The sequence below is a fragment of the Oryctolagus cuniculus genome, chromosome 6 (genome assembly GCF_964237555.1).
Source record: "Oryctolagus cuniculus chromosome 6, mOryCun1.1, whole genome shotgun sequence".
NCBI lineage: Eukaryota > Metazoa > Chordata > Mammalia > Lagomorpha > Leporidae > Oryctolagus > Oryctolagus cuniculus.
Window position 1 is genome coordinate 128232306 of NC_091437.1, and position 123806 is coordinate 128356111.

At 47.7% G+C, this 123806-nt stretch overlaps 1 protein-coding gene across 2 annotated transcripts; it reads left to right on the forward strand.

The window, feature by feature from the left end:
* Nucleotides 1-20542: 20542 nt before the first annotated feature.
* Nucleotides 20543-89094, forward strand: ATP6V1C1 (ATPase H+ transporting V1 subunit C1). Of its 2 annotated transcripts, XM_051844686.2 has the most exons (14): nt 20626-20777; nt 20944-21104; nt 52633-52801; nt 54006-54073; nt 60611-60696; nt 62818-62912; nt 69040-69131; nt 70148-70246; nt 73602-73670; nt 80693-80785; nt 80868-80961; nt 84448-84545; nt 85290-85416; nt 88481-89094. In XM_051844686.2, exons 3-14 carry the CDS (start codon nt 52670-52672, stop codon nt 88574-88576), a joined length of 1149 nt encoding a protein of 382 aa, XP_051700646.1. In that variant the 5' UTR covers nt 20626-20777; nt 20944-21104; nt 52633-52669; the 3' UTR covers nt 88577-89094. The 2 variants fall into 2 exon arrangements, with proteins under 2 accessions (XP_002710769.1, XP_051700646.1); XM_002710723.5 differs by lacking the exon at nt 20944-21104 and having other exon boundaries at nt 20543-20777.
* Nucleotides 89095-123806: the final 34712 nt, after the last annotated feature.

Consider the following 123806-nt stretch of genomic DNA (forward strand, 5'->3'; position numbering starts at 1 on the left):
CCTGCTATGCCACCCTGCTGGATCCTGTAATCACTTGTTGATAGATGGTGACCACAGCTATGTATGCACCAGACCTTTCTAGGGAACGTGGGGCAAGAAGAAGAAACCAGACAGAGTGCAATGGACACAAGCTGGAGCATCGAGCCCGGGCAGGAAAGAGGGAGAGCAGTTTACTAAGGCCCTGGGGAGCAGCTGAAGATTCCAGAACAGAGGGCTGGCCATGGGATGAGGGGCAGGAGGTAGCCTGGAGGCATAATTGTGTGGGGAGCAATCCGGACTGGACTGAGTTACTGGAATTAAGACTTGTTCTGTGCATCTGCTCTCCCACAATATGGCGCTGGGAGAGAAGTAAACAGCTTCTACACAGCTGCCTCCAGTTCAGCTAATAAACTGTAGGACTTGTTCCTGATTGGAGGAGAGCAGCGTACTCAGCGTGTGGGCAGCTGAGTTGGGATTGGTGGAAGAGGACTATAAAGGAGGAGAGAGACGGCATGCACCAGGAACATCTATGGGGAACATCTAAGGGAACCCGTGCAGCCCCCAAGAAAAGCCGGCCGGCGGTGTGCCGCTCCCCTGCGGAAGTGGGGAATGCGGCCAGGGGGAACTGCCCTTCCACGGAGGTGGAAGGGATAGTAGCCAACCCGGGAAGAACCAGCAGCAAACCCGGGGAGGGCCGAGCAGACGAAAGAACAGCGCAGGGTCCTGTGTTGCTCCTCCACGAAGAGGGGGAGCGACATAATGGTGCCGTGACTCGGATATGAAGCCTAGGCAGCGTTTAGTGTCGTTCCTCCACGAAGAGGGGGAGCGACATAATGGTGCCGTGACTCGGATAGGAAACCTAACTCGGATAGGAAACCTAGGACGGATAGGAAACTTAGGAGGGAAGAAACGGGAAGAAGCAGGAAAATACCGGAGAGAGAGACTAGCAAAGAGCCTAGGTGCCGGAAGAAGCTATTGAAAGCCTAGGCATAGACTCGGATATGGACTGTGGGAAAGAAGTTAGGATTGAAAGCGAAAGTGAAAGCTTTCATAGACTCGGATGCGGACTATGGCGGGGAAGCTAGGAGATTGAAAGCGAAAGTGAAACCTGGAGGAGGCTTGGACTCGGATACGGACTGTGGGAAAGAAGTTAGGATTTAAAGTGAAAGCAAGAAGAAACTTAGACTCAGATACGGACTGCAGGTTGAAAGTGAAAGTGAAACCTATAAGAAACTTAGACTTGGATACGGACTGTGGGGAGAGGCCAGGAGAAATGAGGGAGGAATATTGTTGGAAGAAAACTTAGGGAAACATACCGGGTAGAGAAAAATGTTAGGGAGGATGAAGCCGCGAGTGCAGGCCGAGGCGGAGATATAAGCCACCTTGGAATTCTTCAAGTCACCCCGGGGAGCAAGAGGCGAAGATCTGGAACCAGAGACGTGGGCCGCCAGGTTGGAATTCGCCAGGTTAGTCCGGGGAACTTGGACTGAATGCCGGTGGTGGCGGAAACATTCGCGGAAGCCGCCGCGTGCAGAGAGCACGGGGCGTGAATAGATGGGGAACGCCGGGGCTGGCGCGAGGCCGTGGTGCGGGCGCGAAGTGCGTGGAGACCGCGGAGCGTGCGCGCAGAGCCGGGAACCCGCCGGCGGGGCGAGGCGCCGGGAAGCCGCGCAGAGCCGTGAAGCTGCCGCGGGGCGAGGCGCCGGGAAGCCGCGCAAAGCCGGGAAGCCGCGCAGATCGGAGAAGCGCGGGCTGAAGCGGCTCAGAGCCGGGAAGCCGCCGAGAAGCAGTCTCGGGGCGGGCGCCGGAAAGCCGCAGGGATAAGAGAAACAGAAGTTTAGAAGTAGAATGAGAGAAATAGGAATGCTGGAAGATAGAAGTAAAATGGGAGAAATAGGAATGCCCGGAGATAGAGAAATAGAGAAATAGAAAGGCCTCCCTACAACACTGCAATGTGAGAGCTTGGATTCGGTCTGCCTGATTGAGTGAGGCGATGAGCACCTGGGCGGCTAGCAGCTTATGCGCCGCAGGTCACCGAAGACCGGGCACGAATTAACATTAGTAAGGCTTCCCCACAATGCAACAATTAGGAGGCTTGGATTCGGTCTGCCTGATTTAAGGCGGTAAGCACCAGCAAGCAGCTCGACCAAAGTATGAGCTGCAGGTCACCGAAGATAGGCACGAACCAACACTAATAAGTCTCCCCCACAATACGGCAATGAGAAGGCTTGGATTCGGTTTGCCTGATTGTTAGGGCTTGTAAGCCCCTGCAGGCAGAGCAGAGCATGCACTGCAGGGCACCGAACACAGGCACGCATCAGCGCCTAAGAACCTCCTCACAACATGGCGAAGAGAGGACCCGGATTCGGTTTGCCTGATTGATAGGACTTGTAAGAACCTGTGGCAGCTCTAGCGAGCAGAGCGGAGTGTGTGCCGCGGGACACCGAGGACAGGCGCGTATCAATGCCAAAAATAAAAAGAAAGGGGGATCTGTGGGGAGCAATCCGGACTGGACTGAGTTACTGGAATTAAGACTTGTTCTGTGCATCTGCTCTCCCACAATATGGCGCTGGGAGAGAAGTAAACAGCTTCTACACAGCTGCCTCCAGTTCAGCTAATAAACTGTAGGACTTGTTCCTGATTGGAGGAGAGCAGCGTACTCGGCGTGTGGGCAGCCGAGTTGGGATTGGTGGAAGAGGACTATAAAGGAGGAGAGAGACGGCATGCACCAGGAACATCTATGGGGAACATCTAAGGGAACCCGTGCAGCCCCCGAGAAAAGCTGGCCGGCGGTGTGCCGCTCCCCTGCGGAAGTGGGGAATGCGGCCAGGGGGAACTGCCCTTCCACGGAGGTGGAAGGGATAGTAGCCAACCCGGGAAGAACCAGCAGCAAACCCGGGGAGGGCCGAGCAGACGAAAGAACAGCGCAGGGTCCTGTGTTGCTCCTCCACGAAGAGGGGGAGCGACAAATTGGAAAAGGTAAAACTGGATGGGGGACATTAGCACAGGCAAACAGTTAAGAATGGAAAGCTTCAAAAAATTTTTTTTAATCATTTATGAACGTCCAGCCAGAATGGGGATTACAGTATGGGAGTATGGTTAAGAAACCACAACATACCCTAATTATATAGGAAGCGCTTGTGTTGGCCAGCTGCAATTCACAATTAATGAAGCTATTGATAGTTAAGTCATGATTTCTTACCCTAGAGCTCAAAGTCTGCAAACTTGGATGAGGAAAATAATTTTATCTGTATTTTCACTATCATCCAAATGAAATGTTAATTATGAGTGAGTCAATGAAACTTAGCAACACATAGGACTTTGTCATAGAAACTACACATATTTTCATAACATAGTTACAGCTGGGACCAGCGTTGTGCAACAGGTTAAGCCACTGCTGATAATGTGGGCATCCCATATGGGTGAGGGTTTGAGTCCTGGCTGCTCCACTTCCGACCCAGCTCGCTGCTAATGTGCCTGGGAAAGCAGCAGAAGATGGCCCAAATTCTTGGGCCCCTGCACTTACATGAGAGAACAGGAAGAACCTCCTGGTTCCTGACTTCAGCCTGTCACAGCCCCCACCATTGTAGCCATCTGGGGAGCAAACCAGTGGATGGAAGATCTCTCTCTTTCTCACTTGCTCTCTGCAACTCTTTCAAATAAATAAAACAAATCTTTTTAGAAAAGATAATTATGGTTGCTGTGGCTATTTTAAAATATTTATGCTCATCATATTTTGAAATTAAGTAAACTATTTGACCTGTCTCTAGATCTTGTTTTTAAATGGATTAATGAAGAACATATACAAGTATTACCAGTTTACAGATTTTGAGCTAGTAGAGATTTTGAGTGTTCCCAACATAAATGATAAATGTGACAATACACATGCCAATTCTCCTGAACTGATTTCCACACATTGTATACATGTATTGAAATGTCACACTGCACCCCACAAGTATGTACTATTACTATGCATCAATTAAAAATAGAAATAGATAAAACATTTTGGTATCAATATTTCAATATAAATGATTTTATACTTTAAAGTCTTGTGCATTGAAAAACCGTGATGCTGCAGAGAGGCCATGGAAGAAAAGACTGAGGAAAGCACAGGATGGGGCACAGAGCTGGGTGAGGTTTTCTATTAGATCAGCTGCAGCCGCTCGTGGTACCTGGAAGAAAGGGTGCAACAGAAAGGGTGAATTTTGATGAGGTCTGGTGTGGAGGACAGAGCTGGGTGCTGGCATCATACCTGGGGAATTCTTTCCACCCCAGAAGCACTAGCTTCAAAAAGAGAAAGGCAGAGGATCTGTTCCCAACACACAATAGATGAATAGATAGCTTCCTGCAAAATGATTGTGGATTAAGGTTTATGTCAGCCAAAATGTGGATGTTTGTCAAAACTGCACATTTGGGACTGGTGCTATGGTGTAGAGGTTGAAGTGCCGGCATCTCATATGGACACCAGTTCGAGTCCTGGCTGTTCCTCTTCCTCTTCCAACCCAGCTCCCTACTAATGCACCTGGAAAGCAGTGGAAGATGGCCCAGGTGCTTGGGCCCCTGTACCCACATGGGAGACCTGGAAGATGCTCCTGGCTCCTGGCTTCGGATCAGCCTAGTTCTGGCAGCTGAGGCCATTTGGGGAGTGCACCAGCAGATGGAAGCTTTCCCTCTCTCTCTCTCTCTCTACCCCCTCCCTTCTGTAACTCAGACTTTCAAATAAATAGATGAATATAAAAAAAAAAAACCACCCTGCAGATTCCCAGGCCTTGGGTTGAGAGTGAGAATCTTCCTATCTTTTTTCCTTCTCCCTTCCCTTCCCTTCCCTTCCCTTCCCTTCCCTTCCCTTCCCTTCCCTTCCCTTCCCTTCCCTTCCCTTCCCTTCCCTTCCTCTCCCCTCCCCTCCCCTCCCCTCCCCTTCCCTTCCCTTCCCTTCCCTCTTTCTTTCTCTGTTTGAAAGAGAGACAGGCACAGAGAGATTACTATCTTCTGATTCACTCCCCAGATGCCCAACAGCTGGGGCTGGGCAAGGCCAAAGCCAGGAGCTCTGGGTCACCCATGTGGGTGACAAGGACCCAGGTTTTTGAGCTAACCCCTGCTGCCTCCCAGGGTGTGCATTAGCAGGAAGCTGGGTCTGAAGTGGAACCAGAACTTGAACTCAAGCACTCTGACATGGGATGTGGGCATCCCAAGCCACATTCTAACTCTGCCAAATGCCCCAGCCAAGGGCATTTGGATTTTAATGACCACCTTGGGGTTGCTTGGGGATAGAGCACACACAGGTGTCTTCCCTCTTTAATGATGCTATGGGAGGAAGAAAGTTCTGTAGTTGTTCAGGGAACACTTGAGCTGTCCTTGACATGCTAGTTTGTACCTGAATTCTAAGAAAATCCTCTTGGGTCATAATGCAGCCTCCAGTTGGTTCAGATGGGACTTCAGCCTCTGGAATTTTAATTCCTGTGTCATTCATGAACATATGGTGGCTGTAATTTGCAAAGCCCCATGTTGGGGCTTTCCTTGGACTAGATGATTCCTTTGAAGTAGGTCTGAGTTCCTTTTTAAATTTTTTTTTTAGATTTTATTTATTATTTATTTGAAAGGTAGAGTTACAGACAGTGAGAGAGAGAGAGAGACAGACAGAAAGATCTTTCATCCGCTGGTTCACTCCCTAATGGCCGCAATGGCCAGAGCTGGGCTGATCTGAAGCCAGGAGCCAGGAGCTTCTTCCAGGTCCCCCATGTGGATGCAGGGGCCCAAGCACTTGGGCCATCTTCTACTGCTTTCCCAGGCCACACCAGAGAGCTGGATAGGAAGAGGAGCTACCAGACTTAGAACCATCGCCCATATGGGATGCCAGCGTCAAAGGCAGAGAACTAATCTACTATGCCACAGAGCCAACGGCCCCGCTCTGCGTTCTTTAAGATTTAAAGTTACACACACACAGAGGAAAAGACAGAGAGAGGGAGAGAGAAAGAGAAAGAGAAAGAGAGAGAGAGAGAGAGAGAGAGAAAGAGAGAGAGAGAGGATCTTCCATTTGTTGGTTCACTCCCTAAATGGCCCCAATGGCCAAGGCTGGGTCAGGCTGAAGCCAGGAGACTGGAACACCATCTAGGTCTCCCATGAGGGTACAGGGGCCCAAGGACTTGGACCATCTTCTACTGCTTTCCCAGGCACATTAGCAGGGAGCTGGATCAGAAGTGGAGCAGCTGGGACTCGAATCCATGCTCATATAGGATGCGGGCATTGCGGGTGTTGGCTTAACCCACTGTGCCACAATGCCAGCCCCGGTGTAACTATACTTCTTATTCCCGATTTATAGAGTGAGAAATTTACTTATTAACTATTACTTTTATAAAACATAAGATTCTAACCTTTGTGTAATTGAAGGCAGCTTGCTGTTACTTTTTAAGGAGCTCTGAGGAGTAAATCCACAGCTTGGTTCAAAGAAAGATTTAAATGGATAATTTCCCAGCACTGGAATGTGAGAAAGGATTGTCAAAGATTTAGCATGCAAGCCACATATCTAACATTCCTATGTAATGACCATCTTCTAGATTGTATTTTTGTATGAGAAACAACAAACACAAATTCAGCACTAGGGGTACATTTTGTTGTTTATTTTTAAGGGAATTGTTGTGGGAAGTAACCCATTGGGGCTGGCCTTGCGGGTGGTGGAAGAATTCACCAGACTAGTCAGACCAAGCGAGCAGAGTTAGATTCATTGAACACACTGCAAGAGAGCAGCGGGCAGGACAGCCAGAGGCCGGCTGCTGCAGACTGCACTCGGAGGAATTGAGTTCTAACAGCAGCCTCCTTATAATTAGGGTGAGTTTTCTTGTGGCCAGCGGGTTTTTCCAGTTAGATGATTTGCCTTTCTGGATGGAGCTGGGGAGTTTGCACTTCCTTAAGCTATGGACTTTCCCACCCTACCACGTACCCCAGGAAGACCCTCCATATTCCGCCCCACCCCAACCCCTATGAGTTGACAATGACAAATCTTTGGTATTTGGGTGAAGGTCTCGCCTTCTGTAACTGCTTCATGTTGGACAAGGACAGCACATTGGCCCTGCCTTTGGCTGTCGGTCCACCAGGCTTCAGGGTGTCCCAGGGTCCTGGGCAGGTGGTGGAGTCTCAGGGAAAAGAGGGTGATCCTTCCAGAAATGTCTGTCCACATTACTCAGGGAACTGTAGCTGGCCCTTCTGGAGGAATCCGGTGCTAAAGGAGTTGATATCCTTGCTGCGTTACCATTTGGAAACAGACTTGTTATATTCTGGAGGAAAGAAGCTGAATTGAGTTTGTTCAATAAAGGAGGCCCAAGAGTGAGGGTGAGGAGGATGGATAGCAGAAGGACCACTGGGAGCAGACGAGAGGATGGAAGCCAAGTTCTCCACCTGGGGAGTTGAGAACCCAAACTTAGGATCTCTGGTGCATCTGTTTATTCTTTTCAAACATTCTGTGAATGGCTCACACCTTCCGTGACCTGCCTTCAGAGTTTGCCCTTTTCCCAGTAATTCTGCTTTGACTAAAATTTCATATGCAATGCCTTTCCTTATTAAAAAAAAAAAACAAAAAGAATTCTCTTTCCTTCTTAACTTTTCTCACCACGGATACATTTGAAGGCTTATAACTTACTTTTTATTTCTTTCTCCCTTGATTACTGGTTCCTTTAATTTGCATTTTGAAATATCCATTAAAAGTCTCTCTTTTGAAATGGGGTTCCTCTCTAGAAGTTGTAGTTCTCGTCTAAGAACCCTTCCTTTACAACCTCTCGGCTTTATCTGATTTTGTTTAGGGTTGTCAGCAGTGCCTCCATATTGATTTTTAGTCTCTCCTGAGAAGATCATTTGCTAAAAACCCTAGGGACTTGGGCCATCTTCTGCTGCTTTCTAGGCACATTAGCAGAGAGCTGGATTGGAAGTGGAGCAGCCGGGACTTGAACCAGCACCCATATGGGAACTTGGTGTTGCAGGCAGTGGCTTTATCCACTACACCACAGCGCTGCCCCTAGTCCCTTGACTTTAAAGCATTCAGAAACCTGAATTCAAGAATATTTATTAGAATTTTCTCCACAAATTTGGCTGCAAATGTTTTTAAAGAAGAATCAGAACTGTGGATGACAAAAGACTTAAGATTGTTCAAGGGCTGGGCCTCTCACTCTGCAAGCTTATACTGGGGCCAGACAACATTACAATGGAAAACTAGATGCTTCTGAGGGTCGAACCAGAAGCATCTTTCCTGGGGTGAACTGTGAGGAATGGAAGGCGACTGTCCCATTCTTCAAAGAAAACAGCCCAACTGAGGGACAAGCAGTGCGTCTCCTTTTTGGGGTGTCCCACCGGAAGAGAGAACTCAATTTAAATGGGCGTCTGCTTCAATGGGGGTGCCCTGCTCACTGAAGGCCACCGACACTGCTTCTTTGGCTAGAAGGTCGGACACCTCCCCCTTAAAAGGGAAGCTCTCTGATGCTGGGTATTAACCCAGGTCCATTACAAAGGGGCAGAGAGTTGTACTCACCCTTGAAGTGGCAAGTCTTTCAGCTCAGGATGATTCTGAATGGGGCGCCCAGCCAAAAAGACAGGGGGAGTAGAAGGCTTGTGAACTCTGTGATGAACAAAGGGAGCCAGTTACGACTGAACGGGGAGAGGGTAATTGTTCTCACACCTGAGGCCACCGTTAGTGAGTGTCTGCCAACAAGAGCCTTCCGATCCCACCAGGGAGTCGCCCTGACCAGGAGTTGTCAGTTGTCCTTGCACAAGAGAGCTGTCCCCCAAGGACCAGAGATTGGGGAGAAAGAAGGGCTGAGCATGATCTGGGGCCAAAGGCGTGTGTGGGTTCACCAGATGAGCTGCTGCTGCCTATTCTACCACGTTGGGGTGGTTGGTTCCCAGTGATCAGAGGAGAAGTCCCCTTCAGGGCTACCAAAATGGTATGGGTAGCGGCTGGCATTGTAGATGGTGGAAGAATTCACCAGTGCAGTCAGACACAACGAGCAGAGTCAGATTCCCTGAACACACTGCAAGGCAGCAGCAGGTGCAGGACAGCCAGGGCCAACTGCCGCTGTGTGGAGTAGACTCCGAGGGGTACGCTTGTAGCGGCAGCTTCCTTACACGGAGGGTGAGTTTTCTGGTGGCCCAGTGGGCTTTCCCAGTTAAGTAATTTGCTTTCCTGGGTGGAGCAGGGGAGTTTGCACTGCCCTTAGCTAGGGGCTTTCCCAGTCTGCCAAGGGCCGAGGAGCGACCCTCCCTAGGAACGAGAATGTCTGAGGTCCTCCTGCCCCCAGGAAAGAGCTTTCCTTTCAACCCCGCCTCCCCCGCGCGCCATAATTTGTGCCGTTGTCACACGGACAGGACTTTTTCCCCTAATGCTGAGTTCTGCATTTCGACGCTCAGAATAAGGAAGTGAAGGCTACGCAGGACATGCGGAACAGAAATGCACAGGGCAAGCACATCACCGGGTCACAGATATAATTTGGAACAAGCATTTTCGTTTTCCCAGGGCTCAGAAAGTCAGGCCAGAGGATGCCTGGAGGACTCAAATCCCTTGCTTTCCAAGCTACTTCCTTCCATTCGTTCTCTTTCAGGTGGCCAAGACATGGCATTTTAACTACTAACAAAAGGTCATTTTGTGCCATGGCATGATCAGGGATAATTCAGCCAATCTTTATTGGACACTTTCCACCCAGCCTAGGGTCTGAGCTACGTTCTTTAGTTACATTGGCTCACTGATCCTCACAAATACCCCGTTATCACCCATATTTTACAGGATATGATTTTATAGTGATGGGTACAGGGAAAGCACCCAATGGTTGGTAACTATTGTTTTCACTTTACATTTTTTTAATCATCAAATCGAAGAACTAGCAGTTTTCCTTCTGATACATGGAAAGTGGTTTCTGGGATCCACAAAATCGTGTTTGATAGTGCTTATCAAGGAACACCCATACAAAGCATTGTGCAACTTTTCCCTGCTGGGCCTGAAGTTATTGACCTATGAGGAAAATGTGAATTATGAGTTCTGTGGGGAGCAATCCGGACTGGACTAAGTTACTGGAATTAAGACTTATTCTATGCATCTGCTCTCCCACAATATGGCGCTGGGAGAGAAGTAAACAGCTTCCGCACAGCTGCCTCCAGTTCAACTAATAAACTGTAGGACTTGCTCCTGATTGGAGGAGAGCAGCGTACTCGGCGTGTGGGCAGCCGAGTTAGGATTGGCGGAGGAGGACTATAAAGGAGGAGAGAGACGGCATGCACCAGGAACATCTAAGGGGAACATCTAAGGGAACACCTGTGCAGCCCCCCGAGAGAGCCGGCCGGCGGTGTGCCGCTCCCCTGCGGAAGTGGGGAATGTGGCCAGGGGGAACTGCCCTTCCACGGAGGTGGAAGGGATAGTAGCCAACCCGGGAAGAACCAGCAGCAAACCCGGGGAGGGCCGAGCAGACGAAAGAACAGCGCAGGGTCCTGTGTCGTTCCTCCACGAAGAGGGGGAGCGACAAGTTCGAATGTATTTGTTTTATTTTATAAGACAATCATAAAAAATTTATCAGGTGGCTTTTTGATCATGAATGGAAAACCTCTGCACCTATTTGTTCTTCCCAAATACTGACTTATTCCATTACATTTCTTAATAATTTATTGTACCCAGCAAACTTACAGGTGTAGACAGACAAATGGGATCTTATTTCAACTAGCAGGTTTACATATGGATATGTTCAGGTTGCCAGTGTTATTTTTATCTATATCCCTTTATTATAGAAAGTTCTGTCAGAAATCAGTCCAACTTCTCATCTCAAATTCATCTATGCAATTGTTAAAGTTAATTATTAGCCTATTTTAGTTCAGTTCAATTCAATATGTATTTATTGAACAGGAAGTTGTTCCATATTTTCAAGTTTGTAGCTATGTGGAGCATTGGTGGAAGTGGGATGATTGTCAAACAGTGCGCAGGGTTTAGGTTTTCATCTTGGTTGCAAGCTAACAAGTTAGCCTGCTGTACCTCAATGGATGCTGGGAGACACAAGTCTCCTGGGTCAGAGAAAAAGGACTTTACTACTCACGGCACAGCAAGTGGCATGAGTGTGTTGCCTGTGTATCTTCTTTCCTTGCCTCCAGTTCCCTCTGAGTTTCATGTGGATGGACCTGGTTAGATGTCTAGGTGCACAGTGAGTGAGTTGTATTATGGGAGAGGAACCTTGAGTGTAGGGACCAGAATCTTTTAGACTGGATGTTCTGAAAATGTCCCTAGACAGATATACTTTACTACCTGAAGACACGCCACTCCACTGGCCACCCTGATTAACCTGAGAGAAGCTAGGACCAAATATGCCCAATTTGTCTTATCAAGACTACAACAGAAATGCAAACAGCAGGCGGACAACCTGTGACATTGTCCTGCAACGTGCCTCCCAGGGATTCAGAATCAACCTGTTGAACAAATCCCATGTGCAATTTAAGGGATTAATGTAAGGGATCTAATTTAAGAAACAACAGGAGTCTCTCTTCCCAAGTTTCTGTATTCATTTGCCCCTCTGTCCAAGGCAGAATGTAGTTGCAGTAGGGTGAATCAGCAATTGTGTAGCTGCCTCCTCCTTGGCTCAGGAGGAAGTTTAAAGCAGTTCTGTCTTCTACATCACGCCTGGCCTGAATGTCTTTCAGGGTATGCTTGGTATTGCTGATCACTTCAGCTAAAGTCAAGGGTAAATTTTGCACTGCTTTTTCTACTTGGATGACTGCTTTGACAGTGACAGCTGGCTGCTGACTGTGTATACGTAATGAGCCAGTTGTCCCTTTGGAGAGCCCCTCTGGGTAATCAGAGGAAGCTTTCCACACGGTCTCCTGAGAGCTGCAGGATACGCCAGTGGTGCACACTCGAAGTCCTCTGAGCATCACTCCTAAGGTATAAGCCCCCATGACTGTGGGACAGAGTCGAGAGGACGATTTGCTTCCATACAGTCCTGGCGGTGCATACGACAGCCCTGCACTACTCAGTGGGCACAGGTCAACAGGACCACCAATGTGGCTTCTTTGCCAGCTCTTAAATCTAAGGTTTCCCCGGTCACTTTGCATAACTGAGTCTGGCTCTTGCTTAGGGAAGAACTGCCTGAGGGCAGCCAGTCCCAGCTCTCCCATTTTTCACCCATCCAGGTAACATCCACCCTGTGGAATGACTGGGGCTGGGGCAGATACCTAGAAGTGTAGACAGAGGCTTTGTGTGGGAGGTGCAGGAGCTGGGGGGCCATCCTCTGCTGTTTCAGATAGACTTCTTGGAAAGGTTAAGGAGAAGGATGACCCTGGCAGGGGACGGCGGACTCAGCAGAGAGCTAAACTGAAGGTGCTTTCAACTGTTCAGGAGATCCCTGCTAGGATATACAAGCACATTAACAGGACTGTTCTCCAGGGGTGAGAATAATAGGCAGTGTTTATTTTCTTCTTTTTGTTTATCTATACTTAAAAGATATATTTATTTGAAAGGCAGAAGAGAGAGACTGAGACAGAGAGAGAGACAGAGAGATAGGTTTTTCATCTGCTGGTTCACTTCCCCAAAAGCCCACAACAGCCAGGGCTGGGCCAGGCCAAAGCCAGGAGTCAAGAAATCTGTCTGGGTCTTCTATGAGGGTAGCAGGGGTCCACGCCCTTGGGCCAGCATCTGCTGCCTCCCAAGTGCATTAGCAGGGAACTGGATGGGAAGTTGCGTAGCCAGGATTCAAACTGGCACTCCGACACAGGATGCAAATGGTGCCACGTGGCCAGCACCGCCCATATTTTCTAATTATTAGACAATTAATAGATACTAATTGCAGTAATAGAAATAAATGAAAAACATATTTTAAAAAGCTGTGATTCATTAAATATTGGGCCTTTGGTGATGTGAAGATTTCTGTTTCTGGTCTTAAGCAAGGGCCATGACGTGTAGAAATGTATGACTGCGACAAGTCAGGAATCCGCTGTGAGCCTGGCTTACCAGAGTCAGCCCCACAGTGAGTGAGTGAGCCTGGCTCACATCTCAGAGTGCCAAAGTGAGTACAATTTATTACACGTTTCCACTTTATTGTCATAACAATAGAGGTAGATATTATCTCAATTTTACAAATTAAAAAGCTGAGGCTGTCCTTTCCCATGTTGGCAATCAAGAATTGGAGACTCTGGCAATACTGCGGGAGTAGCCCCAGCCTTCTCAGATGCTGGATCAGATAATGCTGGTTGGGGGCCATCCTGAGCAGGCAGCATTCCTGGCCCCTGTCCACCAGATACAGGCCTTCCCCTCAGGCTGTGACAACCATCTCCACACACTGCCAAACGTCTTCTGGTTGAGAGTCACTGGTCTAGTATATTCTGTTTATTAGCCCTAAGCATCAAATTCTAAATGTTCAAGATACAAACCTCCCACTGTTCTCAGATCTTAAGCATCACAGGGGTTTAATTTTTCAACTACATCTTCCATACATGTTGTTGACGTTGAAAACAATAATGGAATGAGCATATTTTACATAAGTATTTACTATCTTTTGCATTATTTCTACTTTAATGAGAATGAAATGGAAGGAACATTACTTTTTTTTAAGATTTATTTTTATTTTATTTGAAAGGCATAGTTACACAGAGAGAGAAGGAGAGGCAGAGAGAGAGAGAGGGGTCTTCCATCCAATCGGTTCACTCCCCAGTTGGCCGCAACGGCCAGAGCATCGCCAATCCAAAGCCAGTTTCTTCTGGGTTTCCTATGTGGGTGCAGGGGCCCAAGGACTTGGGCCATCTTCCACTGCTTTCCCAGGCCATAGCAGAGAGCTGGATAGAAAGAGGAGCAGTGGGGACCCAAACCGGCGCCCATATGGGATGCCAGCATTGCAGGCAGCGGCTTTATGCACCACGCCACAGTGCCTGCCTAAAATTTTTTTTAATAAAAATTCTCATTTATTTGAAAAGCAGAGAAACCACGAAAGGGTGAAGCCAGATGGGGGGAAGGTGTAGGGAGTGGGTTGGAGAAAGAAAGAGAGAGTAAGCTCCCCACTCTATAGTTCACTCCCCAAAGACCTAAAGCAGCCAGGGCTGGAACAGGTCAAAGGCAGGAGCCAGAAACTCAGTCCAGATCTCCCACGTGGGTGGCAGGGATCCAAGTATTCAGCCATCACCTGCTGTCTCCCAGGATGTGTATTAGCAGGAAGCTAAAATCAGAAGTGAGGACATGGCTGGTGCTGCGGCTCAATAGGCTAATCTTCCGCCTTGTGGCACCGGCACACCAGGTTCTAGTCCCGGTCAGGGCACCGGATTCTGTCCCGGTTGCCCCTCTTCCAGGCCAGCTCTCTGCTGTGGCCCGCGAGTGCAGTGGAGGATGGCCCAAGTGCTTGGGCCCTGCACCCCATGGGAGACCAGGATAAGCACCTGGCTCCTGGCTTCGGATCAACGTGGTGCGCCGGCCATTGGAGGGTGAACCAACAGTAAAGGAAGACCTTTCTCTCTGTCTCTCTCTCTCTCACTGTCCACTCTGCCTGTCAAAAATAAAAAAAAATAGAAAAATAATAATAATAAAAAAAGAAGTGAGGACAGGGCTTGAAGCCAGACACTCCAATATGGGGTGCTGGCATCCCAAGTGGTGTCTTAACCATTGTGCCAAACACCTGTTCCTGGTATTTCTGCCTGTCTCAGTTGCTTGTGCTTTTTGCTCCTTTGCCTTTTACGGTCTTAGTATTGTTCTTTTCAATTTTTCTGAACTCTTGGTATAACGTAAACTGGAGATCATAAATCTACGAAAAAAATAGATCACATAGACAATTTGAGCTTAGACTTTATCAAAGGTTTGGGCAGATGACAAGGGATTTGTATCACAGCAACTGACGTGATCGCACGTGGAGTTCTAAACACTCTTCTTTTCACAAGTGCTTTCATCTTTCTGGTCTCTTCTTCACTTTCCTATTCCGTCCTCTTACCTGTCCAAGTCTCAGTTTCTGTTCGTTTCCAACAGCCACTAGTTTAATGATCTTTGTCTCTATTTACCCAAGCTTCCAGCTTATCTTCCACGCGACCAGTTTAGGTATTTTCCTGAACAAAGGCACTTATTTTCCTAAGGGGAATACCAGCAGCACTTTGTTTAACCTAAAACTGCTATTGGGAGTGTGATTCTTTCTGTGAGGCATTTCTTTGGAATGTAGTCCTTACTCGCTGCCCTCCTTCTCTCCAAACTGAACACCAGCACCCACGAGGATTAGATGGATGTGGATATGACCTTCCTGAAACCCTAAAACTATCTTTTGAAGTTGGAAATTGAAGGCTAACAAAGATTATGACTTTAAGAGTATCACTTTATGAACACGTTACTTAAGAATGGTCAGGCCGGCGCCGCGGCTCAATAGGCTAATCCTCCGCCTAGCAGCGCCGGCACACCGGGTTCTAGTCCCGGTCCGGGCACCGGATTCTGTCCCGGTTGCCCCTCTTCCAGGACAGCTCTCTGCTGTGGCCCAGGAGTGCAGTGGAGGATGGCCCAAGTGCTTGGGCCCTGCACCCCATGGGAGACCAGGATAAGTACCTGGCTCCTGGCTTCGGATCAACACGGTGCGCCGGCCACAGCGCGCCGGCCGCTGCGGCCATTGGAGGATGAACCAACGGCAAAGGAAGACCTTTCTCTCTGTCTCTCTCTCTCACTGTCCACTCTGCCTATTAAAAAAAAAAAAAAAAAGAATGGTCAGTTTGGGGGCAGGTGCAACGAATGATTCACACACTGTTGGAGCAGAGGCAATGAATTATGAAGGTAATTCAATGAAAGGAACATTGGCAACTTTGGAAATGTCTGTACAGTTTCCCTTTGGGGTTTGGAAATCCCTCCGTGGCCTTATGCTAGAAGTAGGTCAGGCCCTTTGCATATTAGCAGACAGCACTTAGTAGCTGTGGATGAAGCTCAGACACAGAAGATGAAGAGGAAGGTGGGAAACTCCTAGTAAACCTGGAGATCACTCTGCCCCAGAAGTGGCAGTATTTTCACAGAAGAATAGTAAAATTTGCTAATGCTGAAGATGGAAATGATGACGATGAAGACAAAGAGGATTTTCATGAGATGGAAACTAAAGGAAAAAGCTGCAGTGCAGAAATCTAAATGAGAGGGGCCGGCACTGTGGTATAGAGAGTAAAGCTGCTGCCTGTGGTGCCAGCATCCCATATAGGTACTTCTTGGAGTACTGGCTGCCCCACTTCAGATCCAGCTCCCTGCTAATGTGCCTGGGAAAGCAGCAGAAGTTAGCCCAAGAGCTTGGGTCCCTGCACCCACGTGGGAGACCCAGAAAAAGCTCCTGGTTCCTGCCAACTCTGGCCATTGCAATCATTTGGGGAGTGAACTAGTGGATGGAAGATCTTTTTCTGTTTCTCCATTTCAAATGAATAAATAATTTTTGAAAAAACAAATCTCTATGAGCTACTCTAGCCAAAAATGCACAGAATTCAAACCAGAATGCAAACGACTCAAAATTATCAACACCAAGATAAAAAAAAAAAAGTAAAAACAGGGCAGGCAGTGTGGCACAGCAGGTTAGGCCCAGCTTGGGGTACCCCACATCCCATACCACAATTCCTGGTTCAAACCCTAGCTACTCTGCTTCTGATCCAGCATTCTTGTGAATGTGCCTGGAGGCAGCAGATGATAGCTGAAGTACTTGGGTCCCTGTCACCAATGTGGGAGACCTGTATGGAATTACTGGTTCCTAGCTTTGGCCTTGACCAGCCCTTGGCTGTTACAGGCATTTGGGGAGTGAACCAATGGATGGAAGATTTCTCTCTCTTTCCCTATCACTCTGTGTCTTTCTAATAAATAAATAAATCTTTAGGGAAAAAAAAGGTAAACACTTCTAAAATATCAAATTGACCTAATTCTGTAAGATACATTAAAAAAAAAAAAAGGAAGCAAGTATAGGAAAAACTGGTTCTCTTCCCGAAATGGAAGCCAAGTTAATCTACTATGTGAAAAATTGCTCCCGGATGACTGATCAGGAAGCTATTCAAGATCGCTGGCAATGGACGAAGTCTCTGTAAGAAAATAGTTTAAACAGTGCGTTAAAATTTTCGGTCTTACTTCATTTCTATAACAATTTATATTTGGCTGTATTTTTCATAATGGAGAGGGAAGATTTTCTATATTGTGTTTGAAAAACGTTGTCCAGGTTCCATTCCCAAGAATGCATTGCCCAAAATGTTCACTTGGATTTTTTTTAAAGATTTATTTTATTTATTTGAAAGAATTACAGAGTGAGGTAGAGACACAGAGAGAGGTCTTCCATCCACTGGTTCACTCCCCAAGTGGCCACAATGGCCGGAGCTGATCTGATCTGAAGCTAGGAGCCAGGAGCTTCTTCTGGGCCTCCCACATGGGTGCAAGGACCCAAGGACTTGGGCCATCTTCTACTGCTTTCCCAGGCGCATTCCCAGGGAGCTGGATTGGAAGTGGTGCAGCCAGGACTAGAACCAGCACCAATATTGGATGCCAGCACTGCACGCTGGGGTTTTAACCCACTGCATCACAGTGCAGGCCCTTCATTTCATTTTGAAAGATGGGATTCTACCCTTGCTCGGCTTTATAGTCATATGGGATGTTACAACAGGACGTGGTACTAGCAGTGGTCAGACATGAAAATGGTGAGAAGGCAGAAATATAGAAATGAAATAAGCTCAGATTTTAATAAAGGCAAAAATAAAATTTTGTTTTCTCTTAACAAGGTGCAAGGCAAATTATTCTCTACGCATCTTGTGAGTACTTTAAACCTAGTAGGTACTTCCAGATAGGTAGTATTTATTTATATTTTAAAAATTCAAAAATTAATTTATTTGAGAGGAATGGAGGGAGGGAGGAAAGAGAGAGAGAGAGAGGGAGAGAGAGAGAGGGAGGGAGAGAGAGAAAGAGAGAGAGAGAGAGAAAACGCATAAGCACTCCTATCTGTTGGTTCACTCCCCAAAATGCCCACAATAACTAGAGCTGGACTCAAGGCAGGAGCCCAATAACTCAACACAGATCTCCCACATGGTTGGCAGGAGCCCAGGTAAGTTGAGCCTTCTTCCCCAGCCTTCCAGGGCCTGCATTTGTGGGCAGCTGGAGCCAGGAGCCTGGGCCAGGAATCAAATAGGCACTCCAATGTGGGATGTGAGCATCTTAATCACTAGATTAAATGCCTATCTCAGATAGTACTATTTAGATAGCTGAAGCAAAAGTGTGGCCCATGGTGCTGTGGCGTAGTGGATAAAGCAGCCCCTTGCAGTACCGGCATCCCATATGGGTGCTGGTTCAAGTGTTAGCTGCTCCACTTCTGATCCAACTCTCTGTTATGGCCTGGGAAAGCAGGAGAAGATGGCCCAAGTCCTTGGGCCCCTGCACCCGTGTGGGAGACCCAGAAGAGGCTCCTGGCTCCTGCCTTCAGATCAGCGCATCTCCAGCCATTGTGGCCAATTAGGGAGTGAACTAGCGGATGGAAGATCTCTCTCTGCCTCTCCTTCTCTCTGTGTGTAACTCTGACTTTTAAATAAATAAATAAATCTTTAAAAAGAAAAAAGTGTGGCCCGCCTGTTACATACTCACAGACCTCGTATGCTCACTCACACAGTATAGAAAGTGAGCTTCCCTTCTCTTTGTGAAAACTCGTTTTCTTGCTATTAGAAACAATGATAAAGCAATCATGGCCCTCCTTACATGAGAGGACTATAATGGAATTACAAGGTCATATGCATTTCTCAGGAACATTTTGAAGACTCCTTGTTTTAAACACATTTTCCAGGTTGTTACATGAATAATTGGAGTTAGCATCTATTGAGCACTCTATTACATTGCTTCCCACGGACAGCCTTGGCAAGTGGTACGGGTCAGAAGCAGATGCACTTGAGGCCCACACACAGGCATGAAGAAACCAAGAGGTTTTGACTGTAGACCTTAAAATTGCCCTGTTGGGGGTTTGTATGGCTATTTAAACTTTAAAAAAAATTTTTTTGACAGGCAGAGTGGACAGTGAGACAGAGAGGAAGGTCTTCCTTTGCTGTTGGTTCACCCTCTAATGGCCGCCGTGGCTGATCCGAAGCCAGGAGCCAGGTGCTTCTCCTGGTCTCCCATGAGGTGCAGGTCCCAAGCACTTGGGCCATCCTCCACTGCACTCCCTGGCCACAGCAGAGAGCTGGCCTGGAAGAGGGGCAACCAGGACAGAATCCGGTGCCCCGACTGGGACTATAACCTGGTGTGCTGGCGCCACAGGCGGAGAATTAGCCTAGTGAGCCGTGGCGCCAGCCTATTTAAACTTTAATTAAAGTGAAATACAAGGTAAAATTCAGTTTCCAAGCCATGCTCATCACACTTTAAGTACTCAACAGCCTTATGAGGCCAGCGTGTACTGTATGGATAGCAGAGCAAAAAGTTTTATTGGACAACACAGATCTAACAAAAAAAACACTGCCTATAGGCTCATTTCATGATACCAGATAAATCCTCTGGAATTCCTGACAAGTTTCCAAAGCTGTACCATGCAGCTGGTTATTGGCATCGCCTGAAACTCATCTAAGCGCGAGAAGTTCATCAGGTTGAGGATAGGTTGTTACTTCCTGTGCAATCTAATTCTGAGGCTTAACAAATTTTGTGATGATTTTCTGCAGGGACATACAGCAGGAAGGTGTAGGACAGGTCAGAGAACCTAGGTCCTTTAAAATACAGTAATAATGGCAGCCACTTACCGGGCGTTCGCGGTGTGCCAGGCACTGTGCTACACGCACACTTCATTTAAGCCTCACAGCACTTCCATATGGTGTGCATTCTTGCCACCACTGGGCAGGTCGGGAAGCCGCTCAAAGCACAGGGTCGCACAGCTAGGAAGAGAGCCAGGGTTTCACACCAGGGCAGTCTATTCCCTTGTGCTGAACCGATCTATGCCCTCTGGCTCTTCATTTTCCTCATATGTAAATCTAAAAGGATTACAATGGAAAATCTCAAAAACTCTCCGCTGTTTCTAAAGCAATATGTTGGAAACTGGAGTAACACCACCAATCTTCCCAGGCTGAGGAATAAGCAAGTATCAGGAGCCCAGCCCGCACCCCCTTTTTGCCTGAAGGGCATGCTTTCCCCGTCCCGTCCTTGGCGCCCCATGGTCGGATGTGGGTTCATCTACTTAATGATGCTCATCACACGCCACAGACACCGCTGGACCCGCACCAAGCTCTCGTGGCAAGAAGTGATTCGCTCCAGCAGGCAATCCTCAAAACACCAGCACAACGACTAGTGCATGGCAAAGGGTTTATGGATATTTATGGGGTTAAGCTGAAGTGGACTGCAAGGAAAATGTGAGTTACGGGGAAGCGGACTATTACTCAGATTACTCAGAACGCGCGGCTGCCGATGTGGAGGAGCCCATATGTGGGCTGGACAGAAATTCTGTCCCGCAGAAACCTCTGGTCGCATAACGGTAGTGATGGGGGCGGTGATGTGCCCAAGCGGCGGGCCAAGCTCCGCCCGCGATCCTGCGAACAGCGGGAAACCCTAGCCGGCCCGGGAACTGCCGCCGGCCCCCAGACTCCCGGATCTCCCGGACTCCCTGCAGTCTCCCGGCCCCGCCCCTCTCCCGAGACCCGGCTGCGGCTGCGCAGTGGCGCGCGCGGCGGCGGAGCGGCGCGCGCCGGGTCAGCTGACTGCTCCGGCTGGCACGTGACTCACTGTGTGGGCGCCGGGGTCTAGGAAGCCGTGAGGCCGGAGCTTAGGTCGGGGAGGGATGGAGCGCTGAGCCGTTAACGTCTGCCAGGCTGTCTGCCTCCGTTCCTGTACCTACCTGCTGCCGCTTCCTCGGTGGACACGTTCCTGGGTCAGTGAGCGATGGCTATCCCGGATGGCGAGCATTGGCGAGGCCGGAGCTTGCGCTGCGGTCGCCGCCGGGGAGGGATGGGGGCGGGCGCGGGGGCCGAGGCCGGGGCTTTGTGGCTGGAGCTGCTTGCGGGGCGCGAGGGTGGGTCTGTCTGCTTTCCCTGCAGCATGGGGCCTAAACTTCGTATGTGAAGGAAGAGGGAGGAGGGAAAGAGAGAGCAGAGGCGAAAAGGAGAGACGCAGGGGGTCCGGGCCCTTTCTCGTGTGAGGGTCACAGCGAATCCGCGCCAGGTGGTTGAAAGCAGTGAAAGGTGACGGCGTGGCTCAGGTGAGGGTTTGGGATGGTGTGTAGGAGGTGCACAGCGGGTGTACGCTCTCGGGTGGGAGTGGGGTCATGGCAGCTTAAAGAACGTAGAAGCCGCTCCCTGCAGGCCGGGGACCCTCACAGAGGGCACACGGGCCCGATTGGCGGGAGGGAGAAGAGCCAACCAGAGAACTCACACCATTTTTTAGGAGCGTGGGGGAAGGGCAGGCCCAACAAATCCTGGAAGGGAACTTGAGCGTCTCCTAAGGCAGCCCGAATCACCTGAGGATCAGAGGAGAAAGAGGAAGCTGATAGTCTTTTCAGAGGGAAAATGTAGTGTGTTAGGGGAAAGAGAGGTTGTGGGGACAGCTCGGGACTCAGCCCCGCTCGGGGTTCGGAGGAGTTCACAGCAGAGTTGGGGAGAAACACCCAGCGTGTTCAAGGATCTGTGGCCCCATGTAATTATCAGAAAGAGCGTGCGAAGCGCTTTCAGAGTGTTGAGCAGGGGCCAAATATCCTGCAGGAAAGAAAACTTGAGTCGGATCTTGGCAAGCCAGTGGGGTTTCAGCAGGCCAAGGGAGACTTTCTAGGCTGGGAAGGCCCACAGGATTTGAAGGGAGAACCAAGGGGGCGGGGCGGGGGGAGTGCATCTGAGGTAGTGGGAAGTCCAGCTGTGGGGTGGCTTTCCCTGTGGAAAAGTGGGGGGCTCCAGGAGGGGTCAGTCATGCGGACTCTTGAATGATAATCATTTACTTTCTCATTCAACTCGTGTGTATTGAGCGAGTGCTGTACGACCTGTCTTGTGCTGAGGCTAGAGTTTAGAAAGCACATCTCCTGTCCTCAGCCCATTATAGTCAAGCCGAGGGGATGACTTTTTTGTTTTAAAGGTTATTGTATTTGAAAGGCATTTGTTTGTTGAAAAGCCGACAGAGACAGAAGTGCAAACGGCAGCCAAGAACCTGGAGCTCAATCCGGGCTCCCTTGTGGGTGGCAGAGGCTGCTTTTCCAGGCGCAGTAGCAAGACGCTGGATCAGAAGCAGAGCCTCCGGACTTGAACCAGGGCTCTGATATGGGATGCTGGCCGGGGGGGGGGGGGTGATTTTAATAATAATCATGCAAGTGTGAAATGTGCTGTGAAGGAATAAGGGCGAGTGATGTGAAGCCTGGATCATGGCCTTTATGGGAGATTTGGAGAATGCTTTGCTGAGCTTTGACCTAAGACTTCAAAAGAGGCTGAAGGGGGAAGTGAAGGTGTGAGTGGGAAGAACATTCTAGGCTAAGAGCCCAGCTTATGTCAGGGCCCTGAGATGTGGGAAGGGATAAAGCTTTTGAGAAAAGGGGCTGGTGCAGCTTTAACGGGGAGGGAACAGTGTGAGAGTCTGGTCAGGAAACAGGGCTTTTTTCCCTGGAAAGCAGAGGGAAACCAGTGAAGATGATAGACAGTGGAGTGAACCGGCCTGTGGCTTTGAAAAGATAATCTTGTGGAGACTGTGGAAGGTGGCAAACATGAGAGAGGGGAGACTAGGTGAGGGGGCGTTGTTTGTAATTCCTTGTAGAGTTTAAAGTAGAGCCTTCTGTGTCCACTAAGAATGAGAGAATGTCTAATTGTACTGACTTTAGTGGGCCTTGGAAGTTTCAAAAGGGAGACACTGATCAGACTGTTGGCACCCTTCACTAAGGGTAGATACAGCTGGTTCCTGAGCTGTCCTGGAGGACACAGAGGGTCGTTCCGGGATTGGTGGGAGACTCCTCTGCCAAAATTTGTTTCAGCTTTTCAGATTTGTCCTTATGTAATGCCATCTACAGAATGTCTTTTATTGAAATATAGCTAGTCAAGGAAAGAATCAGCTACCTGTCCTGTTTATTGTGTTCTCAGAGGTCTTTGACAGATGGAGGATGAGAATGCTATCCGTTCTAAACCCTTGGGACTAGAGACAGAGAGGTGAAGTGCCTTCTGTAAGCCTGGCGTAACTTGCATGGTCTTCTAACTGCTATGTATTCCTGCTGATTACCTACCCAGTACTTACCACAATTTAGAGAGAAGGGGGTTTTCTAAGTGCGTTGTAATCTTGGATTCTGCTCTTCCAGTGAAGGTTTTCTTAGGTCAGCACTAAGGGATTTGGCACTGGTGGACTGTTTAGGAACTGCTTTCATGTAACCTTCGGGTGAAGCCATTCAGTTGCAGTTAAGTTAAAGGAAATGATGAGCAAAAAGGCGAGCTGCAAGTCTCAGGTTGTCAATCACAGCTCTTTGGGAACAAGCAAATTGCGAATGGCGCTGAAGACTAAGCCCGGGGGTTGTGTCTCAGACCTCCTGGGTCTTTTTCTTTTCTGGTATACCCTGATGCAATCTCAGGAGACAGTGCTCAGGATCTAACTAAATGCTGAGAGCTAGCTGGTTAGTGTAATTCTGTTTTGAAAACTGAGCAAGAAATACTAATTTTTATTTTTGGTCTCATTTACATTCATTTTTTACTACCTAAAAAGAAACTTTTAGACTGATTCTGTGATTATTTCCAAAACTTGTGTAGTAGGTCCCTGACCACAGAGCAATAGCAAAATAAACCTCTGCCAAAAGGCCTCCTCCTGGCCTACCAGTCCCTGTGCGATCTTTTGAATTTCCTTCTGCTTAGGAGTAATGGCAGCTGTGACTAAGTATTTCCTAGTTAAATTTGCTCTTGTACATATCCTGATCAATCTGCAGGATACATATTTTTTACCCTTTGGATGTGGAGTTATGTATCTTAGTTATAAATTCATGTTAGATCTCCATTTTGCCAGTGTCTTTAAGACATAATAGAGACCATTAACCTAGTACCCTTGGAAAGAAGCTCAGTGAACCAGGGCAGTCTAAAAGTTCCTGTTGACATGAGCAATCCTTGGAACTAGAATTTTCAAACACTATTTTTAAATAAAGATTTATTTATTTATTTGAAAGAGTGACACAGAGAGGGAGAGACAGAGATCTTCCATTTGTTAGTTCACTTCCCAAATGGCTGCAGTGGTAGGGGTTGGGCCAGGCCAAAGCCAGGAAGCAGGAGCCAGGAACTCCATCCAGGTCTCCCACATGGGTGGCAGGGGGCCCAAGCACTTGAACCATTTTTCCCTTTCTTCCTGGGCACTTTAGCAGGGTGCTGGATGGAAGAGGAACAGCTGAAAGTGGCACCTGCACTCCAGTATGAGATGCCAACATCCCACCGGGTGTTGCAGGTGCTGACTTAACCTGCAGTTTCACAGCGCGGGCCTGCAAACACTGTTCTTGATGATGAAACAATTCTTTTTGCAGTGGGAAATCTGGATGTGCTATGTGTTTATTGAGTTAAAAACTGAGCCAGTTGGAAAAGAGCTGCTTTTGTTGTACTAGGATATGGAAGATGAGGGATGTGTGTATATGTGCTTTGAATTAAAATACCAGATAAACGCAAAAGATGTTCTATGAAAAGCGATTGGTGTATTTTCTGAGACATTTAGAGCAGATTATCAATGACTAGGAAGTTATTTGTAAATTAAGCTGATTAACAGGCAGATTAATTTTATTGTGAAAAGTTTCCTTTTTGAAACAGCCTATAGATCGTTTATCTGTTTTGCACAGGTGCTCTTGGCATTTTGGACAGGATTATCTCTTGCTTAGCTCCTGTCCACTAAATGGCGATTAGTGGTTCCCGCATGGGCACAACCTGAAATGTTCCATACATTTACACTCTCTTCCTGGAGAAGAGTGGTACTATTTGGTTGCAAGACACATATGTGGTGCCATCATTTATTTGTTGGACAAGTGTTGGAAGACACAGAGGTTCTGAATAATAATTTTAACAAACTAACATATAATTGAGTTGTTAATTTAAAACTTAGTTTTTTGGTGTTTTAATGTAACTACTATAAGACTACAGAAGATATATATATATATATATATATGCACACACACACATATATATAATTATTATTTATGTGAGAGAAAAAGAGTTTACATCTGCTGATTCAATCCCCAAATGCCTGAGAAGACCAAGGCTTAGCCGGGGCCAAACCCAGAGCTGGGAACTCAGCTCTGGTCTCCCTGTCTGGGTGGTCACAACCCAGCTGTTGGAATCATCCCCGCCGCCTCCTGAGGTCTGCACTAGCGGGAAACTGGAGTTGAGCTGGAGGTGGATGTTGAACTCAGACAGTCTGATTATGGGATACAAGTGTCTTAATCCATGCCTTAACTTCCGAAATTAATGCCCACTTAGAAACTGTGCACTGCTTTAAGAGCTTGTTTGTTGCAAAATTTGCATGAATAACTCAGATTCCTTTCAGTTCCAATAAAATGTAGTCACTAATTGTATGTCATTGGGCAAGTTATTTTATTAATTCTTCCCATGTCTGAAAGTGGGGATGTCACATGCTAGCATCTACTTTGAAGGCATTAAGCACAAAACTGCTTAATATATTGAAGTGCTTATGGATATAGTGCATAGTACATATCCAGTTAGTGGTTGTCCTTAATGGTAAATAGTCTTTTTTTCTCAAGATTTATTTATTAATTTATTAATTAATTTATTTATTTTATTTCAAATATGAAAGGCAGCGTTACAGAGAGGCAGAGGCAGAGGAGGGGGAGTGGGAGAGATCTTCCATCTGCTGGTTCACTCCCCAGATGTCTGCAGTGGCTGGAGTTGAGCTGATTGAAAGCTAGGAACCAGAGCTGCTTCCAGGTCTCCCACGTGGGTACAGGGGCCCAAGGACTCGGACCATCTTCTGCTGTTTTCCCAGGCCATAGCAGAGAGCTTGATCAGAAGTTGAGAAGCCGGGACTCGAACTGGCTTCTGGGATGCCCACACTGCAGGCAGTGGCTTTACCAACTTTGCCTTGAGCTTAGAGAGTCAAAAGTGGAGAAACTAACTTATTTCAAAAAATTAACTTAGCGGCCAGCACCATGGCTCACTAGGTTAATCCTCCGCCTGCAGCACCTGCACACCGGGTTCTAGTGCCGGTTGGGGTGCCGGTTTTGTCCCTGTTGCTCCTCTTCCAGTCCGGCTCTCTGCAGTGGCCCAGGAATGCAGTGGAGGATGGCCCAAGTGCTTGAGCCCAGCACCCACATGGGAGACCAGGAGGAAGCATCTGGCTTCTGGCTTTGGACCAGCGCAGCGTGGCCACTTGAGGGGTGAACCAACGGAAAAAAAAAGGAAGACCTTTCTGTCTCTCTCTCACTAACTCTGCCTGTCAAAGAAAGAAAGAAAGAAAGAAAGAAAGAAATTAACTTGATGAATGCATTGCATTCTTGATACCAGCACCTTCCAGCAGAATGTGCTGTTGTGGTTCAGTCACTGTTGTAAATGACCATCCCCAAAGGAAAGGGAAGTAGTGTCTTGGGAGCCATGATTGTTTTAGGGAATCCCCTGGCCTGGAAGGAATTTTTTGTTCCCTGGGTCACTGCTGAGTTGCCTGTAAAGAGGGAGCTTCTGGGAGCTGAGAACCCTCTGATGGTCACTGTCAGTAGTAGGTGAGCTGCAGTGTCTTCCTGGCTGTGTCTGCCAGGGCAATCAGCTTTACCAGAAGTTACTAGAAACTTCTCAACATTGTATTAAGTGTTACCTCTCCAACTCCTCTAACTATGTTCCAATTTTAGGATAATCATCTGTATGAAAGTAAGGCATTGCTGCTACAGATTTATTTCGTCGGCTATGAAATAAAAAGATGATAGTTATTTATATTAAATACATCTATAAAAGATGAAATTCTCTTTCATATTTATACTTATGGCATGAAATTCAAGGATTATGGAGCACATAGAGGTTGGTTGAAAATAAAGTGCACTAAAGTTAAGGTTTATTTCATGAAGATACATGTTCTGATAATTTTAATATCTCATTCCTTATGAATCAAGGAAATAGTCCTTGAAAAGTAAAATCTGCCTTTTGGTTATTGGAAACACTTAAATTATATTATGAGTAAGCCTCTCCCACAGTCCCAATTAAGATGTTTCTGTTTGAAAGGATAAAACCTTTACATTCAACAAGGAAAGAGTTGTTCTTTTTATTTGTAAGGTATTAGTGATATCTGGAATAGCATGAGGTGCTTTTTAAAATGAATAGACTGTGATAACTGTTTTATACCGATCAGTTGTGTTACAAGTTGAAAGACACTGTGGCAAAAAAAAAAAAAAAAAAAAAAAAAAAAAGACCTAAATGAAAGATCTCCATGAGAGAGATCCCAGCAGAAAGAACGGGCCATCAAAGAAGGAGGTACCTTTCTCTGAAGGGAGGAGAGAACTTCCACTTTGACTATGGTCTTGTCTAAATAAGATCGGAGTTGGCAAACTCAAGAGGCTTCCATGGCCTTGGCAGCTCATGACAAGAGCCTTGGGTGATTATTGACGTTATAAATAAGAGTGTCAGTTGTTAAATCAACAACAGGAGTTACTGTGCACTTACTCCCCATGTAGGATCTCTGTTCTTAATGTGTTGTACTAAGTGAATTAATGGTATAACTAGTACTCAAACAGTACTTTACACTTTGTGTTTCTGTGTGGGTGCAAACTGTTGAAATCTTTACTTAGTATATTCTAAATTGATCTTCTGTATATAAAGAGAATTGAAAATGAATCTTGATGAAGAATGGGATGGGAGAGGGAGCGGGAGATGGGATGGTTGCAGGGGGGAGGGTAGTTATGGGGGGAAAAAGCTGCTATAATCCAAAAGTTGTACTTTGGAAATTTATATTTATTAAATAATTAAAAAAAGCTACAACCAAAATAAAAACGTGCAATTACTTATTAAAAAAATAAGCTGCTCTAGTAAACTTGAGACAGTCACCTCAGTTCTGAGAGGAATTAGTTCTAGACACCCTATGGATAGCAAAGTCTGTGAATGCTGAAGTCTCTAATATTAAAATGGCATCGTATTTGCATATAACTTATGTACATCCTTTTTCATACTTTAAATCATCTCCAGATTACTTGTAATTTATAATGTAATGTTGTGCAAGTAGTCATTATACTGTGTTTAAGAAATAATGACAAGAAAACCAAGTGTACGTTTTCAATATGGACACAATTTTTTTCCCAATTTTTTTCGCTTCTGTGATTGGTTGAATCCTCAGATGGAGAACCTGTGGATGTGAAGGGCTGACTATTTTCAAGGGCTGACAAGGAAGTTGTTTTGTGTGTAGACCACCTTCTAGGCTTACTGTATAGCAGAAGTTAATTTTCTGTGAAGGATGATTGCATTTCAGAGACTACAGTGTTGGTCTTAACAGCATTGGCATCAGCTAAGTACTGTGGAATGGTGGAGACACTCAGCTGCTTCCTCTGGTTGCTGCTATCTTGAGCCAGGTCCTTGCCTTCCTTCACAGAAGTGATGCTAGCAATCTCCTGCTTGGGCTGTCACTCCACCTTTCGTGTCCTTGCGATACTCATTGCTGTACTTTTTTTTTTTTTAATAATAGTTCTTGGGGAATGTCTTTCTTTTTTTTTAAAGATTTATTTATTTAATTTGAAAGGCAGGATTACAGAGAGGAGAGGGGAGAGGGAGGGGGGAAGGAGGGAGGGATGGAGAGGGGAGAGGGGAGAGAGGAGAGGGCCAGAGTCAGCCATCTTCCATCCACTGGCTCACTTCCCAGATGGTGACCACGGCTGGAGCTGGGCCTATCTGAAGCCAGGAGCCTGGAGCTTCTTCCAGTCTCCCACCTGGGTGCAGGGGCCCAAGGACTTGACAAGAGCTGGGTGGGAAGTGGAGTACCTGGGGCTCTAACTGGTGCCCGTATGGGATGCTGACACTGCAGGCGACGATTTTAACTACCATGCCACAGTGCTGGCCCCTACTGTTTTTGTTTTATATTCTAAACAGTTGTAGGAAATAATGCACAGACTTCAGACTCTCAGGGTAGAATATATAGTTAATCAAATCAACAGTCTCAGAGTTGTAGACTCAGCTTTACTTTTCTTTTCTCCTTTTGCTCTGCTCTTTCTTTCTTCCATTATGAAAAATAATTAACTGCTTTTTAAAAAAAGCCAACATATTTACTGCAGCCAGACAAGATAGAAGTGTTTAAAAATTTGACCCTGTTTTCCTCATGCCTCTACTATATTTTGCCAAGATCTTTCCTGCCTTGGCCTCTGCGTGAGATCTCTTCCCACTGCTTCCTGTCTCATCCCTGGACATCCTTGAGGACAAGACTAATTTTACTTATTTTGTTTCTTAGAGCCTACCACAGTTCTGTGAATTTAAGCACCCAAAACATTTTTGTGAGGTGAATGATATAACCGTAAATTGCAAGCAGTTATAGTCAAGTAAGAGATGTGCGACAAAATATAAAATCAATGTCTGCTTTAATGCAGTTTATTACGTGGGTTTACAGATGGGCTGAGGAAGAAGTAGATGGAATTGGATTTAATGGGTTTGGTGCATGGGTGGACTTAGTACGGAAAATGGTATTGTTAAGGGACGCTTGAGTTGATTTAAACAGGCAGAGTTTGTGTGTGTGTGAAATGGACCATCTGAATAGAGGCAAAGTAGGAAAGGAAGCTAAGGGCGGGCCTGAGGTCAAGATGGAGCGAGAGCTCAGGAAGACTGTAAGGATGAGGCAGAAAAGCACAGATAAAGACACTGCTTAGGATGACAATGAAGATGGGTTCTATTTCCAAGAAAGAAGCAGGGGTAGGGGCATATGTATTAGCGAGCTATTCAGCCTTCTGTTAACCTGGAGAGGAACTTTTTGAGGAAAAAGTCTTGGGACTTATTTGGGACTCCATACTGTGGTCACAAAGCTGCCTGTTACTTGTGAATAAGGAATTTAAAATCCTTTATTCTGTCCTTCATAGAGTAAATAAAACTGGACATTCTTGAGCAAAGCGAGCACTTAACCCAGATTTCATTTTGTTCTGTATTTGATTTTGTATATTGCCGTGGATTTATTATTTTAACATTTATTTATTTAAAAGGCAGAGTTAGAGGAAGAGACAGAGATCTTCCATCCACTGGGTTACTCCCCAAATGCCTGCAATGGCCAGGCCAAAGCAAGGAGCTTGGAATTCTATCTGGGTCTCCCCTGTCAGTGGCAGAGATCCAAGCACTTGGGCCATCTGCTGCTGCCTTCCCAGGTGCATTAACAGGGAGCTAGATCAGAAGTGGAGCAGCCGGGACTTGAACCCACACGCATATTGGATGCAAGCATCACAGTGACACCTTAACCCACTGCCACAATGCCGGTCCCTAGACTTATTTTTTAAGTTTGTTAACTACCATCAGAAGCATGCAAAAAAATGAGTGATATATTTGTTTTGATATTGCATAGAGCAGAAATCATTTGTGTATTATAGAACTAATAATACTGTGTGGTTCTTGATAATGAAGATTTAGCCATATTACTAAAAAGTATTGCCATTTCTTATAACATTGAACTCACTATATAATAATGGGAATTCCTGTCTTAGTACAGTGGGTCTGAAACCTGGCTGATCATCTCAATTAGCTGAAGGACTTACCAAGAAAATGGGAAAAGAGAGTCCTGGCCTTCACCCAGTTTATATTCAGGGAATGAGTAGAGGAGCAGAAGATCCTGGATATCGTAATCCAGTCCTCTCATTGAACAAGTAGAATTTATTTAGTCAGTGATATGCAGAACTAGAATTAGATTCCAGTCTTCATATTCTCTGTGCAGTGCTCTGGCCGTTGCGTCATGCTTCCTGGATGTAGCATTTGGTTTTCCTCTGGCTGTAATTCCCAGTGATATAAAAAGAATATTTACCAACCTTGATCTCATGCTTCGGCCGTAGCTCTCGTTAACCAGCTTTGTTCTTCTAGTTTGTTATCTCCAGGCTTCTTTATTATGATGTCATTCAGTGGTCTCTCAACTTCAGTGTTTTCAAGTATAAGGAACCTGCCCTAATAAGGGTGTTTGGTGGAGGGGGTGTTTAATTCATCATTAAGAACTAAGAATATACAGAAAGAATAAAAATAAGCTTTCATAATGCACTCCCAAGAGGTAATCATTTATAGCTCTTATAGCCTAATGTTTATATCTATGCATATCCTTATTTGCTTTGTTAAAGTAGGCATAGCTGGGCCAAAGGATATTCACATTTTGATAAATAGTGCTAAATTGCCTTTCAAAAATGATCCTTGAAAAAAAAAAGATTTATTTCTTTATTTCAAAGAGCAAGGTGGGTGGGGAAGGAAGGGAGAAAGACCTGTCTTCCATTTGTAGGTTCATTTCTCAAATGGCCACAATAGCCAGGACTGGGTCAGGGTGAAACCAGGAGACAGGAATTCCATTCATGTCTCCCACATGGGTGGCAGGGGTCTAAGTACTTATGCATCCTCTGCCTTCCTGCATAGCAGGAAGCTGGATCAGAAGTAGAACAGCTGGAATTGAACCACAGCACTGGTGCCATCTATCTTTTCTTTCTTAATCCACAGACTCAATCCTCCTTCCTTCCTTTCAGATTGATTTATTTATTTGAAAGGCAGAGTTAACAGTGAGCGAGATCTTCCGTCCATTAGTTCACTCCTCAAAAGGCTGCAATGGCCACAGCTGGGCCAGGCCGAAGCCAAGAGCTTCTTCCATTTCTTCCACGTGGGTGCAGGGGCTTAAGCACTTGGGCCATCCTCTGCTGCTTTCCCAGGCACATTGACAGGGAGTTGGATCAGAAGGGGAGCAGCCAGGACTTGAACCATTGCCCAAATGGGATGCATCACACTGGTGGCTTAATCTTGTACACCACAATGCCAGCCCCTAAACTGCAGAATTTTCTTGGGCATGCCAGTGGTATAAAATTATTTTGGTTTATTAAATATATATATTATATATGATAGAATATATCTAAAATATATTTTAGATATTTTGTTAATGATGACAAGTTATTATAGCTTCATTAATGCTTTTAAATGAATTTATATTTTACCAATAAAGATGGCTCACTTTTTCAAATCAAGGGCTTGTGTATAAATGGGGGAGGCATTTATTCAAGCTGTGTTTTTTTTTTTTTGTAGATTTATTTATTTATTTGAAAGAGTTACAGAGAGTCAGAGACAGAGAGAGGGAGAGAGAGAGGGAGGGAGAGAGATAGGAGAAGGGAGGAGAGGGAGAGGTCTTCCTTCTGCTGGTTCACTCCCCAGATGACTGCAATGGCTGGAGCTGCGCCAGTCCGAAGCCAGGAGCCAGGAGCTTCTTCCGGGTCTCCCACGTGGATTCAGGGGCCCTAGCATTTGGGCCATCTTCTGTTGCTTTCCCAGGCCATAACAGAGAGCTGGATTGGAAATGGAGCACCTGGGAGTCGAACCAGTCCCCATATGGGATGTTGACACTGCAGGCTGCAGCTTTACCTGTTATACCTCAGCACTGGCCCCTCAAGCTATATTGTTTTTAAAGATTTATTTTTTATTTACTTGAAAGGCAGAGTTACAGACAGAAGAGGAGAGACAGAGAGATCTTCCATCAGTTGGTTCACTCCCCAGATGGCCACAGTGGCTGGGGTGGGCCAGGCCAAAGCCAAAAGCTCAGAGCTCAGAGCTTCTCTGAGTCTCCCACATAGATACAGGGGCCCAAGCACTTGGCCATCTTCCACTGCTTTCCCAGGCCATAGCAGGGAGCTGGATTGGAAATGAAGCAGCTGGGTCTCAAACCAGCACCCATATGGGATATGCTGGTATTACAGGTGGAAGTTAATCTGCTATGCCACAATGCTGCCCCCCCCCCCCCAGCTGCATTTTTTTTGCCCCCAGAAACCTTTTATTTAAGGTATAAAAACTTCATGCATTTCATAAATACACCTTTAGGAACATAGTGATAGTGATTCTTCTCACTGTACCTCCCCTTCTACCTCCACTCCCATCCTTCTTCCTCTTCCCTCTCCTATTCCCATTCTTATTTTTACTAAGACCTGTGTTCTTTTTTCTTTTTTTTTTTTACAATTTATTTATTTGAAAGTCAGAGTTACACAGAGAGAGAGGAGAGTGGTGGGGGGTCTTCCATCCGATGGTTCACTCCCCAGATGGCCGCAACAGCCGGTGCTATGCCGATCTGAAGCCAGGAGCCAGGAGCTTCCTCTAGGACTCCCATGCAGGTGCAGGGGCCCAAGGACTTGGGCCATCTTCCACTGCTTTCCCAAGCCACAGCAGAGAGCTGGATCGCAAGTGGAGCAGCTGGGTCTTGAATCAGCACCCATATGGGATGCTGGTGCTTCAGGCCAGGGCTTTGACCTGCTGCGCTACAGTGCTGGCCTCTAAGACCTGTTTTCAATTAACTTTATATACAGAAGGTTAACTCTATGCTAAGTAAAGAGTTCAACAAATAGTATGAAAAACTGTTCCTCAACAGTTTTTTGATTCTTGTTTTGATTTCTTCTATGACCCGCTGTTTATTCAGGAGTATGTTGTTTAGTCTCCATGTGTTTGCATGTTTTAGAGACTCTTAAATTGTTGATTTCCAGCTTCATTCCATTGTGGTCAGAGATGATGCATGTTGATCTCGATTTTTTTGCATTTACTGAGGCTTGCTTTATGGCCGGGCCTGTGGTCTATCCTAAAGAAAGTTCCATGCACTGGTGAGAAGAATGTGTATTCTGCAACTGTAGGAAAAAAAGTTCTGTCAATATCGGTTAGTTCCATTTGCTCTATGGTGTCAATTAACTGTTGTCTCCTTGCTGATTTTCTATCTGGTTGAAATGTCCACTGCTGAAAGCAGTGTATTGAAGTCCCCCAATACTGTTATATGGGAGTGTGTGTTTCCTTTTAGATACATTAACATTTCTTTTAAATAGCCAGGTACCTTCTAATTAGGTGGATATATATATATATATATATATATTTATTTATTATTCAAGCTGCATTTTTTTTTGGACAGGCAGAGTTAGAGAGAGACAGAGAGAAATTACCAAAGCAGTACTTGCTCATTGTGCTGCATTCTTCATAACCACTGAATTACTTCAGTCTTTCAGGCTAGACTTACTACATTTTTGGTGTTCATTTCTTGTTAATCCTGTTCTCTAAGCATGTGGCTGAGAGAGGCTGGGAGGTTATGGCTGAATCCCTGCACAGAAACAAACAGCAATTAGATAGTAAACCCCAAAGCTCATGAATAGTAAATGGCATAATACACATGACAAAACTAGATGAGACTTCAGTGTCTAGCTATGGAGCAGGAACTGGTGGCACACTTGTTTTCCCACCATAAACACCTGCTAACTTGGACAAGATATATGAAAAACTTCCAGACAATGGACAACAAGCAGTACGGGAACTGAGCGGAAACAAAGGAAGTGAGCTTTATAATCCTGCCAGTTTTCTCCCTGTAGATGCTTCACTGTGGTTTAGGAGGGGGAAACTCAAGCAAAGCACGCTGGTCTTGCAGAGTTGAGGAGCTTAGGTTTGGAGGAGGTTTATCTAGCTAGAATTTGCAGGTTGGATTGGCCGAGAGAGGGATCTAGGCAGAGAAATAAACACCATAAACCTGGTATAGAGGTCTTTGCAGGCATCCAGCAGAGAATGACCAGAGCATTTTAAAATGAACAATTGCCATGGAGTGGGCATTGTGGCATAGCAGGTTAAGTTGCCACTTGGGACATCCATATCCCATATCAGAATGCTGGTTTCGAGTCCCACCTACTCTGCTTCCAATCCAGCTCCCTACTAATGTACATCCTTGGAGACAGTAGATCATGGCTCACATATTTGAGTCCCTGCCACCCATGTATGGCTGGAGCTTTGGCCTAGCCCAGCCCCAGATTTTGCTGGCATTTGGGAAATGAACCAGTGGATCGAAGATATCGCGTACTTACTTGCTCTCTTTCTCTCTCTCTCTCTCTCTCTCTCTCTCTGTCTTTCATGTAGATAAAAATAATTTTTTTAAAGATTTATTTATTTGAAAGTCATACACAGAAGAGGCAGAGAGAGAGGCCTTTCATCCGATGGTTCATTCCCAGTTGGCTGCAACACCCACAGCTGCGCTGATCCAAAGCCAGGAGCCAGGAGCTTCTTCCAGGTCTTCCACAGGGGTGCAGGGGCCCAAGAACTTGGACCGTCTTCCACTGCTTTCCCAGGCTATAGCAGAGAGATGGATTGGAAGTGGAACAGCCAGGTCTTGAACCGGCACCCATATGGGGTGCCAGCGCTTCAGGTCAGGGTGTTAACCCACTGCGCCACAACACCGGCCCCAAAAATAAATTAATGTAAAATAATATGTGTAGTTGTCAGATCTCACAGGGAAGGAGGGGACATGAATTCTGACCAGAAAGAGGGGGGAGATCTTACTGAATGCCTGGGAAATTAGTGGGATTCCCAAAAAGTGAGCCCTTGGTAGTAGAGCTGACTTAGCCTTTTTTTTTTTTTTTTTTTAAGATTTATTTATTTATTTATTTATTTGAAAGTTTGGAGTTACACAGAGAGAGAAGGAGAGGCAGAGGCAGGGAGAGAAAGAGGTCTTCTATCTGCTGGTTCACTCTCCAGTTGGCCACAACAGTTGGAGCTGTGCCAATCTGAGCCAGGAGCCAGGAGCTTCTTTGGTCTCCCAGAGATATGCGGATACAGGGGCCCAAGGACTTGGGCCAACTTCTACTGCTTTCCCAGGCCATAACAGAGAGTTGGATCGGAAGTGGAGCAGCTGAGACATGAACTGGCGCCCATATGGGATGCTGGCATTGCAGATGGTGGCTTTACCAGCTATGCCACGGTGCGGACCCCCTGACTTAGCCTGGAAGTACAGCCTTAGGCCCATCCTAATGATGTGTAGAAACAAGCCTTGAGTAGGTCAGACTGATCATGTAACTTTAACTGTCAGCTGGGGCAAAGTGCAACACTCTTGAAGATGGTAAAATCAATGACTGACAGTGTAACATCGCAAATTGTAAATAATGCTCAGGGATTTTAACAGAAAACAGCATAATGAGGAAGAAATGTAAGTTTTATCAAATGACATTAAAAGCACAAAAATACATCTGAAGTGAAATATTCACTAAATAAAATTAACAGCAAAGATCGCCCAACTAGAAGATATAGCAAGAGATTGACCAGGTTGATGCACAGAAAGAAACAATAGAAAAAATGGATTGGAGCTCAGTGACTGTGGGGCAATGTCAAATAGCTTAATGTAGCTCGTATGGTTTTGTCTCAGAAGAAGGGAGGAGAACAGAAAAAATGTATTTGAGTAGTGGCTGAAAAATTTCGAAGTTTCATGGAAACTGTAAACACAGCTCCAAGAAGCTCAATGGACTCCAAGTAGGATAAAGACTTGTGAGTTTGGGACAGGCAAATTTTTTCAGGTGCCGCAGAAAGCTCTGTTATAAAAGAAAAAATATATCAGATTTTGGCAGAATTGAAAACTTCTATTCAAAAGTACATTTAAGAAAAAGCATGCCATTAACTGAGAGAAAATGTTAAAACATACATACACATTGGGGCTGGCACTGTGACATAGTAGGCTAAGATTCTGTGTCTGGCACCAGCATCCTATATGGATGTCAGTTCGTGTCCTGGCTGCTCCTGTTCTAATCCAGATCTTAGCCTATGGCCTGGGAAAGTGGTGGAATATGGCCCAAGTGCTTGGGTCCCTGCATGCTAGTGGGAGACCTGGAAGAAGCTCCTGGCTCTTGGCTTCGGATTGGCTCAGCTCCGGCTATTGTGACCATTTGGGGAGTGAACAATCGGGTGGAAGCCCTTTCTGTCTTTCCCTTTCTCTGTCTGTAGCTCTAATCTTAAAAAACAATACAAAACAAAGCAAAAAAACACATACACACACTTGCAGGCACATTTAGTGTGAGGAAACAGCATCAAGATCATATTAAAAACTACTTAGCAATAAAGCAACTAAAAAAATTGGAAATACTTGAAATTTCGTGAAAGAAGAGATCATTTGTAAATGTTTGAAATGTGGAAAGATACTGAGCTTCATTAGTCATCATGGATATGCATCATGGAAGATAACCCCAGTAACCTACTGGAATGTCTAAAAAGACTGAGAACACCAAGAGCCATGGAGCGTGTAGAACAACTGGAACTTGTATAATTTGCTAATTGGGAAGATATAATGTTATATTTAGTTTGGGAAACAATTCAGTTTTTTATAGTTAAATATATACTAAACATTCAACTTAGTAATTTCAGTTATAGGGGCTGATGTTGGGTGCATTGGTTCAGACACCACTTGGGATGTCTGCATCCTATATTGGAATCCTTGGGTTTGAATCCTGGCTTCACTTCGAGTTCAGCTTCCTACTGATACACACCCTAGAAAACAGCAGATGATGGCTCAACTACTTGGGCCCCTGCCCTGCATGTGGTAGACCTGGAATGAGTTCCAGGCTCCTGGCTTCAGCCTGACCCAGCTCTGGCTGTTGCAGGCATTTGGAGAGTGAACCAGCAGATGGAACATCAATCTCTGTCACTCTCGCTCTCTGTTTCTTTTCCTTTCAAATAAAAATAAATAGGGGGCCGGCACCGTGGCTCACTTGCCTGCGGCGCTGGCATCCCATATGGGCACCGGGTTCTAGTCCAGCTCTCTGCTGTGGCCCGGGAGGGCAGTGGAGGATGGCCCAAGTGCTTGGGCCCTGCACCCGCATGGGAGACCAGGAAGAAGCACTTGGCTCCTGGCTTCGGATTGGCACAGCGCCAGCTGTAGTGGCCATTTGGGGAGTGAACCAAAGGAAGGAAGACCTTTCTCTCTCTCACTGTCTATAACTCTACCTGTCAAATAATAAATAAATAAATAAACTCTACTTCTAGATGTTTATACATGAGAAATACATTTTTTTAAAAAGATTTATTATTTGAAAGAGTTACAGACAGGCAGAGGCAGAGAAAAAGAGAGGAGTCTTTCATCTGCTGACTTACTCCCCAGATGGCCGAAACGGCCAGAGCTGTGTCTATTCAAAGCCAGGAGCCAGGAGTTTCTTCCGGGTCCTCCACACAGGTGCAGTGGCCCAAGGACTTGGGCCATCTTCTACTGCTTTCCGAGGCCATAGCAGAGAGCTGGATTGGAAGTGGAGCAGCTGGGACTTGAACCGGTGCCCATTTAGGATGCTGGCACTGCAGGTGGCGGCTTTACCTGCTATGCCACAGTGCCAGCCCCAGAGAAATACATCTTCACAAAAAGTTTTTTAGAAGAGTGTTCACAGTGTACCTTCCTTTGTAATAGCCCCAAACCAGTAACAATCCAAATGTGCATCATTAGGTGATGGGTGAGCTGTAGTGTATTCATGCCATGGGATACTAAGTAATGAATGAGAGTGAACTAATACAAAATGGACAGATTTCCAAGACCTGCTGAGCAGGAGAGGCCAGATACAGAGGGACTTATAATGTATCTTTCCACTAATAGTGAAATCCTAGATCGGGCTGAACAGTCTTCAGCAACAGACAGCAGGTCTGCTTTTGCCTAGGACTGGTAGTAGGGTAGGGCTTGATTGGGTGCAAGATTTTGGGGATGATAAAATTGTTCTTAATATTGGTTTCGTGGTGGTTACACAGGTATGTATGTTTGTTAAAAACTTAGTCTTTTTTTTTTTTTTTTTTTTTTTTTTTTTTGACAGGCAGAGTGGACAGTGAGAGAGAGAGACAGAGAGAAAGGTCTTCCTTTGCCATTGGTTCACCCTCCAATGGCCGCCGCAGCCGGCGCACCGCGTTGATCCGATAAAAACTTAGTCTTTAGAGTGGTTGTATTTTATTGTGTATTTCAATAAAGTAGATTTTTTTAAAAAATCAAAGGGAAGGTAAAGGGAACCAACCAACTATAAGCCTGGTACTTTAACTCATTCACTGAGGAATATTCAACAAGTACTTTTTGAGATTGTCATGCCAGCCTCCATGCCAGGTGCTGAGGTTACAGTGGTGAGCAAAAACAGTCATGGTTTCCACTTCTCCTGGCAGTGTATTACGGAAGACAGACATTAGTAAAACGTCTTTCCTTAGGGAAGCAATGAAAAAGGAAGTGCTATGAGAACATATAATACATTTATCCCTAGCATATAATATATCAGTATGCTCAAATGTAGGACAAGATACGTATTACATAATATGTAGGAGGCACCTCTGATGGGGTTGTTTTAACCACTAATGGAGTTAATATACATGAAGTACTTTGACTAATGCTGGTTAGTGGATACTGGTTTGCTTGGGCTGGTCTGGCTGCTGCTGCCTGGAGAATGTGACAATCCCAATTGTCTGATGTTGCAGGGAATACTGCAGTACATTTTGGGGGAAGAGGTAAATAACTGGATTTTCGGTGCTTTTGAGACATCTGAATGGAAATGTCTCGTAGTCCATTGTGGTGCTTGTGCAGGGTCCTGGGCTGCAGGTGGTAGGGAAAACCATCGAGAGAGAGAGAGTCTACAAATACATTTACACAGAAAAAAAAAAAAAAAAAAAGATACAGACCTGGAACTGAGTTTGGAGGAACTCTACTGTTTAAATGAGTGTGCCTTTGTGATAATTTTCTCCTCCGTTTAAGCTGTGGTTTGCCTACTGTTTTTGCTCAACTTCTAGTCTATCTAGTTAAAGAAAGGGAAATAATTAGGAGTAAAACAACGACTTGATTGAAGCAGTATAGGAGGTACAGGTGTCCAGTTTTCTGATGAGTTGATAACTAGTGGTCACCAATTTTGACTTTTTGTTTCCTTGCAGCTGAGTGAAAAAGAGAACTATGTTTAGCAAGATGACTTTCATTTCCTGACCCCAAAAAGCAGAGATAAATGTTGTTTGGAACTAAGCTTAAATTGTTCTTATGTTTCAAGGAAAAAATTTTAAGTTTTCTGTAACAAGTTGATAGTAGACATTGTTTAAAAACAGAAAACACGGATTTTGCAAAAAAAAAAAAAAAAAAAAAAAAAACCTCATAGAGCCAGTACAATTATTGATGCTACTGTCAAATTTTCACATTCATCCTTAGGTACTAACTGGCTTGTCTTTTTGTCAGCCTCTTCTTGTAGTTTGCTTTTTTGACTAAAGATAGAAAAACAAAACAGAGGCAGTGGACTTTGCCTGACATTCAGATAGATTCTCTCTGAAGCCTTGTTTTTAACACTTTTGACTCTGTTCACCCTTGAAATAAAAAAGGCGCAGGGGATTTAGGAACTTGCAAGCCTACCAATTTTTTACTTATAAATATTCTAAAATAAGGATTTGTTTTCTTGAAAAACCAAATGAAAATAAAAATGCCGTTAAAAATACAGGATTTGAATATTTTTCTTGGCCTTTATTTTTTCCCTAGTGAGACTTTTTGACTGGTTCAAGTCATTGTTCTGTTTGCATTCATTTGCTCATTCAACAAGCACGCATTAAGTACCTGCAGTTGGTAGGAGTTTGTGTCTTCACAGAGAAGGTACAACTCTGACCTTCAGGTGGAGAAGAACAGAAAGTGCAAAATAGTGGTGAAATAGAGTATGTAAAGAGGTATAAATAGAGTATTTCCCACTGGGGAGAGCCTTGGGCAGTAAGATGGGTGGGGACTATAGCTAATGCAGTGTCCCCCACCCGCTTCCCCCTCCATGATGGCCAGATTGGACAGCAAGATCTAGGTGCAGGATTTATTCATTCCTCCTAAGTTGTGGGAAGAGATTTGCAGTGTTGCTACTTTGCAGACAAGGAAACTAGTGTGAGAAAGGAGTTTGGTACTGTGAGACACGTAAGCGTGTGCTCTTTCTTCTGTGATCGGGCAAGTCCTTTGAAATTCTCTCTCTCTCTGTCTCTGTATCTTTTTGTTTAGAGGAATCATTGTTCTGTCCAGGAGGCAGGATAGTGTGGGATGCTGAGTGATGCTGTTGTATAAATTGTGATTATCCTGGATGAAAAGAATATGGAAAGGCAGCTTAGATCCCTCTATCTAGCAGAATTCATTGGACCCATAGGATGCTTTGAGCCTGGAACCAAACATAGGGAGAAGGGGTTCAAGCTTACATGTGGATCTTCTCAAAGGAGAGCTGAGGCGGAGCATTGTTTTCTCCTACCATACTGGCAAGAACATGGCTTTTAGAGTCAAAACAACTAGGTTTGAACCCCACCTGCCAGTTGTGTGACCTTGGGTGAGTTATGGTCAGATGCCATGTGAAGACTTTTCAACAACAGATCACATGTCCCATGGTGGTACCATGAGATTATGTCATCTGGTGACATTATAGCCATCTTAGCTTGTGCAAGTACATACTAAGTTATTTGCTTGATTAAATAATCTATTGATGCATTTTTTCAGAACGTATCCTGGTGGGTGAACAATAGGTGGTGGTACTGACCTCTGAGTATTGCTCCTATCTCACAGGTTGTCCTACAAATTCATCTTTCTAAGATAATGGATGACAAATGTACAGCATACTACCAAACACAGAAGGTACCTTTTCCTATCCCCGTATCTCCCAACAATGAAGTTCTAGAAAGGGCTCTAGTTAAGAGCAGAATTAGAGAACTTTTCTAGAACTTTCCTAGATATTTCTGGACTAGTTTTATTTAGACTTGATCATGACATTATTTATTTATTTATTTGAAAGGCAGAGTTACAGAGAGGTGCGGAGAGAGAGAGATCTTCCATCCGCTGGTTCACTCCCCAAATGGCTGCATTGGCCAGAGCTGGGCCAGTCTGAAGCCAGGAGCCAGGAGCTTCTTCCAGGTTTCCCACATGGGTACAGGAGCCCAAGCTCTTGGGCCATTTTCTACTGCTTTCCCAGGTTGTAGCAGAGAGCTGGATCAGAAGTGGAGCAGCCAGGACTCAAACCTTTGCCCATATGGGATGCCTGTACTGCAGGCAGTGGCTTTACCCGCTCTGCCACAGTGCTGGCCCCTCATGACATTATTTTTCTTTGATCCTGATAGAAGCTAGTGCGGTAGATAGGGCAGGTGTTAGTTTTACATGAGAAAATGAGGCCCTTTTTCCCATTTATTGAAATCCTTTGGAAATGTGTTAGATGAAAAAGAATATCTAGAATTCTAAGTGATATGATAGTGGAATCTACTGCAATAGCTGATACTGGTACAGCCTTTGAAGAAGCTGCAGTTTAGAAAGTCTAACACTCAGGAAGAATTGATTTTATTGCCTGCCATTTTTAGGGGATAGGAGGTATAAAATGTGTCTTCAAATAGATTGTAACAGAACCACTTGTACAAAGTAATTACAAGTAAAACCTCAATTTTTAAAAAAGCTGTCATCACTAAGAACTGGATCACTAAAAGAAATTTAAAGATGCTGTTGGTTTCTCTAAACTGAGCATTTTAAATTTGAAGGTAGCCTTGTAATCAGTGTGTGGGATAAAACAGCTAGATCAGTCAGTACAAGAGTATCAGGTGAGGGAAACCAGAGATAGGGAAATAGTCAGGTGTTGGAGCAGCTTAGGTGTGGTTGGCCAGGTGCAACAGAGAACAGAAAGGAAAGCAGGAAATAGGTCCTCAGCCTTGTGTCCTAAATTGCAGAAAGACAACTTCCTGGTTTAGGTTCTAGAGTTAGTAGAGGTAGTAGCTCGAGCTCCTACCCTTGCAACATTATGCAGTTAGACTGTTGAATATATTGATCCAAAAATACGTTATTAAAAATTCCAAACCATCAAGAAGATTTATGCTCAACATTTGTACTTGGTCATAAGAGGATATTGAACAGATTAGACAGCATTTCTAGGAGGAGCAAAAAAAAAATTGTGCATGAAGAGCTAATTTGGTAACTAGATTTTTCTCAGAATAGTATACTTCAGAGTTCACTAAATTTTTTTTAAATTTTCTAAGTAGGCTTAATGTTTTTAACATAAATTGCATTCTTACAGCAATTTAAAAAATATTTGAGATATTTCAGATATACAGAATAATTTTAAATGCTTATTAACAGATTAGTGGATTAACATTCATGTAGCCACTACCCAGATTTAACAGGTGTTAACATTTTCTCATATTTGAGAAATAGATTTTTATTTTAAAGATATAAAATCTTTTATACATGACTAAAGTGCCTTTGTCCTTTGCCTGTTTTACTTTCTGGAAGTATGTACCTATGAACATTATATACCATTGTGTATTTTTTTAAAGATTTATTTTATTTATTTGAAGGCAGAATTAGATCAAAAGATATCTTCCATTATCTGCTGGTTCTGTCCCCAAATGGACGCAACGGCCATGGCTGGGCCAGGCCAAAGCCAGGAGCTAGGAGCTTCTTCTTGGTCTCCCACACAGATACAGGGGCCCAAGCTCTACTGCTTTCCCAGGAACATTAGCAAGGAGCTGGGTGGGAAGTGAAACATCCAGGACATGAACTGCTGCCCGTATGGGATGCCAGCATTGCAGGTGGTGACTTAACCCGTTGTGCCACAGTGCCAGCCCCCACTGTATATTTTTTAAATTGTGGAAATAGAAACTCTTTTAATGTTCATTTCTTTAAAAAAAAAAAAAAGATTTATTAATTTATTTGAAAGAGCTACACATCAGGATCCCTAGCCATCAGGGAAATGCAGATCAAAACCACAATGAGGTTTCACCTCACTCCAGTTAGATTGGCTTACATACAGAAATCAACCAACAACAGATGCTGGCGAGGATGTGGGGAAAAAGGGACACTAACCCACTGTTGGTGGGAATGCAAACTGGTAAAGCCACTATGGAAGTCCTCAGAATCCTGATGTAGCACTACCACAGGACCCAGCCATTCCACTCCTTTAGTCAAGGCCGTATCACAGTGGAGGTTCCTTCCTCCCTTCGGAGAAAGGCGCCTCCCTCCTTGATGGCCTGTTCCTTCCGCTGGGGTCTTGTTCACCTGGATCTTTCATTTAGTTTGTTTTTGCCACCGTGTCGTGGCTTTCCATGTCTGTGAGACTTTCATGGGCCTTTTAGCCAGATCTGAATGCCCCAAAGGTTGATCCTGAGGCTGGAGGAATTAAAGGGGAGAAAAAAAGAGCCATTTGCACCTCAATATTTGTTGCAGCTCAATTCACAATAGTTAAGACATGGAAGCAACCTAAATGTCCATCAACGGATGACTGGATAAAGAAACTATAGGAAATGTACTCTATGGAACACTATACAGCAGTAAAAAACAATGAAATCCGGGCATTTACAACAAAATGGAGGAAGCTGGAAAATATGCTGAGTGAAATAAGCCAGTCCAAAAGGCACAAATATCATATGTTCTCCCTGATCAATGGCAACTAAACGAGCATCTAAAATTATACCCATTGAAGTGAAATAGACACTATCAGAGACAATGACATGATCAGCCCTTGTCTAGACTGTTGAGGAACAACTTACTATTTTATTCCTTTTAGTATTTTGTTGTTGTTGTTGTTGCTCTGTTTGTTCTACTTAATACCACTGGATGAACTCTGTAATCAATACACATTATTAGGTGTTAAAAAATTAACAGAAAAGTGATCTCTGTTAAATATAGGAGTGGGAATAAGAGAGGGAGGAGATATATAGGTTGGCACATGTTCACTCGGACTTACCTCCAATGCTGGGACTGGAAATGAGCCAGGGGATTTCAACTCAGTCTTATCAAGGAGGAGACATGTACCAGTGTCAGTGCACTTGGTAAAGTGATAAGTATAAGTACACAACTGATCAAAAAAGATAGGGTAAGTGTCGAAGAGATTTTACAAACAAGACCAGTGTAAGCAAATATGAAGGGTAGAATTAAAAGGGAGAGAATGATCCTGCGGGGGAAGCAGGACACACAGCAGACTCATAGAATGACAAACGCCCAAAACAGCACTCCAGCCTCAGGATCAACCTTTGGGGCATTCAGATCTGGCTAAAAGGCCCATGAGAGTCTCACAGGCATGGAAAGCCGTGACACGGTGGCAAAAACAAACTAAATGAAAGATCCTGGTGAACAAGACCCCAGCGGAAGGAACAGGCCATCAAGGAGGGAGGCGCCTTTCTCCGAAGGGAGGAAGGAACCTCCACTGTGATATGGCCTTGACTAAGCAAGTTCAGAGTTGGTGAACTCAAGGGGCTTCCATAGCCTAGACAGCTCATGGCAAGAGCCTCAGGTGATTGCTGACGCCATAAATAAGAGTGCCAGTTGTTAAATCTACAACGGGAGTCACTGGGTACAGGCTCCCCACGTAGGATCTCTGTCCTTAATGTATTTTACTATGAAACTTAAAAACAACACTACGAGTTGAACAATACCCTATACCTTGTGTGGTTGTGTGAGGGCAGCCTGTTGAAATCCTTGCTTAGTGTATACTAAGTTGATCTTCTGTATATGAAGGTAATTGAAAATGAAACTCGATGAAGGGCAGGATGGGAGAGGGAGTGGGAAAGGGAAAGGCCGCGGGAGGGAGGGAGGTTGGGGTGGGGAGCCACAACAATACAAAAGTTGCACTTTGTAAATTCACATTTATTAAATAATAAAAAGAATAAAAAAAAAGAGCTACACAGAGAGAGGAGAGGCAGAGAGAAAGAGAGAGAGGTCTTCCATCCAATGATTCACTCCCCAATGGGCCGCAATGGCCAGAGCTGCACTGATCCAAAGCCAGGAGCTTCCTCTGGGTCTCCCACGTGAGCACAGTGGCCCAAGGTCCTGGGCCATCCTCCACTGCCTTCCCAGGCCACAGCAGAGAGCTGGATTGGAAGGGGAGCAGCTGGGTCCCGAACCGGTGCCCACATGGGTTGCCAGCACTTCAGACCAGGGCGTTAACTTGCTGAGCCATAGCACCAGCCCCTTAATGTTGATTTTTAAATTTATTTTCATCTATGTGAAAGGCAGAGTGAGAGAGAGACCAAGGCAGAGGGATCTTCTATCCACTGGCTCATTGCCCAAATGTCTGCAACAATCAGGGTGAGGCCATGCCAAAACCAGGAGCCCGTAAAGCTATCCAGGTCTCCCATATGAATGGCAGGGGCCCAAGCCCCTGCACTATCAGTTGTTACTTTCCAGGAACGTTAGCAGGAAACAAGATTTGGAAGTGGAAGAACTGCAATTGGAACCAGCACTCCAATACGTGTTGTGGGTGTGGTAAACAGCTACATAACCTACTGTGACACAATGCCAACCTTAGAAATAGAAGCCTTACCCGATGATTAATTTGATAATGATAATTAATTTGATAATTAAGTTGATAATGGCTTTGGATTAATTAATCCAAATTAATTATCTAATTAATTAATTAAGTTGATAATGGCTTTGGAGAACAATTTGACAGTACCCAATAGAGTGGACAGCAGTCTGCTGGTTATCTCCTGCTGTGTGATAAACCACCCCAAAATGTAGTGATTTAGAACTGTGATTTCTTATTTCTCTTTATTCTGTGAGTTGTTAGGGTGGTCTCTGTGTTTGGTTCACCCAGATTCATTGATGCAGCTTGCAGATTGGTTGGGCCGAAAGGTCCAACGTGGCTATGCTTAGGCATCTGGCAGTTTTTAGTGGTTGTCCATTTCTTATCACAGAGCCCCTTTCAGTAGTCTAGACTGGCTTCCTTACCTGATGCTGTGAGGGAAGACACAGAAGTAGAAGTTGCAAGGCCTCTTGACCTTGGCCTTGAACTTGTAGTGTGCCTTCCATGTGTTTTCTTGGTTACAGCAAGTCACAAAACCAGCCCCAGCTTTTGGTGGAAGTAGTGGCAAAGTCACATTGTATAGGAGCATGGAAGGATGTGTTCCTTCCATCTTTGAAGACATTCTACCATGTGATCCCTCTTTGTAATTCAGCTCTTTCACTCCTGTCTGTCCAGAGAAACTTCCACAAAAGCAGAGACAAAGTGCTCACTGCAGAATTGTTTATAGCAGCAAGAAAGTAAAAACAAGATCCCACTAAATCAAAGTAAATAATAATACTTAATTTAAATATTCATGTAATAATACCATGTAGATATACCATGTAAGAATACCATGTAACAATTAAATGAACTATGCAAACTATACATGGAGTACCACAGATAATTCTAAAATTAGGTTGAAAAGAGTATAGGTAAGATGATATGTAGGTCGGCGCCGTGGCTCACTAGGCTAATCCTCCGCCTTGCCGCGCCGGCACACCGGGTTCTAGTCCCGGTCGGGGCACCGGATTCTGTCCTGGTTGCCCCTCTTCCAGGCCAGCTCTCTGCTGTGGCCCGCGAGTGCAGTGGAGGATGGCCCAAGTGCTCGGGCCCTGCACCCCATGGGAGACCAGGAGAAGTACCTGGCTCCTGCCATCAGATCAGCGCGGTGGCGCGTCAGCTGCAGCGGCCACTGGGGGGTGAACCAATGGAAAAAGGAAGACCTTTCTCTCTGTCTCTCTCTCACTGTCCACTCTGCCTGTCAAAAAATAAATAAATATGTGTTATATCTTATATTAAAAAAAGATGATATGTAATAACCTTAAAGTTTGACATTTTTTTTTGACAGGCAGAGTGGACAGTGAGAGACAGAGAGACAGAGAGAAGTTGCAAGGCCTCTTGACCTTGACCTTGGCCTTGGTCACCCCCCATGTATATCTACATGGTATTATTACATGAATAAATTAAGTATTATTATCTACTTTGCTTTTATTGGGATCTTGTTTTTACTTTCTTGCTGCTATAAACAATTCTGCAGTGAGCACTTTGTCTCTGCTTTTGTGGAAGTTTCTCTGGACAGACAGGAGTAAAAGAGCTGAATTACAATTCCATTGGTTCACCCCCCAATGGCCGCTGCGGCTGACGCGCTGTGGCCGGTGCACTGTGCTGATCTGAAGCCAGGATCCAGGTGCTTCTCCTGGTCTCCCATGCAGGTGCAGGGCCCAAGCACTTGGGCCATCTCCACTGCACTCCCTGGCCACAGCAGAGAGCTGGCCTGGAAGAGGGGCAACCGGGACAGAATCCAGCACCCCGACCGGGACTAGAACCCGGTGTGCCGGCGCCGCAGGCCTATTGAATTAAGGCGCCGGCCAAAGTTTAATATTTGAAGTTTGCTCCCATGTGGGAGACTCAGGTACTTGAGTATTCATCCACTTTCACCCAAGGTGCATACAAGCAGAAAGCTGGATTGAAAGCAGAGTAGCTGGTACTCAAACCAGATACTCTGATATTTCAAGGGGGCATTCCAAGTCATGGCCTAACTTGGCCTAACTGCTGTGCCAAATGCTTACCCCAACATTTGAAGTTTCTAAGATAGACTGACGAGGATTTTGATTTGCCTTTTTTTTTTTTTTTAAGAGTTACAGAGAAAGGTCTTCCATCTGCTGGTTCACTCTCCAAATGACTGCAATGGCCAGAGCTGAGCTGATCTGAAGCTAGGAGCTTCTTCCTGGTCTTCCACGTGGGTGCAGGGGTCCAAAGACTTGGGCCATCTTCCACTGCTTTCCCAGCCCATAGCAGAAAGCTGGGTAGGAAGTGGAGCAGCTAGGACTCGAACTGGTGCCCATATGAGATGCTGGCACTGTAGACTGGGGTTTTAACCTGCTGCGCCACAGTGCCAGCTCTGCTTGTTTTGTTTTTAAATCAAAGCTTATCTTTGGATGGCCTTGTTAGAGCTTGGTGCTTGTGAATGGTTTCCATCCTTGGGTGCCCAGTTTAGCAATACTGTTGCCTGGCCAGAGCGAGTACTCTGTCTAGGACAAGGATCATGATAAGCTCCTGTTCAGATCATTGGCTATCTGGGAGGTACCTGCACTGGAGAAAGTGTTGGCCTTCATCACTAAGAGCTAATAAAAGTGCAACTTGATTAGTAATGTTGAAAAGTCATCTTAGAGGCCAGCGCCGCGGTTCAGTAGGCTAATCCTCTGCCTTGCGGCGCCGGCACTGTGGGTTCTAGTCCCTGTCGGGGCGCCGGATTCTGTCCCGGTTGCCCCTCTTCCAGGCCAGCTCTCTGCTGTGGCCAGGGAGTGCAGAGGAGGATGGCCCAAGTGCTTGGGCCCTGCACCCGCATGGGAGACCAGGAGAAGCACCTGGCTCCTGGCTTCGGATCAACGCGGTGCACTGGCCACAGTACGCCAGCCGCAGCGGCCATTGGAGGGTGAACCAACGGTAAAGGAAGACCTTTCTCTCTGTCTCTCTCTCACTGTGCACTCTGCCTGTCAAAAATAAAAAAAAAAAAATTCATCTTAGAGTACATTTTTCGAGATATTCATGTAGTATCACCATCTTACATTTATACCATTTTAACTCGATGAGTTTTTAGTGTCTTATCTGTAAGTGGGAGAATATTTAAGAAGGTATTGGGAAGCTTAATTGAAATCATGTGTAAAGCCGGCGCCGCGGCTCACTAGGCTAATCCTCCGCCTAGCGGCGCCGGCAGACCGGGTTCTAGTCCCGGTTGGGGCGCCGGATTCTGTCCTGGTTGCCCCTCTTCCAGGCCAGCCCTCTGCTGTGGCCAGGGAGTGCAGTGGAGGATGGCCCAGGTGCTTGGGCCCTGCACCCCATGGGAGACCAGGAAAAGCACCTGGCTCCTGGCTCCTGCCATCGGATCAGCGCGGTGCGCCGGCCGCAGCGCGCCTGCCGCGGCGGCCATTGGAGGGTGAACCAACGGTAAAGGAAGACCTTTCTCTCTGTCTCTCTCTCTCACTGTCCACTCTGCCTGTCAAAAAAAAAAAAAAAAAAAAAAGAAAGAAATCATGTGTAAAGCATTTAGAGCAATACCTGGTAGATCCTCTATAAACAGTAGTTGGGAAAAGTGTGTGTGTGTGTGTGTGTATATATATATATATATATATATGGTGACATTTGTGTTGAGTTCATTTTTTTTAACTTTTATTTAATGAATATAAATTTCCAAAGTACAGCTTATGGATTACAATGGCTTCCCCCCCATAACTTCCCTCCCACCCGCAACCCTCCCCTTTCCCTCTCCCTCCCCCCTTCCATTCACATCAAGATTCATTTTCAATTCTCTTTATATACAGAAGATCAGTTTAGTATATATTAAGTAAAGATTTCAACAGTTTGCACCCACATAGAAACACAAAGTGAAAAATACTGTTTGAGTACTAGTTATAGCATGAAATCACAATGTACAGCACATTAAGGACAGAGATCCTACATGAGGAGTAAGTGCACAGTGACTCCTGTTGTTGACTTAACAAATTGACACTCTTGTTTATGGCATCAGTAATCACCCTAGGCTCTTGTCATGAGCTGCCAAGGCTATGGAAGCCTTTCGAGTTCACCAACTCTGATCATATTTAGATCACAGTTCATTTTCAATAGTATTATAATGAGTAGGTAGGGTTTCTTTAATTTAAATGGTCTATGGAAAATTTTAACAGCCCACTATGATTATGACACTAAAGAATTTAAATTACAAAGTCCTTTCTCTGGGCAGTGTTGTTCTTTATGAGAGAGTTCTGCTCCATTCCCAGGCGTGGATCCCAGTGTCAGAGAGCATGAATGAGCAGTGGTAGTAGAAAGTTTACGGTTGTTCTCGTGAAGGCCCATTAAAGTGTAAACTTTACATTTTTGTGAGTTTTTTTGTGTTTCTGTGCTTTACCTACTTACATTCTAAGTAGATTTGTCTGTGCTTTTTCCCTGCTTTGTGAGGAGGAGGGGATTAGGACAAAAGGTTGTAGAAGAGGCTTGCATGCCTTTTTTTTTAAGAATTAAAAAAAAAAACATTTTAAATTTATTTTATTTATTTATTTGAAAGAGTTATAGAGAGAGGTAGAGACAGAGAGAGAGAGAGGTCTTTCATCCTCTGGTTCACTCCTCAGATGACCACAATGGCTAGAGCTGCGCCGATTTGAAGGCAGGAGCCAGGAGCTTCTTCTGGGTCTCCCACGTGGGGGCAGGGGCCCAAGGACTTGGGCCATCTTCTGCTGCTTTCCCAGGACATAGCAGAGAGCTGGATTGGAAGAGGGGCAGCCAGGTCTCGACTGGCACCCATATGGGATGCCAGTGCTTCAGGCCAGGGCGTTAACCCGCCAGTGGGCCCTTGCATGTGTCTTAATGGAACTCCTTGGAGAGGGAGTTGCACAGCCTCTTTCTCACTCAGACCCAGTAATGTATGAGCTCCTCTCCCTCAAAACTCAGATGTTTTAAATAACCAGACAGGGAGCAGGTGTTCAGCCTGGCAGTTAAACTGCCCATATCCCACATCTGAGAACTTGGGTTTGATTCCTAGCTGTTTCTGAACTGAGCTTCCTGCTCTTGCAGACCCTGGGAGATAGTGGTGATAGCTCAATCCAGACCTTGTGGGAAGTCTACATTGCATCTCTGTCTCCTGGCTCTGGCCCCATCCTAGCCCGAGTCATTGTGGGTATTCGGGGAGTGAACCAGCAGATGGAGCTCTGTCTGTCTATATCTGTCTCTTAAATTAAAAATGACCAGGCAGATTTGTAAGATTTTTTTTTTTTTGATTTGTAAACATTTGATGGCAACTACATACACATCAGGGAGTTGAAGAAATCTCCCTAGGGTGAGTAGAATTAACTACTCATTTGACTACACTGTAGGTTTGCTAAGCCAGTGCAGCAGATTTCTGTAGTGACTACTGTTTAGATTTGATTCATTTCTCCAGGATAAAAGTGGCAGAGTGTGTGTGTGTGACTCCCCATTTTTGTTATATGTTTTATTTTATTTATTTATTTATTTTGAAATATGTTTTTATTTTATTTTATTTATTTATTTTTTGTGACAGGCAGAGTGGACAGTGAGAGAGAAAGAGACAGAGAGAAAGGTCTTCCTTTTGCCGTTGGTTCACCCTCCAATGGCCGCTGCCGCCGGTGCGCTGCGGCCGGCGCACCGCACTGATCTGATGGCAGGAGCCAGGTGCTTATCCTGATCTCCCATGGAGTGCAGGGCCCAAGCACTTGGGCCATCCTCCACTGCACTCGCGGGCCACAGCAGAGAGCTGGCCTGGAAGAGGGGCAACCGGGACAGAATCCGGCGCCCCAACCAGGACTAGAACCCAGGGTGCTGGCGCTGCTAGGCGGAGGATTAGCCTATTGAGCCGCGGCGCCGGCTGTTATATGTTTTAAAAGTTTGAGATAAAGGGCCGGCGCCATGGTGCAGTATGTTAATCCTCTGCCTGTGGTGCCGGCATCCCATATGAGTGACAGTTCTATTCCTGTCTGCTCCTCTTCCAATCCAGCTCTTTGCTGTAGTCTGGGAAAGCAGTAGAAGATGGGACCTGCTGCTTCTCTTCCAATCCAGCTGTCTGCTGTGGCCTAGGAAAGAGTAGAGGATGGCCCAAGTCCTTGGGCCCCTGCACCCATGTGGGAGACCCGGAGGAAACTCCTGGCTCTTGGTTTCGGATCGGCACAGCTCCAGCCGTGGCAGCCATTTGGGGGGTGAACCAATAGAAGGAAGACCTTTCTCTCTGCCTCTCTCTTTCACTGTCTGTAACTCTACCTCTCAAATAAAGAAATAAAATCTTTAAAAAAAAAGTTTGAGGTAAATCTGCAAATTCGTGACTCAGCAGATTTCTTGGTTAACTGAAATAATTGGCAGCTAGGTAGTCTCTTCGTGAATAATTTCCATTTAGGATGATTTATAATTGAAAAGAATGGCCCTTCATGTGTTAGGCCTTTATCATCTCTTTTCCTACTATCATAAATACATCTCCTTTTATCATTTAGATAGATTCTCGTCCAGGCAAGTTTGACTTTGCTAGACTAATGTTAGATTAGTTTTGAAACAGGTTATTAATTTATCATTTACCTTGTGACTCTGAAACACTTGGGAAACAAATGGTATTAAATGTCATCTTTGATTGTTTTGTTTTGTATTCCAGAGTCTCTTGATTTCAGAAGAAATACCTGGCAACAAACATGACCGAGTTCTGGCTTATTTCGGCTCCTGGGGAGAAAACCTGTCAGCAAACGTGGGAAAAACTGCATGCAGCAACTACAAAGAACAACAATCTTGCTGTCACTTCCAAGTTCAACATTCCTGACTTAAAGGTGAAGCTTCACTGTACAAGAGAGAGTATAGGAGAGGAGAACGAGGTCTTGCTTTGGGTAGAATTAATACCCAGTTTCTTTCAGAAGAAAAACCCTCTTGTCTCAATCCCTTGGCGTAATTTAAAAGGCATCATGTTCTTTGAGGTTTCAGGAGTATACTACCAAAGTGAAATAACATTTTTTCTTTTGTGGTTTTCTGAATTATATAAGAAATATTACAAAAATATTATATATATATATATATGATTTTTAGAAGTGAAAAACTCTTAGTAATATGTTTTTTGAATTTTTGTTATGAAATTCACATTATGCTGGCTAACATTGTAAACACCCATGATGCCTCCTTAATCATACTTTGCAGATATTAGTTATTCTAGTTACACTATTTAACATATGCTAAAAAGTTGTAAACCAGCAGGGTCAGAGTGAAGCAATCTGCCAGTTATCAGCTGACCAAACTTTGGTCAGAATGAAAATAATCTGATACCTACATTTTGCTGGTTAAGTGAAGTAGCCACAGACTGCAGTCATTTCAGAAATACTTAAAATTACTTGTTCTTTTTAAATTTTTTATGAATATAAAAAACAGATTTCATGTATTACAGATATAATTCTAAGGTAAACATACTTCTGCCCTCCCTCCCTCCATCCCTCCCTCCTTTCCTCAATCCTCTTTCCTTCCTTTCTTTGTTTTTTCCCTTTAATTTTTGCACTAACATAAGTTCAGTTTACTTTATAATCAGTTTACTTTATAATAGGCTTAGTGCACCACTAGCCATAGTGCTCTGCAAGTACTGGTTCTTAATATATTTGGAATTAGGGAGTCCTTTGAGACAGACAGGACATTTCGTCCAGAACATGCTCATTTACACACAAATGCTTTTGCCTACAAACTCAATTACAGACCCTCTGGTGCTTGGGCATGACCTCCTGCTTTAAGAACCCAGGGTGTAAAGCAGAACTTCAGATGACGTATTGTTCCTGGGCACAGCACAAGGACAGGCCTGCCTTTGAGGAGTCTTCATGTCTTCCGTGGTGGTTTTGCCTATGAATTAGAAGATTATCTTGTGTTGAAATGTCTGACCAATGTTTTTAACCACACTTACACATTATGAAATAAAGAATAAGAGCTTAAGGTTTGTGGGCCCTTCAAATCAAGATGTTGTAAAGATGAAAATAATAAAATGCTATATTTCTCTTCTAGGTTGGCACACTGGATGTCTTGGTTGGCTTGTCAGATGAATTGGCTAAACTGGATGCATTTGTAGAAGGGTAATGTATGCATGGAATAGAGCAAAATGAGAGACAGAGTTATCAGGCTGCCTGGATATTAGGCTGTTATCACGTATATTCTCTGCTTTTTGAATTGGTTTTAGAAAATGATGACTTATTTTCCTTGTCAGTCAACTTTATGAAGGTATGATTTGCATACGGTAAAATGTGCCTGTTTGTGAGCGTGGTGATTGTTTCCTTTAATGTCTTTATTGAGATATAATTTACATACCATGCAGTTCACCTATTTAAATGTGAGATTCAGGACCAGTACTGTAGCACAGTAAGTTAAGCTGCCATTGCAATACCATCAACCCAAATTAGAGTGCTAGTTCAAGTGCCAGCTCCTCAGCTTCTGATTAAGCTTCCTGCTGATGTGCCTGGGAAGACGGCAGAAGATGGCCCAGGTGCTTGGTCCCCTGCTATGCCAGATGGAGTTCCTGGCTTCTAGTTTTGGGCTGCCCAGACTTGACTGTTGTGGCCATTTGGCAAGTGAATCAGTGGCTAGAAGATTTTCTTTTCTCTTTCTCTGCCTTTCTGTCACTCTGCTTTTCAAATAAATATTTTTTTAAATGTGCAACTCAGTGATTTTTAGTACAGTCACAGATATGTACAGCCATTGCCACAATTTCAGAACTTTTTTTTTTTTTTTAAGATTTATTTATTTACTGGAAAGGCAGAGTTACACAGAGAGAGAAAGAGAGACAGAGAGATAAGTCTTCCATCTGCTGGTTCACTCCCCAGATGGCCACAATGGCTGGAGCTGCACCGATCTGAAGCCAGGAGCCAGGGGCTTCTTCCTCGGTCTTCCATGCGGGTGCAGGGGCCCAATGTCTTGGGCCATCTTCCACTGCTTTCCCAGGCCGTAGCAGAGAGCTGGATCAAAAGTGGAGCAGCAGGGACTTGAACCGGCACCCACATGGGATGCCTGCACTGCAGAAAATGGCTTTACCTGCTGTGCCACAGCGCCAGCCCCCAGAACATTTTTCCCCACTGTCCAAAGAATGCCCTGTTCCTATTCCCATGAGCAGTCATTCCCTGTCCCTCCTGCCCACCAGCCTGCTTTCTGGCACTATAGATTTGCCTCCTGAGGACATTTCATGTAAGTGGAACACAATACATGGCCTTTTGTGACAGGTTGCTTTTGCTTAGCATAGTAGTTTCAAAGTTCACCTATGCTATAGCTTTTATCAGTGTTTCATTTTTTTTTAACCAGGTAATATTCAAATATATAGATATCTCACTCATTCATTAGTTTATGGACAGTTAGGTGGTTTCCATTTTTTGGCTTATATGGATAATGTTGCTATGAACATTCATCTACAAGTTTTCTTGTTCTCTGTGTTTTCATGTCTCATGACTGTGAATCTAGGAGTGGAATCGCTGGGTCACGTGGTAACTCTGTTTAACTTTCTGAGGGACAACTACCAGATTGTTTTCAATAGTGGTTGCAATGGGCCGGCGCTGTGCCATAGCAGGTAAAGCTGCCACCTGCAGTGCTGGCATCCCATATGGATGCTGATTTGAGTCCTGGATGCTCTACTTCCTATCCAGCTCTCTGCTGTGGCCCGGAAAAGCAGTAGAAGATGGCTCAAATGCTGAAGCTCCTGCACCTACGTGGGATACCTAGAAGAAACTCCTGGCTTTGGATCGCCTCGGCTCCAGCAGTTGCAGCCATCTGGGGAGTGAACCAGTGGATGGAAGACCTCTCTCTCTGTCTCTGCCTCTCTCTGTAATTCTGTCTTTCAAATAAATAAAATGAATCTTTTTTTTTTTTAAAAAAAGAAAGTTACACCATTTTATTTTTCCACTGTCAGTGTATAGTGTATAAGGATTCTTATTTCTCATGTCCTTGCCAGCACTTGTTATCATTCATCTTTTTGATTATAGCCATCCTAGGAGTATGAAGCAATTATCCTTTGGGGGGTTATCTTAAGATTAATTACTTGTTTGTAAAGGAGAGCATTGAAGTGGGAGAGGAAGAGAAGGAGGGGAGAGAGAGAGATTCCATCTGCTGGTTCACTCCCCAGATGGTTGCAGCAGCCAGATCTGGGCCACTCTAAAGCCAGGAGCTAGGAACTCTATTCTGGTCTCCCACATGGGTGACAGGGCCCCAGATACTTGGGCTTTCATCTACTGCCTTCCCAGGCACATTAGCAGGAAGCTGAATCTGAAATGAAGCAACGGGACTTGAATGGTGCAGCAGTTTAATATGCTGTGGCACAGTGCTGGCCCAGTAGCATGCCTTTTTGATTTGCATTTCCCTATTGACTAAATGATGTGTTAAACATCTTTTCATATGTTCATTGGCCATTTGTTTTTCTTCTGTGGAGAGATGTCTGTATCCTTTGCGGGTTTTTATTTGGCTTGTCTTCTTATTGAACTGTGAGAGTTCTTTACAGGTTCTAGATATAAGCCCTTTTTAATTTGCAAATGTTTCTCCCTATTCTTTGGGTTATCGTCACTCACTTTTTTTATATATGGTATTCTATGTAGCACAAAGATTTTTAATTTTGGTGAAGTCTGTTTTCTTTTTTTCATTGCTTGTGTTTTTGGTATTGTGTCTGAGAAGCCATTGCCTAATCTAGGGTCACAGTTTTATGTCAGTATCTCATTGTAAGAATCTTAAACTTTTGGCTTTTACACTGAGATCTTTGATCCATTTTGAGCTAATTTTTGTCTATGACATGAGGTCGGGGTCTTTGGTATGTGGATAACCAGTTGTCTCAGCATCATTTGTTGAAGACTGTTCTTTCTCCTTTAAATTGTCTGGACACCTTTGCTGAAAATCATTTAAACTTATAAACATGACAGTTTCTTCCTAGGCTGTCAGTTCTCTTTCACTGATCTGTATTTCTGTTCCTATATCATCATTATATTAAGTATTGTGCCTTTGTATTAAGTTTTGAAATTGGAAATTGGTGAGTCTTCCAACTTTATTTTTCTTTTCAAGATTGTGTCCTTGTCTTTCCATATGAATTTTAGGATCACATTATCAAGTTTTTGCAAAGAAGTCAGCTGGAACTTTGATGAGGATTTTGTTGAATCTATGGATCACTTTTGAAATACAGTTACTCTGTACATTTTAGCTGAAAATGAATATAGGATCCTTGATAACTTTCTGCATTGGCAGAATCAGCCTATAATCCCTTTGACTCTCAGAATACAGAGCTTTTAAGTCTATATGGCTTATGTAAATAGACATAATTTGCAAAATGCAGAATTTTGGAGATTCTTAGAAATGTACATTTGATTGAAATTTTCAATGAATAGGCTTGATTAGAGAGAAATGTTTTCTTGAAATCTGTATAGAAAGTTTTTCCATTTATGCTGTTATGTTTTTCTGAATTGTTAGAACCTCTACAAAATCACTACTCTAGGAGTATGAGGTAGCTTTAATAAATTTGGAAAATGGAATTAGAAGATATTGGTTTTGGTGCAAAAGTTTTTGAAATCTGTTCATAGGAACCTTCAAAAAGTTCATGGAAAATATGTATTCATGAAAAAACTATGGATTTCAAATTTTTTTGCCCCAGAATAAACATCTCTTAATTCTGTACTTCCATGAACTTTTTAAAGTACTCTTGTAGAGCCTGAGGTCTGGGTTGCAGAGAGAGAGAGAGATCTTTTATCACGTCAACAGCTATTTGGGAAGTAAACATGCCTGAGGATGCACTGATTGTTTTTGAGAGTGGAGACTGTTGACAGTGTTATTCAAGAGATTCTGAAAGGCACACTGAGGCCGGACACTTGTCCATTGGAATGGAAAAAGAGGATGAAAGAAAAAGCAGCAACTTACTTTATAGGTTTATCATTCTATATATTCATATAGAGCAAATAATTATGGTGAATTGGTATAAAGATAGTGAAAATAATTTATTGATGATATATTCAAAGAACTAATTGATGGAAAGAATGGTCTTGTGGTTTCTTGATAATAGGTTTCTTGATGATATATATATATATATATAAAAGATTCATATATTTGATAGCAGAGTTACAGAGAGGCTGAGGTAGAGAGAGAGGTCTTCTATTTGCTGGTTCTCTCCCCACATGGCTGCACCGGAGCTGCGCTGATTCGAAGCCAGGAGCTTCTTCCAGGTCTCCCATGTGGGTGCAGGGGCCTATTACTCAGTATAGGCTTGTCATTAAAATTTAGTCCTCTGCTTTTTCTTGCCCCATTTTTAAAGTGCTTTGAAGTTTCTTAATTTGTCTTCCCAATTTTGCCTCCCAGCTATTGAGCAAAGTGGTCAGAATATTTGTCCTGGGTCCTGTCTCTACCATGTTGAATCCCTGTCTGGAGTCTCACTTCAGAGGCTGTCTGCAGTCTGCCTCTACCTCCAGGCTCAGGACTCCTCTCAGCATGCCACTCTGGTCAGTTGGGCTTACCATCCTCTGAATGCCCATTGCTTTGCACCTCAGTTTATCTTGATCTAGACTATACCCCATGAAAGAAGATACTTCCTGTGTAATCAAAGCCCTCATTGCCCTGCTAACAGACCCTGGCCCGTATGCTTTCTCGATTGTAGTAGCTGGAAGTGATGCCCTTTTCCTTTATGCTTCTCTGTAACATGGTAGTCACAGCTGGCACTTACTCAGGTTGCTTTGCATTTAAACATTTGTAGTTTTTTCTCTCTCTCCAGTTGATTTGAAGCAATGTAAAGGCAGTGAGTTTGTCTTATATAATCTTGACTCCTAGCCAGAGCCTCGAGGCAGACATGGAATGGATCAGAGAACACCGTACTCCAGAGTGAAGATGCCATGATTCCAGTCACAGCTCTGTCATCAAATGACCTTGTGACTGTGGATAAGGCACTTTCTATCTGCCTCAGTGTTTTACTTATAAAATGAAGGGCTTGACTAGGTCATATCTAGGTGCCTTGGTGGTTTTGGTACTGTGGTTTTCTTTATAGCATACCTCCTTGCCAGTAGCAGATGTTTGATAAATAGTTCATGAATAAATAATGTAGGACCTCATCCTTCATCACAGCCATTGCTTATGTGCTATTGCTTGTTGTTGAATCCATTTTTTCCTACATGAAAGCACAGTGGCTGGCTGGGAATGGAATGCAATTCTCTGTCTCTTCCTTTGTCCTTGACCCTTGCAGTCAATCCATCAGGCAGTTTCTCAGCAAATGATTTATGGCTATTTACAGACTGTTTCTCACTACTTTCCTACTCCATTTTTTTTTTTTTAAGCTGTTGAGCACATTGCATGTAGTCTCCTTAAAATCCTACAGTTATTTAGTTGATTTTTACATATAACAAAATCTTGGTCCATTTTATCCTTTAGATATTAATAAGGTAGAATCTATTTGTTCTGTATCGAATAGATAGCTATAGTGGGAACCTATATAGTCAAGTCCATGTCTTTTTTTTTTTTTTACAGGCAGAGTGGACAGTGAGAGAGAGAGACAGAGAGAAAGGTCTTCCTTTTGCCGTTGGTTCACCCTCCAATGGCCGCCGCGGCCGGCGCGCTGCGGCCGGTGCACCGCGCTGATCCAATGGCAGGAGCCAGGAGCCAGGTGCTTTTCCTGGTCTCCCATGGGGTGCAGGGCCCAAGCACCTGGGCCATCCTCCACTGCACTCCCTGGCCACAGCGGAGAGCTGGCCTGGAAGAGGGGCAACTGGGACAGAGTCCGGCGCCCTGACCGGGACTAGAACCCGGTGTGCCAGTGCCGCAAGGCGGAGGATTAGCCTAGTGAGCCGCGGCGCCGGCCAAGTCCATGTCTTTTTTTTTTTTTTTTTTTTTTTTTTTTTTTTTTTTTTGACAGGCAGAGTGGACAGTGAGAGAGAGACAGAGAGAGAAAGGTCTTCCTTTTGCCGCTGGTTCACCCTCCAATGGCCGCCGCTGCAGCCGGCGCACCGCGCTGATCCTGGCAGGAGCCAGGAGCCAGGTGCTTTTCCTGGTCTCCCATGGGGTGCAGGGCCCAAGCACCTGGGCCATCCTCCACTGCACTCCCTGGCCATAGCAGAGAGCTGGCCTGGAAGAGGGGCAACCGGGACAGAATCCGGCGCCCCAACCGGGACTAGAACCCGGTGTGCCGGCGCCGCAAGGTGGAGGATTAGCCTATTGAGCCACGGCGCCGGCTCCATGTCTTTTTTTAAAAAAAGATTTATTTATTTACTTGAAAGAGTTACACAGAGAGAGAAGGAGAGGCAGAGAGAGAGAGAGAGAGAGAGAGAGGTCTTCCATCCGCTGGTTCACTCCCCAGTTGGCTGCAGTGGCTGGAGCTGTGTCAATCTGAAGCCAGGAACCAGGAGCTTCTTCCGGGTCTCCGACGCGGGTGCAGGGGCTCAAGCATTTGGGCCATCTTCTACTGCTTTCCCAGGCCATAGCAGAGAGCTGGATTGGAAGTGGAACAGCCAGGACTCGAACTGGCGCCCATATGGGATGCCAGCACTGAAGGTGGCGGCTTTACCTGTTATGCCACAGTACCGGCCCCCAACTCCAAGTCTTTAGGTAGCATGTTCATTGTGTAGCATGGGATTCAAGTCTTTTTCCTGAAAAAAAAATTTTTTTTTTTTCCTCACCAGAGTGGTAAAGAAAGTGGCTCAATACATGGCTGATGTATTAGAGGACAGTAAAGATAAAGTGCAGGAGAATCTGTTGGCCAATGGAGGTAAGTTTATATTTTCATGATTGATAATTATTAACTTGCATAAAGTGAGTGACTTCACTACAAAAACTGAAAAAAGGCAGTCTATAAATAAGGATATTGAATACAACAGAAAACCAATAAAGCATCATTATTATTACTGAAATTGGTGATATCCTGTCCCCAAAACTCAATCTTTTTTCTTTTTTAAAGATTTATTTATTTATTTGAAAGTTAGAGTTACACGTGGGGGAGGGGGGGTCTTCCATCTGATGGTTCACTCCCCAATTGGCCACAACGGCCAGAGCTGCGCTGATCGGAAGCCAGGAACCAGGAGCTTCCTCTGGGTCTCCCACATGGGTGCAGGGGCCCAAGGACCTGGCCATCTTGTACTGTTTTCCCAGGCCATAGCAGAGAGCTGGATCGGAAGTGGAGCAGCCGGGTCTCGAACCAGCATCCATATGGGATGCCAGCCCTGAAGCTAGGGCATTAACCTGCTGTGCCACAGCGCTGGCCCCTCTTTTTTATTTTTTCAAAGAATTATTTATTTGAAAGGCAGTTACAAGAGGGGGGAGGGGGAGGGAGAGGGAGAAAGAGGTATCTTTCATAGCTGGTTAACTCCCTGAATGGCTGTACTGGCCAGGGCTGGACTAGGCTGAAGCCAGGGACCTGGAACTCCATCTGGGTCTCCTTTGTAGGTAGAAGGGACTCAAGCACTTGGGCCATCTTTCACTTCTTTCCCAAGTGCACTGACAGGGTTTTGGATCAGAAGTGGAAGAGCCAAGACTCGAACCAGCACTCATGCAGGATGCTGGCATCACAGACAGCAGCTTAATGCTGTGTGTCACAACATTGCCCCTCCCATTCCCCCTCCTCCACTCACAATCTTACGTAAGATAATCTTACAGAATACATAAGATATCAGTGTTAACGGAAATTTACCTTAGCTCTTTCTGGGCTCAGCTTTTACTAAGTCACATTTACAAGTAAGTTTTCAAGTTACATATCCTAGCATTGTTCCTGTTGTGTAACTACTTCCTTCTCTACCTTTTTGTATTTAATGGCCTCCGACTACAAAAATCTTAGAATAGAAATTACTGACTTTACTATAGAGTAATGTCACCTCCACTCATATTCGAATATGAAATTTCTTTACTGAGTGCCTATAAAGTCTATTGACTTAGACTCTGTTGCATAGAAGCTAATACTTATATAGAGTATGCTTTCTCTAATAGTGGCTTTATAAAGATGACTTTGACCTCATTGTTGTCTTTTGTGCTTGGATTTGTGGTTTTCTTATGAAATACCACTTTAGCATCTCATTCATTTTAACTTAGGTCATCCATGTTTAGTGATTAGAAAAGGAAGTAACCCTTTTCTTTTACTGCATCCTGTATTATGTACTATGATAAAGTCCCTGTATCTTAAATCCAGTGTTCCCCTAATCTCATTTCTTCTAGCAAATAATAGATGTTCAATGAATAGTCAGTTAAAAAGACAGTAATTATTCTTTCTCTTTATTATAATAGAGATTCTGATTTAATTGTTTACTATTTCTGTTTTCTGTTTTTTGGATAGGATGGACGGTGGATGTATTATTTTGTGGTGCCCTTACTGGTCTGCCAGCCATTTCATGAGTTAGATGGGCAGTGAGTTATATCAGGTGTCAGTGAATGACAGTTGGCAGTCTGGGGGGCAGTGCATCGAGAACTGCTTTTGGAAATTTCATCATGTTGTTGGCTCATTGATTTATTGTAAGGAGAAACTAAGGAGAGAGAAATAGCTTGATATGAATTACTTTTGTCATGTACTTGGCATTTGGTTTCCCTGACCTTAATCCCACCAGACTAGAGGGATAGAGCAGTTTTGATTACTGAACTGAGTTGTCAAGCATCTCTTTGGTCTTCCATCTTTTATTCTGTCAATTTGAAAGTGAAAGGGTCCATGTTTTGAAGATTGTTGAAATGTATACTTCTGGAGACAATCATCACATGTTGTGTGGCTGGTTAAGCTGCTTGGACTCTATTATAGTCCAACAGATAAATTACTTAAAATATAAAAATATATTTTAATGCTAAAACTTGGGAAAAAAACTAAAAAATTCTGATGCTTCTCTTTAGTAATTAATTTATTTCCTTATTTCAGTTGACTTGGTTACTTATATAACAAGGTTCCAATGGGATATGGCCAAATACCCAATCAAGCAGTCCCTGAAAAATATTTCTGAAATAATTGCCAAGGTAAGATTAAACTTGAGACAGGTAGGACACATTAATTTATAGTAGTTTTGTTTATTTTATAATTTAGCTATGAAATACTTTGTAGGTTTTGACAAAGGAACTTAATTATGTGTCACAGATACAAACAGGAGTTATTCTTACTACAACTTTAGATGTTAAAAGATATTTAGTTGTTAAAGATGTTTAAAAGTTACAGATGTTTAAACATCTGTAGCTTATGTAAGTAGTGCAGTTTACTTATTTGCATGGTTAACTTACATGCTTTGATGATGTTTAAAGGGAAAAGGAACTTTAAAATTCTGTGATATCTGTGCAGATTTTCAGGGTAACAGATCATGTAGAATAGAAAGTTGGAATCTATTAAAGATGTATGAGTTATTCAGTTAGATAGTAATGATCACTCATGTATGTTTATGTACAGTACTTGCTCAAACATTAAACTTTTACGAGTTCTCTGACCCCTTCTGTTAGTGTTGAGCCTTTTCCCAGAAAAATGCCTATTTACATGTTCCTCATGGTTGTATGGATAGTGTTCAGGGAATAAATGACCCTGAAGCCCACCCGTGAACCCTCTAGGTGAAGAACTCATTTTATATTGAGAAGTTCTTGAGTCTGAAAGAGAATATGAAGGTCTCAACAGAAACTATAATGAGACAAGCAAACAAGGACCTGCAGGTGGCCCTTGTTTATTGTTCTTTGCGTCAGTGTACTTTGTAAGCATTGTGATTTTTACAAATCAGAGGTGTCTGGCAACTGTGTCAAACCATTTATCCAACAATATAAGCTCACCTCATGTCTCTGTGTCATATTTTGGTAATTCTCACAATATTTCACACTTTTTCATTGCTGTTATGTCTGTTTTGGTGATTAGTGATTTTTGATGTTAGCATTATAATTATTTTGGGGTGCCAAAGACCTTGCCATATAAGGCTATGAATTTAAGTCCATAAATGTTGTGTGTTCTGATTCTGATTCTTTTTTTTTTTTTTTTTTTGAAATTCAGAGTTACAGAGAGAGAGGTCTTGCATCTGCTGGCTCACTCCCCAGATGGCCACAGTGGCCAGAGCTGTGCAGATCCAAAGCTAGGGGCTTCTTCTGGGTCTTCCACATGGGTGCAGGGGCCCAAGGACTTGGGCCATCTTCCACTGCTTTCCCAGGCCATAGCAGAGAGCTGAATTGGAAGAGGAGCAGCCAGGACTAGAACGCCGTCCATATGGGATGCAGGCACTTCAGGCCAGGGTTTTAACCTGCTGCGCCACAACACCAGCCACAAGTGTGTTTTCTGATTCTTACACCTGCTTGCTGTTCCCATCTCCCTCCCTTTCCTCAGGACATCCTATTCCCTGAGACACAACAGTATTGCAAGTAGGCCCTATAGTGATGGCAGGTGTGGCACAGCAAGTTAAGTTGCCACTTAGGAGACCTGAATCCCATATCAAAGTGCTGGTTTAAGTCCTGGCTGCTGCACTTCAGATCCAGATTCCTGCTAGTGCACCTAGGAAGGCAGCAGGTGATGGCCTAAGTACTTGAGCTGCTGCACCCATGGCGAGACCTGGATGGAGTTCTGGGCTCCTTGTTTCAACCTGGCCCAACCCTAGCTGTTGAGGGCATTAAAAATTAAGCGAGTGCTAGTGAATGGAGGCTGCCTGTCTCTCCCTCAGTTAACTCTGCCTTGCAAATAAATCTTACACACACACACACACACACACACAACCCTATAATGTTCCAGCTTGTGGTCACTGTAAGTGAAAAGCTAGAAGTGATGAAGCTTAGTGAGGAAGGCATGTCAAAGCTGAGATAGGCCCAAAGCTAGGATTCTTAGGCCTATTTGCCAAGTTGTGAATGCAAAGGAAAAGTTCTTGAAGGAAATTAAAAGTCCTGTTCTAGTGAACACACAAATGGCACTGTGGCATGGCAAGTTAAGCTGCCGGCTGCAGTGCCAGTATCCCATATGGGCGCTGGTTTGACTCCTGGCTGCTCCACTTCTGATCTAGCTCCCTGCTATTGCACTTGAGAAAGCAGAGGATGGAAACCAGCAGATGAAAGATTTACCTCTTCTGCCTCTCCCTCTCTCTAATTCTGCCTTTCAAATGAATAGCATAAATCTTTTTTTTTTTTTTTTGGAAAGGTAGGCTTACAGAGAGAGGCAGAGACAGATCTCATCTGCTGGTTTACTCCTCAAATGGCTGCAACAGCCAGGACTGGGCCAGACTGAAGCCAGGAGCCAGAGCTTCTTCTGGGTCTCCAGATGTGGGTGCAGGGGCCCAAGCATGTGGGCCATTTTCTGCTGCCTTCCCAGCTGCATTGGTAGGAAGCTGGGTTGGAAGTGGAAGCAGCCAGGAATTAAACCAGCACCCACATGGAATACTGATGTCCCAGGTGTTGGCTTAACTGGCTTTGCCACAGTGCTAGCCCCTAAAATAAATCTTTTTGTAAAAGAAGGCAGAGAGGGAAACAAAATAGCCTTGTTGCTGATATGAACAAAGTTTTAATGGCCTGGACAGAAGATCAAATGAGCAGTAACATTCCCTTAAGCCAAAACCTAATCCAGAACAAAGCCCTGGCTCTTTTCAATTCTGAGAGCTGAGGGAATGAGGAAGCTACAGAAGAAAAGTTCGCAGTTAGCAGAGACAGGTTCGTAAGATTCAAGGGGAGAAGCTGTTGCCATTTCTGAAAATGCAGGATGAAACAGTAGATACTCATGGTGAAGCTGCAGCAAGTTATCCAGAAGATCTGGCGGCCATCTTTGATGAAGGTAGCCACATTGAACAACCGGTTTTCAGTGTACACATAACAACCTAAGACTGGAAGAAGATGCCGCGTAGGACTTTGATAGCTGAAGCTTCAAAGGACAGGTGGGCTCTTCTTGTTAGAGGCTAATGTACCTGGTGACTTAATGTTGAATCCAGTGTTTACCATTCTGAAAATCCTGGAGCCCTTAAAAATTATACTAAATCGACTCTGCCTGTGCTCTATGCATGAAACAGCAGAGCCTGAATAACAGCACATCTATATGTAGCATGGTTTACTGAATATTTTAAGCCCACCATAAGCTACTCAGAGAAAGATTCCTTTCAAAATATTACTGCTCACTGACCATGCACTTGCAAACCCAAGAATTTTGATAGGGATGTGTACCACAAGATTAATGTTTTCATGTCTGCTGACACAACATCCATTGTGTATCTCATGGATTTAAGAGTAATTTTGACCTTCAAGTCTTATTACTTAAGAAATACATGTCATAAGGCTATAGCTGTCATAGACCATGATTCCTCTGAAGGATCTAAGGAAAGTAAATTGAAGACTTTTCTTCAGGAAAAGTCACCATTCCAGAAGCCATTAAGAACATTTTGATTCATGAGAAGAAGTCGCATTATGAACATTAATGCGTTTGAAAGATGTTAATTCCAACCTTCATGCATGACTCTGAGTGGTCTAAGACTCAGTGGAGGAAGTAACTGCAGATGTGGTGGAAATAGCAGGAGAGCTAACACTGGAAATGGAGCCCGAAGAGCTGACTGCATTGCTGCAGTCTCAGCACCAGTCTTCAGTAGGCGAGGAGTTGCTGCTAGGGATAAGCAGAGAAGATAGACTCTGCAGAAGATGCTGGGACCGCTGTGGAGAGGGCAACAAAGGATTCAGAATATTAGCTAAACTCAGTTCAAAGTAGTGGCAGGGTTTGGCAAGACTGACTCCACATTTGAAAGAAGTCCCACTGTGCATAAAATGCGACCAAGCAGCCTTGAACGATACAGAAAAATGTGTCAGAAAGGATGAGTGAGTGCATGTGGCAAACTTTATTATTGTCTCTTTTTTTAAAAAATATTTATTTATTTGAAAGAGTTACACAGAGAGAGGAGAGGCAGAGAGAGAGAGAGGGAGCAAGAGAGAGGTCTTCCATCCGCTGGTTCACTCCCTAATTGGCCGCAATGGCCGGAGCTGCACTGATCAGAGCCAGGAGCTTCTTCCGGGTCTCCCATGAGGGTACAGGGCCCAAGGGCTTGGGCCATCTTCTGCTGCTTTCCCAGGCAATAGCAGAGAGCTGGATCAGAGTGGAGCAGCCGGGACTAGAGCCGGTGCCCATATGGGATTCTGGCACTTCAGGCCAGGGTGTTAACCCACTGTGCCACAGTGCTGGCTCCTATTATTGTCTTATTTTAAGAAATTGCCACAGCCACCCAGCCTTCAGCAAGCACCACACTGGTCAGTAAGCAGCCATTGAGTTTGCAACTTATTGAAGCCTTAACAGCACTTTTTTTTAAGCAAAATATTTTTTAATTAAGGTAGGTACATTGTTGTTTTTAAAGACATAACACTGTTTTCCACTTATTGGACTACAGTATGATGTCCACATAATTTTATATACTTTGGAAAACCAGAAAGTTCCTATGACTCGCCCTGTTGTGGTACTAGCTTTATTATGCTGGGCTAGAACCAGTCCTGCCCTGGATTCATTGTGCCAGTATCCTTAGTGATCTGCCTTGCACACAGAAAATATGGTTTAAATTGCTAGAAAGACTGTCCTCAGTTGCTAGTTACTTTATTTTGTATGGTATTTTATACACACACACACACACACACACGTATATATAGTTAATTGTAAATGAATAGACTATCCAAGATTTTAACTAAAGTTTTACAATTTAAAGAAAATGACTAGTTTGATAATAACAAGTGGTGCTTTTACTGTGACTCAGCCTTATTTTCTTTTGATCCTTATCAGGGATTTAATTGCTTCCTGATACTAGTGTAGTTGGATAAGGAAGTTAGACTCAGAGAGGGTAAGTGACAAGTTAAAGCTGCACAGCCAGGAATCATAGCATGGCGTTGAAACCAGTTCCTTGATTGTTAAGTATACTTCGCATTTTCTCTCGAAATAGTTAGTAGTTTCAGTCCTGTCCTGAAAAAATCAGGTTCTGTAAAATTTTAAGTAAATTCAACCACAATTTTAATTTCATTGGAAATATATTTTGTGTAGTAATAGAGGAGTTTGTAACAATGAAATTCCCTATGTAATTTAGTTCCTTTTGGAAATATATCCTTCAGCCTTGTAAATTATTAAGTCTTTCAGTTAGTAATCTCTAAACCCAGTGGCCTAGGTTCAGTTTACATGACTTAAAAAGTAATTTCGGGGCCAGTGTTGTGATGCAGTGGTTAAGCTGCTGCTTACAACACAAGCATCCCATATCAGAGAACCCGTTCAGAGTCCTAACTGCTCTGCTTCCAATTCAGCTCTTAGCTAATGCCTCTGGGGAAGCAGTGGATGGAGAATGGCCTGAGTGCTTGGTCCCCTGCGCCCATGTGGGAGACCCTTATGGAGTTCCTGGCTCCTAACTTCGGCTTGGCGCAAATGTGTCCAGGCCCGTTGTGGTCATCGGGGGAATGAACTAGCAGATGGGAGACCTCTTTCTCTCTCTGGCGTCTCCCTGTCACTCTGCCTTTCAAATAAGTAAATATAAATATATATATATATTATATGATATTATTATAAGTACATTTTAAATAAGTAAAAATAAATGTTAAAAACATAGTAATAATTAAGATATGTGAACTAAAGGGATATTTTTGGTAGAAAAGATTCACATGCAGATCATATTATAATGAAATCATTTTTTTAAATGACTATTCAAAGTTGTGCTTTTAAAATTATAAAATATCATTTATTAGAAACTCAGTGGTGCCGGCGCCGCGGCTCACTAGGCTAATCCTCCGCCTAGCGGCGCCGGCACACCGGGTTCTAGTCCCGGTCGGGGTGCTGGATTCTGTCCCGGTTGCCCCTCTTCCAGGCCAGCCCTCTGCTGTGGCCAGGGAGTGCAGTGGAGGATGGCCCAGGTGCTTGGGCCCTGCACCCCATGGGAGACCAGGAAAAGCACCTGGCTCCTGGCTCCTGCCATCGGATCAGCGCGGTGCGCCGGCTGCAGCGCGGCGGCCATTGGAGGGTGAACCAACGGCAAAGGAAGACCTTTCTCTCTGTTTCTCTCGCTCACTGTCCACTCTGCCTGTCAAAAAAAAAAAAAAAAAGAAACTCAGTGGTGCTTTCTATAAAAGTTAAAGTTCAGCTGTTTTCATTGCATTACTGACGACAGACTAAGAGAAGTATTGCCTGTGTTCTTCCTTTTTGAAGGGAGTGACTCAAATTGATAATGACCTGAAATCTCGAGCATCTGCGTACAATAACCTGAAAGGGAATCTTCAGAATTTGGAGCGAAAGAATGCGTAAGTGAATCCTGTCTGTGTGAATATTAGGACTTGGGGAAGCACACTAGCGTGCACTGTATGAAATACTGTTAGGATTTACTAGGTTCCAGTTTATGCTGTTTTTATGATCAAGACGGTATTTATTTCATAAAGACAAGTTCATTAAGATAAATATGAAGAATTCGGATTAATGACAACAAGTGTGACTTACTATGCTTATTTCATAAGTAATGCCCGTGAACGGGCTCCTGGTGTGTACCTTTATCCATTTTATATTTCACTGAAAATTGTGTAAAATAATTGTTTTGAATAAAATCATAGTTTAATTGCAAAGGGATTACCTGATGCTTAAAATAACTCTAAAAAATCCTTTTATGATACAATAATTATTTCCTAAGTTATCTGTTTCCTAAGTTTAGATTTTTCACACATTAGATTTTTGTTCAATTAGGACTGTGTTTTTTTGGTTGATCTCCTTGAAGGATGACTATTAGAGGCATAGCTTTAAGCATGGAACTATTGACATTTTACAGTCACATCTCAGAGGGAAAGTTGATTGGATATTGGCAGTGATACAAACGGGGCAAGACATTTTCATTATGGGAAGATTGGTACTGGAAGACCAAATGAAAACTGATTTGAGAGTTGATTATTGGGTCAACTAACCAAAATTGCCTGGTATCAGAGAGAGGAGGGGAAACCAAAGATTGTGCTTAAATGACATTTTATAATTATGACGAAATAGACGTTAATTGTTACCTGTTGCATAGCACTTTCCCGGTCAATATATATGTAATCAAGAGAAGAGCTGAGTAGTAATAATTAAAGTAAACCCAAAGGTACACATTAAAGGCAAATTTTGATTCATGTTGACATTTCTTTGATTGCAGGGGTGAGATATAAATGTTGACTTTTAAAGTAAAATGTTAACCAAGATTAATCCCTCTCTGGAGATGTGTATGTGGTGTGTGTTTTTCTGCTTGTGTTGCAGAAGCATCTTATTATCAGCCTGATGACTTATTTCTTGTCCTTAGAGGGAGCCTGCTAACTAGAAGTCTGGCAGAAATTGTGAAGAAGGATGACTTTGTTCTTGATTCCGAGTATCTCGTCACATTACTGGTGGTGGTTCCCAAGTACGTCTGTTGCAAAAAGTTTGACTTGTTAAAATATAAATGTAGTATCTTCATGAAACCCAAGTGTAAAAGGAATATAACCATGTCATTCATTCTGTCAACCAACATTGACTCATGAGGCAAATTAAAATTCAGTTCTTTACCTGGTAATGAGATATCAATTATAAGTTAAGATTCCAAATCAAATTTAGCAATTTTGTAGGTTTGGCTCATTAAGAAATTAAGTAATTCTGAAGTGTTGGGCTTTTTAAAATACAGATTTAAAATTTTTCTAAATAGGGAGGTCTTTAGGCTTGCATTTCTGAAAAATCTTTGACAGATTATGATACATTAAGCCCTTTAAGAAGCAAAAAATGGATTAGACTAGGGGCTAACAATTTTTTTTTTCTGGAAATAGCCACATTGTATTTTAGTTTTTGTAAGCTGTATGATCTCTGTCACAACTACTCAACTCTACCATGAACCTGAAGCAGTCATAGATAATAAGTAAACAAATGAGTGTGGCTGCATTTTAATAAAATACTGTTTACAAAAACAGGCTATGGGCATAGTTTGCTGACCCCTGGATTAGATAGCTCCTGTAAATTTCCTTTAGATTAGGCCTTTTGTGGTAATTAACATTAGGCTATAGTTAATCTTGATAAAATGAAGCCTTAAAACATGTATAGAGGGCCTGCGCCGCGGCTCACTAGGCTAATTCTCCACCTAGCGGCGCCGGCACACCGGGTTCTAGTCCCGGTCAGGGCACTGGATTCTGTCCCGGTTGCCCCTCTTCCAGGCCAGCTTTCTGCTGTGGCCCGGGAGTGCAGTGGAGGATGGCCCAAGTGCTTGGGCCCTGCACCCCATGGGAGATCAGGAGAAGCACCTGGCTCCTGCCATTGGATCAGCGCGGCGGCCATTTGAGGGTGAACCAACGGGAAAGGAAGACCTTTCTCTCTGTCTCTGTCTCTCACTGTCCACTCTGTCAAAAAAAAAAATAATAATAAAAAATTAAAAAGCAAAAAAAACATGTATAGGGCCAGCGCCGCAGCTCAATAGGCTAATCCTCCGCCTTGCGCCGCCGGCACACCGGGTTCTAGTCCCGGTCGGGGCACCGGATTCTGCCCCGGTTGCTCCTCTTACTGTCCAGCTCTCTGCTATGGCCTGGGAGTGCAGTGGAGGATGGCCCAAGTCTTTGGGCCCTGCACCCGCATGGGAGACCAGGAGAAGCACCTGGCTTCTGGCTTCGGATTGGCGCAGTGTGCTGGCTGCAGCCGCCAGCGCAGCGGCCATTGGGGGGTGAATCAACGGCAAACGAAGACCTTTCTCTCTCTCTCTCTCTCACTGTCCACTCTGCCTGTTAAAAAATAATAATAATAATAATAAAAACATGTATAGGCAGGCTAGTGGAAAAACAGAAATGAAAGATGTTTATATGGGCACAAAAAATTGGCAATTCATGCATAATTTTTTTCCTTTTTTAAAGATTTATTTATTTATTCGAGAGGCAGAGATGGTGAGAGAAAGAGGGAGAGACAGAGATTTCCATCCACTGGTTACTCCCCAAATGGCCACAATGACCAGGACTGGGCCAGGCCAAAGCTCCTAGGGTTTCTCATGTGGGTACAGGAGCCCAAGTACCTGGGCCATCTTCCGCTGCCTTCCCAGTACATTAGCAGGTAGCTGAATCAGAAATGGAGCCGGCTGGGTCTTGAACTGGTGCCCATGGGGGATACTGGCATCACAAGTGGAGGCTTAACCTGCTACACCACAAGACCAGTCCCCTAGTAAATTATTATTTATCCTGGCCTGCAAACAACTAGTTCCTTGTTTTCCCTGTTATTTATTTGAGAGAGTGCTTCCATCTACTGGTTCATTCTCGAAGTGCCCACAATAGCTGAGATTTGGCCAGGTGAGAGCCAGGAACTCAATTCAGATCCCCTGCCTGGGTAGCAGGAATCCAACTATTTCTTTTTCTTTTTTTTTTTTTTTTAGATTTATTTATTGGGGCTAGTGCTGTGGCATAGCGGGTAAGTCTGCTGTCTGCAGTGTCAGTATTCCATGTGTGTTCTGGTTCGAGACCCAGCTGCTCCATTTCTGATCCAGCTCTCTGTTATGGCCTGGGAGAGCAATGGAAGATGGCCCAACTCCTTGGGCCCCTGCACCTATGTAGGAGACCTGTAAGAAGCTCCTGGCTCCTGGCTTCGGATCAGCCCAGCTTCAGCTGTTGCAACCATCTGGAGAGCATCTAACATAGCATAGAACTGGATTGGAAATGGAGCAGCTGGGTCTTGAACCAGAGCCCATATGGGATACCAGCACTGCAGATGGTGGCTTTACCCACTATGCTACAGTGCCGGCCCAGGAACCCAACTACTTTAGTTATCACTGTCATCTCCCAGGCTGCATTAGCAAGAAACTGGGTTTAGGAGCTGGAGTTGAGAATCAAACCAAGGCACTCTGAAGTGAGAGATGGGCATCCTAACTGATAGTTTAACCAGTGGACCAAATGCTCACACCTGTAATTCTTCATTTTAAATTTCTAGTGGTTAAGGTGCTACTTGGATACTTGCATCTCATATTGTAGTGACTAGGTTTGATGCCTGGCTGGCAATCCAGATTCTAGCTTCTTGCTAATGTGACTTTGGTAACAGTGATGGTTCAAGCAGTTGATCTCTGACATGCATATGGGAGGCCCAGATTGAGCTCCTGGCTTCGGTTGGCCCAGTCCCCCCTGTGGCGGGCATTTGAAGAGTGAACTAGTAGATGGGATAGGGATGTATATACTTTGTCTTTATGAGTACAGGAGTGATGTCCTTCAAAATAAAATGAATAAATCAATCTCAACCATGGTTGTCTCTCCCCACGTCCCTTGTAACCAGTGGCCTCTAGAGAAGGTTGTTGCACAGTGTTCTGTGGCACATAGTTTACTGTTACTTCATTTACTCATTACCTGCTCCTACTCTGCCTTCTGGAAATGCAGTTTTATTTAACCCTTCATAATGGGCACTGAATAGAAATAATAGTGATTTCAGGGATGCTTTAAAAAAATGATAATAACATGCCAGCGACACACTTGGAAAATAATTGAGTCTGTACTGTGCTGTACTTCCTTTCCAAACTTAGTCTAGGATGTGCCTCTTTAGCGATAGTTACAGGACATAACCAGCTGGTGATCTGTATTGCTGCTTCACTCATTGTGTTCGAAACTCAGTCTCAGTGGGTTTCTTGTATTTTTCTTTTTTGGCATGGATTTGAGAAATACTCAGAGTAGCCAATTTCCTGTCTTTCTCATATTTTTTTTTTTCTTTTCCTGGGTATGGCAGGACAAGGACTTGTTTTTTCTTTTCTAATGCTTACTGTATCTTTTCTGCAGGTTAAACCATAATGACTGGATTAAGCAGTATGAAACACTAGCTGAAATGGTAGTTCCAAGGTCTAGCAAGTAAGTAGTGGTCTTTGTATAACCATTTATTTCCTAGAACTCCTTCATAGTTTGGATGTTGGATTAGGAAGTATCTTTTGCAGTCCTAGAACCATTATTTTCACCTTTTAAGTGAGTTTTATTAACTCTCATCATCATCATTTTAGACCTGGAAGCGATTTTGCCCAGTTTGGCCCACTTAGATTTATAGACATAGAAGTTGAGGCCAGCAGGCTGAAGGAGTTTGCCCCAAGTCCCACATCTCACAGTGGCAGGGTAGAACTAGAACCCACATCTCTACTGCATTATGCTGCCTTCTGACAATTCTTCATTTACCACTTACTGCATGCCCTGTATGTGTCTATGACGCCTCATTTACCACGTGAAGGAAGTAGGCCAGCATGGCTGCTAGTATGCACTGTTGATCTCCAGATGTTCGCTGTCACTTGGAGCATAGGTTTTACCTAACCTATATGTTCTTTAATGAACAAAACCACTTTTTCAAAAACTTTTTTCATGGATTTAGCATGCATTTGTCTAATTTTTTTTGTAACAGTGTGAAACAGTTTGGGCGGGTTATCATAAGGACATCAAAATGCGTAGGTGTCTAACTGTGTGATTGTGTAAGTGTCCAGTGACAAAGTTAGGGCTAGAACCCCAGGCTCTATTCTCTTTGAACACTGTTCTGTGTCATTTTGAATATGATTCTGTCATGTATGCTGTCATTGCCATGTGAGATGATTTTTGTGACGATATGGAATACAGTATCCTGTTTTGCTCAAGATGGTTCTGTATGTGTATGCCTCAAGACAAGGCAGCCCTGTGCAGGAAGGCACAGGAGAGAGGGAAGAGGTGGGATTAGTAAGGTCAGCCCATGAAGTAATTTCTTTCCCAGCTTCATTTGTCATATAGGAAGGTAGCTTAGTGTGATGGGAAGAACCCTGGAGCCAGGGATGTGAGTTCTGTTGCTGGTTCTGCTACCGACTTGCTGTGTGACCTGGGTAGGTCTTAACCTCTCTAGGCTAGGCCTCATTTTCTTTGTATAGCACCTTCCCTGTGTGCATTACAATGTTAATGTAAGGCTTGGTAGAGTATACAAAATACCAGATAATACAGTTCCACAAATGTTGGTCTTTGAGAAATGAACTGCAAATCTCTGCCCATCATGAAGATTTTTTCCCACATTGGGGTACCTTCCTTTCTTCCCGTGGTAAACCGAAGACTGTTGCATCTTGATATTGGTTTTTCACTTCCTCTGTTCATCCTAATGGATAACATCTTCTTACCTGTGGTACAGCACTGGAGGTTTGGCTTTGCATCTGGCAGGCAAGTGAAGGATGAGAGTGAGGACCCAGGGACCGGAGCTGTGGCGCAGTGGGTTAATGCCCTGGCCTGAAGCACTGGCATCCCATGTGGGCACCAGTTCTAGTCTCAGCTGCTCCTCTTCTGATCCAGCTATCTGCTGTGGCCTGGGAAAGCAGTAGAAGATGGCCCAGGTCCTTAGGCCCCTGCACCCGCATGGGAGACCTGGAAGAAGCTCCTGGCTCCTGGCTTCAGATCGGTGCAGCTCTGGCCATTGCAGCCAACTGGGGAGTGAACTGGTGGATGGAAGACCTCTCTCTCTGTCTCTAGCTCTCTCTGTTAACTCTGTCTTTCAAATAAATAAAATAAATCTTTAAAAAAAAGAGAGAGTGAGCACCCCCTACACACAGTGTTCCCCAAAGGTGGACGCAGCTTACGCCAGATTGCCAGGCTGGTTCAGTGGGCCCAAATTTACTGTCTCAGTTCCCAGCCCTACCTCACAACATGAAAACATCTGTTTACCTAATCCTCAGCTCAAAGTACATTTGAAATCACTGACTCAAAACCCAATCTGTTTAAACTGAGTCAAAGAAACCAAAGTGCCAGCTTAGCCAGCACCATACAGAGATGTGTAGTTCATGTAGGGCAGATGGGCTTTGATGAATTAGTCTGCAACTGTCCACTATTAAGAAAAGAAGTCTGTGACTAGATGCTGAATATCACAGCTGCATTTTTGAGCAGTTGCTGTGTGCTAGTCATTATGTTTTATGCAGATTAAGTCAGTTGACTATATGTGGTATCACTTGTTCATTTTCAGCATAGTACTTGAGTGATTTGCTCCTGGCAGTGGCACAGATGAAAAGTGGAATTTCGAGGTAGAGGAATAGTTGGACAAATACATCCTCAAACCTAAGAGAAATTATTTTGTCTTTGAAATATACAAAACCTAACTGTTAGTAAAATAGCCCATGGCCCATGTATGTCTTTAAAGATTGGACAGTTTGAAATATTGCCATTATTAATGTGAGGCCAAATGCAGAGATGTGTATAAATGTCATGTCGAGGTTGTGGCCAGGGGGTTGGAGAGTGGGCTTCTGTTCTGCTTCTTTGTGTTGGAATACTGCTCAGAGATGCTTGTACTTTCAGAATTACCAGTTTGCCTTTAAAAACTTTTTTTTTTTTTTTTTTTTTTTTTTTTTACTATTTTTGCTTGATAAAATAGTCTGGGTCAATTTATTGGTTAACATTTGCCTTTTCTCTGGTGTTGGAAAAGTACCACGAACTCATAGTGGTTCAGCAGCCTAGAGTTCCAGAAGAAGCCGAGGAGCCCAGCTAGGAGGTGGTTTTGGCCCTGTTGGTCTCTCGCAGAGCCTGGACTCCTGCTCACACGTAAGCCTACTTCGCCAGTGCCTCCAGCTCTGCAAACTCACATTCCAGGTTAATCCAGAGTGCAGTCTCCTGGCTTCTGTACCCCAGCTGCTTGATGAGCTAGCAAGACTCTAGGAGCCTCGATTATTGGCCATTTCAGACTTAGGCTCTTTTTTCCCATGGGGACAGTGTTTCCTGTCAGTGCTGTTTCAACCACATCCGTGACTCTCATCTCCACCTAGTTTTAGGACTCCAAAAAATCCACCTGTAGCCTGTCTTATCCACATAGCTTCAGGCTCACCAACCCCAGGTTCCTACTAGACCTCTTCATAGGATGTTCCCCAGTAACCAACATGATCACCCCAGTCTCAGCCTCAGACTGTTCATTTGCATTGTAGTGTATGGCAGCAGCATCTGCCTAGCTAGCCAAACCAAACGCACTGGAGTCAGTCATTTTGGGCTCTACTTCCTCATCTTCCTCCCTCCCCCTCTTCAACCTTCCATAGTATGTGGCTGCAGCATATGAAACTGCTGATGTGTAGGTCAAAAATCCACAGTTTCATATGGTTCAGTTTATTTTAATTATCCCAGCCCCCAAACCCACTGCTGCTGCTGCAGTTTGAACTCCTTCATCCCTTGCTGAAACCATTGTACTCTCATGCAACTGCCTCCTTTCCTCCAGTATTTCCCCCTCCTGAGTCCTGCACTGTCATTCTTGACCTTTGTGACCTACAAGTCTGTTACCGCCCTGTTGAAAACTGCTTGTTCCTCCACACTTCCGCTGCCTCCCCTGAACTCACACACACACACACACACACACAGCGCACATGCGCCCCTACCTTGCACCCCTGGCCCTCATAAGCTAGATGTATTTCTGACATTTCCCCATCTCACCATGCTGTCCCACACCTGTGTTCATTTGCATATGGTTTTCTTTCTGGAATGTTCTTTCTTTTGCCTGTCTTCCAGATTTCTCCTTGGCATCATCTCTTTTGTGAAACTCTGGATTGATCACAGAGAATTTTTCATTCCCCACTATATTATACTCATCTCTTGTTACAGCAGTGCAGCTGTGCTGTACTTACCTGTATATGTTTCCTTTGTCAGATTCTTATCTTGAGATCAGGACACAGTATCTCATTAGTTTTTATCCCTAGTATCTAGCAAGCGTTTGGCACATTGCAGAGGCTCAGTACCTGTTAAATGACTAAAAGTCCATTATACTAAAGACACATAGCTTATTTTTAAAAAAATGTTTTTTTTTTTTTTTTTTTTGGACAGGCAGAGTGGACAGTGAGAGAGAGACAGAGAGAAAGGTCGTCTTTTTTCCGTTGGTTCACCCCCCTAATGGCTGCTGTGGCCAGTGCACTGCGGCCAGCGCACCACGCTGATCCGTAACCAGGAGCCAGGTGTTTCTCCTGGTCTCCCATGGGGTGCAGGGCCCAACCACTTGGGCCATCCTCCATTGCACTCCTGGGCCACAGCAGAGAGCTGGCCTGGAAGAGGAGTGACCGGGATAGAATCCGGCTCCCTGACCCGGACTAGAACCCAGGGTCCTGGCGCCACAGGCGGAGGATTAGCCTATTGAGCTGCAGCGCCGACCAGCTTATTTTTTATAAGGCATTAGGAAGTATTTTTCCTGGGGAGAAAGAACAAATGTGACTGGCTTTTATTTTTTTCTTATTAAGGAAGGTAGGATTTGGTCATAAAACAAGACTGAGTTTTGATCTTCTTTCACCATCAGGGTTGTGAGGAAACCACATGATTTTTCTGTGTCCCAGGTCTCTACCTGACAGTTAGGAACCTGCGTGATCAATTTTTTGCCCATTGCCATACAGCAAATGCTTTTGAAAGGGTCTTCAAAAGAGCATAGTATATACATTTAAAAGATCAACGTGGTGGTGGTGGAATATAATGGCTGTTGAAAAGTCTGGGAAGCTACATTTGGATTTGTTTTGATCTTAACCAGTGCACACATCATTCAATCATTTTTTTTTAAGATTTATTATTTATTTGAAAGGCAGAACTGCAGATAGAGAGGGGGAGAGAGAGGGATCTTCATCTGCTGGTTCACTCCCCAAATGGCTGCAACAGCTGGGGCTGGGCCATGCTGAAGCCAGGAGCCTGGAGCTTCCTGCAGGTCTCCCACATGGGTGCATGGGCCCAAGCACTTGGGCTGTCCTCTGCTGCTTTCCCAGGTGCACCAGCAGGGAGCTGGTTCAGAAGCGGAGCAGTCAGGACTCGAACTGCTGCCCATATGGTATGCAAGCAGTAGCTTTACTGCTATGCCATAATGCCAGCCCCGTGCTCAGTCAATCTTGGCAAGAGATCATTAAAAGTTTTCAGTATGAAGCCATGTCCACCTGGTTGCTGCCTTGCTTTGGATCTAGTAAGCACAAAGGACAGGCGCCCCAGTGCTGAGAAGGCACGATTTAGAAGGAGGCTTAAACAGTCCGAATCCAGAGTCGCCAAGTGTCTCTGCATGTCGGGGTTGCTGGTGCTCGGATGCCTGAGGGCGGCTGCTGGGAGAACTGTGGTGGGGTCCTCGATGCTGAGCAGGAGCAGTGGGTCAGGTCCCAGAGCAGCTGGGCAGGAGCAGTGGGTGAGTTCTCAGAGCTGTCCTGCCAGTTCATGGCACAGTGGCCCCTGGATTGCCTTGGCTGGCCATCAGTTCTTAGGCTTTTGGGGAAAAAACCAAACTTGCTTTTTCTCTTTCTTTTTTTTATTTAATAAAGTTGTCTTTAAACTCCACAAGTGCTCCCTCAGTTTTGTAAAGCTTAATTTCTCTGAGGTCAGAAGTACCACGTTAAGAAACAGGACCAAAGGGGCACAAGGAGACCGTGGGAGATGACGGGTGTGATTCTGACCCTGACTGTTGCGGTCTCCCGGGTGTTTGTACATGTCTGGACCTCACGTTGTGTACGTTACATGTGTGTGGTTGTCTGTGTATCAGTGACACGTAATAAAGCTGTTGCAGGAAAACACAAAGCCAACATTAGAAACCCCCATCACAGGAAGAGAGAAAGGAGCAGAGACACCCACCCCGAGGCCGTCCCTGCGGGCAGCTCAGCGTGCAGCCTCACAGGACACCGCCTGTTGGAGTTACAGGGTCGTTTAAAGAGTTCCTGGAAGATGGGAGCCACGGATGAGTTTGTTTTGGGGTGGAAGTATTGAACCCCATGCACAGTGTCTTCATAATATGCAGTCCTCATGAGCTTTTTTGAAGACCACTTACATGCATGGATTTCAGTTTTTTTGGTGCCAAAATAAACTTTGAACTGCATTTTCCATGACCTCTTTGCAGTACCCTCGTGTGTCTACACAGAGCTACGGGTAATTTTTGAAACCAGATCAGCACCATGCTATGCATAAGCTTTATAGTTTGTCTTTCCAAGCAGGACCTTTTCTCCCAGGCACTGCAGATGTAGCATATGATGACTCCAGGCAGTTGTGTCTAGAAGGATCTTTCTGGTGCGGCCCCAGAGCTGTGTCGGAATAGAAATTCCCACCTTACTAGAAATTCTTTTTTAAGATTTATTTTTATTATTTATTTGAAAGAGTTATAGAGAGAGGTAGAGACAGAGAGATCTTACATCCGCTGGTTCACTCCCCAGATGGCTGCAATGGTTGGAGCTGTGCCAATCCGAAGCCAGGAGCTTCTTCCAGGTCTCCCATGCAGGTGTTGGGGCCCAAGGACTTGGGCCATCTTCTACTGCTTACCCAGGCCATAGCAGAGAGCTGGACTGGAAGAGGAGCAGCTGGGATTAGAACTGGCGCCCATATGGGATGCTGGCACTGTAGGCCAGAACGTTAACCCACTACCCCACAGCACCGGCCCCTAGAATTTTATGAAGCCTAAAATGGATCCCTGAGATGTATACAAATGCATCTATCAGAGGCTTCTGTGAGCAGCTGTGTTAATGAATGATGGGGGAATAGGAAAGATCTAGGAAGGAGAAGCCAGGCCTCAGTGGGGCCTGTGGGACTGGAGAGAGGAAGAGAGAATAGAATAGACCAGGCTTTAGGATCAGCTAGTGCTTGGCAAGGAGACACCGGAAACAGATGAGCCTGGCACTGAGGTAGATAGAAAAGCGTCATTCTTGGAATTGGACTCTTTACTTTTGAGTGAATGTTTTGTTGTTAGTAAGCAGTATGTGCACGAGAGGGCGTTAAGGCATTGCGCACAAAACCCCCCCGCCACTGGTTGTGGGTCTTCAGCGTGTGAGGTGGTGCAGATGAGCTGCCTGGGGCAGTGCGGACGGGGTGGTTCTGCCCTCCTGCCTCCCCTTGCTCCCTGTCGCTGGGTTCTCCCTGCCGTATGCAAGAGAGGAGTCAGTGCAGAGCTTCACGTGGCCGTTTTCTTTCCTCCACAGCGTTCTGTCGGAGGACCAGGACAGCTACCTGTGTAACGTCACCTTGTTCAGGAAGGCGGTTGACGACTTCAGGCACAAAGCCAGAGAAAACAAGTAAGGCCGCTGGTGTTATTTAGTGTGTCAGGTCAGCTACCTGTGGTGTGCTCAATTTTGTGTTTTTTTCCCCCAAATTTAGATTCATTGTTCGAGACTTCCAGTATAACGAAGAGGAGATGAAAGCAGATAAAGAAGAAATGAACCGGCTTTCTACTGACAAGAAAAAGCAATTTGTATGTGTTCTTTTTTTTTTTTTTTTTTTTTTTTTTTTAAGATTTATTTCCTTATTTTGAAAGAATTACAGAGAGAAAGAGCCAGAGACAAGAGAGAGCGGTCTTCCCATCCTCCCATCCTCAGGTTCTCTCCCCAAAGGACCAAAAGGGCCCATGCTAAGCAAGGCTGAAGCCAGGAGCTTCATCCGGGTCTCCCATGTGGGTGGCAGAAGCCCAAGGACTTGGGCCATCTTTTGTTGTTTTCTCAGGCCATTAGCAGGGAGCTGGAGCAGAAGTGGAGTGGCTGGAACTTTAACTGGTGCCCTTGTGGGATGCTGGCATCATAGGCAGAGGCTTAACCTGCTACTTTACTTTACTTACATACAGGCCAGCCCCTGTATGTGTTCTTAATATTCAGATTTATCAGTGTTAAGCAGAAGGAAAAGTAATATTTCTTTTCTTTGATTTTTTTTCAAAAATTTATTTATTTATTTGAAAGTCAGAGTTACACAGAGAGAGAGAGAGAGAGAGAGGTCTTCCATCTGATGGTTCACTCCCCAATTGGCCGCAACGGCTGGAGCTGTGCCGATCTGAAGCCAGGAGCCAGGTGCTTCTTCCTGGTCTTCCACGTGGGTGCAGGGGCCCAAGGACTTGGGCCATCTTCTACTGCTTTCCCGGGCCATAGCAGAGAGCTGGACAGGAAGTAGAGCAGCTGTGTCTTGAACCGGTGCCCATATGGGATGTCAGCACTTCAGGCCAGGGTGTTAACCCACTGCGCCACAGTGCTGGCCCCTTTTGTTTGATTTAAAAGAAAGCTAAACTTCTCTGAAGTTGGTTTTAAGAAATCTCGGTTCTTTTTTTCTATTGAATGATCAGAATGAATTTTCTCTAAACAGGCTTAGATCTATGAATAGTTAACATACATACCTAAAAATTAATTAACTCTACTTCAGTCCATACCAGAAATTAATTCTTTTAAAAATATTTATTTAGGCCGGCGCCGCGGCTCACTAGGCTAATCCTCCGCCTAGCGGCGCCGGCACACCGGGTTCTAGTCCCGGTTGGGGCGCCGGATTCTGTCCCGGTTGCCCCTCTTCCAGTCCAGCCCTCTGCTGTGGCCCGGGAGTGCAGTGGAGGATGGCCCAGGTGCTTGGGCCCTGCACCCCATGGGAGACCAGGAAAAGCACCTGGCTCCTGGCTCCTGCCATCGGATCAGCGCGGTGCGCCGGCCGCAGCGCGCCGGCCGTGGCGGCCATTGGAGGGTGAACCAATGGCAAAGGAAGACCTTTCTCTCTGTCTCTCTCTCTCACTGTCCACTCTGCCTGTCAAAAAAAAAAAAAAAAAATTTATTTATTTGAAAGTGAGAGTTACACATAGAATAGAGCCAGAGAGAGAGAGAGAGAGAAAGAGAGAGAGAGAGAGAGATCTTCAACAGCTTGTTCACTCCTCAAATGGCCACAATGGCCAGAGCTGCGCTGATCTGAAACCAGGAGCCAAGAGCTTCCTTTGGGTCTCCTACATGGTGCAGGGGCCCAAGGACTTAGGCCATCTTGTACTGCTTGCCCAGGCCATAGCAGAGAGCCGGATTGGAATAGGTACAACAGGGACTCGATCGGGCACCCATATGGGATGCCAGCCCTGCAGACAACAGCTTTACCTGCTACGCCACAATGCCGACCCCAGAAATAAATTTTAAATTCAGTGTTTCACTTACTGTCTGCAGTGAAGTGAGATCCATCACACTTAGAGTTAGAGTTCTCTCTTTTCAGTCAGAATTTTCAGCGTTTTTGAGGGGAAGTTTTCAACAACTCAGTCTTCATTGAAGCAGTTGCTGTTGAAGAATTGTCGTGTTTGGGCATGGAGGGTACTGGGGAGGGAGTTGACAATGGCGATGGTGGCAGCACTCCTGCCACGCAAAGCCCAGGTTGTCAGGAAGACAGAATGCACACGGGGAAAGGGCAGCGTCGTGCATGATGATGTGCGATGATGCATCTCCTTTGTAATGTGAGAGGAGGTAAAGGCAAACTCCACTGGAAATTATTTTTTGAGTATTTATACCCATATCATCCTGACTGGGGAAACCTGACCCTAATTAAGTAATATCCAATATAAACAGTTTGTTGGGGAAGACCCAAACCCTTTACAGAACACTTTTTTTTTTTTTTTTTTTTGAACAGGCAGAGGTAGACAGAGAAAAAGGTCTTCAACTGTTGGTTCACCCCCTAACTGGCCACTATGGCTGGCATGCTGTGCTGATCTGAAGCCAGGAGCCAGGTGCTTCCTCCTAGTTTCCCATGTGGGTGCAGGGCCCAAGCACTTGGGCCATCCTCCACTGCACTCCCAGGCCACAGCAGAGAGCTGGCCTGGAAGAGGAGCAACCGGGACTGGAACCTGGAGTACCGGTGCCGCAGGTGGAGGATTTGCCTAGTGAGCCGTGGCGCCGGCCAAGAACACATTATTTTGACTGAGTATTTTCATTGACTCTTGTTATTATTTTGTCTTAAATTAGTTGATTATATGTTCAAAAGAGCCTAATAAATATTACCCATATCAGTATTAATTGAATTGCTAATGTATGTAGGTTAAGTCTGGAGAGGAGATATTATTTGAAATCTGTTTCTTCAAAGAGGTATTTCATCACACTAAATATTTTAAGTCCAAAGAAAACTTAACTGCATCATAGATTCAGAAATCTAGATCAGGTCTCTTGTTTTAAAGGTGAGAAAGCAGAACGCTAGGTACCTTAAGTGTGTTTCCTACATACCTTTTAACTTTGTTGCTGAGAAAAAAAATAATGTGAGATTCTACTTTAAATAAATTACATGTTCTAGAGTATTGTGTAGTTAACTCTAAGGTTTTTATATTTTGGCTTTCAATCCTAGGGCAGCCCTCTTATCTTCTATCAGTTTAAACTGCTTTCATTAAAATACATGTGTTTTTCTATGTTACAGAATTGGTTCAATTCATTTTATTTTTAAAGATTTGTTTATTTACTTGAAAGGCAGAATTAGAGAGAGGGGGAGAGACAGAAAGAGAAAGATCTTTCATCTGCTGGTTCACTCCCCAGATGGCCACAACAGCCAGGGCTGGGCCAGGTTGAAGCCAGGAGCCTGGAATTCCTTCCACATGGGTGGAAGGGGCCCAAGCATTTGGGCCATCTTTCATTGCTTTCCATGGGCATCAGCAGGGAGCTAAATCAGAAGATGTGAACTGGCACAAATATGGAATGCCAGCATTGCAGACAGCAGATTAACCTACTGTGCCACAACACTGGCCTGTTCAATTCATTTAATGTGTATTGAGATTACTGAGTAGTAGATAACTCTTTAATCCAAGTTACAAAAAGTTTTCAAGATAATGAGAACAATACTGGGAATAAATTTTAAAGTGAATTCTGTGACTAAACTCTCCCAGATTCTGCATGGTTTGAGACACCTTTAAAAATATTTGGTTTACCTAATTGCTATTTTCAGAACCAAATTGAACTAATTCTTTTTGTTCTCACAGGGACCCCTTGTGCGGTGGCTGAAAGTGAATTTCAGTGAGGCGTTTATTGCATGGATTCATGTGAAAGCGTTGAGAGTTTTTGTGGAGTCTGTTTTAAGGTAAAGAAAGTTAATGGCGAAACTTGTACCTCAGTGTTCATAGCTCTCTTGGCCTCTCAGGCCACCAACAGAAGATTTCTTTGGAAAGCCCAAAGGGCCAGTTGTGAGGGGAGAGCAGTAATGCCATGGCTGAAGATACGCGTCTTAGTCTTGTCCTTGAATGTCAGCTTAGAAAGACATCTACACTGCTGTGCTCTCTGGTTCTTTTCTTATGTGGTTATGTGAATTACAAGTAGATTATGCGGTGTTAGCCAGTATTTGTTCAAAAGGAAGATCTTTCAGATATTTTGCTCGTTTGCACAATATACTGTTGACTTACCAAATCATTTCATAGTAGCCTGAAATACTCTAATATTGGGAACATCTGTTGTTTTGTGATCCACTGTATATTCTGCTAATGTTAGATAAAGGTTTTTAAAATTCTGTTTTAAAATTTCTTCACATTTTTAGTGTAGATGTGGGTTATCTCATAGTGTCTGTTATAAAAGTTTGCTAAATATTATTTCCTGAAGACACTCACGGAGTCTTTAAAGTAATTCCTCGCAGTTGGCTCATTTGAAGGAGATTGGTAGTGGACAGTGAGGACTGGAGGCGGTTCACGTCTCTGCGTGTATTATTTTTGTTTCTGTACACACAGTGGTGGAGTTTGTAAGGGGAGCCGTTACAATGAGACAATGCATTACATATGTTTAGAGGGTAGTCTGGGAATATGTTTTGCGTACTATATTTCTGCTTCTCTGTAAGGTATGGCTTGCCAGTGAACTTCCAAGCAATGCTCCTGCAGCCCAATAAAAAGACAATGAAGAAGCTGAGAGAAGTGTTGCACGAGTTGTATAAACATCTGGACAGCAGTGCAGCGGCTATTATTGATGTGAGTACTTATTAGGTATCTGGGCAGTGTAGAGATTGGAATGGGTTTCCAAAAGCAAAATTATTGGAAATTTTGCCAATGCTGTGGCGCAGTGGGTTAACGCCCTGGTCTGCAGCACCGGCATCCCATATGGGCGCTGGTTTGAGACCCAGCTGCTCTACTTCCGATCCAGCTCTCTGCTATGGCCTGGGAAAGCAGTAGAAAATGGCCCAAGGTCTTGGGCCCCTGCACCCATGTGAGAGACCCAGAAGAAGCTCGTGGCTCCTGACTTCAGATCAGGACAGCTCCAGCCGTTGCGGCTCAGTGGGGAGTGAACCATCGGATGGAAGACCTCTCTCTCTCTCTCTCTCTCTCTCTCTCTCTCTCTGCCTCTCCTCTCTCTGTGTAACTGTGTAACTCTGACTTTCAAATAAATAAATAACTCTTAAAAAAAAAGGAATAGTAAGTATCATGCTAATTAGTAATTTTTTTATTGCTTTAAAGCTTCTTAATTAGTTGTCAGGAAAATATAGCAAGTCATTTACATTGTTTGCCCTGTTTTATACTCATTATAGCTTTGCTTTGCTTCTTGTATTTCTTTTTTTTTTTTTTTTAAAGATTTATTTATTTATTGGAAAGTCAGAGTTACACAGAGAGAGGAGAGGCAGAGAAAGAGAGAGAAGTCCTCCATCCACTGGTTCACTCCCCAATTGGCCACAATGGCTGGAGCTACGCCGATCTGAAACCTGGAGCCAGGAGCTTCCTCTGGGTCTCCCACGCAGGTGCAGGGACCCATGGACCTGGGCCATCCTCCACAGCTTTCCCAGGCCACAGCAGAGAGCTGGATCAGAAGAGGAGCAGCTGGGACTAGAACTGGCACCCACATGGGATGCCAGCGCTTCAGGCCGGGGGGAGGGGGATTAACCTGCTGGGCCATAGCGCCGGCCCCTGCTTCTTGTATTTCTAAAAGCTAGTCGTGAGCTCATTGTATATCAGGTGTTCATAGCTGCAGAAATATAGAAATAAGCAGTGACACTGGTTGTTTACAAAAACTATAAATTCAGACAAAGAAAATACCCAATTATTTAAATTTTATTTGGTAGATGTAATGGAGTCAGTGGATGGGCCCTCAATAGGAAGTTAACACTTTCCAAAATTTTTGGTGAAATGGTAAAGTGGCACTCCACAGTGCACGATTACATAAACAGAACTGTGTGGGCTTTTGTTGCTGCTGTTTAAAATGTAGATTTTTTATTTCAGATATCTTGTTGATTTGTTTCCTCTTCAGGGTGGTAGCAGCACATATGACTTTCAGAACCAGTGAAAATCTATTTTCTTGACAAAAGAACATGAAGGAAATGACTTAATATATTTTTATAAAATTATGGAAAAGATAATGAGGCTTAACTTTATGATATATAATTTCCTTTCATTACATTTTTTGAAAAGGATTTATTTTATTTATTTGAAAGGCAGAGTTACAGAAAGAGATGGAGAGACAGAGATTTTCCATCCAGTGGTTCACTCCCCAAATGGCTATAACAGGCCGGGGCTGGGGCAGGCTGAAGCCAGGAGCCAGAAGCTTCTTCTGGGTCTCCCACATTGGTACAGGGGCCCAAGGACTTGGGGCATCTTCCACTGCTTTCCCAGGAGCATTAGCAGGGAGCTGGATTGGAAATGGAGCAGCTGGGTCTTGAATGGTGCCATATGGGATGCCTGCTATTCCATAGTGCTGGCCCCACAGTAAATTATTATAACATGTATACAAGGGTACTTCAGCAAGTTCATGAAAATTGAATTAAAGATATGTTTATTTTGATGCAGAAGAATTTTGAAATCTATGCATAAGAGAGTCTTCAAAAAGTTCATGGAAAATGTTTATTATGAAAAAATGCATGATGGGGCCAGTGCTATGGCTTAGCAGGTAAGGCCACTGCCTGCACTGCTAGCTTCCCATATGGGCACCGGTTCCTGTCCTGGTTGTTCCACTTCCAGTCCAGCTCCCTGCTAATGTACCTGGGAAAGCAGCAGGAGATAGCCCAAGTCCTTGGGCCCCAGCACCTGTGTGGGAGACCCGAATAAGGCTCCTGGCTTCAGCCTAGTCCAGCCCTAGTCATTGCGGCCACTTGGGGAGTGAATCAACAGGTAGAAGATTCCCTCTCTTCCTCCCCCTCCCTCTCTCTTTCTGTCTCTGTCTCTCTCTCTCTCTGTCTCTGTTTCTCTTTCTATAACTTTCAGATAAATCTTTAAGAAATTTATACTTCAAAAATCACCAATGGATTTCAGAATTTTTGTACCAAAATCTTTAATTCTGTTTTCCCATTTTTTTTCTTTTTTAAAGTCCATTCTGAAAAATATTTTAAAAACATTTTGTTTGTTTGAAAGGCAGTGAGGTAGTGGGGGCAGAGAGGGAGGGAGAGAGAGCAAGATACATCTTCCATATGCTGGTTCATTCCCTAAATGCCCAAAACAGCCAGAGCTGGGGGCCAGGCTGAAGCCAGGAACCAGGAACTCCATCCTGGTCTGCTCCATGGGTGAGACCTAAGTCCTTAGGCTGTCCTCTACTGGCCGCCAGGTGCGTTAACGGGAGGCTGGGTCAGAAAGCAGAGAAGCCGAGACTATGACGTGGGCTGCCAGCGTCTCAGCTGTGGCTTAACCTGCGGCGCCACAACACCCACCCCTTCCACTAACTTTTTGAAGTACTCCGTTGTGAGAAAGTATTATTTTTAAAACTGTACTTAGTTTATTTTTAAAACCCAACACTGTATAAACTTTGCAGCTGTTACGCTTAGTGCCCAAACCTGAGACACAGAAGTCAGTTTTTACAGCGCACCTGAAAAAGGCTAGCACGGCTGTGGTGACACACGCGAAGCTGTGGAGTCAGCATGAATCTGGCTGTCGCGCTCCCTCTGAGCTTCCTGGGCAGGCGGGCCTTTCCGAGACTGTGCGTTCACTCGCAGGATGGAGAGACCCTGCCTGATTCAGACGGCGTGGGCGTTCAGTTCAGACCGTCAGCCCAGAGTAGATGTGCAGTGAACCAGGTTCTGTGAGTCCGTGACTGAGGGATTGTCTGGTTTTTCCGTAGGCTCCTATGGATATCCCAGGCTTAAACCTGAGCCAACAAGAATACTACCCCTATGTGTACTACAAGATCGATTGCAACTTGCTGGAATTCAAGTAGAAACGAGCTCCTCCCCAGACAGCCCTGTCCTGTGTCGGTGACGCTGACAGCCCCAGGTTGTTACGATAGTGCTTTCGGGTCTGTTGCCCTTTGCTCGCTTCTTCTCCCTGTGCCTGGTGAATCCACAGTGGTCCATATCTCGAGATTTTCTTTATAAAGAAAAATATATATATATTGTTTCTTTTTATTGATCAGGTCTGTAAATGTGTACTAAAAAATCAGAGTTTATTTATAAACAGAATATTTTATTTAAAGAGAAGGTCTTTTCCTCATTGCTATCATGGTATGCATTAATTCCATTTGTTACTGTTGTGCACAGAAGCCTTGTTTACCAGGGAATGGTGTAAACATCGATGCTGTTTTGCTCACTGTATGTAGTAAGCATAACTGTTTAATAGTCATTCGTGATGTAAAGCAATGTGACGATATCCAGGTCTGTGTTTTCTGAATGTTTCAAATTACAATCTATCAGAACTGTCGACACCACAGGAGAGAATAAAATGACCTGTGCAAAGGTGCGTTGCGAGTGTGTAACTTCAGCAGCCTGCAGCCCCCTGGGAATGGGATAGGTGGGGTCCCAGCTCACCTACTGGGTGACTTCCAGGACTTGCTGTGTGCGGCGGTGTGAGCGCTTGTGTCTGCCTGGCATGTGGTTGAGTGTGCCAACTTCGGGTGAGAACACAGATCTGGAGATTATCTCACCATGTGGTGGGCGTTTGCATCTGAACACTAGACGTCTGTGAATTGAGAAGTGGGGCCATTTTGAATAAAGTGTAGCGGAACTGTGTGATGCCCGCCATTGGTTTCATCTGCGTTTACTGGTTCCTCGTCAGTGTCTCCTGTAGTCATAGAAGCCCTCGTTGTGGCGTGTCACTTACGATGCAGTCTGAACACAGAGGCTTTGCCGGCCTTTCAGATCTTGGTGTGGATGACGTCACATCCGGAGAGCTTTGTCCAGACAGCTTTGTGATGGCGCTGCCCTGGCTGTGTCCCCACAGGCCGGCACCTGCGAGAAAGAAGTCTGTGTGTTGTTTGAAGGGCATTAGAAACGATTCTGCTGCCTCCAAAACCCTGTTTATGTCCACATTTTATATTGTTATTTCTGAAATAATTGTTAGCTATAAAACACAGTAGAACATGAGAGACTCCTCCCCCCATTCCCCACCTCCCCCAAGGAAGCACCTGTGTTCCTCCAGGCCCTTTGCCATCTGTAGCACACATACCACACGCATGTGGAGTTTGCTGATAACAAGAGCGGCTCATCCCACACACAGTCTGTCACCTGCCTTTGCTTAGTAGCAAATGTGCAAGCTGTCTCCGCGTGTCAGGGCAGCCGGGCGGCCTGGCTGTGTTACCTGGCCACGTGTTCCCTCATGCGCCTGGGCCATGCTGGGGTTCGCTAGTTGGACGGAGCTCCAGGCGGTTTGTAGGTGTTGCCGCACAGAGCTCTGCGTGCCTTCAGCAGGATTTCTGGAAGGGAGGTCCGAGAAGTGGAGAAGCACAGGGGTGCGGATTTAACTGTTCACACGGACTGCCAGGTTCCCTGTCAGAACTGTGAATTCAAGACACGTTTAGAGTATGCATTTATTTTCAGTTTTCCTTTGGACAAGAGGATGCTGTTGGTTTGGACGTCTGAACATTCTGGTTTCTCTTCCTTTGCAAAGTCTCTCTGAGCCTTAGTGTCTGTAAAAAGGGGGTCCTCTCTCGGCCATGGGGGCGCGTCCTGACAGTTACCCATCCGTAGGCCCAGAGATGGCTCGGAAGGTTTTATTTAGAGGCTGATATTGCTGTGACGAGAGTGGGTAGGGAATGTGCCAGCTAAAACCCCGGCGTGTGCTTGAGACTGCGGGACTTTCCTGACTTCCAGCAGTGCGGCCGAGAGAGGCTCTGGGGCCAGACCCTGGCTCGGCTACCGTGAGCGCCGTGATCCCGGTGCAGAGTGAGCCGCTCGCCCTGGTCTCCCATGTGTGGAGGGGGTGTGGTTAGGTCCCCCTTCCAGGGTTGCTGTGACCGTGAGACCCCACATGCACAGGCCGTGGAGGGTGCCCGGTGAGCGCGATGCTTGTACTCAGGGTCCGCACGGAGTTTGTGGGGCTCCTTTTTTCACTGTGCTTAACTCAGGAGCCTGTGGGTTGGACAGGTCATCGTGTGCGGGCAGCGTGTCGGGAAGGCAGCGTGGCTGGCTCTGAGCTTCTGCACGTGCGCGACTATTTCTGGACGAGGACTGTTCCGTCCTCGTGCCTTGCCTAGGAGTTCCTGGCTCTCCAGGATAGAGCTCAGAGAACCTTGCGATTCATCCAGGATTCGTTGGTGTCTGTTAGGGACTTCTCATGTCCACGGCCTCAGTCCTTCCTGTGCTGTGCGTGATGGGGGCACCAGCCGTCCCCGTTTTGCACACATGGAGCCTTCATGTCCAGGGAGTGAAGTGAGTCCTTTGTTGATAGTTACACGCAGTTAGCTTTGGTGACCCCATCCCGTATCCGAATGCCTGGGCTCAGTACCCTGCCTCCAGCCTCTCGCTGATGCAGACCCTGGGAGGCAGCTGTGCTGGACCGAGTGATCCGGTTCCTGCCTCCCAGGTGGGAGACCTGGGTTGAGTTCCTGGTTCCCAGCTGGAGCCCTAGCCAGCTTCGGCCATTGCAGGCGTTTTGAGAATGACCAGTGGGTCGGGATTCCTCTCACTCTCGATCTCACTCTGCCTCAGGCAAGTAAAGTTTTGTTGTTGTTGTTGTTGTTGTTGTTGTTGTTGTTTTTGATAGGCAGAGTGGACAGTGAGAGAGAGAGACAGAGAGAAAGGTCTTCCTTTTGCCGTTGGTTCACCCTCCAATGGCCGCCACGGCTGGCACGCTGCGGCCGGCGCACTGCACTGATCCGAAGGCAGGAGCCAGGTGCTTCTCCTGGTCTCCCATGGGGTGCAGGGCCCAAGCACTTGGGCCATCCTCCACTGCACTCCCTGGCCACAGCAGAGAGCTGGCCTGGAAGAGGGGCAACCGGGACAGAATCTGGCGCCCCAACCGGGACTAGAACCCGGTGTGCCAGCACCGCAAGGCGGAGGATTAGCCTAGTGAGCCGCGGCGCCGGCCGCAAGTAAAGTTTTTTATTTTTTTTATTTATTTATTTATTTTTATTATTATTTTTTTTTGACAGGCAGAGTGGACAGAGAGAGAGACAGAGAGAAAGGTCTTCCTTTACCGTTGGTTCACCCTCCAATGGCCGCCGCGGCCAGCGCGCTGCGGCCAGCGCACCGCGCTGATCCGATGGCAGGAGCCAGGAGCCAGGTGCTTTTCCTGGTCTCCCATGGGGTGCAGGGCCCAAGCACCTGGGCCATCCTCCACTGCACTCCCTGGCCACAGCAGAGGGCTGGCCTGGAAGAGGGACAACCGGGACAGAATCCGGCGCCCCGACCGGGACTAGAACCCGGTGTGCCGGCGCCGCTAGGTGGAGGATTAGCCTAGTGAGCCGCGGCGCCGGCCTAGTAAAGTTTTTTAAACAATTAAAAATTTTGAGTCAGGGTCAGGATGTGAGCCGAAGTCCGCCTGCCGGATTCTTGCTGGTGCAGCTTCCACGCCCTCTAGGGGCTGTGTGCGTGAGCTGTGCACTCCTTAACCTGCCACAGACACGGACAGGGATGTGGGAGAGGCAGTAGGCAGGCGTGGTCAGATAGGGAGTGATATTGGTGTGGGGCAGGAACCCAACACCCCAGAACATTTTGTGGCTGGTGGGTGAGGTGAGGGTGTGTCGCCTGGTGCGTGCTAGTCCCAGCTGTGTGTGTCTGTGTTCAGCCTGAGAGATGTCTCTCCCTCTCACCCAACCCTGCTGAAGCTGTGCTGAAGCCGAAGCTCTCTGTGGTGCATATCCCAAACGGCTTCATGAATGAGTGCACTAGCAAGTAGTCCTTTAAAGTGATGCTTTGTACATTGCAGATACTCCGCAGATGTGGACTTGTATTTGCTCTTACTTCAAACTCAGTAGTCCCAATGTCAAAAATAAAAATATCAGAAAGTGACCTAGCTTTGAGGTTTTTCTTCTTCATTCTGGCTCCTTTTCCTTTCAGGAAGAAATCAAAGTCACATAAGCCCATGGTAAAACCACATACACAGGACATTCTCATGGGAGCCCACGATAAAACCACCATGGTTGGGGTCCGTACTATGGCCCAGAAGGTTAACCTCTGCCTGCGACGCCAGCATTCCCCATGGGTGCTGGTTCAAGTCCCGACTGCTCCACTTCCAATCCAGTTCCCTGCTATTGCTCCTGGGAAAGCTGTGGAAGATGGCCCAAGTCGTTGGGCCCCTGCACCCACGTGGAAGACCCGGGAGACCCGGGAGAAGCTCCTGGCCTCAGATCAGCTTAGCTCCCGCCATTGCAGCCATCTGGGGAGTGAACCAGTAGATGGAAGACTGACTTCCTCTCACTGAAACTCTCTCTTTCAAATCAATAAAATAAATCAAAAAATGAAAATAAACCATGCTGGGACCGTCTGGAGGGGAAGCCTCGCTGGCCTGTAGAGCACCCCGTGGCCCTGGTCCCCTGGACACCAGGCACCCGAGCTTTGCAGGGAAGGTCTGGGAGGAGCCTCTCTAAGCGGGTGCACCTGATTCAGCCTCCCACACTCTTCCCTTTTCTGGCAGGGATGGCATTCGTCCTTTGGGCTAAAGTTTGAATGCAATCCTGCCTTTATTTTTTTATTTTTATTTTTTGACAGGCAGAGTGGACAGTGAGAGAGACAGACAGAAAGGTCTTCCTTTTTCCGTTGGTTCACCCTCCAATGACCGCTGCACTGATCCGAAGCCAGGAGCCAGGTGCTTCTCCTGATCTCCCATGAGGGTGCAGGGCCCAAGCACTTGGGCCATCCTCCTCTGCATTCCCGGGCCACAGCAGAGAGCTGGCCTGGAAGAGGGGCCACCAGGACAGAATCCGGCACCCCGACCGGGACTAGAACCCAGGATGCCGGCGCCGCAGACAGAGGATTAGCCTATTGAGCCGTGGCGCTTGCCAATCCTGTCTTTATTTTACAGATTTGAGCTGCAGAGTTACAGAGGAAAAGACAGAGATCTTCCACCTGCTGGTTCACTCCCCAGGTGGCCAAGACGGAGCTGGGCCAATGGGAAGCCAGGAGCCAGGAGCTTCCTCTGTGTCCCAGGGGGGTGCAGAGACTCCAGCCCTTGGGAAAGCTGCCTTACCAGGCGCGATAGCGGGGAGTCTCACAGGCGCCCATGTGGGATGTCGGCCCCCCTCATCCTTTTTATTAAAAATGGGAATGTGGCACGGGGCCCGCGTTCTTCGCCAGAGGGGCGGCCTTGGGGTATTTTAGATGGAGCCCCAGAAGCCGCGGGGAAAGGGGACAAGAGTGACCGCGTGGGGGACGTCCGCGTGGAAGTGCCCGCTGAGCTCGCTGGGCCAAGAAGACGGGTGGGTGCACAGCGGGCGAGTGGGTGCTGCCCGCGGGCGCTCCCTCGCAGACCAGGCTCCTCTCCAACCTGGGCCGGGGGCCGCCGGCCGCGACCCCGGCGCCTCGCAAAGACGCTTCTCTCAGGCCATGGGCTGGGGAACTGCGGTTCGTGGGCGTCCCGGGTGCCTCCGCACGGCGGCGCGGCCCTGCCCACGACATCGGCGCTGCCGCCCGCGGAAGCCGCTGCGCGCCGGCCCTTTGTCCTGCACGGCCGGAGCCCCGCCGCGTGACCTCCGCGGACGCCGCCGGCCAAGGCCGCGTTTCTCCCGTTCCAGGCCTCGGCGCGGACCCTGTGCGGGCGGAGCGGTCCGGGCGAAGACCGAGCGAGTGGGAGCGGGAAAGGCTGTGGGTGCTCCATAGCGAAAGGGAGACTGCGCGGTACCGCCTGCTGCGTGTGTGTGCTCGCGTATGTGTGCATGTGTGCGCGTGTGTGTGCATGTGTGCGCGTGTGTGTAGCCAGAGAATTAAACTATCCCAGAACAGCTTTCAAACTGCTTTGCCTTTTCCTAGGTGTCCGTGGCCGCACTGCACAAGTCTGTGACGTGTAACCGCCTTCCTCACGCACACAGTTGCCGTGCGTGGGGAGGGATCCGAGTCGCCGTGGGTCAGGTTTGGATGACGCAGGTGCTACCTGCGGCCACCAGGGGGCGCGCGGGCGCCACTGGAAAGCCCGCGGCTTCTCCCGCACCGCTGAAGGCCGGTTCAGCCTCGGAGCCAGCAGGGCTTTGACGTGGGGCATTCTGCTGGGAGCATTCGTCCGTAGAGTTCTTGGGGAAATGGCCGATGGCTCACGCTCACGTCGTGACTTGATCCAGCCTGGTGCGTGTGCGCGCGTGGAATCCAAGCTGGGTCAGCCGACTGGTGTGGGGCGGCAGGGTTTTGTGTAGATCTATGATACCCACGAGGACCAGCCGTGTGTGCGTGTGTTCTGGGATGCACGCGCGTCCTCTCCTATCAGCGTGGCTCCTGAGCGCCCCCTGGGCCGAGTGGCCGCCAGGGCTTGGAGCATGAACTCCAAGTTAGAAAAAGCGTGCATAGGAAATCCGGGGTCTAGGCAACGCTGACTTCAGGGCCCCTGTGCAGAGAAGCCAGCACCCAGGATCAGCCAGCGGGTGCAGAACAGGTCCCCAGCTTTTCCACGTCTGCCCGCGCTGTGCACGGGCCTGCTGCGACACGGACCTTGTTGCGTGGGCGCTGCGGTGCTGGGCCACTTGGGGTGTGGCTGGTGTGGCTGAACAACGGGCGGGGAGAGCGCGCGCTTACTGCTGTTTTCACTCCCTTGGTGCCTGCGGGGCCGGGGCTCGGCCGGCTGAAGCTCGGACCGGGGACTCAGCCCAGGTTTCCCTCGTGGGCGGCAGGCACCCACCTCTGGGGGCCGTCGCCTGCCGCCTCCCCAGATCAGCCCTGCAGGAAGCCCCATTGGGAGCCGGAGGTGACACTCAGGCGTGGGCGCTCCTGTAGGCCCACGGATGTCATTGACATCCAACCCCCAGGCCCGCCGCCCGCCGCGGGGACTGAAGACCCAGTCCTAGGGGTTCACGGTGGCTGCCGGCTGCTGCGTGGGACAGCGCGGGTCCAAGCGGCCACACCTGGGCGACACGCGCTGCTGCCCCAAGTTTCCATTACGCCCCCCACCCTTTGGGGGTTCAACCAAGACTATAACTGATGAGCCAGCCCAGCCCCTCGTCCCGGTGCCACCGGCCCTGGGGGCACCATCCCCCCACCCCGAGCGACCTGGCTGGGGCCCCGGCGGTGCGAGCGCTCGGGCAGCCTCGCGTCCGAGGCCTGAGCCGCTCCTTGGTCTGCAGAAGTGGGCGAACCGCCGAGCCTGCAGCTTGAGAATGCGGCTCGGGTGTGAGTCCGCCCCAGGGGACTCTCAGGTGAGGAGCAGAGGCATAAGCAAAACGTGGTCCTCTCACACAGAGGAGTACCACTCAGCCATGAAAAGGCACGACACATGGGTCTGTGCCGTGGTATGGTGAACCCTGACCCGCAGTGGCAGAGCCTGTATTGCGTGATCCGTTCACGTGAGACGTCGGGAGTGACAGAGCCAGAGAGAGCAGCAGTGGTGGCCGGGGACGGGGTGGGGAGAGTTTAGTCGGATGCAGTGGGTACAGGGTTTGTTTCGAGGGGATAAAAATGCTGAGGAATTTGGTAGTGGCAATGGTGGCACAGCTCGGTGGATGTGACCAGAACACACCACATTGCAGGTAAGTGGGCGAATGTTGTGGGTGTGAATCATTTCTCCATTTAAAAGACCTGCCAGGGTGATCTCCTATTCTCGTAATTCTTTGCTTATATTTTCCTGCTCAGCGCAGTTCTGTAAGTGAAGGCGACTTCAATTTAGGAAAGATCAGGAGTCCATGCGTTAGGATTGCGTCTGATCAGTGTTCTGGCTGTTTGGGGTCCAGGGACGGGGGTGGGGCGCACTGGGGAGAGCAGGGGTGACAGAGGTGGGCGTGGCCACAGCTGAGAGAGTGAGGGGCGCAGGGGCCCAGCGTGGCACATGGGGCAGCATCTTCCCCCCATGGCCAGCAGCTTTGGTTTTCCTGATCACAGAACCCGCAGCAGCATCGACGCTTCTCCCGGTTCCCCCCAGCAGGGTCTCATGTGTGGGACTCTTCCTCCGTGCGCTTGGTGCACTGTGCAGGCTCCCGTCATGCTTGGTGCACTGTGCAGGCTCCGGTCCCGTCTCGGATAGGTGACTGGTGAGTCTGTTCTGTCCGGGAAGCAGTGTCTGTGCCCCACAAAGCTCTCTGCATCTCCCCACCCTTGGTCCTGCACACGCCCTCCAGGCTCGCTCTCCTGCGAATGCAGTTGTTCGTGAACTTGATTTCTGAGTTCCTTTGCAGCTGCCCTGATTTTCTCAAGAATCCAGTCATCACTTGGTTATAAAGCAGCTGGCATTTGAGGTCACATGCAATGCCTGAGTGACTGACCCTGCCTTGGTCACACAGGAGTCCCGCCTGTAGCCACCCTGTGATGGTGGGTTCTTGTGAGGAGGGGTTCAGTGGTCTCTCCTGTCCATTGCCCCAGCATGTCGGTGCAGGCCTCCTGCAGTGTCTGTGAGGTGTTGGCTCCCAGCGCCCTGAGGATACCACACTCTGCCAGTGCTCAGGTCTCTGCCGTAAGATGGCGTGGTTTTGTGTACGGCCTGCGCTCCCTCTCCTGTATCTACATCATCTCTGGATTGCTTGTGCCACCTCATTCAACACGCGTCCCATGTGAGTAGCTGGCTTGGTTAGGGAGTGGGACGGGGAACGTTCTGTACACGTTCAGCATGCCCGTGGGACTGTTTTCAGGTCTCTGTGGTTGGTTGAGTCCACGTAGGCGGATCCCACAAATGCAGAGGCCAACTCTAATTGTCACTTCCTCTTTCCTTAGGGGTGAGGGTAGTGATTTGATTTTTTTTTTTTCTTCCAACTGTGCCAGCCTTGTGCTGGGAGTCAGGAGCTACGGCCTGCACTCAGTGCGAGCCGGGCCAGTCCCCCACCCACGTCGCCGTCTCGGTGGATCCCGTGTCGCCTCTGTGTCACGTCACCGAGGGTGCTTGTTTGGAGCTGTCACGCTCTCACAGGGGAAGTGCTCTGGAGAGACGTGGCCGCTGCAGTGTGCTGGGACGGGCCCGCGCAATCAGCTGCTCCCATTGAAAGGAAATGTAAGATTTCCCATCGTCACAGCTCTCCAGATTTGAATTGGCCACTTGCCCTTGTGTCTGAATTTCTTTTCTAAAATAAGTGTTTCTGGACGGCCCTTATCTTTACAGCCAGACACCCGCCTTCAGTTCCTCCCGATCAGGAAAGCGACAGTTTGTGCACAATCTTGTCCCCGCTTCATCAGCCTCTGAAGTCATCACATCCCGTGTGAGAATTGGGAAGGGACAGGAACATCTAGTAGGCGCCTCTTGTTTTTTTTTTTTTTATGTTAGTGAATTTCTTTTCCTCGCCTTCTTTGTCTCCTGGTTTGTCCCCTGTTCTTTGCTTCTTAATTTTGTGTCACCAAACTCTTTGAGCATCTGGTTCCCTCTGGACGTCTCGCCTTGGTAGTCCTGTGGAGTCTTCCTGTTTTCTCACTGCCTCCCAGAACCCTTTCCCAGGGAAGCTGCCCTGTTTTCCTGTAAGGATCGCAGTTGTGCAGAAAGCCGACTGGCCGCAGCTTCTGTAGCTAAACTGCCATTTCACATCCTCTCCGAAGGGGAGACGGGTGACGTCATTCAGTGAAGCAGTGGGGAGGGGGTCTCCAGAGGAACAGGGGCTCATTCATGCTATGTGTGTGTGTGTGTGTGTGTGTGTGTGTGTGTGTTTGACTCCACCTTTCTTTTATTTTTTTTTCAAGATTTATTTATTTATTTGAAAGAGTTACAGAGAGAGAGAGAGAGAGAGAGAGAGAGAGAGAGAGAGAGATAAGTCTTCCATCTGCTGGTTCACTCCCCAGATGGCCACAATGGCTGGAGCTACACTGATCTGAAGCCAGGAACCAGGAGCTTCCTCTGGGTCTTCCCATGAGGGTGCAGGGGTCCAAGGGCTTAGGCCATCTTCTACTGCTTTCCCAGGCCATAACAGACAACTGGATGCGAAGTGGAGCAGCCGGGACTCAAACCGGCACCCATGTGGGATGTTGGCACTACAGGTGGCGGCTTTACCCGCTACACCACGACATAGGCTCCATGATCCCACCTTTCAAAAAAAAAAAAAGAAAAAAAAAAAAAACCACCTGGGATTCCTGCATTCCATATCAGGGTGCCTGGATTTGAGTCCCGGCTCCACTCCTGCTTCCTGCTTCCTGCTAATGCACACTCTGGGAGGTGGCAAGTGGTAGCTCAAGTCCTTAGATCCCTGCCTCCCACAGGAGAGACCTGGATCAAGTTCCTGGCTCCTGGCTCCTGGCTCCTGGCTCCTGGCTCCTGGCTTGGCCTTGCCCAGCCCCAGCTGTTGTAGGCATTTGGGAAGTGAACCAGTGAACAGTGAACCAGATGGGCAATCTCTCTCCAGCCCCCAACTCAATTTCTTTCTGCCTTTCTACCAAGTAATATAAATCACAATGAGTTAGAAGATCCATGACCTTAATCACCAAAGTCCCTTTCCCATTGCAAGGTGGCAGTGACAGATTCTGGGCTCTGGGTGTAGACATCTTTGCAGGGCCGATATTCTGCCTGCCACACCCTTTGTTCCTCTAAACTGGACGATCACCATGGGTGGTGTTCCCCTCCTCGAGTATGTTGTAGTCATTTTCCCCAAAGGATCCTTTGTCTTTGTAGTTCCAGAAGGTCTGTGGGCATGAGGTGGAGGGTGAGGTGGTCCCTGGTGGTTGTGGGTAGAAGCTTCTTTTGGGTGATGGTGCCTTGATTTCCCTTGGCGGGACTGGCCATTCCCCGTTGTCACTGGGAGGCCTCCACTGGCTAGCTCAGGGACGGCCCCTGACCCAGGCATGGGCAATGCAGAGGCGAGTGGTGGGAACTGACTCTCACCAGCACAGGACAGAGTCTGCAGACAGCAGGTGATGGCCCAAGTAGTTGGATCCTTGCCACCCACATGGGAGACCTGGATTGAGTTCCTGATTCCTGGCTTCGGTGTGGTGGGGCTCAGCCCTGACTGTTGTGGGCATCTAGGGAGTGAACCAATGGATGGGAGATCTTGCCTCCCTGTCTCTCTCCCTGCCTCCATCTGTTCCGTGTTTCTCTGCCTTTCAAGTAAATAAATGAAAAAAAAAAAATTTTTAAAAAAAGTGCAGCCCCGGGACTTTGCCGGAGCCACTGGGGAAGAAGCGTTTCTCCTTCCGCTGGATGCGTTGCTGCTTAGATGCCAGCTCTGGCGATGGAGGGGGTTATCTTCCTATCACCAGGGTAGGCGGGAGCCTGCCAGAGAAGGAGGCCAGCACAGATCAAAGCAGCCCTAAAAAATGGAAGCCGGTAGATTCCTGCTGACTTGGAGCTCCTGGGTACAGAGCTGCCTGCAGCCCAGTGCGCACCTGGCCTCTTACGTTGTATGAGGCGATAAGTTCCTTTAGCAGAGAGAAGTGGGAGTTAGTCTTGATTTAAACAGCGTGCGTGAAGGGCAATAACAGACTCTCTGTGTTCAGATAATACAGCCACAGGGTCTGTGTCTTCACTGAGGTTTTGTTGGGTGCCCTGGTACCCTTGGTGGGGCCTGTTTTTATGTCTCGAGTTTATGTGAGGATCGGAAAACTCCTACAATGTAGTGGAAGGATGTGTTGCTTACAACACATTTCATTTCATTGGTTCACCGCTCCTTTTTAAATTTTAAGATTTATTTTATTTATTTGAAAGGCAGAGTTACAGAGAGAGAAAGGGAGAGAGAGAGATCCATCTTCTTGTTCACTCCTAGGTGGTTACAATGGCTGGAGCTGGGCCGATCTGAAGCCAGGAGCCAGGAGCTTCTTCCAGGACTCCCACATGGATGCAGGGGCCCAAGCAGTTGGGCTGTCCTCCACTGCACTCCCAGGCACATTAGCAGGGACCCAGGATGGAAGTGGAGCAGCTGGAACTCGAACTGACACCCCGATGGGATGTCGGCACTGTAGGTGGCAGCTTAACCTGCTACTCCACAGTGCCGGCTCCCCTTGTAAATGTTTTTATGAGTTATTCTGTGCCAACAACAGGGAGATGTGTCTGCTTCTAGGGGGGTGTAGGCAGGACACGGGCAGGGCAGGATTCGAAGAGGCTCAGGACCCAAGACGGCTGAGGAGCCGTGCCCCGCCCCCCCCGCCCGTTGCAGGAGGCGGTCTGCTCACGGCGACCTGGAGGGGCTCGGGTATGCAGAGGACCTGCGTCCAGGAAGCCCCCAGTGTTTGAGGAAACCAGCACGGGGCACAGAGGCACCAGCAGAGAATCTGACGTGGGAGAAAACATGAAATGGTCTGAGAAAGTAGACTTTGGATAAGTGTGAGGCTATTACATCCATGTTTAAAGGCAAAGCTAGGAATTGCAGGAATTGTTAAACATGCGAAAGTGCTCATCGCGGTGGGCATTTAGCCCAGCTGTTGAGACGCGCACATCCCAGAGAGCCTGGGTTTGATGCACGGCCCTGGCTTCTGACCACAGCTCCCTGCTAGTGCAGACCCCGGGAGGCAGAGCGGTGACTCCAGGAGCTGGGTTCCTGCCACCTCTGTGAGACCCTGGGCGGAGTTCCTGGCTCCTGGCTTTGACCTTTGCTCAGCCTCAGCCATTGAGAGCCTGGGGGGAGTTGCCCAGAAGGTGCCAGTGCTCCTGCTCTCTCTCTCTCTCTCTCCATCTCTCTGGCACTCAAAAAAAAAATCTTTTAAGTGTTAGTTGCTTTCCAATCTAATTTAGCATTTCAGTAACTCTTCCAAAAGCAGGTGAAAGTGATGTATGTAATGTGGCATTTTGCACACATACTCAGTGACAGCTTTTATTCCAAGTTAACCAGTGAAAACCCAGTTGAAGAATGAGATTCTCAGGACACCGGGCGCCCACACTGGGCTGCTGGCTGTAGAGAGAGTGCACACTGGAGGCAGCCAGACGACAAGCCTGCCCGCGTCCCCAGCCTGCTGCTTGCTGCCCCAGCCCTTCCCCCAGGTGAAGGCCGATCTTACCTGGCCGGGGAGCCCCCAGGCCATCGATGGCTGTGACCACTTGCAGTGCACGGGAGAGGCTTCCCTGGAGGAAGCCTGGGCACCTGGGACCCTGGGACCTGCCTTAGCAAGGGCCCCTCCCGCCAGCCCGCCAGCGTCTGCTGCCAACAGTCTCCTCTCTGGCCTTCAGGATCCAGGGCAGCTGGAGGCCCGGACCTGGGCCGAGCTCCCCAGAGGGACAGCTCCAGGCCAGAGCTCCCAGGGGAGGAAACGACTGCTTGGGAAGGCCCAAGACATGGGCACGATCCAGTCGGGAAACTCAGCAAGGCAGTCAGCGTCCTGAGCCTCCTTAGCCGGGGTGGGGGGTTGGGGGTGGGGAGTGGGGGTGAGGGAGCGAGTGTGAAGGGTGTCTTTCAGGATGAACTGCAGGACAGCAGGCGGGAATCCAAAGCTGTGAAGAAGTAAGATCTCCAGGAAGGCTGGCTATCTGGGATGAGCAGCTTATGCTTGGTGTATGTACTAGAATATTGTACTGTAGCCATAAAATGACCCGTGTTAACATGCGAATCCCAAATTTTAAACCACTCTTCCATTTCTCTCATCGATGGTTTATAGTTTTCATTGTGGAGATCTTTCACCTCTTCGGTTGGCTGTATTCCCAGGCATCTTTGCTTTCTTCGTGTAGTATTGGATGCGGGATTGCTCGCTGAGTTTCTTTCCAGATGCTTCACTGTTGGTGTGTGACAGTAGTGCTGGGTTTTGTACACTGACTTTGTAGCCTGCAGCTGTGCCGAGTTTGTTTATTCTGTCAGCTTTCTGATGGCGTCCTGGGGGGTTTTCTATATATAAGATCATGTTATGGGCAAACAGAGACAACTTAGCTTCCCCCCTTCCAACGTGGGTGCCCTTTGTTTCTTTCTCTTGCTTCATTGCGCTAGCCAGAACTTCCAGTACTATGTTGCATAAAATTTGAATAGTCTCCAAAAAAATGAACAATGATATTAGGGAGGAAAAACATCTTTTCCTCACTCATCTAGGTTTATGGCTAAGACAGATGAGCAAGAGAAAAGCGTGCACATTTATTTAATTGTCTGTGTCATGGGAACTTCTGCGAGGAAATGAAGACCTGAAGCAATGATTAAGCTTGTGTGTTCCTGCTACTTCCTCAGGAATGAATGAGCAGGCAGAGAAACACAGCTGGACAAAGGGAGTGTGAACTAATGGTGAGAAACCCGGGGGACACGCGCAAGGCCTGTCCAGAATCTTCTATGTCCCGAAGATGGGGGGACAGGGACACTTTTTTTCTGGGTGCAGAAGGCACCTCTCATGTGAGGGTCTCACAACCTGCTGCTCAGGAGACCAAAGGATCCTTCCTAGGCCTTGCGTTTGTTTTAATTTTAAATTTTTGAAGATGTATTTATTTGAAAGAGAGAAAGAACCTTCCATCCACTGGCTTACTCCCCAAATGACTGGGCCAGTCTGAAGCCAGGAGCTGAGAGCTGCATCTGGGCCTCCTGGGTGTGTGGCAGGGTCCCCAGGTACGTGAACCATCAAGTGGCTCCCAGGCAGGGAAGGTAGGAGCAGAAAGCTGACGTTGGGAGCAGAGCCAGGTGCAGATCAGGCGCTCCGGAGGGACGCAGGACGCAGGACGCAGGCGCGCGGGCCGGAGCTGCGGCCACTGTAGCTATAGCTGCTCCCTCCCATCCTGCCAAGGTTTTTATGTCCTGCTCCTGAGGAGGGTGGAGGAGGTCAGGTGGGCCTGCCTGCTTCTGCCGTGTATTGGGGTAGCATCTCCTGAACCCCATGGACTACTTCAATCAGGAAAACAGAAGGCTAACCCATTGTTGAGAGCCGTGTGTGTGTGTGTGTGTGTGTGTGTGCGCGCGTGTGTGTAAGTGCCTGGGACAGCAGCCACTGCTGGGAGGAGGCTGGGGGTGGCGGCGGGGACTGGCCCACAGGACTTCTACTTTAGCCCTGGCATTTGTATCTCACAGCGAGCTGTTCAAGTCTGGTGTGAGCCTCGTAATTAAAACATTTTTGCTTAAGAAAGAAAAAGTCCCACAAAAGCCTGCTACTATAATAGAGTCTGTAACATGGGAACTAGTTTTATCCCTTAGCACAATTATAACTGACTTTAAACATATCCTTTGTGTTAATCCTTGTTAATGTATAATCGCCATTTAGTCCAATGCTTTTCAAACTGCGGGCTAAGATCCATTAGGGGTTTACGAAGCCAGGGTAGGGGGTTTCAGTCAGTACGTGAGAAAGAGAGGGAAGGGAGACAGGGAAGGAGGGAGGGAAGGGGGGCGGGGAACAAGAGCAGGAAGGAGAGGATGATGTATAACGTCCTGGTGCGCGCCGCTGCCACCGGGGCCAACAACTGTGAAATTCTGCGATACTAGACCTCTTTCTTCTTGGGAGGAGCGTGCCCCAACGTTTGAAAATCACGGACTTAGCCTCTTTTCTTGATGTGGGACAGCTGAAGAAGACTTTTTTCCTTCCGTGCCTTTGCAGTGTGTGTTATCAGCAGGTGTATTCTCGCGCGTTCTTGCCGTTTTCTCATTAAGTTCACCGTGGAAAAGCAGAACCAAGAGAAGTTGTCCGTGGAGGTGGGGCCCTGTGTGCCTACACCAGGCAGGAGCCCCTGCCCCCATGCAGCGAGAGAAATCAGGGAGCGCTAGGAGACGGGGCTCGGAGGGGCTGTGGTGCCAACAGGGGGTCCGGGGGCCTGGGAGGGGAAGGCTCGGAGCTAGGGGACGAAGGCCATGGGAACACCTGCTGTGGCGCGGCCAGGCAGAGGGAACAGCAAGCGCGGCACCCCGAGCCGGGTACTCGGCACGGAGCCAGGGGAACCAGGAGACCGGGTTCCAGAGCTCATGGGTGGCCCGATGGCCAGATGGCCAAGAGCCTTGCCTTGGCAAGGGAAGCTTAGAAAATGTCTCAGGCAAGCCCTGGGCAGTGGTTAAGATGCCCCTTGGATGCCCCCGTCCTGAGTCCGAGCCCCCAGGTTCAAGTCCTGGCTCTGCCCTCAATGCCAGTTTCCTGCTCGTGCGCACGCTGGGAGGCAGCTGGTGATGGCTCAGTGGTTGGGTCCCTGCCACCCACATGGGAGACCTGGATGGAGTTCCCAGCTCTTGGCCTCAGCCTGGCCCGGCCCTCACTGTTAGGAGCATTTGGGAGTGAACCAACAGATGAGAGATCTCTGTGTCTCTGCCTTTCAAATAAAGTGGAAACAAATGATAAAACGTGAGCACCCTGCGTCTGTCACACCTGTCGGGCCGACCTCTCCTGCAGCGTTGACTCTCTAGGCGTTGATGTGGCGCTGACATCATGGAAGAACAGACTTAGCAGGTAGCCCTCTTCCCTCTGCACTGGCTCATCTCTGCCCTTGTGTGTTGTCACGTGGGGACATTCCCTGGGGATGGTGGTGGCAGTGGGGGCTCTGGCTCCAGGAGGAGGGTTCCAGGCCTGGAGGAGGTTGGATTACTTGGGGGTGGGGGGTGGGGAGAGGGAGTGGGGTGGTTGGGGAGGGGTTTGAGCCCTGGGAGCAGGGGGAGCCACATTTCTCCCATCATCTGGAAATGAAGGGTAGGAGGCTGGGGCAGACTCCAGGGCCCACCCCTTCACCATGGGGACAGTGGGGCATCTGCCGTGGCTTGTTCTGGTTCTTTCCATGGCACAGAGGGCCCCGGGCTTACCTGCAGTACAGAGGGCAGTGAGACCACTCTGAACCCTCGGTGAGGCAGGTGGAGGTCCTTGTTGGGGAGGGGAGGACTCTACACGACACCTGGAGAGGAGGCGCCGGTACTGTAGAGAGAGCAGGGTTTCTCCTGTTCTCCGCCGTGTGGGGCCCGCTCTGATGGGCCGTCCGCTCCTGAGCCTCACCAGGGCCCTCCTTAGAAGTCACCCAGGGGTTTGTGAAATCAGATCACGGAAAACCCCGAAAGGCAGGCAGTGGAGGTTTCCCCAACAGCAGGGGGCTCCAGGCACCCGTGTGATGGACGTGAGTGCTGGTTTCTTTACTGCCTTGCTTTGCTACGTGACTGCGCGCAGTGTGTGGGATGCAGGCTGGAGAATCTCTTACAGAAGAACTCTATGACCGTCGTCACAGGAGATGCTAATGAGAGACCAGAGCTACGACCCACAGCACCTAGTGTCCCCCGAGAATCTCCCCCTGTTGCTCTCACCCACGTTTATACGTACGAAATGCTTTACAGTGCCCTCTGCTGGCCATGGACAAGCAGGCGTTTGCTCAGCCTGCCTGACCACCACGCTGTGTCACAGAGCCACTAGGCCACTTTCTCACCTTGTTTACCAGTGCACTATTGCTTACTCATTTCCTAACCAGAGCAAGAGAGAGATCCATCACTTCCACTGAGAGAACAACCTTTTTTTAAAAAAAAAAAAAAGATTTATTTATTTTATTTAAAAGTCAGAGTTACAGAGAGAGAAGGAGAGTCAGAGAGAGAAAGGTCTTCCATCCGCTGGTTCACTCCCCAGATGGTTGCAACTGGCTGGAGCTGCACTGATCTGAAGCCAGGAGCCAGGAGCTTCTTCCAGGTCTCCCAAGCACTCGGGCCACCTTCTACTGCTTTCCCAAGCCATAGCAGAGAGCTGGATTGGAGAAGGAGCCGCCAGGACTAGAACCGGTGCCCATATGGGATGCCGGCACTGCAGGCAGTGGCTTTACCTGCTACACCACAGCGCTGGTCCAGAGAACAACTTTTGAGATGCAGCAAAGTGTCAGAGATTGCCAGCAAGCTCCTGGAGGATTCGGCTTGGGAGCAATGTGAGTCTCTGTGATAATGGGCTGGGTGAAAATCTTAATCTTTTTACCTGGACCGACATTTTTCTGTTTCTAATAAAACTATCTACAATAGGAAAAAAAAAAAAGAAGAAGAAGCAGCACCACAAGGCCATGCTGCCCACTGCTTGGAAATCACTACTTTCCTTGTGAGCAGTGGCTAGTGCTGTGGAAACCAGCCAAGCCTTTTTTCTTCCAAGATTTATTTTACATGTTGGAAAGGCAGAGAGATAACAGGGGGTAGAGACGGAGAGGTTCATCCACTGGCTCACTCTCCAAATGGATGCAATAGCAGGTGTATGCCAGGCCGAAGCCAGGAGGCAGGAACTCCATGCAGATCTCCCATGTGGGTGGCAGGGGCCCAAGCACTTGGGCCATCTTTCACTGCTTTCCCAGGCACATTAGCAGGGAGCCTGATAAGAAGTGCAGCAGCCAGTCTTCTTGAATCGGTGTTCCGATGTGGGAAGCCAGTGCTGCAAGCGTAGGCTTAACCTGCCGCACTGCGATGCCGGCCTCCAAGCCAGTGCTCTCCATCACAGGGCTTGTTTGGGATTTTTGAGGAGCTAGGAGAGGGTGTCCTGAAATCACTGCTGCTGACGTGGGATTTTGTCACTTGTGCCTTGGCTGGAGCCTTTGGTGAGGCCCACGGTTTCAGGCCCAGCAACCTTTCTCTCTCTTGTTCGTTCAGGGTTAGGCTAAGAGGCAGCAGACCTGGCTTCTAGCCCAGGCTCCCTTCCTTGCCAGGGTTAAGGTCTTAGTCACCTGGAAACTTCCTTCTCTCTCTCTCTCTCTCCCTTCCTTCCTTCCTTCCTTCCTTCCTTCCTTCCTTCCTTCCTTCCTTCCCTTCTTCCCTCCTTCCCTCCTTCCTTCTTCTCTTTCTCTCTCTCTCTCTTTCTTTCGACTTGTTTATCTACTTGAAAGGCAGAGTTGGGGAGGGAGGGAGGGAGGGAAGGAAAGAGAGAGAGAGATCTTCCATCTGCTGGTTCATGCCGCAGAGTGTTGCAACTGCCAGGACTGGGCCAGGCTGCAGTCAGGACCCAGAAGCTTCATCTGGGTCTCCCACATGGGTGACAGGGACCCAAGCACTTGGGCCATCTTTCACTGCTTTCCCAGGCCTTTAGCAAGAAGCCTGATAGGAAGTGGTGCAGCTGAGGGCTCCCAACTGGCGCACCCGCCCAGAACCCTCTGTTTCTTGGGGAGACGCTCCTGGCCTCCCTCTGCACGGCACAGACGAGCCACGTGACTGTGGCTAGGACGCCGCAGGGGAGCATTAGGCACTTAATATAGGAGCTGCACGCAGCCTGCGGAGGCGGCGGCGGCCTGGGCGGCAGCAGGCAGACTGCCGGGAGCTGAGCTTTCTTTGCACAGGCACATCTCTGCGGCTGATGCAGGATCGCAGGCAGTGACGCTGCCGTTCCGTGACTCAGACTGGTGGGTGGCAGCGATTTTAAATAATGACAGTATCACCGTCTCCCTCCTCCTACACTGTCACACACCACCACACACGCACTCCCCCACCCCGCCCCAAAGCCACCGATTCAGCTCCAGGCCCCTGGGAGGGTGGGGGCAGCCTTGTGGACTGTGTGCAGCTCTGGGCAGTGGCTTTCTCTGGCCCAGAAACCAAGCCCGGGTTAAACAAGGGTGGTCAGAAAGGTCACCTTGTCCACCCCCCCCCCCCCCCCCCGTTTTAAATAGTCCTCTGGGAGTTAAGTGAGGCAGAATTACAGCCGCCACCATCAGGAAGGAAGCTGCTTGAGTTAATGAGAAAGGGAAGCCACCCAATTTCAGTGAAAAACACTTAGAAGCTGGTAGCATTGTGGAGAGCAAGAAATGGCTTGCAGATGTCTCTTTTCAGACAGAACAATAGGGAATCAGCCCAGGACAGAGGATGCAGGCCACGGCCTTGTTGGCATCTAATGAGCGAACAACGCAGAGCCCGGCCACAGTGGAGGCGGCTCCAGCGGCCCCCAGAGGCCAGGGGTCAGTTAAGGACTTGGCGAGTCTTCTGATCAGCCTGGCATAAATCAAAGCCAGGAGCTGCCTGGGAGGAAGGAGGAGGAAGGTGGTTCCTGGAGCAGCCTCATGAGTAATGATGAGTCGCAGAGGGAAGGAGGGAACGGGTTGCATGGGAGAAGAGTCCCTGGGAGTCGAGGCTGCAGGGGCCGGGCCTCTGGCCCCAGCCTTCACCTCGGCTTTTCCCTGTGGGGAGCAACTTGGACTAGACTGTTACTGGAATTAAGACTTATTCTGTGCATCTGCTCTCCCACAATATGGCACTGAGAAGGGAGTAACAACTTCTACGCAGCTGCCTCTTGCCAACTTGAGTGATGACCTGCAGGAGCTGATCCTGCTCCTGATTGGAGGAGAGCAGTGTACTCGGCGTGTGGGTAGCAGAGTTGGGATTGGTGGAAGAGGACTATAAAGGAGGAGAGAGACAACATGCACTAGGAACATCTAAGAGGAACACCTGAGCAGCCCCCGAGAGAGCCGGCCGGCGGTGTGCCGCTCCCCCGCGGAAGTGGGGAAAGTGGCTAGGGGGAACCGCCCTTCCACGGAGGTGGAAGGGTCGGTAGCCAACCCGGGGAGGGCCGAGCAGGCAAAAGAACAACGCAGGGTCCTGTGTCGTTCCTCCGCGAAGAGGGGGAGCGACATTTCCCTAAGCCTGAAGCTCCGACAGAGCTGGGAACAACACCGATTTCTTCTGTGTGCATCTTTTTTTTTTTTTTTTTTTTTTTTTTTTTTTGACAGAGTGGACAGTGAGAGAGACAGAGAGAAAGGTCTTCCTTTTGCCGTTGGTTCACCCTCAAATGGCCGCCACGGCTGGCGCGCTGCGACTGGCGCACCGCGCTGATCTGAAGCCAGGAGCCAGGTGCTTCTCCTGGTCTCCCATGGGGTGCAGGGCCCAAGCACTTGGGCCATCCTCCACTGCACTCCCAGGCCACAGCAGAGAGCTGGCCTGGAAGAGGGGCAACCGGGACAGAATCCGGCGCCCCGACCGGGACTAGAACCCGGTGTGCCGGCGCCGCTAGGTGGAGGATTAGCCTATTGAGCCGCAGCGCCGGCCCTGTGTGCATCATTTTAAGAAACATTAGCATGGACCCCCAAAGGCAGATACCAAGGAAAAACAAGAGATTTTCCCTCCCCAGCTTTCTCTTTAGAAATCCTGAGGTTGGAAATGCTTCCTTCTCTCTTTGAAGTGTGTGTAGTTGCTTTGGGCACTCTGTGGGCTTGAGGGAGGGCCTGGAAATGCTTTTCTCTTTGAAATGGTAACACCCAGGGAGATGGGCCCATCTCTCAGTTTCTGAGGAAGTGGGAGCCCCGCTCCAAAATGCAAAACTACCTTCTCTCCGGAAGATTCCTGAAGTTTGTTTTCCTTCTGGCTAAAGCCAATTAGCTAAGACAGATGCTACCCCCAATTACCGGGCAAAGCTGGGACAAACTGTGTGTGCTCCCTGGTACCTTCCAGCCCTTAGTTGAGGACTAGCTTTTGTTTATCCTGGAAGCACGCACGCACCTACTTGACTGTTTAAAGGGTGAGAATTCTTTGTCTTTGCAATCTCTTAGCGGGTTGCCTGTGACGCATGTTGCATTCTGGTTTAATGCTTATGCAGTATTAAAAGTGCTTTTGTTCTCTACTACCTTTGTGGAAAGGATGTCTGGGTTGGAAAAAGATTTTGTTTTTCATTCTATTTCCCCAACAGTTTCTACCATATACCTTTCCTTTGCCTGGCCTCCCATATGCAATCTGTATTTTGTAACTTCAATGTATGTCATCTTGACTTTGTATAGCTACGGTTCTCTGAAAGGACTCAAACACTTTCCAAGCGATGGTCTTTCTTTAATAAATAAATAAATAAATAAATAAGTATTTATTTATTTGAAAGGCAGAGTGACAGAGAGAGAAAGATATCGTCCATCCACTGGTTTACTCCTCAAATGGCCACAACAGCCAGGGTTAGGTCAGGCGGAAGCCAGGAGCCAGGAACTCCATCCAAGTATTCCACGTGAGTGGCAGGAACCTGTGTATTTGGGCCACCGTGTGCTGTCTCTCTTGTGCACTGGAGCAGAGCAGCCAGGGCTCCTGTATCGGAAGCAGGCATCCTAAGTTGTAGCTTGACCCATGAACCAGAATTCCTGCCCTTAGAGAGAGAGTTCCCATCAGCTGGTTTACTCCCCAATGCCCTTGATAGCTGTCCTGGGCCGAGGACAAAGCAGGGAGCTGGGAATCCATCCAGGTCTCCCATTGGGTTGCAAAGACCCCACTGCTTGAGCGATCACCTGCTGCCTCCCAGGATGCACAGAAACAGGAAGTTGGAATGGGAAGCAGAGCCAGGACTTGAACCGGGAGCTCTGATATGGGATGTGGGCATCCCAGGCATCAAAACTGCTACACTGCCACACACACCAGCCCCTGCAGAGCCCTTGGAATGCATCACCGGCGGGAGGCTGGCATCAGGGCTCTCCCGGCCCCTCTCCAGCCTGTGGGAAGACTCAGCCAGAGTCCTGGTGAGAGTACTTGCAGCTGGAGGTGCTGTGTTCCTGCTCCCTGCGGGGAAAGCCAGCGCTGCTGGCAATGGCAATGGCTGGAGCTGGGCTGATCTGAAGCCAGCAGCCAGGAGCTTCTTCTGAGTCTCCCACATGGACGCAGAGGCCCAAGCACTTGGGCCATTTTCCACTGCTTTCCCAGGCCATAAGCAGAGAGCTGGATCAGAAGAGGAGCAGTCAGGGCACGAACCAGCACCCATATGGGATGCCGGCATCACAGGCCGAGGCTTAGCCCACTATGCCACAGCGCCGGCCCCAACTCAGTGCTTTTTAACAGGCAGATACCAGAATGGAATCCGAGAGGGAGTGTGAAGGAGGCCTCTGCACGTGAATCAGACTTCCTGCTGCCCCAAGTGTGGGCTTCCTGGAACTTGCTGGAAGAAAGTGCACCGACCAGGAAGCATGGGCTGCAAACCCTGAGTTTCCCCACCAGTCACTGTGGGATAGAGGACCGAGGAGGAAGCAGGTGTGCCGGCCAGCCCTGCTTCAGCACGCTGGGGAGCTGCGACCCCCATGGCTCCAGGCCCACCACGCATGCCTCCACCCAGTCCTCCCGAGGTCTCTCATGATTCCGGGAACCTTGGATCTGTGAAGTCAGTGATGCCCTGAACTCCTTCCGAGCTCTGACCTGCCCCGGTTCTCCTGGGTGGGAGCAATCAGTTAATTACTTTGTTGATGAGTTCATGCATGATGGAGGAGAGGCTGCTAGACCCTGGCCGGCTGAGACCCAGGCCTTACTCTCAAGGAGCTCCTAGGTCTGAAAGGGAAGCAGATACAGAACCCCGATTCCCATCTCTCTGTGTTCCAGAAGCAGTGCCAGGAGGCTGGCGTTTCGGCACAGCTTGCAAAGCCGGCATCATCTATCAGAGCAATGGTTCAAGTCCCGGCTTCTTCACTTCCAGTTTGGCTTCCTGCTAATGCACCTTGAAAGGCAGTGTGGATGATGGCCCAAGTACTTGGGCCCCTGCCACCTGTGTGGGAGACCTCGATGGAGTTCTTGGTTTCAGAATTTGGCCTGGATCAACCCTGGCTGTTGCAGCCACATAGGAAGTGAACCAGTGGATGGAACATTATTGATCTCTCTCTCTCTCTCTCTCCCCCTTTTTCTCAGTCACTCTGCCTTTAAAATAAATAAATAAATAAATAAATAAATAAGTAAATATTTTTTTTAAAAAAAAAGCAGCAGAAGCAGTGGTAACAAGTTGGGGAGCAGGGGAGGTGAGACGTGGCACCCACGGTCCCTCGGCCTGACAGTAGCAGTAGGATTTGGAATTGCTCGGGTTTACTGAACAGTTACTGTGTGCCAGGCATTGTGCTAGGTTTTCATGGGCATATCTTCCCTTTACCTTCCAACAGCTCTGCAAGGGAATGATGATTACCTTGTCACTTGATGGAAGAGAGAATTGAGGGTCAGAGCAGGAGAGGCTCGAGGCCTCTGACGGCAGAGCCTGCTCTCACCTGGTAGCGCTGGGAGAAGGCACATCGCTTCAGGAAGCGTCGTCCTCTGCCAACCCCGCCATGGCTGGCAGCCAGTGGGCTTTGTTTCTTACTGTGCTTAGCCCTGAAGCACCTTGTGCAAGGCCAGGGGATCCAGCAGGGAGACTCAGGGGAGCGTGGACATCAGAAGCCGTCAGTCACTGGTGGGCAGCTTGATGAGTGTCTTCTGGGCCAGGGGACTGAGGTCATGTCCTCTTGCAGTGGGGCCTCCAAGGACCCCACCAAAGCCCCACATGGGAGAGAGTCAGCACTTGGGCAGGTCACACCGGGATGCTGATTCCAGGAAGCTCCTGTACTGATCAAGCACTGCCTGGAGCTTCCTGCCCTGTAAGTCTGCAGTGCCTCGGCCACTCCAGGCCTGCAGGAGCCAGAAGACTCCCTGAGCAGGGCGAGATGTCCATGGCCCTCCTCCTCCCTGTTCAGTTTCTGAGCCTGAGTCAGGCCTGAGACGTACAACAGGTGTGGGACAGCGGCGATGCTTGACAGGACTGGACTTTCCAAAACCTGAGGATGCAAGTCACCAATAAATACAGTGACTGGGGCCGGCGTGTGGCACGGTGCATTTAACCACCGCTTGGCCCCCACAGCCATGTCAGCGTGCCCGGGTTCGAGTCCTGCCTCCTCTTCCAGCCCAGCTTCCTGCTAATGTGCACCCCGGGAGGCAGCAGGTGATGACTCGAGTGTCTGGCTCCCTGAGAGGCAGCGAGACAGCGAGCTCCCACCCAGGCGTGTGCTCCCCCAACGCCCCCAGAGGCTGGAGGTGGGCCAAGGCCAGGGTCAGCAGCCAGGAGCTGAGTGGTAAGGATCCACTTCCTTCAAGGTGGAAACATTGCTTTGCATGTTTTGTGTTCTCATTTAAGGTTTGTTCAAAGTAGGGTGTGCCGACAAGGTGCTAGGGGCTGGGTGTGGAGATGGGAGACCCCGGAAATGCGGAATCTTGCAGCCATAGACGGAACACGGAAGCTCTTAGCCTACTGACAGGAAGTGAATGACAAAGATTTTCCTAAGGGAACATTTCCCAGGGGCTCAGAGTGCTGTGGAATATGCTGTCCCTTGGGCAGCAAAACAAATTCATAAAATCCCTCTGCGGTCTCCCATGTTACCTGCTGGCAATGGTTGTCTGTGGAGGAGAGGTGGGGGTGCCGGGGACAGTGGTGGGGGAAGGGATTTGCACCAAAGAATGATTTTACTAAATCTTCTTTTTTAAAGATTTATTTATTCGTGTAACAGAGAGAGAGAAGAGAGAAACTGTCCGTCTGCTGGTTCACTACCCAAGTGGCTACAATGGCTGGGGCTGGTCTGGGCTGAAGGTAGGAGCCTAGAACCCATCTAGGTCTCTCCTGTGGGTGCAGGGGCCCAAGTATTTGAGCCATATTCCATTGCTTTCCCAGGTGCATCAGCAGGGAGCTGGATCAGAAGTGGAGCAGGCAGGACTTGAACCTGGGCTCTGATATGGGATATCAGCAACACAGGTGGCAGCTTAGCCCACTGTGCCACACACTTGCCTCTTTTCTAAATCTATACCTGTGAAATTAAAGCACCTATTATAAAATTAGAAAAATTATAAAATTAGAAATATTATCAAATTAAAAATATTATCACATTAGAAAAAAAAACATTAGTAACTGGCCATGAAGTCGAGCAGTCCTGGGTTTGAGTTTGGGGCTATAACTTATTGCTGTGTAGTGTTGGGCAAGTTACTCAACCTCTCTGAACTTGGCTTTCCTACCTGTGTGATAAAAACAGCAATGCCTACCTGCTAGGACCTGTAGAGGAAATACGCCGCAACCAGAGACAAAGAAAGAAAAGCAGACCCCTCTTCCCAACACAGACCTTGAAAAGTGGCTGCTCTCAATTAACTAGTGAAGCAGCTGCCCACTGTCACCTTCTCTAGGAGGGAAGGTGTCCTAAGTTCTGCTTCTGTAAACGCCAGTCATAAATCTGTCCTAATAAATCTAAATGGCCCTGGTATCTCTTTTTACAAGCATACCTGGCCCACCGACCATTGGAAATATGGTCCTGTCACCAGAGCCCGACCCCTTAAAATTCCCATCTGGGGTGCCATTTGATATCTGAGTATGAGGTGCCAATTCTATTACTGTGTGCTTATTAATAAATTCCCAATATTAATAAGCCTGTGCGGGTTCCTACCTAATATTCAGAGGAGAATTCTGAATACCAGCATAAATGAATGAGGTGGCATGACAAGTTTTTAAGTTTTTTTATTCAGTGAGAGAAATGCATAGGAGAGTGAGGGCCCTGTCTAAAAGAGAGAGAAATCTGGGTTCATACCAAGTACCAGGAGCCAGCCACGTGGAGGTGCATGCAGGCCAGAAAGCATGGAGCAGGTGGCCCGAAGGCCACGTGCCCCCGAAGGCATGGGGACAGCAAGCACGTCCACTGTAAAAGGGAGAAAGGGGAAAAAAAAAAAAAAAAAAAAAAAAAAAAAAAAAAAAAAAGGCTGTGTTCCAGGCCTTTAAGCCACTTCCAAAGAGGAGTGGTTAATTAACCTGACTGGCCGGTGGGCACACAGGTGTGGTCAGGGGCATGAGGTCACACAGGGGCATGGGGAAGGCATGGTCTTCCAGCTCACAAGCCTAATCAATTTTACCCTCTATACCTGTCTACAACAGTCCTAAGTCACGTAGGCTGCCATTTAAACCCACCAATGCTGTTACAGCTAAGGTATGATGCTGATGAACCTATAAATAGTGTAAGAAACTTGGGATTGTTGCTTAGTTCTCAGGAAATGATTCCAGCTGAGCCCGCTGGCATAAAAAAACTGCTTGATCCTCCACTGTCTCTGGGGCCTGTTTGAATAGAGGGAGTTTTCCCACCCCAGATTTCTGTAACAGACACAGCAGCCACTCGCATTGACTGGCTGCTGTTGCCATCACCAGTCTTTCACAAGGCATTTGCCATTTGCCATTTCTCTCTCAGTCAGTGCCCTGTTCTGTAAGCTAAAAGCCTGCAAAGCAATGCTATCTTTGGTCCTAACTGCTGCTGTTTGGGTCCATGCTGTCCCTGGGATCGGGGACCTGGGGCTGGGCCGGGTGAATTAGTTGCAGCCTGTGCCTGGCCGTTGCCTTCGAGCCCAGCCTAGGCCTGACCTTGTCCTGCAGAGCGATTTCTTCCCCTGCCCCTGCTGGTCCCTCCTGCATCTCCTGCCAGCCTGTTCTGTGGTCGCCCCAGGCACCTCTGGATTCCTGGGGAACACAGTTTACAGTGAGCTGTTGTGACACTGGCTAACCACGCCCCCACTTCCATCAGCTTCAGTCCTGGGAGTTTGTGTGTTGTCACTGGGGGCAGGGACGGCCCCAGGTGCTGTGTTCTGCAGCCAGGTGGGTCCCTCTGTCTTGCAAACGCTGGAGGGTGCTGTTGTGTGCAGCCCTTTTCTGACTTTGCTTTAGCTTTTCAGTGGATACTGAGGCTGCAGGAAGGCCACTGTGGACAGGAAACCCGGCTGTGTGGGCTGGCTCTTGATGTGATTCCAGGCTCTACCCGCAGGGCCCAGGCTCTGCAGGCCTGGAATGCGACCCAGAAATGTGCATTTTAGAAAGCACTCAGGTGACAGCGCTGTGAGTGCCCCAGAGGCCAGACGCGGGAAAGCGACAACTAGGGTTTTATTTCCTCTTCCCGTGGGTCTTTCAGACTCATGACTCCCTCATGGTGGCCCTGCACTCCTGGGCCTACTGCTGTCCGAGTGCGCGCTCACGTGCGGTACCCGCTCACCTGTGGGGGTCCAGACGCGCTTCGGGAGAGCTGCACCTGCTTCTGACGAGCGCTGGGGGCGCCGCCACCTCGGCCCCATGCGTGCTCTCCCAGATTTCCCGCGGGGCGCCGGGACCGTGGCCCTGGGACGGAAGCCTGCTCTCGGGGTCAGCTCTGTCCTCCTCGCGTCGGTCTCTCGGGTCCACTTCCGGCTTTCTCCTGTCGGTGAAAGGGCCTCCAGGCTGTGTCCCCCATTCCCTGTGAGTCCAGCGGGGCCTGCGGGGCGCGCTCGTTCTGCACCGAGGGAAGAACTTCCCGCAGGAATACCGGGGCCCGGTGTGAGCCCCTTCCTTGTTTCTCCGAGGGACCGGGGCGGCGTGGCTGCGGGGAGTGTCCTGTCACGCGTGCCCGGGAAGTAGGCGTCTCCTTCGGCTCAAAGCCCAGCCCCGCGTGGACGGTTTGGACCCCGCGGCTCCCTCGGCCTCCCACGGCCGCGGACACTTGGCTCCACCGTGGATTTCCCCTGTCATGTGGACAGCACCCCACCCCCCACCCCCCAGTAAGTGTTCCCGGGCCCATGCTCCGACCCAGCCACCCCTCTCTGTCTCCCGGCCCCCTCTAGAGTGGAGGATCCCGAGGCGAGAGTCCGCCCACGCCCGCTCGGTCTCGCTCTGCGCCTTCCTAGGCTTTAGCTGGTTTCCGGCTGTGGCCGCGGCGTGCACCCACGTGTTTCCACGGGGAGCCGTTCTGTGAGACTGGTCGGGGGAAGCAGCGGCCCCTTGTTCTGCCTCCCCGACAGAGACTCTGAGCTGATGATTCTCTGGGGGTTCAGCTCTGTGTTTCCAGAGAACGTGCTAGAAGCTGCTGTCTTCCCCTTGCTGCATGGCTACAGCATGACTGGCTCAGCGCCTGAGCAGTGTTTACTGTGTTACAATGTTATGATGCTGCTGAGAGCTGAGCCATGGAGACAACTTCTACTTTCCTATACACCGCTTTAAAAAGTTTATTTTTATTTATCTGACATTCAGAGAGACAGAAATGTCTTCTACCCACTGGTTCATTCCCCAAATGCCTGCAACAGCCAGGGCTAGGCCAGGCCTAAACCAGGAGCCGGGAACTCCATCCAGGTTCCCTATATAGGCGGCGGGACCCGAGTCCTTGAGCCATCACTGGCTGCCTCGCAGGGTGTGCGTTAGCAGGGAGCTGGGCAGAAGTGGAGGAGCTGGGACTGCACCCCAGGCTCTCCAGTATGGGACGGGGGTATCTCAGTGGCGGCTGAGCCCTCCATGCCACAACACCCTCCCCTCTGATATGCCCCCCCCCCATTTTTCGCAGAGTGGACAGTGAGAGAGAGAGACAGAGAGAAAGGTCTTCCTTTTGCTGTTGGTTCACCCTCCAATGGCCGCCGTGGCCGGCGTGCTGCGACCGGCACACCGTGCTGATCCGATGGCAGGAGCCAGGTGCTTCTCCTGGTCTCCCATGGGGTACAGGGCCAAAGCACCTGGGCCATCCTCCACTGCACTCCCTGGCCACAGCAGAGAGCTGGCCTGGAAGAGGGGCAACTGGGACAGAATCCGGCGCCCCGACCGGGACTAGAACCCGGTGTGCCGGTGCCGCAAGGTGGAGGATTAGCCTAGTGAGCCGTGGCGCCGGCCCCCCAGTTCAATCTCAAATTGCCATTATTTAGCTGTCTTCTCCCAATATTGGGGATGTACACTATCAGCTCTATTCTTCTTAAGGAAATCTCTTGCAGGGCTGGCACTGTGGCCTCAAATGTTAAGTGGCCTGTGATGCCAGCATTCCGTGTGGGTGCCAGTTCATGTTCTGGCTGCTCCACTTCTCATCCACATTCTTGCTAATGTGCCTGGGGAAGCAGCAGCCGATGGCCCAATGCTTGGCCCCTGCCACCCACATGGGGGACCCAAGAGAAGCTGCTGGCTTCAACCTGGCCCAGCCATGGCCGTTGCGGTCATTTGGAGAAGAAAACTAGCAGATGGATGATATTCTCTCTCTCTCTCTCTCTCTCTCTCTCTCTCTCTGTCTTCCCTTCTCTATCTGTGCTTCTGTCTTTCAAATAAATAAATGAATCTTTAAAAAATGAAAACAGATCTCTCCCCAGCCTTCCGGCTTCTCCTTCTTGGCTCTGCACCCTGCGCCTCAGCCCTGGAGCAGCACTGTGCCTTAGGAGGCTCCTCACCCCCGACCCCCGGGGCTCCCTTTGTCTCTTCCCGGGCTCTGACTGAAAATTCTTCTTTGCTACTTGGGTAAAACACATCTTCAAGTTTCTCCTTGGGGAATGTGTGAGAGGTTAAAAAAAAGAACTATTTGAGAGCCAGAGCCAGCCAGCTAGAAAGGGGGCTGCCCTCGGCTGGGTCACTCCCTAGATGCCCACACTGGCCAGGGCTGGGGAGCACCAGAGCCAGGACCTGGGACCTCAGTCCAGGCCTCCCCTGTGGGTGGTGTCTGAACTGCTGCGCCAAATGCCCACATGCCCACCCCAAACACTCTTTTTTTTTTTTTTTTTTTTTTTTTACAAATGATTATTTTACTTATTTGAAGGACAGAGTAATAGAGAGAAAGGGGGAGACCAAGGTCTTCCATGCACTGGTTCACTCCAGTACTTGGGAAGACCTGCATCAGCCGGGTCTGGGCCAGCCCAAAAGCAAGGAGCCAAGAACTCCAACCAGATCTCCCATAGGGGGGCTGCAACCCGAGTACTTGAGCCACATCTGCTGCCTCCCAGACGCACTCGCAGGAGCGGGATCAGGAAAGTGGGGGAGCAGGGCCAGGAGCAGGCCCTCAGATACGGGGCCCAGGTGGCCCAGGCGGGGGCTCTCCCTGCGGCTCCACTCGCCTGCCCCTGTCTTCCCGAAGTGTTCTCGTCCCTCGGCTGCTGTGACACCACTCCTGCTCAGTTTTGTCCTCAAGGTCACTGTCCTCTCGGGTCCCCTAGAGTGGCTCCCTCAGGGCTGAGCTCAGGCCGCTCCTCCGCGCTCTCTCCACTCACTGCCCCCTCCTTAGGGAAGCTCAGGCCTTGTCCATGGCCCCAGCGCCCACCTCCCTTTGATTTCCCGCCTTCTCATCCACCTGCCTGCCTGTCTTCAAGGCATGTTTACCTCAACGCATCCAAAACAGAAACCCTGACTTGTTTTTCTGCCAAAGGGATCCCCACCAAGTCTTCCTCCTTTACCCAGATACGCAAGCAGGGACCAGACAGCCGGGGTCTCTGCTTCTTGCTGGCCCCTGACGCCCAGAATATCAACAAGCCTTCTGGGCTCTGCCTCGGGAAGGGCTCTGGACTCTGTCCCCTCTCTTCACCTCCACGGCCTCCACCCTGCTCTACAAACCAGCATCATCTCCCCTGGCTGTGCTGGTCCCCAGGCCTCTTCTCTGGGCTCCCTAAAGTCAGGTGTCCCTACCAGGGAGCCTGTGAGAGCTGGAAACCACCTTTCTCTCACGCGATGAAAATACTCTTCACTGTTACCACGGCCTGCACCAGAGCCCCTGGCTTCCCTCCGGGGCGCCAGCTCTGCCTCTGGACACCGGTCTCCTGCGGGGACATGGCGCCCTGCAGGTACCTGTGCCATCGGAGCAGAAGGCTGCAGCGGGAGTGAAACTCTGCCCTAACAGCAGGCAGCTTTGGGGACTTGCTCTCCAAGTTTTGCTCGCAGCCTCCTTTCTGCAGGGTCTGGGCACAGCTCATGGAGGCCAGGAGGCTGGGGACTGGGGACAGGACTGGGGCAGGAAGCAGATGCGAATAGGAGCGCGGGCTGCAGGAAGAACCCTGCCTGCCACGCTGCCCAGGCCCTCTCTGAGCTTAGCCCCAGGCGCTCCAGTCCCCAGCGCAGAAGCCGCCCGCCAGGGTGGGGAACGCGCGCCCGTGGCCCACGAGACCGTGAAATCCTCTGGGTCGGCCCTGCCTAGGCAGCCGCAGGTGGACCTGGGAATCCAGCACATCTCCAGCAGGCTCCGTTTTACGCGGCCCACTGTGTGGCCTGAGAATGGCGTTGTCAATCTCTCAGTGGCCCTGGGCAGAGGCGGCGTCCCCCTGGCTGCTGCTCTACGCCCGGCACTGCTCTCCCCTGCAAGTCGCCCCATTCGCGGGGAACTGGAGCGCGCACTGCTTATCCGACCTGCAGGAGGTGCCGCCCGCGGCGCGGTCGCCCAGCCTCCCGCATGGGCCCGCACACCCTGTGCACCACTCACGTCCCCACGCTGCTGGGACAGCACCCGGGCAGCGCAGAAAAAAACAAAACCAAGTCCTCTGAGTGTTCTCGAGGCCGTTCTCCACCGAGGGGGGAGCATTTTTCACGCTATTTCCAGTTTCTGTTCTGTTTTTCTCAGTTCTGAATCGGATCACTCCCAGGACAGACGCTGCTTGGAATGGAAAATTTCTCCCAAGGCCCTCAGTAATCTCCTGTCTTCCCTCCTAACTGCAGGGGAGGGCGTGCAGCCTTCCCACTGGGGCTTGCGTTGAGAGGACGTCACAAACCCTCCACCAGGACGCTGGCGTCAGCAGCTGTCTGCCAGGGTGTGCATTAGCAGGAAGCTGGATCGGAAACAGAGGTGGGACGCAGACCCAGGGATTTGGTGTGGGATGCGAGCATAATAAATACTGTTAGCATGGATTATTTCATTTAATCCCCACAGCAATACCAGGAGGTAGGTACTGTTAAAAGGCTCATTTGGGGGTCAGGGGGATACCTGGCACAGTATTCAAGACACCACTTGGGGTGCCTACACATCCCTATCGGAGTGTCTAAGTGACAGAATTGCTTCAGCTAATGAGCACCTGGAAGGCAGCAGGTGATGGCTCAAGTATCGGGCCCCTGCTACCCACGAGAGATGGGATTGAGTTCTGCTCTCCTGGCTTTGGCCTGGCCCAGCCCCAGCTATTGTGGATATTTTGGGAGTGAAGCAGTGGATGGAAGATCTGCGCGTGCTGCTTGAATGGTAGCTATTGTTAGTCACAGGGTAGAGAGGACAGCTGCCAACCTCTGAGAGTAGCCTGCCCCAGCCTGGGGAGCCTTCCAGGTGTGGAAGAGGCTCTCTAGGTGCAAGACAGCAGTGCCCACGCACGTGCCGGCCCTTGCTGTGAGCTCTGCCGACCTGGCCGCAGGGGGCAACCCAGGGCAGGGCAGGGCAGAGGGGCCTCCGCACTTCCAGAGCCCTGTTGAGCTTCCCTTAGTGCGCTCTGGTTCTCAGTCTTGCCCTGAGGGTGCCCTGACTTTATGGCCAACATCTGCAGGCGTGACGTCACAGGCGGGACAGAAAGAAGCCGCTGTGGCCCCCATTCGCCAAGGAAGAGCAAGGACAAGAATCAAACATTTGCAAGACTGAAATATCAGCTCCCATCTGCTGAGTGCTTGCTCTGTGTGCCGACTTCCACCACGCACTTTCCAGGCACTCTCTGTGCTTCCCCACAACACCCTGAGGCTGGGACCCTGATTACTGGAGCACACTTTGGGGGTGGGGTAGGAAACCCACTCTGACCATTGATTTAATCACCCCAGATTCAGGCTGAGCCAAGTCAGCTCCCCCGAACAAGCAGTGTAGGAAGCAGTGTGCACACGGACAACGGACAACGTGGGGCTGCCCAGCCTCTGTACCAGTGGCTGCTGTGCTCCCGCTCTGTCAGGAGGCAGGGACCTGCTGGGCGATCACAGTCAAGAACCCGGTGTTCTGCCCCACTCCTTTCCCTTGCGCCTGTACCTCCTGTGAGCAGGGAGTCGTGCGTTCCATGTAAGACACGGCGGTGACTTCTGTTGACTGAAGACTGCAAAAAGCAAACTGAGTCTCATTTCCAACTCATGTGAAGGGACAGGGCTGAGGGGCAGCCTGGCTTTCCAGTGCCCCAGCCTTCTTTTATTTAAATAAATTAAATTTATTCATCTTCATTTTATTTGAAAGCGGGACAGAGATAGAGATTTTCTATCCACTGGTTCACTCCCCTTTATAAATACCTGCAACAGCCTGGGGTGGACCAGACTGAAGCCAGGAGTCCGGATCTCAATCTGGGTCCCCCGTGTGGGTGGCAGGGACCCCAGTACTTGAGCCGTCATGTGCTGCCTGCTGGGGTGTGCGTCAGTGGAAAGCTGGATCAGGCACAGAGGTGGGACGCAGACCCAGGGGTCTGGTGTGGGATGCGGGCGTCCTGAGTGGTGTCTTTCTCCACTGCTGCACCAGCACCTGCGCCATGACCCCCTCTCCCGTGTCTGCATCCTATCTGACTAAAGCCTTGATCGCAGTAGCAGCAGCCAAACTGGGGTTGAGAGAATGAGTGACTGGGGTCCCTCTCCCTCACCCGGGAAACGCTGAGTAACAGTTGCCACCTGCCTCCTTGGGCAACTTTATACGGAAGTACAGGGACAGGTGGCACATCCCAGGGCACGGGAGAACAGAGGTTCTGAACGTGCTTTCTCCTCTCAGAGAAAGAATCCCAGGTCTCTGACCTATCTGTGTGATGTGAACGGATCTGGGAACTTCCCAGGGCTGCAGGAAGCAGTTCCCCTGCTCCAGGCCATGGTCAGGGGGAGGAGAGCACTCAGTTCCCCTTCGGGGCTTGCCGTGTTGCCGCACGCGGGGCTGCTGACAGAGGGGACTCGCCATCTGCTGCCCCAAGCAGCCTCCAAACCTGCTCCCCAGGTGCCCGCCGGTTCTCCCGCTCCTCCCCAGCGCCACCTACCGCTGTCACCCGCGCGCGCGTGTGTCCCTTCGAAATGTGTAGAGTGTAAAAGTATAACAGAGGGCACCTGGGGGAAGTGGCTGTGTGAGAGCCCTGATGAGCGGGGTTAGGGCCCTTACCAGAGACTGCAGGGAGCTGGCCGGCCAGGCCTTCCAAGAAGGCGCCGCCTGGTAGCACAGCACCTGCTGCTGGTCCTGGCCCTGGACTCCTCGGCCCCCAGAGCTGTGAGCACACACTCCTATCCTTGTAAATTACCCAGCCCACCGTGTGTGTTATAGGGTCGGGGTGGGTAAAGACAAGACACACATTGTCAGGTCTCCATGGGTTACGGTGAAGGTACAGTCAGAGATGTGTGTAGGGACGGCAGCAGGGGATGGAGTCATTCTTCGAAGGCAAGAGATAGTGAATGGGCTGACATCAAATGACACTGGCTGATGTTTTTCTCCAGGTGTGAAGTATGGAATCTGATTTTGTGCTTTGGGTTGTTAACTTTGAGTTCTCTTCCTTGATAAAGAAATTATGCTTGGTAGATGAGTGAGGATGTGTCAGCTAGGCCAAGACTGGGGACCTGCGGGGGTGACCTGTGGAAACTGAAAATCTCCACCCGAGAGCGGGTAGGGGCTCCAGCGCTGGTGTGCGAGTGCTTGCTCGGTTTGGCATTCAGGCCCCGAGGGCTGAGGGCCCCGCGCAGGGGTGCACTCTGTGGGCCCACAATGATTGCTGCCTGTGCCTCCCTCCTGCTACTTTTCACTTGGGAAGGTGGAGACCTCTGAGGGGGAATCTACCATTACACAGTTTCAGATGCTGGGTCCCCAAGGCAGGGTTGGGTTCCTGCTGAGCCTTCGGTTCTGCCCGATTGTCTGCCTCGCTGGGATCTCCTTTCTGCGCTCACAGAAGTGGGGCAGAGCCCTGGGATGCTGGCCACAGGAAGGGCCCTGCGCCCTCAAGCGCTCTGCTCTGGTTTCCGGAGCAATGAGCCAGAGGT

Coding starts and splice junctions, on each gene's coding strand:
- ATP6V1C1 (XM_002710723.5), top strand. CDS start 52,670: ATGACCGAGTTCTGGCTTATTTCGGCTCCTGGGGAGAAAACCTGTCAG. Junction 62,913..69,039: donor TTTCTGAAATAATTGCCAAG/GTAAGATTAAAC, acceptor TCCTTTTTGAAG/GGAGTGACTCAAATTGATAA. Junction 73,671..80,692: donor GTAGTTCCAAGGTCTAGCAA/GTAAGTAGTGGT, acceptor TTTCCTCCACAG/CGTTCTGTCGGAGGACCAGG.